Source organism: Ascaphus truei, chromosome 3 (assembly GCF_040206685.1).
Source record: "Ascaphus truei isolate aAscTru1 chromosome 3, aAscTru1.hap1, whole genome shotgun sequence".
Classification (NCBI taxonomy): domain Eukaryota; kingdom Metazoa; phylum Chordata; class Amphibia; order Anura; family Ascaphidae; genus Ascaphus; species Ascaphus truei.
The window spans coordinates 32,542,655-32,686,833 of NC_134485.1; the positions used below are offsets into that span (position 1 = coordinate 32,542,655).

General features: G+C 41.2%; 1 protein-coding gene across 1 annotated transcript; it reads right to left on the reverse strand.

The window, feature by feature from the left end:
• Positions 1–6,377: 6,377 nt before the first annotated feature.
• On the reverse strand, positions 6,378–105,155 carry LOC142490626 (uncharacterized). The gene is made up of 6 exons (XM_075593043.1): positions 105,148–105,155; positions 52,572–52,972; positions 51,915–52,220; positions 50,446–50,523; positions 49,348–50,082; positions 6,378–6,460 (listed from the first exon to the last, which is right to left on the reverse strand). Exons 1-6 carry the CDS (start codon positions 105,153–105,155, stop codon positions 6,378–6,380), a joined length of 1,611 nt encoding a protein of 536 aa, XP_075449158.1.
• Positions 105,156–144,179: the final 39,024 nt, after the last annotated feature.

Consider the following 144,179-nt stretch of genomic DNA (forward strand, 5'->3'; position numbering starts at 1 on the left):
TTTGGGATGAACATTGGCGTGGCTTGTTGCTGAAGGAGGTGAGCTGGGGTTTTCCAGACGAGCATCGGTGGACAAATGGGCAAAGCGAGCGGATGTTTGGAAATCGGTGGCGGTGGGTGATGGCAGTAAAAAGTCCAGGATGTCCAATTTGGCTTCGATGGGTTAAGGGGCACTTCTGTAGCCCGTCCTAACAACTTGATCATCGTTGATTTTGGCCAATTTCTTCCTCATATAAAAAGGCCCAGGGTTCTTTGCTTTGGGAGCCTTCAGAACCTATTATTTAGGCACCTTTGGCTTTGGCTTGGAAACAACTTCCGACTTTCACTTTCTCGTGGTCGGCACAGCAGAAGAAATCAGGTTTCTGCGTCCATAGAATCGGGGTTGATCTATGGAAGAATGCACAATACAGTATCTGTACAAGAGCTCGTTCAGATAGAGATCAGCGTGTGGGAGGTTATGCAATTGGTGTCACCTTATACACTGTGTCCAGATTGGAATTTTTTGACGTCATGGACATGAGCTGCACGTGTTAAAAGTGGGTATATACAGTACTTTACCTCTCGAGGTCCATTATATATAAACCATCACTTCTGTTGATTTCAATGCACATTGAATTTACATTCCTCTGTGCTTGATTTATTTTCTATAGCAACGGTGAAGAGGAAAGTTATTTCAAAGGATCTCAGCATGAGAATACAGGATATGTACAAGAGAGGACACATAATTTTACAGATCAAATGCTGGTTACTTACTTCGGGCTCGATTTAGCACAACGCACTGTGAGCTATCATGCCCATGGTCAGACAAAAAGTGTAAAGTGGAGTCCCCCAGTCACAACAGAGTGACTATTTTTGTTTTCTTTCTGCAATTACTATATTACTTGTAAGCTTCTTGCATTTGAAAATGCATTTTTTGTTTACTAGTTTTCTTTGCAATTCTTTTAAAGCCCCAAAATGACTTTTAGAAGAAAATATAAAAAAAATGTATCTTGCTGCTTTTATTACTCTAAAAGCATCTTGCATCTCAAAATGCATTTTTTTTTTTACATATTTTCTTTGCAATTCATTTAGAGCCCCAAATTTCTGTACTACTTTTAGAAGTATAATTTTAAATATGTCATGTATTTGTTTTGACCTACTTTTTTGGCCTAACAAATTGTTCTCTTTTCCTATAAACTGTAGGACGCCAAAGCGTCTGGTGGACAAAATCAGCGAGGCTAATGATGAGCACTGTGCAGCAATAGTCAAGACTGTTCTATGAATGCAGCGGCCATTATTCGAACACTTCACGCATTGTATACCTCGGAATACCCATGTCATGGCGTGTGATCTCTTCCAAACTTCCTGACCCTTCCCGCCTTAAGACGTGAGTGCAGAAAATGGAGTTTTAGTGTTAAACAATTAAATTGACACAGTAGCACAGTAGCAAAGTACTGTACACATTACAATTCATTAATTTCTGCCACGGATACGAAACAGAATCCATGAAATTCAAACAAAGCAACCGCGATAAACACGTGTACCTGGGGTGATTGGCCGCATTAATGCCGCGTGGAATACAGCAGAGCACATGAAAATAACCAATTTAGATCTACATAGATAGAGCCAGGAGACTACAGAACACTACATAAAAGCAGCTCCAAGTAGGAGACTGACAACATTGCACGTGTAAATTGGTTACCTTTACTAACACTCAGTGTGCAAACCTTCCTGCTTTCTACATGACATGTTCATTTGGAGTGTGCTGTATAATGATTCACTGACCAAAATGCTGTGAACAATTGCTTCACTATGCTATGAATCATTTACCCTCCATTATCACACTATCAGTAGCACTTCTATACTTAGTGGATGGTTATACATCCTTAAACTAACATCCCCAAGTGCTCTGTGGTTTATAAGTCCAAGCAGGACTGCAGTATTTTCGTGATACAATCATTCACTGAGTCTATTAGTCATATTTATATATATACACATGTACCTGGTCTCATAGGTGTCCCAGAGGGGTTTATACCCTGACTATTAGCGTCTTGTGTCCTGCTATCTCGAATACAATTTGCTGTCTGAGATTATTCCAACGCACATTCACTGACACGGACGCTTGTTCTTGATAATTTAATTTATTTTTAATGCACAATACACAACGATTTGGTAACATATGTTTTATGTAAATATATTAAAAGTTCAATTTTAAAATTAAGTAGGAGTGCAGTATAGTGAATTCTTTTAAGAGACACATCCACTTTGTGTTTTCCTTCCCCCCTTTTTCTGATTCACTTTTCAGTTCACAGTTTGCACCCACTTTTTTGATTACCATATATTCACTCATTATTTCATTTCAATTGGTGTGGTTTTGTGATCACTCCCTAACCCTAGTGTTTTCTCTAAATATAGAAGGCTGACTATGCTGAAGTTTTAGAAAAAGTTTATTCAGCCATTGGCAAAAATGAATAAAAAGGGATGACCCCCCAACAAAACCAAGAGGTTTATTGGGGGGTCATCCCTTTTTATCCATTCTTCAGTGAGAGGTTTCCTCCTGACTGTACAACTGTAGTGTATTCTATACCCTAATGTTAAGCTTTTTCATAATTTTTTTTCTTCTCTTCCTGAAATCATGGATAAATTATTTTTCCAAGATCAAATTGACACCTGTATTTTTAAATACATTAGGCATGACTTCCCATCTGGTGGTCACCGGTTCTTCCAGGATAATGACCCTAAACATACCACCTCTTCTACCTCTATTCTTGCAAGCGGTATCAACTGGGTTAAGACGTCACCGGCGTAAGTGCTCCAGTGTACAGTAACTGTTTCTCATTGTTTTAAACTGTTTTTATCTGATCAACTAATTTGCCATTTTTTTCCCTCCCATTCCAGATTACCAGATTTGAACCTCATAGAACTTGTGTGGCATGCGCTGAAGGATCATATAAGAAAGGTTGTGAAACTGTCCAACAAAGAGGAATTAGTAAAAGGAATAAAGAGTTTCTGGAACGACATACTCACTGTACAAATATGCAACACCTATATTGACTAAATTAGCAGCATTTTGTGCGTTCTTTTAGAGTGTAATGGGAATGCCACCAGCATGTAGTTATGTACTGTACTGTAGTAAGGTATATACAGGTACAGTAAGAATCGTACAGGTAAGTATGGTACTGACAATAACCTGTTTAAATGTTAGCCTAACTGTATATTAATGGTAATTGAACGTTAACCATGTTATGTCTGCGCTTACTCTCCACTTTGTATATATTATAGAGTATACAGTATGTACAGTATTTGTATTAGATGTGTGTATTGCCTATTATTTCTGAAAATTCATAATAGTTTACATGTATGGTAAGCTATAGTTTATTCATTTTATGTGGCTGTCAATAGTGTTAAACAGTCAAGGCTTTCAATTCACTAATCCTGCAGCCATTTTTTCTTTCACAGGGATGCAGAACTACTGGAAAGCAGGGGGTGGGGTGTACAAGCTTATTGTACGGTATGCATAATTGCAGTCAATAGTTTGTCCTAATCCCTCCCCTCTCAGTGACAAAATAAATCCACGGTCATTTACACCTGGTGAGGTATTAAAAACCACAATAGCCAAAGCCTGAAACATTATGTGTCTTTTTGTGTCAATGTCCTATTGTGTGGGTGGTGGTGGTTGTGGGGGAGGGTGCAACTAAATTAGTCCGTCTTTGTCTAATGCTGTGATAAGCGTGCAGGATTACAGTTGAAATAAATCCTTGGAACTGTTTTAAAATGTAATAAAAGATATCACTCCCTTGAGAACATGTTTGTGTGTGTGATATTTCCATAAACAGTATGAAAATCAGACCAAGCCTACCAAAAGTTGAAGGCATTGAATAGAATTTTCCCCCTCCCCCCAAAAAGACAGTATATGGTACTGTATGCCACCTCATAGAGAAATAAAAAGGTAGCAATTTGACAAATGTAAAAATTGTTAAAATATAATTAAAAATGTTTTCTTAAAATCACTTATTTATTAAGCCCTTGTTTAGAAAAAAAAAGAAGGAAAAAAAAGATATGCCTTTTTTTTTTCCTGACTTGAAATTCACTTTAGCAGTGAAGTCATTCTAGACAATCACAATGCAGGACTTATCAGCCATGCACATGCGTGTGAAACCAGGCAAAATAATTACTCATTCATGAACCGAAGGCTCAAACAAAAACGGGCCTATGCACTAAAGGTTCATAAAAAAAATCACCAGGCCATTTAAATCACCGTTTTTGTGAGTGTTGCTATCACGATATTTAGAAAGCCTCGATTACTTTTGATAGCAAAATTCACAAAACGGGCGAGTAGCCAGCGGCATGAAATTGTCCTCTGAAAAGGCCTTTCTTGGCGGGTTCTTTCTGCTGCAGAGAGAGAGATCTGCCTCTCCCTGTGCAAATTTCGCCCGAATGAATGTTTTTTAATATACAATTTACTACTAGTGTATTATAGCGGAGGGTCTCCAGAGCAGAACTGTATTGATTGCAGGTTCGGGGACCCCCTGCTTCCTGAGATACAGGCTGGAAATGTGTGAGGCCAGGGGGTGGAGGTGAGGATTGAGTGAGATGGATTGAGTGTGGAAGGGAGAGGGGGTTACTGAGGGATAGCAGAGTGGGGGGGGGTTTGAGAGAAAAAGGGGGTAGTGAGGAAGGGGGCGTAAGAGGGGGGAGAGAAATACAAGAGGAGGGAGGGGTGAATAGAGCAGAGTGAGGTGGTGTAAAAGCTAGGGGGGGGCTCGCAGGGCCGCCAACACACTGGGGGGGGGGGGGGGGGGGGGCATGGGGCTGATGGAAACTCCTGCATCTATGGAATATGTTAATCCATATTCGTGCCCTGAATTATTTTTGCCTGGGTGCCCGCACATGTCTAGCTACGCCACTGATTTACAGTATGTTAAACCAGTTGAGGGGTTATTTTAAAGCCGCATAACCGAGCCACATATGCAAGAGGATTTTAAATAATCGTGAGGTTTGAAGTATCAACAATCCATCTGCAGATTTTAACATGTGGATTGGAAAGCCTGGGAAATTCCAGGAAACATATTTGGACTGGTTCACCCATCTCTAGAAACAAGATTTTATTTCAAGGGAATCTTCCACTGTGCCCCAAGAGGAAAGTGTGTTCTACCTGTACTCAGGTATGAATGTGATAGTAGGACCCTAAATGTGAAGATAATTCAGATGCTTCAGGCAACTCATAGAAGTATGTTGAGCACAATAGCATCAGAGGAATTACACAATAGAAACTACAAACAGTCCTTCCTTAGGATACAAGACTGACACCACTTCTTGGGCAGTCAATACTGACCTAAGGAGTATATCACTACCTTGACAGTGTCCACACACACAGTTTTATTTATATAAGTGACTAACCAATGTATTTATTACAGCAACACAACAAGGTGTGCTGTCATCCTTATATGGCATTAAAACCTGCCTGTGGCCACGGCCTACTGCGTAACACTCTGAGCATACTTCAATACTCCTTATTCTACATTGTTGCCACTAATACACAGGGGAGGAATCCTCCCTCTAGGCAACTTTGTTGCAGACTCTGAGGTTCAGAGGATTAGATACTTATTTACAGTTTCCTGGAATGCAGCCCATATACTGTCAAATGCAACTGTATCACCAGGATTTAAGACATATATCCTGAAACAGTAAGCCAACGGCTACTTAAACACATGCGGGAACATTTTGTGTACTTCCACATATCTCTATCTGATCACAGGACAGCAGCAGAGCACATTATCATTGCCACTGACCATTAGGAGAGTACCCCCTTCCCTAAAGGTGTGCCTTATTTTAAACATACCCATTAAAATATTGATTTTACTTAATACAACTTTACTACTAAATAGGAGGCATGCACCGCTTTTGGGATCTCTTCACCCCTTGAACCCATTGGTACAACTACCCATTATACTGAGATGTATGACCGCCAAAAGAATGTTTAGATCTAAAAACAAACAAAAGTCTATGATGTCATCCGATGGGTGAAGAAATTAAAATGGCAGTGAGACAGACATTCCACAACAAGAAATGACACATGATGGACAAAGATAGTACTTAATTGGATTCCTAGAGTAATGAAAAGATCAAAGCGATGACTAAAAGTATGATAGGAGAATGGAAATCAGAAAATTAGTTGGAGCAACGTGGAGCAACACCTTGCAAACGCAGAACTAAAATATAATTGGTGACACATCCAGCAGCGGATCGACAAGGGATGATGATGATTACAATGATGATTACGATGATGATTACGACGATGACATATTTATAGATATACATGTACAGTATACCAAAACTGGACAAAAAAAAGAAAATTCAATTAAATAAAAACTCTTTCTTGTGTGATTGGTCCAACCTTTATTGCCTCTGCGCAGTCACAGTCTCCTCTCTTCTAGTAGAGACTTCAGATAAATCCATCTTGTAGTCAGCCTTAACTGTCACTTCAAAGGAGAATGCATGTGCAACTATTATAGCAGAATTGTGCCCATACTCACTCCAGTATGTCTGATTGAGCTAACCATGGCTGCCAAACTTTCTGAAATTTAGTGCCGGTGTCATTGACCTGGCTGGTTAGTTTCCCGATTTGACAAACAAACCAAATTCTATTACCAATTTTGGAGATTTGTGGGATATCTTTTTATTTCCATAGTGCTGCAATCTCACATCTCCTTGCAGTTGCAAAATAGGCAACCAGTTTACTTTCGGATCTGGACAAAACTTACACTGATCTATCTAGAAGAAATAACCAAGGATCTATAGGTATATCGAGGCCCAATATCCTCTGTAGTCAATTCTTAATTTCCCCCCAGAGGAATGCAACTTGAGGACAAGACCACAGCATACAGTATGCAAAAAATCTGCCTGTTCTCCTCAGTTTCTTGGACACATTGGAGAGTATCCAGGGATACATTTGAAATGCTTAACCGGGGTGAAATATCACCTCATCATAACTTTATATACATTCTCCTGTAATGTGGTACAAATTCAGCTGACTCAAATATTTAATTCCAGTCTTCTTCCTCCAGATAATGGCAAACAAACAATTATAAGCCCTCTAAAAAGCGCTGACCTACAGAAAAAAATGTGATATAGTGATAACAATGATAACAAATTAAGGTGATTAACCATAAAGGGCCTCATGCAGAGAGCAGCGCAAAAAGGAATCTCGCCATTTGCCGGCTTTAAACCGCCGGAAAAGGCAAGTTTAAAAAAAAGCGCCATTTTTTTTTTTTTACTTGAAATTCGCCGCGCGGCTGGAGAGTTTCTAATCTCTCCAGTTTTTTTTTCTGCCGTATGCAGAGAGCCGCGATCGCCATCTAGTGGCTGTTCGCGCCAAAAAAGTGCCGCGATTTTCAACATTTTTCCTCTCCACCAAGCAGCTGAGGAAGTGACAACTCATCACGAAACGCGTAGGGAGGAGGAGCCTAGTGAATTGAGTTGCTCGGGCACCCGTAGTTCCTGGTGTGAGGAGAGTTCCGGTCTGCCCCACTGCTGATGTCACTCTGATTTCCGGAATCGAGTGCAGCGTGCGGCGACCTTCCCCTTGGCAGCATTAGGAGCTACACAGGTTGCGGACGGCAATGTGAGCTGTGCTTGAAAACTTCCAACATTGAGTGTATCATCCCTACTACCAACATCGCCAAGTGAGGGGACTCCTGCAGACCAGACCACGTGGGATCCGTGAGACGTTCTGAGGAGCAGAGACGTGAGGCACAGATTCTCTCCACTGTACTTTGAGAGCCCTTATCCTGTAAGTAGGATTTCAGGGTTCTAGGCAGGGGGGTAATTGATAAAACATACCACGCTATGGGCGTGCCCTGCTGTTTTTTTCTGTGATTTCAGAGACATCAGCACATCATAATAGACAACACCCCTGCCTGTCCAACAACTATCAAGATCATCTATCTGACATAGGAAGCCTGTACTAAAGACTGCCCAATTGGTTCACGGTATTTGGGTTCATTGTACTTTATTCACAGTGCCTGGGACAATCAATTTGTATGTTTATTTATTTACTTCTTCCTCCAGAACTTCACCCAAGTCTGTCTCCCATTGGTTCATATACTGCAATTTCGGCATAAACTGTACACCTGAACATGTCACTTCCTTATACATTTGTGAGGTAAGTCTGCTCGTGTCTGTCTCGAGTAGACATAGTTTTTTTTTAGTTTGTAGTGGGGGAAAGGATATATGTTTATTATAAAAGGTTCGATGCGGAAGGTATCTGAAGAATTCAGAATGGGGCATTCTTTTTTCCCCCGGATTTGATCAAATGTCTTTACTATATATCCTTTCCTAAATCTTTGAGTCTAAGAAGCCCTTTCTGTTGCCAAATTGTAAAATCCTTTCTGTTCAGACCGGGAGCAAAATCAGGGTTAATTAGTAGGTGGGCCATTAGGGAGTGGATCTCTTTTAATATGACCGTCACCAGTAGGGTCTGGAATAAGTACAAATTATGTGGGAGCAGGTTAATTTTAATGCATGAAATATGGACCAAATTCTAATGTCTTCTCTGAGGGTTTGAATCCGTTTGGGAAAATTTGCACGATAAAGAGTTTTGTAACTATTTGTAGGAAGACTCCCAAATATTTAATAGAAGTCCGTTGCCATTTGAAGTTGAAGTTAATAACTATCAACTTTTTAACTACTTTTGAAAGATTTATATTCAGCGCCTCTGATTTATTATGGTTGTTCTTAAACCCTGAGACTTTACAAAAAGTCCAGAGAAGATTGAATAGGTTGGGCAGGGACGTAACAGGTTTGGAGATCATCACGTTTTTTTTTTTTAATATACTAATTACATTTTATTTTGTAATGTTATAAATTATACATCATGAAGAAAGGCGTTGGCTTGTCCAAAATAAATAAGCCTTGACACATAAATGGTATTTTTAGGTATGTTGGATATGTGAGATCGGAGGTTGTTTTTTTTAACAAAGCGTAGTGCATTTTTTAAGGGTTTCACTGACACGTTACAGTACATTGCAAACCGAGTCCTGCAGTTCCTTAGCTGAGGTGCTTGTTAGAATGGCAGTATTATTCAATATATCAATGTACTGCTGCGGCACATCTGAGTCTAACACATCGCCGTTTTTTCCCTGGCTTTTTCCTGGAATGCGACGCACTTCACCTGGAGCATGCCGCATTCATTTTGTGTTCCCAGCCGTGGGTCATGCGCAGGTCATGTGCGGTTGACGCGTGGTTGATGCGTTTATTGAGAATGGTTCGGATTTAATAGGTTGCAATTCTTCGCGTGTCCGCCAGATGGCAGATATTCATGAATTGTAATGCGTATGCGCTTCAGTAATGTGTCGACTTGCAGGTGTTTCGTTTAAAAAAGATACCACAGTGTGCTATTGTAACTTGGCCTTGAGACTGAAGGAAGAGGTTGCAAAAATGTATCAATTTAGGCTTTTCATATTAAAGAAAGACAAAGACCAGTTTCGGTTACAGTATTCTCCAGAGAACCGCCCGCCATGAGTGTTCAAGTGCAGCCCGTTTTCCAAAACCCCGACAGAAGTTACGCGTATTTGATATGGGCCGCGATTAATGCAACAGATGATAAGATGGCAACAGTTGTTCAAATTTATCAGTATTTTATCGAAAACTATGACTTTTACAATTTTTCGCCAGCTCCTCATACGTGGAAGCGTGCAATAAGGAAAAGGTTATGTAGTGATCCCTGTTTTTATCGTATTGAGCCACAATTTGTTGGAGGGTATTGGTGTGTATCACCGGCTTTTTCCTGTATCTATGATCATGCAGATGGCAAAAGGCAAAGGGTCGTGTTAAAACCAACTAAGAAACGACAGTCGCTGCCAAGCAATGCACCAGCACCGGCTTCCAATGACGGTCCCGCCGTCAATGACAACCCTGAGCCTGAGCCGGATTTTGCGTGCAGTTTCGATCAAGCTTGCATGTACCTAAGCAATTTCCAGCCTCATAAGCTAACTACAGGTGGACTAGTCCCGCTGCAAACTATCGACGTGGATGATCAAGAACGCTGGACTGGCAGTGGACCGGCGCCGGCGCCAGCTGAATGGGAAATTCTATGGTGAGTATTGTTGCCGTAATATTTTCTGTGTTTTTTTTATTTTGACAATACAGTATCAATATTGGTGCGATTCAAAAGTCAAGCTATTCTCCTGTAAGCAATATTATTGGCTGAGCGGCTAATACAGTAATGTACTGCAGATACTGAACTATTGGTGGAACGCTAGGCGCATGCGCATTGGAACCTTCTTGAAACGCATACAGTATGCGTGTCATTACATCGACGGTAGGCGCATGCGCATGTGAACAGGAGACGCCACCGAGAAAATTATTGGCGGGACTGGCTGGGAACTTCTTTAGACCATTACAGTAAAACTTTTATTTTTGTTTTTCCTTGGAAAAGATAACGGCTAATGGAGGGATTTCGATGGATAATATCGCTTTGCACATTGCTGAATCGGATTTAAAAACCCACGTACCGGAGTCTACAGTTTAGTGGCTGATGTACACTATGCTGATATTTTGCGGCCGTACAGTATACAATACTTTTTTATAAACAGTATACTTTGTAATAAACCCGAAAAAATAAAAACTATGCATTTATTCAACATGTATTACAGTACTGTACATACAGTATGTGTCTTCTATACAGTGCCAGTACATACAGTACAGTACTGTATGTGTCTTCTCTTTTTTTTAATAATCTTGTACTGAGCATGCCTACAGTATACAGTACAGTGTGCCTGGACAGTAGTGTACATTCTACAAACACTGTATTTTGTTACAGTAGCAAAGGAGCCAATGGAACAATGTAAAACAAATCAACATGTTCTTTTATTGGTGGAGTAAGTACAAAAACATTTATTTACAAATACTGTACAATGTAGAAACATTTTAAGTGCACAGCAATTCAAAACATCAACAGGTTTATGGTTAACTGCTACAGTTGTGAAAACATTTATGTATAGAAAGTAAAAACATTTACAGTCAGTCAGTAAGGTTTACAGTCACATGTTTTAAAAAAAATTCTTTATTCATAAAATAACCGCAACATCTCCTTTATCAAAGAATGGCAAGTCAAAACATATACAGTGGGATGGTGTGCAAAACAGTCTGCACCAGTACAGTCCTCGAGGGCAGCAGACAGGCCCGGCTTTCAGGACAACCTTGAAAACTGTGCCTGTTTGCGGCCCTCAGGGACTGGAATTGTGCAGGTCCTGTGTGTGTGTACAGCAATTTAAAACATTTCTTTATAAATACAAGTTAAAAACACACAACATCTTCTTTATTTAAGTACAGAAGGTCAAAACATGTACAGTACAGCACAGTTCAGCACAACAGTATGGTCTTACAGTTCCCGTGATTAATCCAGAAAGTCCACCACATTGTCTGTCCATGGCCGATTCCTTGCATGGCGCAAAACGCCATTAATGCAGTCTCGAACGCCTTTCATTACAGGATCTGTAATTGGATAAAAGCGCCGCATTTCATCCAGAATGTTCTTTCTGAAATTGTCAGGAAGCGCCTTTTTTTACGCGATTTCCGTCATAGTTCACTTTGAAGGCCCAGTCGCAGTACAACGAGTAGGGAACATGGTGCTTAAAAAGTAACAAGGCATACTTGTGGGGTGCACCCGCACTCATCACCCTATACTTCTCCCTAAGTGCCGGTTTCAGATCGCGCAGGGTGATGTCGGGCACCGTATCGATGTGAGCGAATGTAGGTCTTCTGCGAGTGGGTGTGCTTGAGGCGATGGGCGATGGTAGGTTGTCTGAGTGGAAGCTTTCCTCCAGTCTTGGTCGCCGTGTTGTCTCCTGTCGTGGTCTTGATGGGGTTGTCATGTCCTCCTCAATGGCATACATGTACACTACATCTTCTGGTGGAGGGGGTGCGCTTGGTGATGGAAGGGGGTCGATGCTCCCATTCATCACATCCATGTCACCCCCCTGCTCCGGCGTCGGGGAAACAGGGGCATTAACACCGAGCAAACGATGTATACCCGCTATGTCAGCCTCTATCATCTCCATCCATCGATTCATCCATTGATCCATATATAGCATCCGTTGATCCATATGTATCATCCATTGATCCACATTTAACATGGTCTCCAGAAGTAGATCTATCTTTGCTAGCACAATAGAGTTCCCGGGGAGATCCACACTTATCCCATTCAGCATCCGGTCTAACGAGCTGCTTCTTGTGCATGGCGTGTGGACATCTGGGTGGATGGGTGCAATGGAGGATCAGATGGGGGTTCCATGGAGAGAAGCGGCAGCGACATCGAAGAAGGGTGGAGGAGGTGACCTGTGGATATCCGGAAGAGGAGAAGCGGCAGCGTCGTCGAAGAGGGATGGAGAAAGTGACCTTTGGATTTCCGGGCGAGAAGCAGAGTCGTCTAAGAGCAAAGGAGAAAGTGACCCGTGGATTTCAGAGGCAGCAGCGTCGTCAGATAGAACCGGAGAAGATGGCCTGTGGGTTTCCGGGAGGGCGGCGACAGCGTCGAGGACGAGGGGTGGAGAAGACGGGCTGAAGATTTCCGGGACAGCGGCGGCAGAGTCGTCGAAGCGTATGGGAGGAAGTGGTCTGCGGGTTCGATGGGTTGGCTGCCAATCGTTTTGCATCGAGAGGACATCACCGTATATCTTCTTGACATAATAAGGCTGACGTCTATGAAAACCCTTAGCCTTTGGGGTCAGCAGAAGGTTTTCTATATTGGCTTTAGCCTGTCACTTTTGCCTTGGCATGGAAACGGCAACCGCCTTTCGCTTTTTCTGCATGAGAGGCACGGCAGAGGTGAGAGGGTTCCTGCGTCCATAGAATCGGGGTTGCTCCAAGGAAGCAGATGGCACAATGCAGTACAGTATCTGGACAAGGGCAAGTTCAGATAAAGATCATCGAGTGGTGGGCTATGCAAAGTGTGTAACCTTTTATGCATGGCGGCGAGGTACAGGTGCTGAAAGTAGGCGTATTCTAATGTGAGTCATTAACGTGTAAATACACCATCCATTTTGTGGATTCACTGCACATTGAATACACATCGACTATACATCGAATATACATTCTTGTGTTTGTATTTCTTTCTACTCGCAGCAATGGTTATTAAAAAGATTTCCAAGGATCTCAGCATGCGAATTAAGGAGATGTACACGAGCGGACACCGAATTGCTGCTATCGAACGCTGGTTAGCTACTTCTGGCCTCGTTGTGCCAGCAACCACCGTGAGCTATCATGCACACGGAAAAAACAGAGAACGTAAAAGGGCACCAATGGTAACTAACGCGTAAGTATATTTATATAACTTTAAAAAAAAAAATTGATCCAAAAATGTACTGTACATCTACAGTACTGTATCTAATATTTTTGTTATTTCTGTATATTTATATTACAACAGTATATATATTTTGAATATTTATATTTATTTATTTATAAAATATTTTACCAGGAAGTAATACATTGAGAGTTACCTCTCGTTTTCAAGTATGTCCTGGGCACAGAGTAAAACAAATAATACATGGTTACAAATACAGTTACATAAATGAACAAGGTATACATTATATACAAGACATTGCATGCACAGTTAAAGAAAATATATATTATGAGCGTATGAAACAGTTACAGACCAGATTAAAGTGTGAGACAGCCTTAGATTTGAAAGAACTTAAGCTGGTGGTGGATATGAGAGTCTCTGGTAGGTTGTTTCAGTTTTGGGGTGCACGGAAGGAGAAGGAGGAACGTCCGGATACTTTGTTGAGCCTTGGGACCATGAACAGTCTTTTGGAGTCTGATCTCAGGTGATAGGTGCTGTATGTGGTAGGGGTGAGGAGCTTGTTCAGGTAGCTGGGTAGCTTGCCCAGAAAGTATTTGAGGGTGAGACAGGAAAGGTGAACTTTGCGCCTAGACTCTAGTGATGACCAATCTAGTTCTTTGAGCATTTCGCAGTGATGTGTGTTGTAGTTGCATTGGAGAACAAAACGACAAATTGAATTGTAGAGGGTGTCAAGTTTGCTAAGGTGGGTTTGAGGAGCCGAGCCATATACTATGTCTCCATAGTCAATAATTGGCATTAGCATCTGCTGTGCGATACGCTTTCTGACCAGGAGACTTAGGGAGGATTTGTTCCTGTAAAGTACCCCTAGTTTGTCATAGGTCTTGGTTGTCAGGGTATCAATGTGCATCCCGAATGTTAAGTGGGAGTCAAACCATAAGCCCAGGTATTTAAAACTAGTAACAGGTGCTAGGGTGGTGTTAGCGTTGGTTCTAATCAGGAGCTCAGTCACTGGAAGCTTTACAAATGTAGTCTTGGTCCCAAATACCATTGTTACAGTCTTGTCAGTGTTTAAAAACAGTTTGTTTTGGGAAATCCAGTTTTCGAGTCTCAAAAAGTCAGACTGAAGTATGTGTTGTAGGTCAGAGAGGCTATGGCAGTGTGCATATAGGATTGTGTCATCTGCATACATGTGTATTGAGGCTTCCTTACAAGCTGTGGGAAGATCATTAATGAACACTGAGAAGAGTAGGGGCCCCAGAACAGAGCCTTGCGGGACACCACAGGTGATATCCAGGGGGTTGGAGTTAGAGCCTGAGATGGACACATGTTGGGATCTTCCTGATAGGTAGGATTGAAACCAGTTTAAAGCATGTTTCCCTATTCCAGAGCTCTGCAGTTTGTTAAGCAGGATAGCATGATCAACTGTGTCAAAAGCCTTTGCAAAATCTAGGAATACTGCACCAGTGAGTTGTCCCCGTTCCATTCCACACTGGATTTCATTGCAAACTTTTAGCAGGGTAGTTACGGTGGAGTGTTTGGGATGAAAAACAGACTGGAATTGGCTAGGGAAATTTGTCTTGGTGTAGAAATCGCTTAATTGGGAGTGGACACATTTTCCCATTACTTTGGATAGAATTAGGAGAAGTGAGATTGGCCTGTAGTTTGAGACAGTGTTTTTGTCCCCACTTTTGAAGATTGGGACAACTCTGGCAGTTTTCCAGGTCTTAGGGATATGGCCTGCAGACAGGATAGAGTTGACTATGGACGCAATTGGTTTGGCAATGGCTGGAGCACCAAGTCGTAGGAACCTAGATTGTAGTAAGTCGGGTCCACATTGGCTGCTTAGTTTTAGTTTGAGGAGCGCTTGTGTAATCTCCTCTTCAGATACTGGGCTAAATTGAAAATTGTGGGCAGTGTTGGGAGGGGGTGGGACTGTAGGGATACTCCCAGGATGAGATTCATGTTTGGGGTTTGTGCTGCGTTTCGCTAATAAGTTAGTGGCACACCCCACAAAGTAATCATTGAATGCATTTGCAATGTCAGTGGGGTTTGTCAGAGTAATATCCCCTTTAGTTATATTACTTGGTTGTTGATGGTTAGGAGGCTGGAATATATTGTTGATAACCTTCCAGAAGTTTGCTGGGTTTGATGTATTTTGTTGGAGATTGTCAGAGTAATATTGTGCTTTTGCATGCCTTGTTTGCCTTGTGCACATGTTCCGCATGCATCTGTAGTGACTGAGATCCTTGGTATTGCCAGTTACTTTGTAGCTTTTCCACAAGGCATCCCTGAACTGGTAGAGTGCTATAAGGTCAGGTGTAACCCATGGAAGGTGGGCCCCCCGTACCCTTATTTTGCGTAGTGGAGCATGGGTATCGCAGAGTTTTAAGAACTCGGATTGGAAATAGTCGAGCGCAGAATCGGGGTCGGGAATTAAATCGATTCTGTGCCATGGGCAGTTGGTAAGGTCATCCAGAAACTGTTGTGGGTTAAAGTTTTTAAATGTTCTAGTGAGGAGAACTTTAGGGCTTGAATGGGGTGGTTTAATTTTCCTTACACAGTACACTATTGCATGGTCACTGAAAATATCAGGAAGGATGCCAGAGGATTGGATTCTGCTGGGGTTTGAGGAGAGAATCCAGTCTGGCAAGGAATGGTTATGCGATTTCAGGTTTATCCGTGTGGGTTGGGAAATGAGTTGTGATAGGTTAAGTGACTTGAGTTGTATCTGGATTTTGTGGTTTTTAGGGTCAAGCCAATTGAAGTTGAAATCTCCTAGAATTAGCAGCTCACCCTTCTCATTCAGAGAGGAAATGAAGCCAAGAAAATGGGTGATATCAGTCAAGGATTGTAGAGGGGCTTTAGGGGGGCGGTAGATGCCAGCAAGCAAGATGGGCTTAGAAAAGGGGAAGCAGATTTTGCCAACTAGAGTTTCAAAAGAGGGTGGATTTGATGGGCAATTTAACAGTGTAAATTGTAAGGTGTCTGCAATATAAAATAACACCCCTCCTCCTCTCTTTGACATATCTCTCCTAAAAATGGAGTATCCCTGAATGGCAATATTTGCATCAGGAGTTTTAGGGGATAGCCATGTTTCTGTAAGAACAATAGCTTTGGGTTTATGCATAAGGCACCATGCCCTTAGTTCATCCAGTTTGGGCAGCAGGCTCCGGATGTTTATATGGGCGACAGATAGCCCTTTTTGGAATTTAAAGGTGGAATTCTCAGGGGCATGGGACAGAGCTGAAATGGGAGGACCTGGGTTAGTTTCAATATCACCTGCTAAAGAGAGTATGAGTAGAAATTCGGGTAGTTGTTTGCAAGTTGTAGATTTGGCAGGTTAGCAAGCATGGGATCATAGTGTGATCTGAATAGCTTACCGTTTGTTGTCTTGAGTTAAAAAGTTTGCAGAAAGAAGCAGTTCCCAGTCACCTCTAGTCAAACTGTAGTCTAACTGTGTTTATCACTTAAAAACCTCACTTTAAATGCCTCACTGTCTAATGCCTAATGCAGTTCCTGCAAAGATGCAGGAAAGGTGTTTGTTATATACAGCTTAAACAGTCACATGACCCTCCCCCTCCCCAATCAGTCAGCTTGTTCCATTTGGTCAATTAACAGCACAGAGTTAAGAGGAAAAAAAAAAAACTTTTTACATTCAAACATACTAACTTATATCAATTCTACATGGCCAGATTCAGTCTTTTACACAGGGTTTCAACATCAGGAACATACTTATATCAATTATATCAATTCTACAAGGCCAGAATCAGTCTTTTACACAGGGTTTCAACATCAGGAACATACCTGTGAAGAGAATGCAATTAGATCCATGTCATATCAGCTGAGGTTATTGGTTATTGGTCTTGCATGAAGAAAGTGAGTATATTAACTATATATATATATATATATATATATATATATATATATATATATATATATTAACTGTAGTCTAACTGTGTTTATCACTTAAAAACCTCACTTTAAATGCCTCACTGTCTAATGCCTAATGCAGTACAACAGTATATATATATTTTGTATATTTATATTACAACAGTGTATATATTTTGTATATTTATATTTATATTACAACAGTATATATATTTGTATATTTAAATTTATATTACAACAATATATATATTTTGTATATTTATATTTATATTACAACAGTATATATATTTTGTATATTTATATTACAACAGTATACGGTTTATATTTTGTATATTTATATTACAACAGTGTATATATTTTGTATATTTATATTTATATTACAACATATATAACATATAACAGATTTTTTCTTTCCCAATAGTCAGAGTATACAGTAGTTACAGTTTTTTTCTTTACAGAGAGGGCAGCACAAGCCATCAGGTTACAGTACATAGTATTTAACAGAAGTCAGAGTATACAGTAGTTCCAGTATAGATTAATTTGACAGTACTACAGTAACTGCCTACTAACTACTCAATTTTTTTCTTTCCAGAGAAAGCAGCACCAGCCATCACACAATGCCATAATACAGAACGCACATAACTGCACTATTTTTTTGTTTTCTTGTCGTTTCAGGAAAAAAGGGTGGCCTAGGGGGAGGTGGGGTTTTGTGTCCAGTCTAATCTGTATGTACAGTAAAATTTACAGTATATAAACAGCAGTAATGATGTACACAAAACCTATCCTCTCTCAATGAACTACTATACTGTTCACAGAATGAGGAACAAGATGAAGACGGTGTAACAGGGGAGTAATCCCTGTTCAAGTAATGTGCCTTTAATCTAGCAGTGTGGTGGTTAACTGCTGGTAGTAAATTAATAAACACCACCTGCCTGATTTAGATTGCTTACAAAAGCCTGTCTGTTGAGACAGGAAGTGACTCCTTAGCTCACGTGTGAGCTGAACTTTGGAGACAGAGCAGAGGTTCTTGAGTCTCCCAGGAGAGACTGACCAAGAGAACACAGATCTCTGGAGCTGACCAAGTCTTGACCTCTGCCAGAAGACACAGCAGAGCTGCTTCCAAGACACAGGGGAAACTTCTAAACCTGAATGCTGACAAACCCTGAAGAAAAGGTAGCAACCAGGGACAGAGAAGATTTTTCCCTCCAAACTACAAGGAACAGATAAGACTTTTATTACAAGACTTTTTATATCTGTTCATTTCATGCTATGTGTTTGGGGCTGGGAGATATGCTTAACTAAGGGAGTTGTGAATTGCATATTATTTTACTAGAACCACTCCCAAGTGAATAGAAGCTGTGTTTCTCCCTTGTTTGGATGGTTTCCTGATGTTAAGGAAAAGGTACAATAAAGCCTCGTTATAATATCACCTTATAAAGTCTCCAATTGTGTACCTCTGTGAACGTCCGTCTACATATGGTGTCCGAAGTGGGACGAGAGGTCGTCTTTGAAGTTAGAAAGGACCGGAGATTTTTTCTGTGAATTTTTTTTTAATGCTTTTTGCCTACCAAACAGTCTGAGCAACTTAAAAAAAAACTCTCAGGCAGCAGAGACCAGAATTAAAGTGATACACACCACTGCACTGAAACCCCAATCCCAAGAGGAGAGAGACTGCTGAAGCAGCTAAACCTTATTTGCATATCACAAAGTGTAATATGGTCATTGAAATAGGGGTTTTGCCTTCCAGCCATAGTCAGGGTTCAAGAAGTGAGTCAGCCCTTTAAAAGGGATAGGTTTTTGTTGTTTTCAAAAGTTTAGCTGAAGCAGTGAATACAGATGGTGACCCACGAGCGGTACTGATTTTGCAAATAAAGGTTGCCACACCGCATAGGGCTACCAGCTGTGAATGGAGTATATGCAGAAAAGTGTGAAAATTGATACAAGACTGTGCTGAAGCAGGGGAATTTTTAGCAAACAAATGCTGAGCGTAAAATTGCCCTAGAGGGGGAAAAAGGGATTGCTGAACTGTGTAAAAGGTATTTCAAAGCCAATTGCTGAGTGTTGAGTCACCCTGCCGGGAATGAAAGAAATAGTCCACTGCAAAGAATGTTTTTTTTTCTGCAAGTAAAAAAGTCTGCCTATATATTTCTTGGGAGCAAAACAGACACCCAAAGTGTGAAGTGTGAATGCCATAATACCCAAAGATGAGACTGAAAATTACTGAACTCAAGCAGAAAACCAAATTCTGTTGCTGAAGCGGAGGGATTGCACTTAGCAAGTTAATGGTGTAAAGCAAACAGAAGTTTTTACCTAGCAACCACACATTCATCATACCTAATGAGAGATTAAACCTAGCAAGTAAATGGTGTAAAGCAAATAGACATTTTTACCTAGCAACTGCACATCTTGTATACCTGATAAGAGAAAATGCATGCACAGTACTGCTGATATTGTAAAAAAAATTACCCAAGAAAGAAAAGTCTACAGAGATGCCTGTGAGAGCTACGACCTCTACAAGCAAAATATGCCCACCCGTAGGACTACCACAATTGGGGGTTCTAGCAAATACAGTGGCAACAGCTGCAATAGCACCTCCTGAGGTCAGGAAGAAAATTACACCTGATAGCCTAAAAATGGAGGACAAGATGCAGCGTTCCTGTAATGAACCCTACCCCACGGAAGAGTGGCCCTTCCAGTCCAATAAAGAGGAAGACATCTCTTACGGGGAACCCGAACCGAGTCACACCCACAAAACACCCCAAGAATGGTGGGGGTGCCTTAACTCGGCACGAACAGAAAAGACTGCTCCCTTTGATGACGAATATGATCAGCAGGAGACAGAGCGGGAGCAGTGGATCACCGAATATTTCCGTCAGCTATTACAGTTGCAAGGAAAGCCGGGTGGATCCAGTGACGCTGCTAAAATTTAAAATAAAGGAGACCCCAGCATTTCTGATGGGACGGAGTCATCCAAAACAAAAAGGCGGAAAAAGAAAAGCGGTTCTTCACTTACCGTGGAAGGAACAGACACGTCCACAGATCCTGTGGAGGAAAAGCGAGACCGTGTTGCCCTGCAGCCTAGAGAAAATGGAGAATTCGTCCCATGGATAACCGAATATCCAGAGGGCCCAAGGCAGAAATCGTGTACCCCAAAGAAGTGTGCGCGGTGCCAACAGTGAGGAACCCTCAACCAGTCATCCCAGGGAAGCGGAGCCAGAACCAGTGAGTGACGATCCCTTGACCAGCCCTGAAGACGCCCTGTAAATTGCCAGGCGTGACTGTGATCTACTTCGAGAACAATTGAAACTTGAGAGAGCAGATAATGCTGAGTTACAGATGATGGTGCTCGCAATGTACTCTGAATCTGGGACAGAATTGGACGATCTCAAGACTGAGCTAGACACTGCAAATGCTACTATTTCCGCCATGTATGAAAAGCAGAGCCAATCTGATAAAATGGTGGCTACGCTAAAGCGGAAGTATGAGGAGGCACTGAAGCAGATGACAGTCTTCCAGCAAGAGGTTCACACTCTTCGCATAGAGCTGAATGCCTCACATCATGAGACCAACAGCTGCCACACAGACCTGGAAGTTTCCAGAAATGAACTACACAGTCTCACTGAGGAGCTGGACATTTCTAAAGAAACGATTGTCAATCTTAATACAAATCTCCAAGTCTCCCAGAAGGAGCTTCAGACCCTCAACCTAGAGAAGGATTTCTCACGCCAGGAGACTGTCAGTCTCAAAGCACATGTGCATAAATGGAAGGAGGACTGCAAAGAGGCCCTGAATAATACAGAGACTGAAAAAGGAGAACATTTAAGATTACAAAGAAAAAACGTAAAACTCAAAGAAGAAAATTTTAATTTGACAAACGACGTCAAGGAAAAAAATGAAAAGCTGCACGAGCTTAAAGAAATAAATAGATTTTTGGAAGGTGAGAAGTTTGAAGCAGAGCACCGACTGCAGAACCAACTGCAAGGTCTGCATACGCACCTTGAGAAGGCAGAGGAGAAGCAGCGAATTCTGCAGGATGACAATCTGCAGGCTGTTGAAGAAATTCAAGTGCTGCAGGAACGTCTGATGACCCAGTATGTCCCCGCAAAGCAGCATGAGAAACTGAAGGCTACCCTGAGCATCACCAAAGCAACGCTAAAAGCCAAGCTTAGAACCCAGGTGACGCGGCACAAAAGGGAGCACAAGAAGGTCCAGAAACTGAAACAAGTAACTGTGGCCCAAGCAAAGAAGTTCATAGTGCTTCACAATGCAATAAAAATGTGGAAGCAAGCTCAGAGAAAGCAAAGCATGCAGATAAATTCCCTGAGAAGAGACTTGCAAGACGCACTCAAAAAACAGGGATCTCTCGCAGATGAGTTTACAGTCCTACAAGGACAAGTATTGACCCTGACTAAGCGTCAGTATCCCACAGCCTCAAAAACCCAGGAAGACAAGGGTACAGTGAGAGCTGGGAATACCACTCATCTGAAAGACAAGGTTGCAAAATTTGAACCACCTAAACAAGCACTAGCAAAACCTTCAGCCACCCAGCAGGCAACAAAAGAAGGTACACGTGCTGAATTAAAACCAGAAGAATCCTTAGCTGATGAAGCTGAAATGATGGGACATTCTCTGGAAGTGGGTGTGGAATTGTAACTTAATCTCAAAGAGGCTGAACTAACAACCCCATTGAGTGAGAAAAGGGCAGAGAGACAGCTTCAAGAGCGAAAAAATCAAAGGGCTGTTTTTAAACGCTCTGCAACTGCTGCCATACAGTATGCCTACAATCAGATGAGCACCCGACGCGAAGGAAATCTCATGACCGCGCACGTAGAAAAAACACTATACTTGGAAAAAGTCCTCCTCGAGCGACTGAGGGGTGCTGATCTCAAGCACCTTCAGGAGGAGACATGAATAAACTGGAGAAAGGGCTCCAATCCCAGCAGGACTGAGGGTTCTCTTCCTCCATCCACTCTCATTCAAGTCACAGAGATATCTAGAATGAGAGTGGAAGGATGGGCTTTGGCCGTGGCAAGCCCGAGCTTCCCACAAACAGGGGAGGTATGTAACAGGGGAGTAATCCCTGTTCAAGTAATATGCCTTTAATCTAGCAGTGTGGTGGTTAACTGCTGGTAGTTAATTAATAAACACCACCTGCCTGATTTAGATTGCTTACAAAAGCCTGTCTGTTGAGACAGGATGTGACTCCTTAACTCACGTGTGAGCTGAACTTTGGAGACAGAGCAGAGTCTCCCAGGAGAGACTGACCAAGAGAACACAGATCTCTGGAGCTGACCATGTCTTTAGCTCTGCCAGAAGACACAGCAGAGCTGCTTCCAAGACACAGGGGAAACTTCTAAACCTGAATGCTGACAAACCCTGAAGAAAAGGTAGCAACCAGGGACAGAGAAGATTTTCCCTCCAAACTACAAGGAACAGATAAGACTTTTATTACAAGACTTTTTATATCTGTTCATTTCATGCTATGTGTTTGGGGCTGGGAGACATGCTTAACTAAGGGAGTTGTGAATTGCATATTATTTCACTAGAACCACTCCCAAGTGAATAGAAGCTGTGTTTCCCCCGTGTTTGGATGGTTTCCTGATGTTAAGGAAAAGGCACAATAAAGCCTCGTTATAATTTCACCTTATAAAGTCTCCAATTGTGTACCTCTGTGAACGTCCATCTACAGACGGAAAAAACAATATTACTATATATATATATATATATATATATATATATATATATATATATAAAGATAAAAGAAAAAAAAAGCGCCAAATCCTAGTGCATTACTGTGCAAACATCGATATATTTAATTCCCAAAAATCTCAATAAAAATGAACTCACAAACATAAAACAATTAAAAGCATTGTATGAGATATACTCATGCTCCTAGGACCAGGAAACGCTGCTTTGCTGCTGTAATCCCTCCGTGACTCCACTGGAACAGAATTCTGCCTCCGTTGTTCACTGCCTGCAGGAACTGACGTATCAGGCACTCCGCGATGGTCTCTCACCGGGTACACACCACCAGTTGATCTTTGGTTCCAGTGGAGTCACGGAGGGATTACAGCAGCAAAGCAGCGTTTCCTGGTCCTAGGAGCATGAGTATATCTCATACAATGCTTTTAATTGTTTTATGTTTGTGAGTTCATTTTTATTGAGATTTTTGGGAATTAAATATATCGATGTTTGCACAGTAATGCACTAGGATTTGGCGCTTTTTTTTTCTTTTATCTTTCTATGCAGGTGGAGAGGGAAGTGGTTGTGCCCTTTTAAAGAAGCTGCCTGTCGGTCCTAATTTTGCTACTGTTACTCCCCAATCATTGGACTTATTTGTTGGACTCTATAGGACTATCTGCATTGAGCAGATCAAGGAAAGTTCACAGCACCACACACATTTTTTTGTTTAAATTGTATTTTTTAGCTGTTTTTATTAGACATCCATTATGCACTATTGGTATATTAATTTCATTTTATAAGGATATATTATATTAATATAATTATTGTTATTATATTTTTTTATATAATCATTATCTATCATTAGTCTATATTTAGATTTCCTACATTTCTGGCTTTTCACACACGAGCGCAGACCTTAATTGTATATATATATATATATATATATATATATATATATATATATATATATATATATATATATATATATATATATATATATATATATATATATATATATATATATATATATATATATATATATATATATATATATATACAGTGGTTGACAAATCACCAAAAAATCTACTCGCCACACAAAAAAATCTACTCGCCATCTAGTACTAAACGTGTGCTGCTCGGGCCAATATTTACTCGCCCGGGGGTTAAATCCACTCGCCCGGGGCGAGCAAATGTATAGGTTTGTCGAACACTGTATATATATATATATATATATATATATATATATATATATATATATATATATATTATACATTACAGTATATATTATTAAATAATATTCATATAAATATGCATTATTCATGTTTCCCAATGTTTTAGAAATGTTTTCTAAATGTTTATCCAATTTCAATCTGCCAAAACAACTTAATAAAGACTGCATTATGTATTATTCATGATTATTTTTATATTTGTATTTTTTGGTTCCTGATAAAATATAATAAATATTTATTCACATTCCTGCTAGTCATAATCATTTACAACAACCACAACCCCCCCCACCCCTACAGTACACCAATGAATCAGTTAATGTTTTTTTTAACTCTCAATTCTCACAATGCTTTGCAAATCGGATTTACATTTCAAAATCGAGAAGGGATTTTCCAAAGCGTTACCATAAACAAAGCCTCAAAGGGTTGGAGGGGGGGGGGGGTGATTACACGCAGACTCACTGAGGCTTTGTAGCTCGGCTATGGACGGATTAAGAAAACAATGGCAATATTCAGAAAATGAATGACTCTGTGGAGAGAGGGGGTTGGGTGACTCATGCGTAGTAAGCAGCAAGCTCCCATCTCTAAAAGGATTAGAGTACATGAGGGCGCAGTGAGGCGATTGATGCTCGGCTAGGGATGGATTAAAAACACAATGACTAACTAACTTCAGAAAATGAATGACTCTGTGGAGGTGTCTGTCGATAAAGTTTGTGTGTGCGTGGGGGAGGGATGAAGGATTAGTTGTGCAGCAGTTCAAAGAAATAACATACTGCACTGTACTGTAGAGTACAGTAATTTCAAAAGGCAGTTAATCATAATACTGTAATTTTATCCCTACACCCACCAAATACAGTACATAAAAAGCACACAAATCAACCATGTGCAGGCAAACGCACAGATTTAATATCGTAATATCAAGATTGTTTTTGCAGGCTTGTGGATAAAATAACAGTTAAAAAATCATAATTAATTTTTTTTTGGGGGGGCACTCAAGCAAGCAGTGGTGGGTGAAGTTACAGGCGCATCTCAAAGAGAATTACACGCAGGCGCAGTGAGGCTTTGTAGGTCGGCTACGGACGGATTCAGAACACAATGGCAAGATTCAGTAAATTAACGACTCTGTGGAGAGGGGGGGGTGGGTGACTCATGCGCAGTAAGCAGCTAGCTCCCATCTCTAAAAGGATTACACGCAGGCGCAGTGAGGCTTTGTAGGTCGGCTATGGACGGATTAAGAACACAATGGCAATATTCAGAAAATTAATGACTCTGTAGAGAGAGGGGGTTGGGTGACTCATGCACAGTAAGCAGCAAGCTCCCATCTCTAAAAGGATTAGAGTACACGCAGGCGCAGTGAGGCGATTGACGCTCGGCTAGGGACGGATTAAAAACACAATGACTAACTAACTTCAGAAAATGAATGACTCTGTGGAGGTGTCTGTCGATAAGAGTTTGTGTGTGCGTGGGGGAGGGATGAAGGATTAGTTGTGCAGCAGTTCAAAGAAATAACATACTGTACTGTACTGTAGAGTACATTAATTTCAAAAGGCAGTTCATCATAATACTGTAATTTGATCCCTACACCCCCCAAATACAGTACATAAAAAGCACACAAATCAACCATGTGCAGGCAAACGCACAGATTTAATATCGTTATATCAAGATTGTTTTTGCAGGCTTGTGGATAAAATAACAGTTAAAAAATCATAATGAAAATTTTTTTGGGGGGCACTCAAGCAAGCAGTGGTGGGTGAAGTTACAGACGCATCTCAAAGAGAATTACACACAGGCGCAGTGAGGCTTTGTAGGTCGGCTATGGACGGATTCAGAACACAATGGCAAGATTCAGTAAATTAACGACTCTGTGGAGAGGGGAGGGGTTGGGTGACTCATGCGCAGTAAGCAGCTAGCTCCCATCTCTAAAAGGATTACAAGCAGGCACAGTGAGGCTTTGTTGGTCGGCTATGGACGGATTAAGAACACAATGCCAAGATTCAGAAAATTAACGACTCCGTGGAATTTCAAATCCTTGAGCTAGTGTTCGTGGGGGAGGGGGCTGCAGGGTACAGCTGCATACAGTTCAAAGCTAAAGACATACTTTGATTTCAAAAGGCAGTTCATCATAATAATACACCCCCAAATACAGTACGTAAAAAGCACACAAATCAACCACGTGCAGGGTCGCAGTCAAAAGCTACAGCACAGATTGAATATCGTAATACAGTAAGATGGGTTTTGCAGTCTCTTGTGGAGAAAAAAAAATTACAATAAAAATGTTAAAAAAAAATTTTGGTCACTCACTCAGGGAAGCAAGCAGTAGTGGGCGAAGTTACAGGCGCATGCGAAGTAAATTCCTGCTGTCAAGCAGGAATGTGATTGAAACCAGACACACGTTCAAAGGAATGGTGTGGGAGAGATGTACTGCATTGCACAGAAGATAAGAAGTTGAAATACCCTGCAGTGCAGTTAATTATCCTGAGCGAGGGGAGAGCGCTGTATATGCCGAAATGTGACACTGTTACAGTACTGTACACGCCTATGCGTTTCAACAATTTTCAAATTTGACATACCGTACAGCAGCACAGCACAGCACTGCAAATGCATGTATACTTTAAATATGCAAATTTACAATTACTGCGCGCACACACACAGACTGTGTACTGACGTAGGTTGAACCGCGAAGGTATTAGACTTCCAAGACAACAGCTCGCAAACGCCCCCCTGAGTTTTTACACGGCATTGCAGTATTGCAGACAGCGAGAATAAAATGCTAATATCCCGAGCGCGAAAATAACGCAGTTCACTCCGGGCGAAAACGACAAAAAAACGCACCTAACCGGGATAATCTGAGAGCTGCGGATCTAGCCGCCACTTAGACTCAGATCGGCCGCCACTTTATACAACTACTGTAGGTATGAACTGCACTGAATATCACTTGACAGTTTATTTACTCATCATTAGAAATGTAGGGAATATCCTTGATACTTCAAGCATTTTATACCCATCAGGATTTTTATTTTGTCCAGTTCATATGCCTCACTGACCAGGAAAGTTTAACATGTGGGCATTGCACATAATATTTTTTTTATGTCTATACCATACATACATTATCTTCCCACTTCACTTTAACACAAGACAATAATGTACTTATTCACTATGCCTATATATTATACAGGAGAAGGAGTGGCTCAGTGAGTAAAGATACTGACTGGCACTGAATTTGAAACAAGGGGAATGTTCAATTCTCAGTGTCAGCACCTTGTGACCTTGGTCAAGTCACTTTATCTCCCTGTGCCTCAGGCACCAAAATCATCGATTGTAAGCTCCTCGAGGCAGGGTCTATTTCTGCAAAAAAAGTCTCTGTAAACGCTACGTAAAACTAGCAGCACTACAGTATACAAGAACATGCTATTACTATGGCAATTTTCTAGGAAATTATTATTTTGTACCGCTCTACTTAGTATGAGAACAGCTGTAGATAAATTGCTCACAATATGTATATCCTAACTAAATTCCTGACATAAGCAATTTATGCACAAAGTACTTTAATACTATTCTAACCTGTGTAAAGCTATATGTCATTTGCTTGCTGTATTATTTACTTCAGATTAACACAGTTTTGTGACAGTGATGAAGGGGTTTCTTAAAAATATAAAATAATGATATATATAATAATATAATAATATATATCATATACAGCAATTACATAATACAATATGGTCTCATATAGCCTACTGAAAAATCAATGACCTTTACCATCTACACATGAGCCAAAGTTTTTCGTAAATCTTATTTTTATTTCAATAGTAGCAATGAGGATATCATTGCCAAGAAACAATTGACACATTTCTTCATTTTTAAATTTTTATCATTATGGACTTTATAACCTCTGGCAAGGTATTTTTAGTAAGATTGGAAGCCCGTGTTTCCTCTAGCTGTCAGCATATTTTTATCAGATATTAAATGCTGCACATGACCAAGCTCGTTTCTAGACATGAGCAAATGTATTAAGGCACAGGCAAAATCAAGTAAATATTATACTTTCTTAAAGTACATTTTCTGATCGTTACTAAATAATTGTAAAATGTTTAGTAATTTTAAAAGTAGCCCTCTGATAAGGGAGGCTACAACACATGGTTATTAGAGTATCTCAGAGTTCATACCTTTTTCCAAAGCGATGGTCCTTGCAGGCTATGCATGTTTCCAGATGTTAAAAGATGGGCACCAGGAGTATTATACAGTAGTTTTGAACAAAATACACTCAACACATACAGTACAGTAATGAGCAAAATAACTATTATCCAGATATGGATAATAGCTCATTTGCTCATTATTAAATCCAACATTAGCCAAACAGCAGAAATAAAGTAAATAAACTTTTCTACTTACCGCTGCCATCATGAAGGTCATTCTCGTCAGCATACTTAAGGACCATGTCCTACGATGCTAGCAAGAATACATACACAAATACATCTAATGGCCCCTAACCCCTTAATCACCGTAGCAGTTAATAACTGGTATGTTAATTAATGGGTTAACCCACCATACCCCGCTACACACCCATGAGTCCTAACCAGCCACCCTGTACCCACTATACCCACCCTTTACCCATTGATTAGCATAGTGGTTCATCATACCCATATATATTGGGCATGATAAGCCAATACAGCAGTCAATGGGCAGTCTAATAAAAATACATGTAGTCCCACAATACACAATAATCAAACAAACACAAGCACCTAAACACCCCAATTAAATTAATAAAAGCACTAGCCAACAAATTCAATTAATAAAAGCAATAACCAATAAAACAATTAAATAATTTAAAATACCGTATTTCCTCGATTCTAAGACGCACTTTTTTTCCAAATTTCACATCTCTGAAATAGGGGTGCGTTTTAGAATCGATGTACTAAAAAAAAAAAAAAAAAAAAACCTGCTTGGGGGCGCTGCAGACAGAGGGCGTGCAGCTTTCAGCGTTTTACCAAAAAGCGCGGTAGCCGGCTGCTTGAGCCACGGCCCCCCACCCGCTCTCCCCCTTGTCTCATGTTGGTTGCTTGAAGTGCTGGCCCCCCCTCTGCGACCCACAGCAGTGCGGCTGTAGCGGCACCACGAGCTGACCGTCCTTGACTGCTACTCACAGCTTCCAGCCCCATGAGCCCTCTGCTACTCACAGCTTCCAGCCCCACGAGCCCTCTGCTACTCACAGCTTCCAACCCTCTGCTACTCACAGCTGTGACTGCCAGTCCCATGAGCCCTCTGCTACTCACAGCTTCCAGCCCCATGAACCCTCCGCCCCCCCCCCTCTGCTACTCACAGCTTCCAGCCCCACGAGCCCTCTGCTACTCACAGCTTCCAGCCCCATGAACCCTCCCCTCCCCTCTGCTACTCACAGCTTCCAGCCCCATGAACCCTCCCCTCCCCTCTGCTACTCACAGCTTCCAGCCCCATGAACCCTCCGCTCCTCCTCTGCTACTCACAGCTTCCAGCCCCATGAACCCTCCCCTCCCCTCTGCTACTCACAGCTTCGGCTGCCAGCCCCACGAGCCCTCCGACCCCTCCCTTCTCTCTGTCACTCTGTGTGTGTTTGTGTCTCGCTCTGTGTGATTCTCTGTCACTGTGTGTATGTGTCTCTCTCTGTGTGATTCTCTGTCACTCTGTGTGTGTATGTGTCTCTCTCTGTGTGATTCTCCGTCACTCTGTGTGTGTATGTGTCTCTCTCTGTGTGATTCTCTGTCACTGTGTGTGTATGTGTCTCTCTCTGTGTGATTCTCTGTCACTGTGTGTGTATGTGTCTCTCTCTGTGTGATTCTCTGTCACTCTGTGTGTGTTTGTGTCTGTGTGTGTGTGTGTGTGTCTGTCACTCTGTGTGTGTATGTGTTTCTCTGTGTGATTCTATGTCACTGTGTGTGTTTGTGTCTGTGTGTGTGTGTGTGTGTGTGTGTCTCTGTCACTCTGTGTGTGTATGTGTCTCTCTGTGTGATTCTCTGTCACTCTGTGTGTGTGTATGTGTCTCTCTCTGTGCGATTCTCTGTCACTCTGTGTGTGTATGTGTCTCTCCCTGTGTGATTCTCTGTCACTCTGTGTGTGTATGTGTCTCTCCCTGTGTGATTCTCTGTCACTGTGTGTGTGTGTGTGTGTGTGTGTATGTGTCTCACTGTGTGATTCTCTGTCACTCTGTGTGTGTGTGTGTGTGTGTGTGTGTGTGTGTGTGTGTGTGTGTGTGTGTGTGTGTGTGTCTCTCTGTGATTCTCTGTCACTCTGTGTGTGTGTATGTGTCTCTCTCTGTGTGATTCTCTGTCACTCTGTGTGTGTGTGTGTGTGTGTGTGTATGTGTCTCTCTGTGTGATTCTCTGTCACTGTGTGTGTATGTGTCTCTCTCTGTGTCTCTCTCTGTGTCTGTCACTCTGTGTGTGTTTGTGTATGTGTGTGTGTGTTTGTGTATGTGTGTGTCTCTGTCACTCTGTGTTTGTGTATGTGTCTCTGTGTGTGTCCCCCTCCTCTCCACTGTCTCCCTGCCCCCCTCCCCACCACTGTCTCCCTCCCCCCTCCCCTCCACTGTCTCCCTCCCCCTCCCCTTCACTGTCTCCCTCCCCCCTCCCCTCCACTGTCTCCCTCCCCCCCTCCCCTCCACTGTCTCCCTCCCCCCCTCCCCTCCACTGTCTCCCTCCCCCCCTCCCCTCCACTGTCTCCCTCCCCCCTCCCCTCCACTGTCTCCCTCCCCCCCTCCCCTCCACTGTCTCCCTCCCCCCCTCCCCTCCACTGTCTCCCTCCCCCCTCCCCTCCACTGTCTCCCTCCCCTCCACTGTCTCCCTCCCCTCCACTGTCTCCCTCCCCCCCTCCCCTCCACTGTCTCCCTCCCCCCTCCCCACCACTGTCTCCCTCCCCCCTCCCCTCCACTGTCTCCCTCCCCCCCTCCCCTCCACTGTCTCCCTCCCCCCTCCCCTCCACTGTCTCCCTCCCCTCCACTGTCTCCCTCCCCTTCACTGTCTCCATCCCCCCCTCCCCTCCACTGTCTCCCTCCCCCCCTCCACTGTCTCCCTCCCCCCCTCCCCTCCACTGTCTCCCTCCCCCCCTCCCCTCCACTGTCTCCCTCCCCCCCTCCCCTCCACTGTCTCCCTCCCCCCTCCCCTCCACTGTCTCCCTCCCCCCCACTGTCTCCCTCCCCCCCTCCCCTCCACTGTCTCCCTCCCCCCCTCCCCTCCACAGTCTCCCTCCCCCTCCCCTCCACTGTCATCCACTGTATCCCTCCCCTCCACTGTCTCCCTCCCCTCCTCCCCTCCACTGTCTCCCTCCCCTCCACTGTCTCCCTTCTTCCCCATCCCCTTCTCCCCCATCCCCTTCTCCCCCATCCCTCCATTCTCCCCCATCCCCTTCTCCCCCATCCCTCCATTCTCCCCCCCCCTTCCCTCCTTTCTCCCCCCCCTTCCCTCCTTTCTCCCCCCCTTCCCTCCTTTCTCCCCCCCCCCTTCCCTCCTTTCTCCCCCCCCTTCCCTCCTTTCTCCCCCCCTTCCCTCCTTTCTCCCCCCCTTCCCTCCTTTCTCCCCCCCTTCCCTCCTTTCTCCCCCCCTTCCCTCCTTTCTCTCCCCCCCTTCCCTCCTTTCTCTCCCCCCTTCCCTCCTTTCTCTCCCCCCCTTCCCTCCTTTCTCTCCCCCCCTTCCCTCCTTTCTCTCCCCCCCTGCCCTCCTTTCTCTCCCCCCCTGCCCTCCTTTCTCCCCCCATCCATTCTCTCTGCTCAACCGATACTGTCTCTCTCTCTCTCTCCCCATTCTGTGTCTGCCTCTCTAGTGCAGATAAATGTATGCTACTGTTTGCTTTAAAAAAAAAAACATCTGCACTTTTAATATATTGGGGGTTTTTTTTCCACATTTTTTTTTATTAAATCAAGGGTGCGTCTTAGAATCGATGGCGTCTTAGAATCGAGGAAATAGGGTAGCAACCAACAAAGCAATTAATTAATAAAACCACTAGCCAACACATCAATTCAAACAAGGAGCCACCAAGAGACTGAATTAATTAAAACCGCTAATCAATCAAAAAAATACAGAAAACAAGCCATCCCATTTACAAACTATTTAATCCAAACAATCAAGATAAATTGAAAAATAACACTCAAATAGAAACCAAGCATTTGCCTAAAAATGAATTGGCTGTCACTGTATTTATCTGTACCCTAAACAGGCACAGATTAATACATTAGCAGTCAATGGGCAATGAAAAACATTAAAAGAACAAAATACAATTAAAAAACCTGTAAAAAAATAACATACATTCAATATTTTACTTACCTTTAGAAGCTTTGGCCATCTGAATCCGGGGTATCAGGAAGCTCTTGTACTGCAACGTCATCAAACTGAATCCAACGCCATCCACTTTGAAGATTTGGAAATCACTTTCTTTCTTCATCTGTCATTATTTCTTTCTTTTCTGTAATCTTCTATCTTCATCTGTTAATCCACAAAGCCCCATCTTAAATCCACAACACGATGTTGTCACGCCGGCTTCTTGAGGTAAAATTAGGCATCTGTTACGCTGTGCTCACCACAAACAGGACGAGACCCCGGTACTGAGATGGGAATAGGTAAACACCAGCCACAGACACGGGGGCCATGTCAGGAGTGTAGGATAGTCTTGGTAGTAGGGTCTGGAGTGGAGAGGCCAGGGTAGTTGTATACTTGCCAGGTTCAGTGCAGGAGAGGTCCGGAGCATGGAAGGTACTATGCCAAGGTCAGAGTTGGAGAGAGCAGGGTAAAGCCGAGTTCAGGATTCCAGATAAGCGGGTGGTCAAAGGCAAGCCAGGTCGGTACACGAGGGGTTAATCTAAGAAGCAAGGCAACAGGACAAGGACAAGACAGGATCAGCAGAGCCAAACACAGAGTAACACAATCTATGCTCAGCCAAAGTGCCAGTGGCACCGCTGAGCATATATAGGCTTGATTAGCCAATCCCCATGGGGGGTGGAGCAGACGCGCGGTAATAGGTTCCAGCCTATGAGCAGGTACAGCTGTTAGTATCAGCTGATGATGTAGTTGCCACGGTGCTTGGGAGCGTGGTGCACATGTCATGTGCGCGCTGCGCACTGGGAGCGTGCAGCGCGATCTGGAGGCAGATCCCGAGTTCATGGCGTCAGGTGACATCACTGCTGCGTGCATGCTCGCTGTGCGTGTCAAGAGAGGAGTATGGGCAGAAGGTGCCCACGCGTGCGCAGAGCTGCGCGAGAGGAAGCGCGGGGTAGGCGTGCATCTGTAATCCTCACAGCATCAAGGCCTTAAATATGGCTGTGATGTCACATTTTTAGGTCAGATGGTAATGCACAAATCTGATTGGATGCTGTATAATGTGCCCGCCTCTTTTTTGGGTGGGGAAGGATGGGACGTCATCTCCAAGGGAGCACATCCTTCAAACCACATGGCCATATCACATGGTATTAGAGCCAATGGGATTGAAGACAATCCCATTGGTTGCTGTACCATGTAATTGTTTACGTCAGTACAAAAGGATGTGACATCATTCCTTAAAGTGACATCACATCCTTTTGAACTAAGGTAACCTATCAAATGGTACAGTAACTAATGGGATTGTCTTCAATCCCATTGGCTATAATACCATGTGATATAGCCATGTGGTTTGAAGGATGTGACGTACCTCCCATGTGGTTTGAAGGATGTGACGAACCTCCCTTGGAGATTATGTCACATCCTTAAAAAAAAAAGAGGCGGGCACATGATACAGCATCCAATCAGATTGGTGCTTTACCATCTGACCTAAAAAAGTAACGTCACAGTCCATATTTAAGGCCTTGCAGCCTAATTTTACATCAAGAAGCCGATGTGGCAACATCGTTTTGTGGATTTAACATGGGGCTTTGTGGATTAACAGATGAAGATAGAAGATTATAGAAAATAAAGATATAATCACAGATGAAGAAAGAAGAAGATGATAGAAGATCAAAGAAAGAAAAATTTGGTACCTGGTCTGGATCTTCATGGTAGATGGCGTTGGATTGAGTTTGATGACGTCGTGGTACGAGAGTTTCTTGATACCCGTGGATTCGGAGAGCCAACGCTTCTAAAAGTAAGTAAAATATTGAATGTACTGATGCAGCCACGAGTATCTGAACACTTGGCGCAATACCCCAGTAATGCTGCAACATTTCTGTGACATTTCTGCAGAAAGACTAATGGCCCATCACTGAACTGAATGAGACTGCCAGGGACACTGAACTGAATGAGACTGCCAGGGACCCACGCTGTGTTAATCCGATGGGCTATTAGTCTGTTTGCAGAAATGTCACAGAAATTTTGTAGCATTACTGGGAGATTGCCGCAGATTTTCAAAGGCAAGTGTTCGGATACTCGTTGCTGCATCTGTATGTTATTTTTTTTCCAGGTTTTTTGATTGCATTTCATTCTTTTAATGTTTTTCATTGCACATTGACTGCTAATGTATTAATCTGTGTCCATTTAGGGTACAGATAAATACAATGATACCCAAAGCATTTTTTGGCAAATGCTTGCTTTCTTTTGAGTGTTATTTTTTCTATTTCTCTTGATTGTTTGGATTAAATAGTTTGTAGTTTGGATGGCTTGTATCTATGTATTTTTTCAATTGATTAGTGTTTTTAATTAGTTAATTCTTTTGTTGGCCCCTTATTTGAATTGATGTGTTGGCTAGTGGTTTTATTAATTAATTGCTTTCTTGGTTATTAGGCAAAATTATTTAATTGTTTTGTTGGTAAGTGCTTTAATTAATTGATTTGGTTGGCTAGTGTTTTTATTTATTGATTTGTGGTGTTTAGGTGCTTGTGTATGTTTTATTATTGTGTAATTTGGGACTTCATGTATTTTTATTAGGGTGACTACTGACTGCTATAGTGGCTTATCATGCCCATATTATATGGGTATGATGTACTACTAAGCCAATCAATGGGTAAAGGGTGGGTATAGTGGGTCCGGTGTGGATTGTTAGGCCTCCCGGGTGGGTAGTGGGGAAGGGTGGGTTACCCCTTAATTACTATACCAGTTAATAACCGCTAAGGTGATTAAGGGCTTAGGGTCCATTAGATTGTATTTTTGTATGTTTTATTTCTGGCAACGGAGGACATGGCCCTGGAGTATGCTGACGAGAATACCATTCATGATTGCAGGGGTAATTAGAATGGTTTATTTACTTTATTTCTGCTGCCTGGATAATGTTTTATTTAATAACGGGCAAATTAGCTATTATCCATATCTGGATAGTAGTTATTTTGCCCATGACTGTACTGTATGTGTTAGGGGGTGGGAGGGTGCATTTAGTGTTATGTTTTCCAAATTTAATTTTTTGATACAGGATTGGTACCGCAGGCCACCAGGGACCTGTGGGGACCTGTGGACACCACCCAAGGGCCATTAGACACCCGTGGGAACTACCCGAGAGCCATCGACACCTGCAAGAACCACCTGAGGCCCACAGACACCTGTGGGGACAACCTGGGGGCACCCAGACACCCATGGCGACAGCCCAAGGATCCCCAGACACCCATGGGGACCCCCTGGGGATCTCTGGATACCCACGGAGACCACATTGAAGCCAATGGACACCCATGAGGACCACCCAAGGACCCCAGACACCCGTGGGAACAAACCGGGAACCCTGTTGGGGCCCCCGGAAACCTGCTGGGACCATCTGGAGGCCCAAGGACACCCATGAGGACCACCTGAGGACCCCAGACACCCGTGGGAACAAACCGGGGATCCTGTTGGGGCCCCCGGACACCAACTAGGCCCACAAACACCCATGGGACCACATAAGGACACTCAGACACCCACGGGAACCACTTTGGGACAAACTGGAGGCCCACCGACACCTGCTGGGACCCCCTGGGACCCCCTCTGGCCTCTGATATCAATCTTGTGTTTAAAAAAAAATGGTTTACTGTATGTGGGGGCACAGGGAGTGGCTTGTGTATTTGATTTTAGTACATATTGTAATGTTTATTGGGATCAGAGAGGGTGAATGAAGGACCAAGCTTCACTCACCCCCTATGCCCCCAATAAAGATGCTGTTGTTTCTTAACCCCTTCATTACCTTAGTGGTTAGCTGCTAATGTAATGAAGTTGACTGTAAATGCATTTTTATTGCATTGGATTGATACCGGGGGTCTCTGGTGCTGATATTAATGGATATCAGCTCCGGAGACTCCCGACATCAATACAATGCAGGTAAATTAAAAAAAAATTTCTAAGTCCCGTCTCGCCGCTTATCAGCAGCTTCTCACCACCTTCTTGACAACTTTTCCTTTCGAGACGATTTTGAGAGGAAATTTCTATTCTAGAGCCATGATTAGCTTCAATAAGCTAATAGAATAGCTCGAGTTTAAAAAGCTGTCATTAAATGGTGATAACTGGCTGGTGATAACGGCGCGCGTTTGGTGATTATTTATTTTTTTCAACAAAATTTGCCGAGAAGCTCTTTTTCAGTATCCCCGACATATCGGGGCTTACTGAATAGCAGAAGGCTTTTTTGGCAATAAGTGGCTTATCGCTAGTTAGTGCACAGGTCCCATAATTTCATATGTAGCCAGGTTCAAGAAAAACAGTATTGTTGAATATGCCACCGGAAGCAGAGAACTCTCCAAAGCATATGGTGTTTTTAAGCTATTCACCTCACAAGATAAAAGAGAAAAGTATTTTTAAAATATAGCATGGGAAATTTGGCTGGAAAAAAGTGAACAAAAATCGAACAATAAAGGAAGCCCAATATTTTAGATATGAGATATGGAAAAAAACAAGTAGACTATTGATGAACTTACTAAAATATTTTAAGAATTCCACTCCTACCACGAAGCTATTAGATGGAAACCAGAATATAACATTTTACCCTTTGACAATAAATTAAACATTTAAAAAAATCCACAAAATAAACAACAGGGTTCCCAAGACTAGAGATGGGCGATTCCACCCAAACCCGATTCCCGGATTTTCACTGATGTTACCCCCAAAATTAGTTTCACAGTGTAAAATCCGTAAATGGATTTGTGCAGTTTCAATCTGCGTAGATTCATCAAAATCCGCCATTGTATACAATCCATGGATGGATTTGAAGAAACCAATCCACAAATTCAGCAGTCCGTTAGTGGATTCTTAAGAATTCGCCAATCAATTGCTGAATCCGTGATTTGGATTCTACAAATCCATCAAGGTTTGCAGAATCCACAGAATGTATTGTTAATAATAATAATAAAATCTGCAAAGCGCGAATCGCCCTTTTTGACATTGATCAGTTGAAATATGCAGACAAAGGATCTGGCTGATTTGCTGCGGATCCAAATTCACCAAAAAATTCACTCATACAGTATGTACACAGCACTCAATGTACAAATAACAGATCCAATACAAAAGAATATATCAAGAAGAAACTAGTTTACTGACAAATATTTAATATGAATTAATAGTCACAGATCAAATGCAAGCAAGCACAGTGCAAACACATAATGTGTAGTTGAAAGCAATGATCTAACAAGAGTCCAAAAATGGACTAACATGCACATGGTGTGCAAAAAAAAGACAGGTGGAACTATATACGGTAGAACAGAGGGAAAGGCAAGGGAGGGGGAGGGAAAAATTGGGAGGGAAAAGGAAGGGAGAGGGGATAGCACAAAAAAGGTAACAGGGGCTACATTTTGGGGGGTGAACCCCTTATTGTGGTCCTTTCCCACGGATCAAAAACAGTTTGTGGTACTTCCCTTAGCTCTCAGATATGCCTCACTCTAAGGAAGCAAAGGAAGTGTCCTCAATTACAGAATTTCATGGATCCAGATGTATATTCCTGTCCTTGGCTGCACATAATGTTACCCCCTTTGAGGATTACACTGCATTTAGGCATCAAGCTAATTAGGAGTCTAGTCTCCTCTGTAGAGATTCTTGTGTTTGGACCTGTGGGGGTCATGTGGGCCTGTGGGGCTCCGGTAAGTCGTTTTTAGAGCGCAAAGTGCTCTTAGAACGTGATGTTGCGCTGAACACGATGCACTAAGCCACGCAAACAGGCACTTTGCGCTCTAAAACTGACTTTTTTCAGGAACTTTTTCTAAGTCCCTTTGCTCGTTTGTTACCCTGTTTGCGTTAAATTCTGCCCTTAAGCGGGATGCACTAAGCTACGTAACCTTAGTGTACGCGAAAGTTGCGTTCAACAGAACACGTCAGCTCAAGGTAGACGCAAAAAAAGCTGGACTTTGAAAAATGTCTTGCTTTACATTTTTGCATGCGCAACACCCATACAACAGGCCGGCGGTTGTCCCCGGCTGACCCCACGGGGGTCCCCGAGGGAGGCCGGGGATCGCGCGGGTGGCTTGGTATTGCTGTTGGTTTTTTTAATTTCAATTTCTTATGTGGATGTGATTGTTTGTTCTCCGCGGGAGTCCCGGGGTACCCGCGGGCCTACGGTACCAATGTTGTGCCTACAAAAATACTAAACATTATTTCTAACTAAATACACCCCCCTAACACATACAGTACAATAATGTGCAAAATAACTATTATCCAGATATGGATAATAGATTATTTGCCCATTATTAAACACTGCATTAACATACCTAAATAAAAACAGTAGCCAGCTAATCCAATGAATACAAGCAGTAACAACATCAACAATGAATTAATCAAACCATTAACCAATGAAACCAATTAATTCCTAAATCAACTCAAAATGAATAGTAACACTAACCAATCAAACCAATGAATTACTACAACATTAATGAATGTAAACATTAAAAGACAAAGAAATAAATTCAAACAATATCTGAAATAACCATAAAACGCATAAGCTAACATAATACAACATTAACTATAAACGAACAGCAATCGTAAACATTTTATTACCATTAAGCAGGAAAAAAACAAACAAACACATCCACATAAGAAATTGAAATGTAAAAAAACCAACAGCAATACCAAGCCACAAATTCCCCCCCAATATTGTCATAATAATGTATTAATCTGTACCCTAAAGTGGGTACACACACAGTGTGACACACACACACTGACTCACACACACACTGACTGACACACACACTGACTGACATACACACCAACTGACGCACACACTGACTGATGCCCACACTGACGCACACACTGACGCGCACAATGACATGCACACTGACATGCACGCACACACTGACACATGCGCACACACTGACACACGCACGCACACTCTGACGCACGCACGTACACTCTGACGCTCACACACACTCTGACACACACTGACTGACACACACACACCCCAGTGATGCGCCGAACACCGCCCCTGAATGATGTGCCTATTTCCCCCACCCCTGTAGGCTCCCCCACCCGCTCAACATCCATGATGCCGGTACTGCTGCCACTGCACTGCTCCCAATAAACATGACCCCGCCAATCAAATTTACTCATGGCAACGTGACTTCATTACGCCGGAGCGCGGGTAAGTTGGGGTTGGGGGGGGCGCGGGAGTGAGGGGACAGCTGGCAGGGGGGCGCAGGGAAAAAAGTTTGCACCCCCCTGCTCTAAGCAGTAACAATATTATTGTTACTTTATAGGTTGCTTACAACACACAAAGAAGTTTCACTTACTATGCGCGTGCACAGCACACACAGCTTTTTTTTACAGGCCAGCGCGAAAGCTCGGAGCTTAGTGCATAGCCCCCAAATACTTTTTCCAGAAATGGGGCTGATTTGTCAATTCAATGTCAGAGGTGAAAGCAGAAATAGAAAAACTCTTTGAAAACACCACATGGAGTTTAAGTAAACAGTTACTCAATAAACATGGAATGAATAATGTTTGATAGTCCCAGTAATAATAGGCTATGTAGCTCACCATAATTCTGTAGGATTTAAAAAAAAAAAAAAAACCTCAAACCAAGGCTGTGAAATAAAAAGGTCAGCTATAACAGTTAAGAGCCAAATATTATTACCTAGGGGAGGGATGGGGGGAGAGGAGGGGGTTTTGAGTTGTGGTTTTAGATTAAAGGTTGATAGTTAAAAAAAATAATAGAGGAGAAAAATGGAGTATATAATCAAAGGAGAATTTAAAATACATAAGAAACAATAGGTGCAAACGGAGTTAAAGCAAGACAATAAAAATATGATGTAACAAGCTTATATTTAATTAAATAGTGGTGTACAGTATGTATTTACAGGAAAGAATCAGGGAAACAATGTTTTGTATACTTACCTAGAAGAGAATTGATGTAATAACCTCTGTCATGTGAAATGTTTTCCTATTTGTATCAAACTCATGAAATTTTCCTCAATAAAAAAATACATTAAAAAAAAATAGTTACAGAACCAATATTTATAGGGCATCATCACGCTAATCACCATTGTGGATATGCATTCCTGCTATCGATACATTCAATGGGGAATCTGCAAATACATTTACATTTTAAAAAGGGACATTTATTAAGGCTTCTCTTCATCACTGTCAATAATTATCTACGGTTTGTAAAATCCAGTATTATAACATTCAGGCAATTGTACAAGACTGAACAAAAACGAATGAAATTCAAGTGCAAATAACACTAATAATAATTGATATTTTTAAAAGATACGAGAAAAAAAATGGTAGATTACTAAATAAACTAGTCAGTGAAAAGTGTACATCTGCATTGCCCAAGGTGCACAGCCTGATCAGGCTCCCCAAGGGCTTCTCCCCTCTGCAAAGGACCAGCGTGCTAAGGGTTAACATGTGCTTGTACTTTGCAAACATTTCAGTGACATTTCTGCAGAGAGTAATGGCCCATTGGATTAACACAGCAGGGGTCACTGGCAGTCCCATTCAGTTTGAATGGGACTGCCAGGGACCCCCGCTGTTAATCTGATGGGCCATTAGTCTGTCTGCAGAAATGTAACTGAAATGTTGCAGCATGTACCCAGCATGTACCCAGCATGTACCTGGGTTTGTTGGGGATTGCACCAGGTTTGTTTTAGAATACTCGTCGGCACTACAGTACACCTCAAAACTACTTTCGTGTTTCTCAGGCAAGGGGAACATGACAAGTGGAAAAGCAGGGGACACTTTAACTTTTACATGTTATAGTACATGGCACCTGGCTTATGGTGCTATGTAGCTGTCAGGGACTCAAGGGTTTCAGGGGTAACCAGATGGGCTTAACCTTTTTTGTTCAGCCTGCTTACCCCCTACAGTCACAGTCATCCATTGAGTCTAGACAAAAAGTTCATCTTTCCTGTCTTTCCTTCAAATACTTCTGGGGAGGCAACCAGCCTATCTTAACAAGCTCCTAATCTACGCAACACTTATCATCTGAGATCTGACTCCAAAAGACTGTTCATGGTTCCAAGGTTCAACAAAGTATCTGGTCGCTCCTCATTCTCTTACCATTTAGCCCACAACTGGAACAATATACCGAAGGCTCTCATAGCTGCCACCAGTCTAACTTCTTTCTAAAGCTGTCTCACATTTTAATCTTGTCTGTAACTGTTACATATGGCTATAATAGACATTGGGCCTCATGCAGTAAGCGTTGATAAGGGAAATATGGCCATGTTATAGCCAAAATTGGGTTTGAGATTCAGTAAGCGCCGATAAGTGCTTCATATCGCCAGGTTTCGGAGCCGATAATTTGGTTATGGCCAGTCGCCTGCCGATAAGCCTGTTTTCGACACTGATCGCCACTTTTTTAAATCGGCTGGATTCAACAAAAAAAAACAGCTTATCGGGGCTGATCGGCACTACGAAATTGAGATGTTATGGCCGATTTCTCCCGCCAACTAAAGTTGGCATTTTGGACGGGAGAACGATCGCTAAGGCTGCCGGAACGGCACTTAGAAAAAAAAAATCTTCTGTACATCAATGGAAGTCAATGGAGCGGGGACGTATAACAGTATAGTACTGTTTACGTTTCATTGCTCACAATACAAGGGGGATTTGCATTACAGTGTGGGGGCATTCCCTGCATTGTGTCACAGCTGACGTGTCTTATTTGCATAACATTCGACTTTTACATGTTTTCAGCATTTGCGGGTCACATTACTCATCATGTGATGATGTGGCAAGGGAAAATACTATACTACACTCTTAAAGGAGAACCTCACATCATATCACACATTTTACTCAACTCAGCGACAATTATTTACATGATGTCACACATGTCACACATGTCACACATACACAGTATATTCATCTTCCTTTACATTACACAATGCTTGTAATGTGACACGCATCTTTAAACGTTCATGTACATCTGTATTCTCATGTTTACATATACTTTTGGGTCCTCCCTATTTTCATGACGTCACTTATTGGACGCTCAATCACATTGCATGTTTACATTGTAACCGTTGCATTACAAGCACTTCAACCTAACTTATACACACATGTACAGTAATTCATCATTGGGACACCTTGTAAACTCATTCTATACCAACTATCCTCCTTACACAAATGCATGCATATGCACACGACTATTCATTGTTGCCAACATGTCACAATAACATGGATAATTACACATGTTACACAAAACTTTTCCCACGTCAATCTCAGCCTTTTTGTCTCATTACATGACTGACTCTTGCGTTCACAAGTGTTACATGCATTGCACATGCAACTATTTATTTGCAAGCAATCTTTGTACAAAGCTTCACGTCACATCATTGCCAAATATCATCATTCCCTGCAGAATACACACAACAAATACTTAGAACAACAAGTGCACACAGCTTGCCACAGAAGTACTTTATTATGTTAATGTAACACCTTGCATTTTACTATGTCACCTGACATCATCACATACCTATTTAAAGGACGCACATTACCTGCTCATTCACAGCTACTCATTTCAAAATGTTGCGAATGTTTAGGAGACGCAGGAACATTCTTTTCTATGACATGCTTGATGATCAAGAGAATCATATAGGGCAAGGTAGGGACACACCGAGGGACAGTGACAGTGACGCGGATACGACAGGGACAGGGAGAGGGACAGGCCGAGGGACAGGTAGAGGGACAGGAGATCAGAGGAGAAGACAGAGGAGACAACTTGTGCCTCGTCCGCGTCTGTACAGGGAGAGAACCCTGTTAGATGGGATGAGTGAGGAGGAGATTGTAAGTCGCTATCGTTTGAGTTCAGCAGCAATCTTAGCTCTTTATGAGGAGATAAGGGGGGATTTAGATTTTTTCACAGCCAGAGGTCGTGCAGTCCCTGGGCTTGTTAAAATGCTGTGCTCATTACATTATCTTGCTTCCGCGTCATACCAGACAACTGTGGGCATAGTGGGCGGGGTCTCGCAATCTACATTCTCGCGGGCCTTGACCCAGTTTCTCTATGCACTCAATAGACGCGCTAGGAATTATATTCATTTTCCTACAGAGGCAACAGAGTGGCTGGAAGTCAGGACTGGCTTTTATAATATAGCAGGGATACCATCTGTGCTGGGTGCAATCGATTGCACACATGTTGCTTTGATTGCACCTAGTCAGAGTGAGCATGTGTACCGCAATCGGAAGCACTACCATTCACTCAATGTACAGGTGGTATGTGATGCCACGATGAGGATAATGCATGTGGTACCCAAGTTCCCTGGTTCCAGTCACGATTCCTCTATCCTGAGGAACTCTTCAGTCTTCCATGCGTTCGAAGAGGGACATTTTGAACCTGGTTGGCTGCTGGGTGAGTACATATTTACATGTTCTAACACAAAACACATGTTGATTTAGGAATGTTGGCATTGTACAATTTGATCACTAATGTCAGCTTATGTGTGCTCCATTCATTATAGGTGACTCAGGATACGGAATTAGGCCGTGGCTCTTGACTCCGGTGCTAAACCCTCAAACTGAAGCAGAGGACAGGTACAATGCAGCCCATATATCTACAAGATCTGTTATAGAGAGGACATTTGGCCTACTCAAGACCAGGTTTAGGTGTCTGGACAGAACTGGTGGGGCTCTTCTATACAAGCCTCAAAAAGTGTCTGATATTATCCTTGCCTGTTGCATTTTGCACAATGTTGCACTCAGGCACAATGTACAGTCAGACCTAGCTGAGGCTTTGGTAGACGAGCATCCCACCCATGTAGCTGCTGAAAATGAACAAACAGCCAGTGGTGGCCAGACACGACAGAATCTCATCAATTCATTTTTTTCTTGTAAGTACAAACTCATATGTTCCTAGTACTACTTTTATAGTTTAATTATGTTATATTAACAATAATGTTTCTTTATATAACCTTCTGTTAGGACACAGATGAATATGGGTTGCACACCTTTCTTTTCTCTGCTGTGTGCACAAAGGGATGTGGCACCGGTATGTTATTGTTGCACAGGTTATATAATCCCTCTTCAATTGTACTTTAGTTGTGTGTATGTGAATACAACTTGGGTAACAAAGCAATAATATTTTAGCATTGTGTTATTCCTTATGCTAAGACAAAACACATATTATGCCCATAATCATTCATGCTTCTAGTATGCTTACATACAATGTTATTGGTGCAGTGTAACATGTACATCCATATGATGTGTACACCAGGCTGATTTACATTTTGAATGTCATGAAATATACATGGTGTTGTACATTTAACACCAAATACACACTTTGCTGTGTTGTTTACGGTACTGAAGATGGCATGTCAATGTTTGCAATTTATATATTGTTCCTTTGCATTATAGGTATATCTCCAGTATGACTGATCATGGTATGTATATTTGCTGACATCTCTCATAAGATGTGGCTACCTCAATCTTCCTATAATTATTGGAACTAAAAACCCAACATATTGGTTTAAACACAAATGTTACATATATGTACTTTCTGTATCATGTATATGCATTTAGCTACTCTTGAGCTTTCATGTGCATTGTATTACAAAATGATTACTCACATTTCATCACATTTTATGTATGTTTCCTTATAATTTCCATTAATGTAATATAGAGGTGGTTGGAGAAAAGGGGATAACTGTACTTATTTGTTTACTTACGGGAGCACATTCATCACTAGCATAGACACACTTTTTAAGACAACTGTTTGTGTCTCTATCAATTGGTGTAGGATCCATGTATAACACCGACAAATGATAACACCAGCTTTATTATGGTAGCTTATATCATCATATTGACTATACTATGTATTTCTAAACGATTAATAAACACAGTAAACTATAGTTAGTTAGGTTAATGAAATATACACAGAAACGTACTTCATAACATGATGGTGATGTCATATTCAGAACATCATGCATTGGAGGGGACCATAACATCTGGCCAGTAACATTATTTGCTACAGTCCCAAACCATTTTATCTACATACCCATGTAACAAGAGATTTTAAAAATAAATGGCTACTTGGTTGTAAGTGTCCTTTACATTGGGAGAAGGAGTGGCTCAGTGAGTAAAGACACACACTGGCACTGATAGTTTGAAGCAGGGGAGTCTGGTTCAATTCCCGGTGTGGGCTCCTTGTGACCTTGGCCAAGTCACTTTATCTCCCTGTGCCTCATGCGGCAAAAAAACATTTGTACGTTCCACGGGCCAGGGACCTCAGGCTGAAACATGTGTCTGTAAATCGCTGCGTACAACTAGCAGCCCTATACATGAACATGCTCATATTATTATTATTATTGTTACATAGTTTCGACAGTCATACGTTCCATTACATATTATAATACACAAATGTGTTAGCAGAGTGGGAATGGTTGTTATATATAAAACACACCATGTCATAAAATGTTAGTAGTCATTAAAGAACACTCAATAAAAATTCATGAGGCACTCTTTTGCAACATCATTATGTTAATTAAGTGCTTATGCAATATAGGCATAAGGGTATCACATTTTTAATTGTTTGTTAATAAGCGCTGCAAGCAATATAAAATTAGTTCCATATGTAGTATAGTAGTCGGTGGCTCCTCCTCACAATCATCTCATATAAAGGTAGACTCTTCTGAAATCATACATTGATCCGATTGTATCTTCCCCGACATCTCTGAAATACAGCAAACACATGATGGTCAAAGATGGCACCTTACTAGATATGCATCCGTGACAACGCGTTACGCAGCTCTATATGATTGTGTAGATACACACGTCAGTCACTTATATGTTAGAAGTAAAACTGTTCATCAGTATGTAATGTTTCTTTAAATTTGTAGCAGGCATAACTATGTATAAGAAGTGAACGTTGCCTGTATACTGAAAGATGTGCGCGCACATCTTTGTGTGCGCACGCACTTCACGCTTGGCTCCACTAACTGTTAGCGCATGCGCAAAACAAAGCGTACGTTGTGCGTTCAATACATGTTGAAAATACCAGTAAACATAACATCTTTATTTCAAATACAATGAAGACGAAACTACATTCGTTCTAAACGAGTACATCTGTATTCTTTTTAAACAGACGTGTTTGAACAGAAAGCACGGCCGATAACACAATGCGCAAATGCAATACGTGTGACGTCATGTTAAGCCAGCGTGAAACGCACGCTAACACTCCTCCCACTCAATTAACATTCGGCTAACGCCCAGGGTACGCCTACAAACACTGAGCCGCACGCATCACACACTGCAGTTACCGTTACTATAACAAAACATGACAGCCAATAGGCTTTGAGGCGCGCACGTCGCTTGGGGGCGGGACTTACATCACTAATCCTTTTTAAGGACGCCTTGGCCCATGACAAGGGTCCCACGTCATACGTGGTGGACCCGGTTTTCAATGTTGTAGATGTTGCATGATAACAAAACAGGTATGTGTTAGAGTAATGGTAAAATGTTGCTAATATGTTTAAAGGGATAGGAAAGTACGTATATTTATTCCGTCAGCAATGTGTACTACTCTTTCAGGTCCTACTATATTGTATTAGGAAACAATTTGTTTGTGATCGCTACATGTTATGCAGTCTGCAATGTTACGCTGTATCCACGCATTGAAAGTGAAAATGGTGGTTACAAAAAAAAAAAAAATTTAAACGCAGAGTCAACGCATAACGATTGTTATATTTACCATTCTTCTAGAATTAACTCTTCGCCTGGCTGCAACTGGTCGCTCCAGAAATGCAAGCCATTTTCATCCACGCTTAACCCAACCGCTGAATCCAGTATGGCACATATCTCCTCCAGGATGCGCTCATAGGAATCGCCACTGCTTTCTTCAAATAATTGGTCGGGAGGTAGGTTCATTTCTTCCGGTTCCCATTCCAATGCAATTTCAGCTGAAAGGCTTGGTACATAATCATAGTACTTTTGTTCTTGTACAATGTGGGTTTCAGGAATGGAGGCTGCAGATATTGCAGCACGTATCGATTCAAACGGATCAGTAGTAGCGGATACATTGCTATTGCCATTAGGAATAAATATGCCTTTCACGACAATATAAGTGCCGTCTTTCAGGAGAAATTGTTTTTCCGGGGCAATCTTCCAGAAACCATAGGTGTGTTGTAGCTTATCCTGGTCACGTTCAAAAAAGTCATTACTTGATAAAGTGAATCTTATTGAGGAATTAAAATTCCGTGCATGCTTACGGTCTTGGTAATAAGGATATTTTGCTCGAATGAAATCATCGATTTGGCGTGTGCTTGCTTTCTGTCCGCGACTGTTCAAGATGGCTTCACAGATCATGTACTTATACCCTAAAAGGGGATTAATATTGTTAACGAATTCATCAGCCATGTCTGAGTAGCACAAAAGCTGTGTGCAGGTCTGTGTTATTTGCTCATCAAAATGAATGTGCTGAATGGCTAACAAACTCCTGTTTTTCCTTGTCAAGGTCAACAAAACTAACTACTTTGACTCCTTATTTCAAACGCCAATTGGATTTGTTTGTCTAATTGGGTTAACAGTTGTGGTTCGTGATATGGGACTGTGGGAGAAACATTTCTCCTTCTTTTATCTCGTTTGTGAAAAACATCCCTAGACTGTGAATGCGTTCACATAGTGTTTTTTTGAAAACTAACAAAGACCAGTGTGTGAAAATATTTCTTAGCCAGGCATATCAGTAAAAACACACCTGCAAAAAGAAATGTTTTTTCCCCGCTTACATTTCTGTGTGTATGTGAAAGTCTGGTTAACTCCCTGTCTGCATGAGTTTAAATACGTGTGTATATATATATATATATATATATATATATATATATATATATATATATATATATATATATAAATATATCTCTTATAAAAATATATATATATTTATATATAATATTTTATTTTTTTTTATATTGCAGGAGTACACACAACATTGATGGCATTAAGTATACCTTGTATGAAACCTATTTAAATGGTGAGAAACATGATTGAATTAAGTAATAAACATTTGTTTAAGCACAATACTGTTAGAGTCTCATACTTAGGATATTTCTCAAACATTAGGCCTGTATTATTAAAATAGTGTTTTCACAAGGAAGCATGAAGTGTATTAGTTTGTGTATACCAGTTTATATAGTACTATATATATATATATATATATATATATATATATATATATATATATATATATACACACTCACACACTCACACTCACACTCACTCAGTGTGTGTGTGTGTGTGTGTGTGTGTGTGTATATATATTATTATACATTCTGAGATGTTATAGAAACGAACACACAACTGATTAAAGGACAAAATTACAATGGCCAAGCAAGGCAAAGGTAAGTAATAATTTACACATAATCCTGCTGTACACGTACAAGAAAGATGTTTGCACTTACTTAGGTGTTTTAATAATTGCATGTGACTAATATGCATATGCAATTCTTACATCAATTAACACACCCAAATGCAATGTTTTGCTGCAAAGTCAATGGCAGCTTCTCTAAACTTAGCAACTGGCTCCTGGTGGACCATTACTGAACAGACGATTACAACATAAATATTTATAACACAATTAATTATGAGTGTTAACATTTCCAAAACTTCACGTGTACAAGAACATAGTTGAAAGTTTGGAAACAACACAGTCTTCAGCATACATACAATAGTAATTAGATAATCTGAAGTCAACAAAACAAGGCCAAAGACATATTTTCTGAATTATAACATTTATTTTTTTTGTTCCTTTTGCGAGCGAGTAACAGGCCTGCTTGTTGTCTCTTGAATTTTCCTTTTTCTTTTGCCACCAACTTTAGGCACAACAGAGCCACTTTGAGTGGCCTCTGGCACTTCACGGGCAGGGCTTGTGGCCAGTGACTGTTCACCTACGGGGCTTGTGGCCAGTGACTCACCTACAGGGCTTGTGGCCAGTGACTCACCTACAGGGCTTTTGGGCAGCGATTCACCTACAGGGCTTTTGGGCAGCGACTCACCTACAGGGCTTTTGGGCAGCGATTCACCTACAGGGCTTTTGGGCAGCGACTCACCTACAGGGCTTTTGGGTAGTGACTGTTCACGGACAGGGCTTGTGCCCAGTGACACATGTGAGCAAGTTGGTAGACACTGCACAAGTGATGGTTGGTCTGTTTCATGTGTGTCTTGTTTTGTTTTTGTCGCCTCCTTTGTAGGTGTCTGCTGCTGAATTTGTACAGATGGCAGCGGTAGGATGTCATCAGGAACCTGCACAGCAATGTCTGCTACTTGACCGGTAACATTTGGGCCTGGTGAATGAATATCAGATGAATGTGGTGAAAACTGACCTGCATGAACAGATCCTGGCTGGGAGGTGTTGAATTGTGGTACATTAGTCATTCTCCAGTAATTAGCTTGTGTTTGCTGAACAACTAATGCTTCGAATGAGGTGTTGATTTTTTGCAACTGTTTAGGCACTTCAATGAAGACTCTGTGGAGATGTGCCAATTGTGATACTGTTTCTTCCTGCAGTCCAATCATCCTTTCCAGCACTGTCATCATGTCTGAATGGCGACGATTTTCTGCGTCCACTATTTTTCCCTCTGAAGCTACAATTGCATCGTATGTGGAAGTTGATGGACGATTTGGCGGTACAACAGTTTCTATTGGCACCTCTTCATGGTCACATGATTGTATTTCAGTCTCTTCTGTGGCGTCATCCTCATCATACTCATCATCCTCATCACCATGATGTTCTAAAAAGAAATGTACACATTATTAAATGGCATGTTAATGTTTGCTGTGTTACTATGTAATTGTACTGTGTCCTAAGTAACACCTAACATGTTAGCATACGTTTTATAACCTCATTAAAAACTACCTTGACTTACAAATAATGTTTGGACTCAGTATGAAATATGAATGAATGAAAAGTTGCTCTAAACTCAGAAGCCCTACATGATAATTAACATCACTAACACAATACATGTTGCCTTACACTTAATTTTCACTGACACTAAGTAATCCTATTTAAAGAAGATGTGCAAAACAAATAATGCACATGACAACATAACATATAGAAGAGCACATATTATATGGCCAGCAAATGATACACTCACCTTCTAGTAGTGTTGAGCTGGCTGACCCAGGTGAAGACACTTGTTCCATCTCAGGTGACACATGTCCTCCAGGGGCAACTATATATAACAATAACATAAGTTTTACATTTACATGTGTAAATATTGAACAAACACTTATTGTATGTTCTGTATTTATGATTAACTAACAACATCAGTTCCTTAACCGAAAATGTGTGTGAAAGTGAACATAAATAGTTGTAATAACACTGTACATGCCTGTGTACTTAGAATTTTTGAGTTCCCTAACATACAACATACTATGTTTCTGCAGTAATGCGTGAGGATAAATAGATTAAATGAGTACATAAAAATCATATGTTGTGTAGTGATATCAGTATCATAATGTACATAACTATCATGAGATGACCATTCACAATGGTTATCATGAAGGTGGTCATATTGCAAAAAGTGTTGTTTTTGGTAGAGGATATGTGTGGTACATTAATCGAAGATGTGGCACACCTGAATGTGGCTGTGACTCAACAAGACAACACATGCAGTGTGTGATAATGTGTCTTTCATAGTAGTTCAACTATAGATATGAGTGAACTAATGTGTGACGTACGCTTTGATAAGTAATGAGTTGTTGGGGCATTTAGTAGCTAGAGTTAAGCTTTCAAATGAGTGTGATTAACTTCAGTTGTGCTATTCAGGTTGTAAGAAAGGTATTCCCTTCCCCAAAAAGCCTAATCAGCCACACCTTTCAATGACTTGAAACAGGTGCAAATGGTGTGAACTAAGTTGACCGTGAAATGAGGCTGTAATTAGTGTGTGTGCTGAACCCCACCCCCTCTGTTGAAGTGTATGCTGTGATGAGATATTAATTGCAGCTGCTTTAACACAATGGTAGATGAGCTAAGTAGTCATCTGCAGTGTTTAAGTTATGAAAACAATGACATAACATATGATACGTGTGCCTCATTATGCTGTCTGTATATGACATAAAGCAAAAATGGACCTTTTCATAAGCAACTATAGATGTGTTAGTGCCAGTGATGTTTGTAGGCCGTTACATGCAATTTCTTTGATGCATGCTTAAAATAGGCAGTAATGTCATGTTTGTCGGAGTAAAATCAATAAAATACACAATAATATGATACATATTTCTGTTCTGTACCTGTAGCTACTAATAATTTCTCATGAACATGTGTTACACATGTGTACTACCCTGTTGTTCCCCATCTTCGCCCACCATCAATTGCTTCCACTGCAGCTATGCATTTTGGGAATTCACATGTAAATGAGCACGCAATGGCACGTGCTATATTAGTTACTGCTTTTAGTAGGACTACTACATATATGTCTATTTTGAGATATATATATACAGAATCAGACATATACATATATAGATGCAGGTATGCTTATATTGTGAAGACAGTATAAAAAGCAGTGTAACTATGCAAAATAACTGTAAGCAACGACACGCCTAGTACAGTAATATTTATCACCTGCTGGAAATTGTGACGGATAAATTCCAATGTCACGGTCACCAGCCAAGCCTTCCACGACGACGGTAAGTAATTTTGGCCGAAGCAGCTCCTCCAATGGAGTCAATATGAGACGTTGTGGTGTGGGCCCACCTCCAGTGCCAGTAGCATGCACGCGTTGGTCTTGTATTTTCTTTTTCAATTTGGACCTAATATCATCAAATCTTTTCCGACAATGATACTTGTCCCTGACACTATTCCCACAGGCATTGACACCAATGACTATTGTGTCCCACATTTCTTTTTTGCTTGCTGCACTTGTCCGCCCTTGAAAAACATATAAAAGATATGAGGTAAATTAATAATAATATAAGCACCAGTTTCCTACACTGCTAGCTGTTCCAAGAGATAGCAAACATGCTGTTTTATGTGTAATATGTGCAGCACATGAGCATTCACTACTAAACCTATACATGTAAGCAAGGTTGCATTCATATTGTATGCAGTTCTGGCAAATTGACCGCCTGTGTTTATTTGTCCTTGTAAGGCATGATAAAAAGCTGTGTTTCCACACTAATGAACATAGAAAGATATTGTGTACCCATATTTGCATATGAACAAAACTCAGATGACCTAGGATCACATGTATTTGAATAATAAATGTAAAGTTACACTTACCTACTAAATGTCCATAGAGACTGTCATAGTGCTCCAGAATGCCAGTGACAAGAGCCCTATTTTCCTGGTCATTGAAGCGAGGATTACGTGGCTTCTCCACACGTTTTTTCCGAGCAGGTTTAGGGTCAGAGCTTGGCTGGTGCTGACTGGACTCTCCTTCTTCCAATGGAAGAGCCTCCAAAAGCTGGCCACCAGCAAGCACGCCACCACCAGACACCCCATCAGCAACTGCGCCACCAGCAGCACTCCCAGCACCAGCACTCCCACTCCTAGCACCAGCACTCACACTCCTAGCACCAGCACTCACACTCCTAGCACCAGCACTCCCACTCCCAGCAACACCACTCGCAGCACCAGCACTCCCACTCCCAACAACAGCACTCCCACTCCCAGCAACACCACTCGGTGCACCAGCAACATCACTCCCCTGAACAGAACGTTCACTCCGACGCGTACTCCCACGAGTAGCACTCCCACTCCCACCAGCATCACTCTTCCCACGCTTTGCGGGCATACTTCCAGCACTCACAAAAAACAGACAAGAAATGTACAGGCAATCACACGACCCACTTCCACATATAAAACAAGACAAAGATGTAAACAAAACAACAAAGGACAAAGCTCACCCAATACACAACAAGTCTCTCAGTCAATATGCAAATCTTCAATCGTCCAGCTCTGTGCGTCTCTCTCTCTCTCTCACTCCCAACAACACAGAGAATGATTAGCAGTACACGTTGCCTTTAAATATGGCGCGCAATCAAAAACATGCTTGTTTCGCCTGATTCAGCAAGATTTGTGATTGTGCAACCTAACAGCACCCCGCCACGCACGCCGATACACCTGTGTGTGATCGGCTCATCATCGTGAGAGTGGGCGGATTTGTTTTCTGGTTGATTTTGAATGTATTCGGCACTTACTGCATACGGAGAGGGAAAAACGCCAATAACATGACTAATCGATAAGCTTGCCGATTTCACATAATCGTCGCTTACTGCATGAGGCCCATTATCTTCAAATGTCTTGTATATAATGTATAACCCTGTTCACTTAATGTAATTATGTATTTGTAACCATGTATTTGTCATCATAACTCTATGTCCAGGTCATACTTGAAAACGAGAGGCAATTCTCAATATATTACTTCCTGGTAAAATATTTTATAAATAAATAATTGGCACCAGCAACAGGTTTGGAGGCAGAGGGGGTGAGTGAAGGGGGTACTTGGCCCAGGATGTTGGCTAGGCCTACTGGGAACATTGCGGGAGGAGTTAATGCCTTCATTACCATAGCGGTAAAGTACCCCTTCACCCAATCCCTCTACCCACAAATAAACATTAAAATACCTACCTACCAATACACAAATAAACACAACTACCCCCTGAACCCCCAATACCCCCTCTCCCCCCACCCTAACACATACAGTACAATACAGTAATGGGCTAATTTACTACTATCCAGATATTGATAATAGTGCATTTTCCCATTAAAAATAAAAACAACTAGCATAAAGTAAATTACATTTCGGCTTCCCCCTGCTAGGATGACGACCGTCATCGTCTTCCTCCCCGTTCTAGTTCTCCGCTGGCAGGTACATTACAATAGAAAACAAACTTATGGCCACTAACCCCTTAATCACCTTAGCAGCTAGTAACCACTATAGTAATAAAGGACTTAACATCCCTCCCCCGCTACCCACCTGGGAGGTCTAACCACCCTACCCCCGGCCCATTGACTGCCAATGTGTTTATCTATACCCCTTTAAGTGACAAGAAATATATATCTTTTTGCAAATGCTTGTTTTTATTTTATTCTTATGAATTGTATCTTTGGTGCTTTTTTTTTTTTTTTCCATTGACTGCCATAGTGGCAAAGCATGCCCATATTATAAGAGCATGGTGTACCACTGTGCCAATATATTAGTTTATTGGCATTTGTAATGTTTTTTTTTATGCAATGTGTTTTATGTAGTGTTTTTTTGTAGCCATAGTGGCAAAACATGGCCCTGGTTTAACAATGTGCCAATCAATGGGTAGCGGGGGTGGAGGCTAGGGTTTAGTTGCCCCGGGGAGGGTGGGCAGGCCTACTAACCACTAAGGTGATTAAAGGGTTAGTGGCCATTTAAAAAAAAAATATTATTATTATTATTATTGTAATGTTTCTGCCAATGTTGGACAAGGACGCGGAGGACCATGATTAGGATGGCCTTCATCCTTGCATCAGTAAGTACAACTTTTATTTACTTTATGCTGGCTGGTTTTATTTTTAATGGGAAAATGCACTATTAAACTGAAGACAAATTATCTGAAGACCAGCGATAGCAAAATGCCCAAAACTGGCGAGGAGCCAGCGATGTGATGTTCGCCTCTCTCGAAAAAGCTAACCCGGCGATCTGCAGCGATCTGCACAACTGCACAGAGAGCTGCACAGAGAATATTAATACTAGTGTACGTGAGCAGGGGGTCTCCGGAGCAGAACCACGTTGATTTCAGAAACGGGGACCTCCTGCTTCCCGAGATACAGACCCCGTTATGGGGTGCCGGTATCTCCTATGCATTTAAATGTCTCACGTCATGTGACCGCAGGATTTAAATGCATAGGATATACCGGCACCCCAAAGCAGGGCCTGTATCTCTGGGGGCAAGGGGTCACCGGAACTCAAATCAACGTGGTTCTGCTCCCGAGACTCCCTGCTCACGTACACTTATATTAAAATGTTATTAAAACAGCTTCATTACCTTAGCGGCTTGCCTCTAAGGCAATGAAGGGGTTCAACCCCAATAGTCTGTTTTTTGGGGTAGGGGGGGTGGATTAAGGGGGTAGTAGATTCAGTATGGGTGGTTAAGCCTGCCTGGAAGGTTGTGGGAGGAGTTAATGCCTTCACTACCATATCGGTGGGAACTGATATTTAATGAAGGGGTTAACCAGTCCAACCCCCCCTCCCCCCAGTTGGCCTAAACATCCACCCTTAGGGCAACTGGTGCCTTCACCCAATCCCTCTACCCAAAGAAACAAAAATAAACACAACAAACCCTATCACCCACCTCCTCTATCCCCAAACCCCTCCCCCCCAACACATACAGTAGAGTAATGGGCAAAATAAATATTATCCCCATATGGATAATAGCTAATTTGCCCATTCTAAAATCAAACATTAGCTAGCCAGCATAAATAAAGTAAAAACAACTTTTACTTACCCCTGCCATGATGAAGGGCATCCTCATCACCATTCTCCAGGTCCATGTCCTCTGTTGGCAGCAAGAGTTCAAGAAAAATGCTCTAATGGCCCCTAACCCCTTAACCACCTTAACGGTTAATAACCACTATAGTAATTAAGGGGTTAACGCATCCTCCCAAGATACCCACCAAGGTGGCCTAACAACACACCCTGGGCTCACTATACCCACCATCTACCCATTGATTGGCACAGTGGTACAACATACCCATATAATATGGGCATGATAAGCCACTATAGGAGTTAATGGTCAACCTAATACAAATAAGTAAGGCCACAAATACACAAGAATAAAATAAATACCAAAGCACCTAAACACCCTAACAATAAAAGAACTAAAAAGCCTAATAGTACACATCAATAAAATGTATGGATCACAAAAACTGCAAACTAATTAAATGTATGTTATTCCGAAACACAAGAATACAATTAAATAAACACCAATCCAACCAATTCAAATAAAAAAGCACTAGCCAACAAATCAATAAAATCAATAAAAGCACTAGCCAACACATCAATTAATTCATTTAAACCACTAACCAACCCTAAAATGTACTAAAAACAAACATTCAAATTCCAAACAATTTAATCAAAACAATAAACAGAAATAGAAAAAATAAAAATCAATTCAAAACAAACATTTGACAAAAAATGCATTGCCTTTCACTGTATTTACAGTATCTACACCTTAAAGGGGCACAGATGAATAAGTTAGCAGTCATTGGACAATGAATAACATAAAAATAAATAAATACAATAAAAAACCCTGAAAAAAGACAATTACATACATTCAATATTTATCTTACCTTTAGAAGTCTTCACCCTCCGAATCCCAATGTATTAGGAAGCTCTTGACCGCGACGTCATTAACTGCAATCTGACTCCATCCTCCTTGAAGAACAGCATCAGGTACAAAAATCTTCTTTCATCTTCTTTCTCTTTCTTCTATCTTCATCTGTCATTCTTTTCTTTAATCTTCTATCTTCTTCTGTTGTAATCCAAAGTACCCCATGTTAAATCCAGCAATGGGCCGCGATTAGCCTCGATAAGCTAATCGAGGCTACTAGAATTGTGCGAGTTTCAAAACCTGCCTATAAGTGTCTTATCGCCATTCACTTGACGATGTGTTTTTGACAGAAGCAAAAAATGTCGATTCAGCCCACTTATCAAGGTTTTCTGAATCGCTGCAGTCATTTTTGGCTGATAACACCTAAAAAGCCTAGATAAGTGGGTTAAGAAGGCTTTGAATAACTGCATACAAACGAGCTAACATTGCTCCTTTGTAGAAAGTCACTGCTGGTTGGTCAGCCATAATTCTAACTTTTACAGTGATGTGATTCATAGTAATGTTGGTCATGTTTAATGCTGCTCTTTTCCCATTAGTCAACTTGAGGTGTTGTCTCCATCAGATATAGATATAGCCAGACTTACTTCCCCAAAGCTGCAGCATACAGAGCAAAATGTCAACACTTTGCAGAGAAAGGAAAGCCCTGGCTGTATATTGGGAGTCCAAACTTCAACATTGGACCCCAGACAGAGAAAATCCACACTGCTGGAGAAGTTAGTCTGGCTATATTTGTAATTCGATGACCAGGATGATACTAGTGGAATCATACTTTCACCATCATGTCAGTTTCTCTTCCTGGAGGTATAAGCAGTGGAGCTCTAAAAACTCAACCATTTTACCTACAGTCTCAGCTAGAGTGTTTCTAAGATAAACACTGATGCTTTAAGTATTACATCTGTCACTTCATGGAAGGCAGAGTTAATGTTTTACTCTTTGAATGATCTTATTGAAAATATTACCTAAATAGGGGAAGCTTTTTGTTTATTGTACCAACTATTACAGGTATTCCATCGTACTTTAGAAGCATTCTCCTGGGACTTTCCTGGCATGTTTTCACTGAATACAATTTTTATAATTACATATTCATCACAGGAATACCTTGAATTGCCAAACCCTGTAGGGTTAATTCTTCAATAGGAAGAACACCTCAATGTAACAGGTAGGTAAAGTGGAACTCTCAATAAATGACGGTCTCTTGTGAACCAAAATGTAACAGATCTTTACAGGAGACACCATCAGTAATACTTCTTGTAATAATGGTAGGTTCTACTAGACCCTCTGGTGACTGCATCCTGGTACTGTATAAGATCTCTGCATTATGTAGTCAAAACTGTCTGTTTGTGGAAGTCATTGCTACTGAAGGCACAGAGGTACATCCTTCTACTAAGGTCCTTGAATGTTTTCCTACTGCTCTCGTTTATTTAATGCACCCTTTGCTTTAATTCTTGGATTATCACAAACAGTTGCTATGTGATCATCTTCACTATAACAATAACTTAATCTCTTCAAACCTGATCTCGACATTCTTTCTATAGGTATGCTGGGTTTCTTTTTTCCCTCAGGGTAGAAAGAATTGGTTGTTTTTCCAGTAACTTGTTAAGAGACAGCTGGTGGATTTTCATATGGCTCTTTTTTAACAGTCCATATACTTTTTCAGTGAGGGCTTCCTTCTTCTGCTGAAGCTCAGAGTTGTCAGAAGGAGCAACATTTCTTTTTGAAGGACCTGCATATGCACCCTACTCATATAGATTTTGCTTTGCTCACAGGTAATATGCTTTCCTTCTTTTTCTTTCCTAACATTTCTTAGTACTTGGTGAAATCCAGGTGGGTTGTCCAGTGAGACTCCCAACTTTAACTTCAGAAATAATTATTTTTCAAAACTGCCATTATAATAATGTGTTATAATATTATACAATTTCCATTCCTGGTTTCAAAACCTTTTTGACAAACACATTGCTTAAGTAATTTTTACAGATAGTGAAGGCAAGCAGAGAGTGCACTTGTGAAATTCTAAAAAAAGCCTAATAATCTCACTAAATTAGTCTTAAAATGTGTGTGTGTATATATATATATATATGCACAAGATTTAGGGGAATTTCATCAGTGAGGAAAATCACAGCATGTGGAAATAAGAGAGATTAGGTGAAAAAGGAAGTACCGTATTGGCCCGAATATAGTGCTATGTTTTTTTCCGAAAAATATCCTTCCGAAAACTGTACTCGTATTATATGCGCAGCCTAACACCTTTTATTTTTCATACAGAACACCTTCAGATCTTAGGGTCGTATTATGTGCGAGGCCATATAATATTCGGGCCAATATGCTATATAAAGCATATAAATTGGCATGTAACCTGCAGCACTTGCATTTGTTTATGTGTTGGGTGAAATGCACAATGATTTTTAATGTTTGGTGACATTTCTGTGCATTCTGTTCTGAATTTTCTGCACGAAACATAAGGTAAATTTCACATTGGACACAAACTACGTCAAAAATGTTCCACATGTCTAGCAGACACCTTTTTGAAGGTATCTGATGGCAAGAGTGGAACAAGCCTTCCCCTGTTTTCCCATTTTCAAAAGAATCATCTAAAGTTGTAAAATAATCTTGAATAGTGAAAGCAGGGTTATTTGTTGTCAGATACGCCACACCTGTGAGCACGTGACCTGCATATGGGACAAGGGTTAATACACAATTGTCTAACTAGCCCACATTTCACCTTCCGCAAAAGACCCTCAAATGAACAATATCTCCTGTCAATCCGTCCTAACATATCATCTGTCAAGAAAAGCACACTAGTGAGCACGTGACTTAGATATGCAACCAAGGTTAATACACATGGCTAATCTAGCCAACTCACCTTTCTCGTCCACAAAGTACAGTACTTTCAATTAGTTAATAATTTCTAATGTGCCTGTTTATAAAAGAAGAACTTTATGCAAAATCAACCGCAGGGAATAGCTGCTGTGCTGTACCGCACCGCTGCACTATTGGAGCAGAGAGCCCGGAGGAATGCTGTCATATTACAGGTGGCCCTGGTGACCGGAGTTTCCTGTGTTCCATGCGGCAGGTGCCTAATGTGTAGCCCGTGATCCACCGGATAGGCTGTATTTACATACAACGACCAACCAGCAGCAGCAGCAGACCAGGTTATGAGGGCCAACAACTGTATTGAGACACGGTGACCCAAATGCTGCTAAAATGCCAAGAGTTGCGCAGCAGGAGCAGAGATGACATTTATATATCTTTTGCCGAGAGGTCATCACTCATGCAGAGCAACCTACAGTACCAAGTAAGATATAATGACACAATCCTTGCACGAATCACCTTGTCAAGGGTTGATCTTCGACTGGAGTGGATCCCAGTGGCAGGAACAGCAGGTCGCGTGGTCAGGGTTACAAGGAGAGGACGGAGGCAAGAGGCAGTTAGCGTGGTGGAGGTCACAAGCAGCGGTCAGCAACAAGGAGACTGGAACAGGATAATAGCAATAGCAACAGCAGTAAACACAAGAAACTAACAGCAGCTGAAGAACCAGTATAAGCAGGCAATGACAGACAGACAGGAAAGGGAAGTTAATATAGGCAGGCTGAGATGTAGAGCACAGGTGCCGAGGTGTCAAGTCTCAGGGTCAGGAATGTTCCTTGAGAGAGCTAGCTGAGCAGCAGCAATCCCAGTGGACAAGTGTGGATACTGCAGGCAAGAACAATACATTGAGAGAGAGCCAGCAGAGCAGCAGCAATTCCGGTGGCCAAGTATGGGTACAGCATGCTTAGAACATGACATTAACCCCCCCCCCTCCCAAGAGCGTTCTCTGGGCGATCCATCCTAGGCTAGACTGGATATCTCCGGTGGAAAACTCACACTAGTCGTGGAGCATGTACAAAATCATTGGGTTCCCAGGACCTCTCCTCTGGGCCATCGCCCCTCCCCCCCTTAAGTGTACCAGGTACTGTAGTCTCCCTCGGTGTAACCTGGAGTCCAAAATTCTCTCCACAACGAATTCCTCTTCGTTATCCACCAAGACAGGATTAGGGAGAGGAAGATTCGTCCAGGAAATGGATTCTCTCAGAATGGTTTCAGGAAAGAGATGTGAAAAACTGGTGTATTTTAATAGCCTCTGGGATCTCTAATCTGAAGGACACTGGAGTCATCAATGCAGAAATGCGGAATGGCCCAATGTATTTTTGTCCCAATTTAATGGTTGGAACTTTCAATTGTAAATTTTTCATTGAAAGCCAGACCTTATCCCCAACGTGAAACTCTGGGGAGGGTCTGCTGTGTTGGTCTGCTGCTCTTTTGTACCATTCTTGAGCCTCACAAAATGTCTCTTTGAGCGTCTCATGGATGTCTCGCAGAATCTCAAGTTTCTCCGTAACTGCCGGAAATTGGACCCGAAGATGGAAAACAAGGAATGAAGGTGGGATGAAATCCAAAGTTTGAGAAGAATGGACTCTTTTGTGTTGATGAATGATGAGAGTTGTGCAAAAATTCAGCTAGAGGTAGAAAGGCAATCCAATCATTCTGGAGGTGACAAACAAAACACAGTAAGTATTTTTCCAAAGTCTGGTTTGTCCTTTCGGTCTGGTCATTCACCTGTGGATGATAGCCAGACATTAAATTTAACTAGATTTCTAGAGAGGAACAGAAAGTTCTCCAAAATCTTGAAGTGAATTGCACCCCTCTATCAGATACAATTTTATCTGGAGCCCCGTGAAACCGGAATGCCTCTTGCAAGATCAACTTGGCTGTCTGGTCTGCAATAGGGAGATTCTGTGGAGCAATGAAGTGAGCCATTTTTGTAAGTCGATCCACTACTACAAGAATGGTATTATGTCCACATGATCTGGGTAGGTCAACAATAAAATCCATTGATATTGACCCCCAAGGATGAGTAGGAATTGGAAGAGACTTTAGCAAAATCACAGAGGATGCTCGAAGAGTCTTGGTCCTAGCACAGGTCTCACAGGACAGGACATGGTCTTTAACATCTTATGATATTTTAAGCCAACAAAATGAGCGGGACAACAGCTACTGTGTCTTGAGGACACCTAAGTGACCAGTGGGTCGGGAGTCGTGCATTAATTGGAGCACTTCTAATCTTACCTCTTTAGGGACAAACAGACAGTCCTTACAATTCCACAGATCATCACTTAGAAATAGTTTAGCTTCTGGTGGCGGTTTATAAAGAAAAGGGTAATTTGAATTGGCCCCCTTAATTCATGCGAGGAGATCTATGGAAAATATAACTCCCAAAAAAATATTCTCTGGTAGAATAGTTCCTTCTTGCACTTTATCTGAATAAGAAATGGTAATAACTGTGATAAGGCATCATCCTTCCCATTCATGGAGCCAGGGTGGTATGAGATGTGGAACTGAAATATTGAGAAGAATAGCACCCACCTGGCTTCTAATGCAGACAGTCTCTTTGCAGATCAAATGAATTCTACATTCCTGTGATCCATAAAGGTGGTAACAGTGTGATTGGCCCCCTCAAGTTAATGCCTCCACTCTGAGTATGCGGCTTTTATTGCCAAATGTTCCTTGTTTCCGATGTCATCATTTTTTGCCGCTGTTGACATTTGGTATGAATAGAAAGTTCAAGGATTAAGCAGCATCTTGGGTCCAATTCTTTGTGAAAAGATGGCACCAACAACGGAGTTGGATGCGTCCACTGCTATGACAAATGGTAGTTCCGGATTTGGATGAATGAGGATAGGGGCGGATGTGAAAAGCAACTTCAACTATCTAGATACCGCATCCTCTTCAGGTGACCATTTGAACTCCCCTGAGTTCTTACGTGTCAGTTGGGAGATTGAGGCAAAAATGCCAGAGACATTTTTAATAAAACATCTATAGAAATTAGCAAAGCCCACGAATTTCTGAATGTCCTTCTCATTTGAGGAATTGGCCATTCCACCACGGCTTGAATCTTGCCTGGGACCATACTCAAACCCTCAGGGGAGATGACATAACCGAGAAATTGCATGCTGTTTTTTTCAAATTCACATTTTTCTAGTTTGATGTACAATTTATGCTTTCGGAGACACTCTAGAACAATCCGGACATGTATCTGGTGATCCATGATGTTATCTGAGAAGACTAGGATATCATCCAAGTATGCCACTACGAATTGGTCCAGTAACTCCCAGAGAACATCATTGATTAAATTCTGTAATGTAGCAGGAGCATTAAAGAATCCAAAAGGCATCACCAGGTATTCATAGTGCCCATAACGGGTTTGTAAGGCTGTCTTCAAATTGTCACCCGGTCGGATGTGGACCACATAATACGCCCCTCAGAGATCTAATTTGGTAAAGATCTTGGTTGACCAAATTTGTTCCAATAGAGTGGGAATCAGAGGTAACAGATACCTGTTCTTCACGGTGATCTTATTTAGTTCCCACGAAGAAGAGATCAGCACCTGCTGGGGAAGTGGAGGGCCAGATTAAACCCTTCAACAGGTTCTCCTGTAGGTAGTCATTGAGGACATTCAATTCTGGTTCTGAGAGGACAGCAGCAATCCCGTTGGCCAAGCATGGGTACAAACATAGAAAAACAAAGGGAGCGCAGATCAGCAATGAACAACAACAGTATACAAGTGAGTAGAATACACTATACTAATGGCTGAGAGACAGAGATGGTAAAGAAGGATAAGTAAATTACTACAAATACTTACACGGGCCTGTGAGCAAATGCCTCTTGGGGCTTAACTCTGTAGAGAGTTTTTTCCTAGACTCACACCTTCTTCTTAATTGCTGGTGAGCACACGAATCTTCAGGATGTTCAGTTACCCCCACAGTGGAAGAAAGGAACCAAAGGTAGGTGTCAGTATATACACTGATGTAAACTGATAAGGGGATATTAGATAATCTCCAAGGAGACAATGAATAAATAAATATATATATATATAAATTTAATAACAGATAATCACATACTCACAGTGTGAGTTAAAACCCATAAGGGTTTAACTTTAAGGAGAGTTGGTCTGCTCTTCGTTGTTCCAGCGGCAAATGCTGTGCATAAATCCCCAATATCTCCAAGGATCCCACCGGAATAGATGGAGAGTCCGGATATGATAAGTGGTAATTTAATAATAGATCTGCGCTCCCCTTGTTTTTCTATTTTTGTTTTTTGTTGTGGGAGAAAAAGATATCTCCTAGGAAGGGTTTGAGCAGCAGACGGGGGATCCCTAGGTGTGTATTTCCAGGAAGAAGGAGACACAGGGGTTCCCTCAACTGGTAATATATTTTTATAATTTTATTCACTCTAAGGTGATCAGTTCATTCTATAGAGAGCGCCTGGTTACCCTTTGTGCACATGCATGGGTACAGCAGGCTTAGAACATGACACACCTAGAGGGTGATATATATTATAAGCATTGTTTAAAACAAAAAAAGGATATCCTGATTTATCTGCTCGCATAAGATCAAAAGCAAAAGAACACCACAGAGCAAACACAACATCACAAAAGTTAAACTATACCATTATTTATTTATTTATAAAATGTTTTACCAGGAAGTAATACATTGAGAGTTACCTCTCGTTTTCAAGTATGTCCTGAGCATAGAGTTAAGATGACAAATAATACATGATTACAATACATAGTTAAATAAGTGAACAGGGTATACATTATATATAAGACATTGCATGCACAGCAAGAGATAATATATATTATAGGCGTATGTAATAGTTACAGACCAGATTAAAATGTGAGACAGCTTTAGATTTGAAAGATCTTAGACTTGTGGTGGCTGTGAGAGTCTCTGGTAGATTGTTCCAATTTTGGGGGGCACGGTAAGAGAAGGAGGAGTGGCCGGATTCTTTGTTGAACCATGGGACCATGAACAGTCTTTTGGAGTCAGATCTCAGATGATAAGTGCTGCATGTGGTAGGGGTGAGGAGCTTGTCCAGATAGGCGAGTAACTTGCCCAGAAAGTATTTGAAGGCAAGACAGGAAAGATTAACTTTGCACCTACAGTAGACTCGAGTGATAACAAATCTAGTTCTATGAGCATTTCACAGTGATGTGTGTTGTAGTTGCATTTGAGTACAAAACGGCATATTCAATTGTAGAGGGTGTCAAGTTTGCTAAGGTGTTTGGGATGCCGAGCCATATACTATGCCCCCATAGTCGATAATTGGCATTAGCATCTGCTGTGCAATTCGCTTTCTGACCAGCAGACTTAGGGAGGATTTGATCCTGTAAAGTACACCTAGTTTGGCATAGGTTTTGGATGTCAGGGTATCAATGTGCATTCCGAACGTTAAATGGGAGTCAAACCATATGCCCAAGTATTTAAAACTAGCAACAGAGTAGTTTTAGCATTGGTTCTGATCTGGAGCTCAGTCATTGGAAGCTTTAGAAATGTAGCTCTGGTCCCAAATACCATTGTTACAATCTTGTCAGTGTTTAAAAACAGTTTGTTTTGGGGAATCCAATTTTCAAGTCTCAAAAAGTCAGATTGAAGTATGTGTTCAAGGTCGGAGAGAATATGGCTGTGTTCATATAAGATTGTGTCATCTGCATACATGTATTGAGGCTCCCTTACAAGCTGTAGGAAGATCATTGATGAACACTGAGAAGAATGGGTTCCCAAGAGCAGAGCCTTGCGGGACGCCACAGGTGATATCCAAGGGGTTGGAGTTAGATCCAGAGATGGACACATGTTGGGATCTACCTGATAGATAGGAATGAAACCAGTTTAAAGCATGCTTCCCTATTCCAGAGAACTGGAGTTTGTTAACATGATCAACAGTATCAAAAGTCTTTGCAAAATCTAGGGAAATTGCACCATTAGAAACATAGAGGATACTAATCCCCCTTCCTTTCCTCACTGTTCAATTCTACCTACAGTATAGGATAAAGTGCATATCCAAAAATCAACTTTGCTAAAAAAGCTTACCTACAACCATAGGAACCTTTTTTTTTACATAATTGGAGAGAATAAGCTCTATGTACATATACCTTTTCAATTTCTATTTTCCTACCGAGAAGAATTGAATTTCCAACCATTATAGAACATTCATTAATTTTTCTTTTGTGGTTTATATATTGATTAAGCTTAATCAAAGTTCAGGTTATACACACATGTGTTTTATGTTATATTATAATTATGTATTTTAATAAATGTGTATTTTGTACTTTATATTTATGATTCATGTGCTTTGTCATTAGGTACCTCGTATATCACTTGGCTCAGTAATTATAACATTTAATAGCCTTTTTTGAGTTCATGCGCCAGAGTTTTCCTTCTTTCCCAGCGGGAGTGGCTAACCTCTTCATTACCTTAGCGGTTACCACCGCTATGGTAGTGCAGGGGTTAACTACTCCCGCAACCTTCCCGGCAGCCCTAACCACCTACCCTGGGGCAACTACCCCCTTCACCCACCCTCTTTAAAATCCAAGAAACCAGTTATTCAGGTTTAACCCCTTCATTGCCTGAGCGGCAAGCCGCTACGGTAATGAAGCTGTTTTTATCTCCGGAGGAGAACCAAATTAATTTCAGGTCCATGGACCCCCTGCTTCCCGAGTTACAGGTGGGGTGCCGGTATCCCCCTGCTTTGTTTAAATCTCCCGCGTCACGTGACCGGGACATTTAAACACATAGGAAATACTGGCACCCTATACCGGGGCCTGTATCTCAGGAAGCAGGGGTCCCAGGACCTGAAATGAATGTTGTTCTGCTCCGGAGACCCCTGCTACAATACTCTGTTATTCAAATTTAAATAAAAACATTGCAATTGCCTGTAAGGATACAACAGGTACACATAAAGTGGACCAATTAAAAACAGCTCCAGAAGTAAGTATATATCAGTTGCTGGATAAAAGCCATCCAATGTATATATTGTGGGTCTTAGGCAGGGCTAACCTCGTGATATCAGTATCTAGCAACAACTTGGCTCCCCCGTATCTGCTAGTGCTACACTTGTTACAATAAAGTTTTTTGAAGTCACCTGACCGGCCTTCTATCTGTTTGCACGGCGGTGCATCGCGTCTTCCTCCTCTCCGAGGGGCTTCCATTCAATTGCCTGTAAGAGCTGTGCAGGGAGATGCAGCTCTCTCTGTGCAGCTCTCTCCATGCAGCACTTATAGACCGCGGCCAGATCAGACAGGGGGAGAACTTAGAAAAAGGCTGAGATAACATGACTGCTATCCCGTACGGTATTGGCATTTTCCTACCTCACGGTTTGAGACTTGTGGTAATGGTTTATGATTCTTTCTAAATACCGTGATAATTCAAATGTCAAACCATTTGATGGGGTCATGCCACATTGTTCGAGATAGCAGCAATGTTTTCGAAGCTACTATGATAGGCCCCTAAGTCTTACTACAGTTCATCTGTATTTTTAATCATTGGAAACATTTTCATTCTCTTATTCTAAAACTGGTATGCAACCCTGATATAAATGTCTCCATACATTATTATAATAAATTATTATTTATTGTCCTGCTTTCTTCCTATCTCTACTGTAGTTAGTCTTTTTGCAATTGTGGCTTCTAGTCATGCCTTTATAAAAGGACCTGCATACATTGGAGGCACCAGTTATAAGAATAGGAGGATGTGTGAATATTAAAAAGGAGGAATTAATACAGAAGCAACTGAGGACATATCGTAACATTGAATATTATTAGAATGAAGTATTGGCCTGTTCAATGTTTCAAAATGCACATTTTGCTGATTCAACATTCTTTTTGAATTCCAAACTGAGCAGTTCAAGATATCGACATTTGATTCAAAGTTACTGTCAGACTTTAGATCAAATTAAACTCTATACAATACAGAAAATAGGCTCATCCTAGGGTTTTTTTTTTTTTTCTTCTTTAGGGCTCTTTGTGTGGTTTTTTTAAAACATTTTTAATATAAGATAGTTGATATTTTTGATAAACCCACATATTTTTGCAATTTTTTTACTCATTTCTAAAACAAATTTTTATATCTTTCCATCTTTAAAAAAAAATCCAAAACCAAAAAATTGAGTTTTTGCAAAACCAAAAAATTCAACTTTTTATGTACCAAAACATGAGTTTTTTTAGAACCAAAACCAAAATATTCATGAATGTTCCCACCTCTAATTATTACTATATAATGATGACAATATGTTGCCAGGTATAGATGTTGGCCCCAAGCTTTCTGGAAAAGGATACAGTACTTGAAGGATCCAAAAATGTTTAGACTGTTTTCTTTTTTCACAATTAGGCAAAGCCATAGACAAGGCTACAATTGTTTTAAAAAAAAATTAATGCTCATTTCAATTAGGCTTTACAAAAGACCAAATATTTGGGAACCATGTGTTGAAATGTTCTGGGAGGGCTTGAAAACAAAATAGATTCAGATCTTTTTAGATTAAGTAGCAAGTGGAAACTCATTAGACATTTTCAAATTCCTATTCCCTATCCATCTAGAATTATTTTATTTAGTACTCACAAAGGACGTGTGGAGAGGCAAACAAAGTTTCTTGCTGGCTTCCATAACAGAAGAGTTCTCCTATATATATGTAAATAGGGAGAAGGAGTGGCTCAGTGAGTAAAGACACTGACTGTCACTGAGATTGATCAGGGGAACTTGGTTCAATTCCCAGTGTCGGCTTCTTGTGACCTTGGGCAAGTCACTTTATCTCCCTGTGTCTTAGGCACCAAACAAATAGACTGTAAGCTCCACAGGGCAGGGACCTGTGCTTGCAAAATGTCTCTGTAAAGTGCTATGTAAAACTAGTAGCGCTATACAAGAACATGCTAAAAAATATATATATATATTGTTTGCAGCTGTGCACTCTGTGACCAAAAAGTGCAAGAAAGCATTCTGGGCCTTTATTGAATGCAGCTCGATTTATACTATGTAGCAAGACATTCTGTCTTCTCACCGCAGATTTTTGCTTTTTCGGTCAAGGTTCTGGAGAAAGTGTCTGCTGCTTTCATGCTGCAGGGGGTCCATGCTACTGGGTTGAAACCCTCACAGCATTATTCCTTTTGCTCTGGGGCCATCGTGGTCACATGACCACAGCTTACATAGATGCTGAAGACAGCTTCCCTTTCTAAAGCTGTATCATGTGAATAGTGACACCTACCTTTATCTAAATCAATAAATTCAATAGATGGTAAAAAATGTAACATCAAATAGGAAGGCTACAACCTTTAAATATTGTGTGGGGAAATAGTAATTCTAGTCAAGTCTGTAGCAGTCAGGATAATTTAGTTGCAACTGAAATGTTGCCTATTACTATCCAGGCATTTCTATTACTCCTGCTAGTTGAAAACACAGTCCACTCGAATTTCTACTTCCCTGGCATGTTATTCTCCTTGGTATGGGCTTTAACATACACAGTCATACATACTGTAGTGCCGACGGTTATTCTAACACAAACCAGTGGCAATCGCCAAAAAGACCCAGGTACATGCTGGGTACATGCTGGGTCTAGTTTAAGGCAAGTTTAAGGCATTTCTGCATTGATTAATGGCCCATCAGATTAACAGCGGGAGTCCCTGGCAGTCCCATTCAAACGAATGGGACTGCCAGGGACCCCTGCTGTGTTAATCCGATGGGTCATTAGTCAATGCAGAAATGCCTTAAACTTGCCTTAAACTAGCCAGGTTACACCCAGCACATACCCAGAAGGTAACCGGCTAGTTTAAGGCAAGCTTTACAATGAAAAAAATAGGATAAAAATAGGGTAAATCCCTAGAATAACCGAGGCTACTACCTGGGCACGGAGTATAACTTTTCCACTTGATTGAAGACAGACACCAGTAATAATAATAATAACTAATAGCGCCCGGCCGGCATCAACCAGGAGTGGGAACTCAAGCACTTCTTGGTGGGGTGATGGCCAATATGTGGGGTGTGATCACAGTGTACACCTCAGTACAGTCTGAGCTGGGAGGTGTAGGTTATCTCAAATATGTGATTTGTTCGATATATACTAGCAATCACCCACACTGTAACATTGATAATATATTGATCAGCTATAAATTGAAATATTATTAATTTTCATTTTAGATTTAATGTTTATATTTTGTATCCATTATCTACCTGTCAAATTATAGTATTAATATATATAATTATAGTAATAGTATATATGATTATTCAGCTTTGTGGTTTTAATAGTATGTTTTATGTTGAATTTTTTGTATTTTACTAATTTTGTTTTTATCACATTTGTATATCTGTCCCTATGCATATACTTACTATTACCATAGGGAATGACGTGATAGAGCCATTGATTTAATTAGTAGTTTGCAGGTGAAGGGGAAGGTCCATCCCTGTGATGATTGGAGGTTTGAACACGTCATCCCCTATATAAGGTCAGTCAATGTGCATAGAGAACACTCTTTGATAAAGTCCAAGCCTGGACGAAACGCGTCAGAGTGGCTCGTGCTGATGTTCTTTACTAGTTGCTAATAAAGTTTTTTTATTCATCCATGCGTTGGCTGTTGGAGATGCTGTGACCACGGAGCAAACACACTTTTTTTCTTAAGGCAAGCTTTAGAATACTCATTGTCTCGTTTGTAGTTTATGGTTTATAAAAGAAAGCACAGAGATGTCTAATTTATTGAACTGCTACCAAACTTCTTCATATTTTCTCTGCATACACAAGTGACAACTATTGTTTTAGCATGTGTTATTTGGACAAAACAGCAGTATTTGAGTCCACTGACTGTCTTCCTTCATCAAGGTTTAAAGTGTCTATCTAAGGAGAAAGGAATCTGTGGCCTACATCGACTAAGCTACATTAACTTGACGTCATATTAAGAGTAACAATAACATAAAATCAAGTCATGATTTCTCCCATAAAGCATAGCGTTAAATAAAACAGATGATAGGGATTATGACATACAAGAAATATGCAAATTAAGCATTAACAATGATAGGTATAAAAACATTGTGATAATGAATTGCAAATCATATGAAAGTGAGGCATTAAAATATCTTCTGCTGACCCGGAAATGGAAACTTTTGCAGTGTCTGGATATTTTGCCACAGTTAGGCATGATTTAAATAACTGTTTTATTTCCTGTATTATTTCCCTCTCCACTCTCTATCGCCAATTCCACAATTCCAGCAAAAGATCTAGTTTGGCGTCTGGAATGGAGCAATTCCAAGACGTACTGTACTTAACGTCACATTATTGAAAGATAAGACAACATTATTCCACCAAAGTGTGACATTTGGTTTATGCTAATGAGATGTCAATGTGGTGTTTGCATATCATTAGTTTTGTGGATACCATGTTAAGTCAAGGAACATTACGTCTAAACTTGTTTTAGGTAACTTGTTTTCAAATGTTACATTGTCAGCTCACTCCAAGTTTGGTCCTTTAGAGTAACAAACAGGTCAGGGTTTTAGGGTAACACATAGTTAAGCAATGTATCTACGTGATAATAACAGCAGCTTTAATTGATTAATGAAATATTAATGAGGGAAATGTGGAATACTGGCCTGTTGGTTTGGTCAGGAAGTGAGGGTTAATATATTGGAACACTGTATTAAGTTTTCTTCATTCCTCATTGTACTTTAATGTGGAATAAATTGATTCTCACAAGTCCAATCTTTTATTTAAGAAAAAGCTGGCTGAAAGCCAAAAAACGCTGCACCATTATCAATAATAAAGCGAAGAGGGTGAAAAAATAAATGATTTAATAAGAGCAAAAAACGGGAGAAAACTACACAAGTGTAGTTTTCTCCTGTTTTTGCTCCTATTAAATCATTTATTATTTCACTCGCTTCGCATTATTATTGATAGTGGTGCAGCGTTTTTTGGCTTTCAGCCAGCTTTTTCTCAGATTTTATCTACCTTCAGCGCATTGCACACAAGGGGCAAGTGAAGACTCCTAACCACACAGTGGATCTACGAGAAGGAGGGAATATTGATTCATCAATCTGTGAGTACTTTCCAAATCATTTGAACTGTCTTGACAATAGGAGGTTGCTTTTGGATATTGGAGCATCTACAATTCATGTCCCAGTTGTATTCCCCTGAGTGGGATAAATCCTCCACAAGACGTACTCCATTATACAGCTATTGTTGCAGACTGATACCTTTTACTTTAATTGCTTTATTCTCTGTGCAACTACAACCTGCTTCCCTGGTAAGGGAAATAAAGTACTTTTCATTGCAAGAAAGTGATGTATAAACACTTTTCTGACCATATCGACAAGGCCGCTCTGTCACAGACTCCCACTTAACATTTGGATTGCACATTGATACCTGACATCCAAAATCTCTGCCAAACTAGGTGTATTTTATAGGAACAAATCCTCCCTAAGCCCGCTGGTCAGAAAGTGCTTTGCACAGCAGATGCTAATACCAAATATAGACTATGGGAGATAGTATATGGCACCACCGCAAACTCACATTAGCAAACTAGACACCCTCTAAAATTCAATTGCCACTTTGTCCTCCAATGTAACTACAACACATATCACTGTGAAATGCTAAAAGAACTAGATTGGCCATCACTTCAGTCTAGGTGCAAAGTTAATCTTTCCTTGTCTTCAAATATTTCTTGGGCAAGCTACCCCCATATCTAAACAACTCCTCTCCACTACCACATACAGCACTTATCACCTGAGATCTGACTCCATGGGGCTTTTCATGGTCCCAAGGATCAAAAAAGTATCCGGTCACTCCGCCTTCTATTATGGTGCACTCCACAAATGGAACAATCTACCTGAGACTCTCAAAGCCACCACCAGTTTACGTTCTTTCAAAATTAAAGCTGTCTCACATTTTAATGTGGTCTGTAACTATTACATATGCCTATAACTTATTTTATCTTTATCTGTTCATGCTAAATCTTCATATATACAGATGCAGCGGCTGTTATCCGAACAATTCACGGAGCCGTTTTCGTGAACCCTGCTGTTTTCCACGCAGCATTCACTCGTTATTCTTCCGTGAACGCTGCCGTGAATTCCGCCAATCACACAAGTCACACCTATCCCAACCCAGCAATGTGCCAGTGCCGGCACTAGTAAAAACACGAGTAAAAATGCGTCTTAACGTGGGAAAGTTTAAAGAAATCATGCGGCATGGCCTGGGTATGCACAGGAATACAAATCATGAAAAGTTCAGATAACGGCCGCTGCATCTGTAATGTATAACCCTGTTCTCCTAATGAAATGCAAAGTCTTTATATACAGTATACCGTATAATCTTGTTCACCTAATGTAACCATGTATTGGTAACCATGTATCTTTCATCAAAACTCTGTGCCCAGGACATTCTTGAAAACGAGAGGTAACTCTCAATGTATTACATCCTGGTAAAACATTTTCTAAATAAATGTGAATTCGTTGGTGATGTCTGAATAAGCAGGGGTGGATTTCCCATTAGGCCCGTTAGGGAGGCAAAATGTTGGGGTGCCAAAAATTTCTGCCCATATATACATTTGTAGCGATCTAGGGCCTATCGGACCTGATGGGAATGCACTTTCATGTCTCAGATGCCTTATTGCTGCAACACTATCTCTTACGGAATCCCAGCATCAAATGATGCCGCGGATGACTCAACGTGACATCACACGGTGTCTCGTTGCCATGGCAACATGGCGTTGAGACGGAAAATACGGCATGACGTCGCATTACCATGGAAACGCAATTCTGCATGCTGTCACATTGATGACATCTATGGCGTCATTTGACACTGGTATTCCACAGAAAATAGAGGGCAGCAGCATGGAAGCGGCAGACACAGCTATAGCTGCAACTGCCAGTTGTAGTCTGCTTACCTTGAGAATTCTGCACTTAAACCCATCCCACGCTGCGAGATTCCCACAGCTAGACTAATGGCCATCAGATTAAAACAGCGGTGTCCCTGCATTTGAATAGGACTCATGTTGTGGGAATCCTACCGTGCTGTGAGTCCCATTCAAACGCAAGGACCTCCGCTGTGTTAATCTGATGGGCCATTACAGATTATTGTGAACCATCTCACGAGTTACAGCTAGATAGTCATGATTTTCCTTGGCAAGCAGTCTACAACCGGCAGTTGCATCTGTAAGTGCCATGGGGCACGAATAAGCAATTTCCTATTTGTACATAGATGCAAATTTTCCTACCAATTGTTTGTGAGTTTTGACATGATTTGGTTGTTGCAAGATGTTTGGTACGGTAGGATAACTATTGTTCGTGTTTTATAATGAAAGATGGATACAATGAAAGCAAAGTCTCTCACTCTTTCTTAAATGTTTGCAACGTTTTTGCCTGTGAGTAGCAAATTATTACCTTGGCATAGTAGACATGTGTAACTTAAACTCCAATTTAAATGCAATATTTGAAATAGTTGAAGATGTGCAGGCTTTTAAGTAACATCATTTAAGGAATAGCAAATGGATTATAATGATGAAATGATGGGTTTTAGTGAATTTGGATGTGTATTTACTGTATCTTGTTTTTGTTTTTCTAAAACCATCAAAGAATGAATAATTACCAGTTTTACAAACTTGCGCAAAAGGTTTGCAAATCTCTAAATATAAATATTTATGTTAATGATTGTTATATCAAAATTATTATATATGTTTCAGCTAAATGTATTTCAAAATATATGTATTTTTCAGAATAAAATGAGCTTTAAAACACTTTAATGTTATTTAAAACAGGAATCTAGAGCTAAAGCAAATTTGACAGTTGCTCAGCAAAGACAAACTCATAAATTGAAATAAAAATATGTTCACATTAGCATTCTTTATATGCCTGTCATAAAAAGACAACAAGAAGAATGATGTAAGTCCTCAGTATTTGGGATTGACTAATACAGAATTACCTGAACACTGAGCAATTCAAAAGGTTTCTTAACAGGGTTAAGAAAAGTTCTGCATTCTTTTATAATGCAGTAATGCCCATACAGGTTTCCAGGATATTACATGAGCGCACAGTTTTTCTACAACTAAAATTGTCATAAATTACCTTCTTGAACCAAGTTATATCATTTATTTAGTTGAACTTTTTCTAAAGCAATACTCACCGAGAAATCTCAGATTATGGGGCCCATTCACTAAACTTCGATAAGTGCATTATTGCACAATAAATGTCCATTTTTGTGTGATATTGCATGTGCAACTATTCAAAAAGCTCAGATAAAAGGGCAAAATCACACTAAAGCGTTTTTTTTCCAAGCGATAGCATTGGCAATAACAAGCTGTGCGGTAGCGGAAAAAATGCCCAAACTCAGAACTGCTGTTCACTAAAATCCGATATGTATATCGTATTATAAAATCTTGCATTTTTTCCTTGCTAGCTAAAGGGTGGTGAGATCAGATTTACGATATGCATAACAAGGAGTTTCTTTTATTTTTACTGCATAGGATTGATACCGGGGGTCTCCAGGGCTGTCTGAGGGGGTCTCCGGGGGCCTCAAGGAGAATCAGGGGTCCCTGGGGGTATCTGGACATCCCCTGGGGTCTCCGGAGCTAACCTGCATATTTATTTATGCTCTGGAGCCCCCCAGATTAAATCTTATGCAGTAAAAATAAAATTGCAGACAGTTTCATTAACTTAGCGGGTAACTGCTCAGGTAATGAAGGGGTTAAATAGCAGACACTGCTTTGATGTTGGTAAAAGGGATGGGTGAAGCTTGTAGTTGCCCCAGGACAGGTGTTTAGGCCTTGCCGGAGGGCGGCAATAGAAGTTGTATATATGTATGTATGTCTTTATTTAAATAGCGCCATTAATTTATATAGCGCTTCACAGCAGTAATACACCTGACAATCATATAAATAACAAATAATATAAATAACACAAAGTCTCTCAGCGTCCGTGCAATAAAGAGATTCTTTCAGTCTCAGATCAGCTCCATGAGCTCTCCGGCCGTAAAGCACGTCAGGGCACGCTACCACGACACTACGTCATCACGCAGTGCGTGCTTTACGGCCGGAGAGCGCATGGAGCTGATCTGAGGCTGAAAGAATCTCTTTACTGCACGGACGCTGAGAGACTTTGTTCCCAATCACCAAACTACTGCTGGAGATACACCGGAGGGACGTTATACCATCAGATGTGTTCCAGTACGGTGTGGCCTTGTTGGTGGTGATTATATATATATCACAAATTGCCTTTTTAACTCTCATCCTTGTGAGTGTCCTTAATCCCCTTGTCCTTTTTATTGATTAAACGTACTGTTTTACACTATGGGACGTGCGCTCTCTGTTCTTCTTTTTATATATATATATATATATATAACTTTCATATAGGAATATATGTCTAGTAGATCAGTGCTAACAGTGGCGAAAACCTTTATTCTAACTCAGCTAGCTCTGTGAATTTCAGATTATTCCGGTTATGTGCGGTTTTGTGTCGTTTTCGCCCGGGGTGAATTGCGTTTTTTTCGCGGCTGTGATTTAAGCCTGCAGCTGACTGGTTGTATAACATGATTGGGTTTCAATGCGCACCACACTAACTGTGCACAATTTAGGCAATGATTTGATTAGATTCTATTGCGAGGAGCACATAACATGGGATCATTATTGCATAGCATGTGGTGACGCTCTATGGGTATTTTGGGCTTATTAAAGCCGGTTTACCTTGTTTGTCAAGACTCAGCACGGGAGGCATATTGCAGCCTGCCCGTGCGGACATTCAAACCATCAGCTGTTGGTGATACAAATAGACGCATACTATTGAGCTTTATTATTGTATGATTATAACATCTATTCATATCAGAGAGTGTACCTATTTTAGGCACCCATATGCGCTACTGCACCGACACACTTTATTCGAGCAAATACCCAGTATGTACCTGGCAGATACCTGGAATGCGCCGCTCCTCACCTCTGACAAGCCCCGTTGCGTTTGCCTTACCAGCCTGGGTTCATGCCTGGCTGACGGGCGGCTGATCTGTTAAATGATAATGATTAGGATTTAATAGGCTGCAATGCTTCGCGTGTCTACCAGATGGCATAAATTCATGAATTGTAATGCAGTATATATATATATACTGTGCAGTATTGCAGCCAGCGGGAATAAAATGCTTCAATCCCTGCTTGGAAAATACCTCAATGCACTCGGGCAGAAAACAGTCACAAACCTCAATACACCCGGGTATACCCGAATTCGTGGGACTAGCCGAGCTCGAATAAAGTGTGTCGCCAGTGTATATACCATACCATATTGCACGCTGGCATACTCCGTTGTCACCTTCATTAGAGCACCTTTTAGGTGATTTTATATATAAGTTAAATTTATAAATATATGTTTTATGTATTTTCATTAGAAGAGTTAATTAGTATTTAATAAAAGATTTTTTGTTTTGTATTTTAAAAACCTTCTGGTATCCTATATGGTTTGGAAATTTGTTTCTATCTACTCAGATATAATTTTAAATTGAGTGCAAATCTATGGGATTTCTTTTCTGTTGTTGTTCTTGGACCATCCTATATATAAAGTGTTTCTATTTCCCGTGCACCACTTAGAATATACAACACTTATGTATGTTGAATATTAAGGTTGAGCAGTGGTTTTCTATCTCCTAACCTTTATTCTAACTCAGCTAGCTCTGTGAATTTCAGATTCTCCCGGTTATGTGCGGTTTTGTGTCGTTTTCGCCCGGGGTGAATTGCGTTATTTTCGCGGCTGTGATTAAAGCATTTTATTCCCGCTGTCTGCAATACTGCAATGCCGTGTAAAAACTCATGGGGGCGTTTGCGAGCTGTTGTCTTTGAAGCCGAGAAGCCATCCCCTGGCGAGATGTGTTTGCAGCAGAGAGAGATCCGCTGCTCTCTCTGCGCAAGCATCGGCACATTAAAAATTATTTAAAATGCATTTTTATTCATAGTGTAGATGTGCAGGGGGTCTCTGGAGCTGAACCGCATTGGTTTCAGGTCCGGGGACCCCCTGCTTCCCGAGATACAGGTCCCTTTATGGGGTGTCGGTATCCCTCTGTATTTAAAGGTCCCGATCACGTGACCGCGGAATGTAAACAAAGCAGAGGGATACCGGCACCCCATAAAGGGCCTGTATCTCGGGAAGCAGGTGGTCCCCGGACATAAAACCACAGCGGTTAAGCTCCAGAGACCCTCTGCACATCTACAGTATGAATAAAACACCCATATCAATAAACACTTGTTCCTTACCTTTGCGGCTATGTGCTATGGTAACGAAGCAGCATGAATGTATTTTTAATAATATTGTACAGTGAGCAGGGGGTTCCCTGAGCCACAAATCAAAGCTCAGGGGACCCCCTGATCCTGCACAATATTATTAAAATACAGAAATGCTGCTTCATTACCATAGCTGATAGCCACTAAGGCAATGAAGGGGTTAACCCACTGTGCCCGCTTTATTGTTGGTAATGGGGGTGGGGGAAGGGGGTATTTGGCCCTTGGTGTGAGTTTAGGACTTGCGGGGGGTTGCGGGTGCACTTAACCCCTTCACGACCGTAGCAGTTAATACCGCTACGGTCATGAAGGGGTTAACCCCTTACGCTACCCCCCCGCAAGCCCTAAACAACCACCGTTGGGGCTAATACCCCCTTCACCCACCCCCGCTACCCACAATAAAAAAAATTCACACACAGCAGCCCCACAATAAATAAATAAATCTAAATAAATAAATAAATACATGAATATAAATAAATATATATATATATATATATATATATATATATATATATATATATATATTGTGGTGCCGTCGCTGCCCTCTAGGGGCTAGAATGGGGTAATTTTGGGACTTTACAGCTCTCATAGTGTTAATTATTCTGGACAGGTCTGTGTAGCTGTGAGTTAATGAGCTAATTAGCCTAGCCTGCATAGTCAGGAAGTGATCAGAGATTCCACCCCCCCATGCTGCCAGACACAAACTGTTGAGAGTTATACAGACAGGGTGAGAGAAGCTGCTGTAGACTGATCTGAAAGGAGACCTGCTGCAGGTACACTGGGTAAAGTGGGGAAAAGAGTTTAGTTCTCCCACGACTAGTTAGGGACTAAGCAGTATTAGTCAGTACTCCTGGAAGGAGTTAGGTCTTTTATTTCCGTTTTGTGTTATGAGTTAACCCTGGAGCTGCTTTATACCCTGTAAATAAACCCCTGCTTAGAGTAATATAGTGTTTCCTGCCTTTGATCTGGACAAAAGATCTGATGCTGGGACTGAGACGTCACAATATATATATAACAAAAACCCCTATAACCCCTAACATACACATACTGTATATGCACATCAATGATACTATAGGCATGAATGTATTTTTAATAATATTGTACAGTGAGCAAGGGGTTCCCCTGAGCCACAAATCAAAGCTCAGGGGACCCCCTGCTCCTGCACAATATTATTAAAATACAGAAATGCTGCTTCATTACCATAGCTGATAGCTGCTAAGGCAAAGAAGGGGTTAACCCACCGTGCCCGCTTTATTGTGGGTAGCGGGGGTGGGTGAAGGGGGTATTTGGCCCTTGGTGTGAGTTTAGGATTTGCGGGGGGTTGCGGGTGCACTTAAACCCTTCACGACTGTAGCAGTTAATACCACTACGGTCATGAAGGGGCTAACCCCTCCCGCTAACCCCCCCGCAAGCCCTAAACAACCACCGTTTGGGCTAATACCCCCTTCACCCACCCCCGCTACCCACAATAAAAAAAATTCACACACAGCAGCCCCACAATAAATAAATAAATCTAAATAAATAAATAAATACATGAATATAAACACCCGAGGGCCCCCGCCGGCCTATAGTATCATTGATCTGCATATATGTGTATATTAGGTGTTATAGGGGTTGTTGTTATATATATATATATATATATATATATATGTATATATATATATATATAACAACAACCCCTATAACACCTAATATACACATATATGCAGATCAATGATACTATAGGCCGGCAGGGGCCCTCGGGTGTTACCCGCAGGCCTGCAGTACCAATTATGTGCCCCCCCCAATTAATGAATAAACACATACATAGATGAGAAAGTCAAACCGCGCTCTTGCTTCATAACAGGATCTCGTAGTGGATCAACTCTTCCCTCTTGCAGCTGATGTTGAACCGGCGTTTGAGGCGGGCTACTATTCACGGGTCCTGTGAGAAGCCGCAACCCGGAAGTAAGAACAACGTGGTGCCGAGCAGGCAGCCCCAGCGTGCGGGTCTACCTAGTAAGCCTCTGCACCATTTCTTTATGCCCAGGACACCACCAGGACTGTTAACTCTGCACCTTTCTAGTGGATGTACTTACCCTTATATGTAAGTTTTTATTGTTACTACTACTAACATGTTTTAATTAAATCTTGACCCTTGGTGCGCTTTTGTGTTTCATTCCCTGCTGTTAAACACATACATACTTTTAAAGAAATACCCCCCCCCTAACATATACAGTATACCATGTGACCGAGGCTTGGGGGAGAACGGATGTGACGTCATTGAAAGCTTGTCACATGGTACTAGAGCTAATCAGAGTAGGGATGGAGTTCCCACGCTCTGATTGGCTACCGTACCATGTGAGGACGGCCATGTTTCTTTTCATGACGTCATCTTAAAGGCAATTGAAGCAAAGCCATTCTGATTGGCTGTGCTTTCATTGCCTTTAAGTGACATCATCATTTTTATTTTTATCGGCCAAAACACATGGTTTTCATGGCCCAATCAGGGCCGTGGGAACCATATGACGAAAATGTGACGTCATAGGCTTTTAAAAGCCTATGTCGTCTCATTTTTAAGCCAGCCGCCGAGGAGGAAGGTATGTATACAACGGTATGTGGGTAGGCCTCCCTTGTGGGTAGTGGGTGAGGGTGGTTAGGCCTTACGGGTCGGGCCATTGGCAGTGAGGCACTGCATTATATGCACATCAGAATCCCCCTCCCCACATTTACATAAACTGCACTCACAGGAACACAGGCAGGGAGATTTAACAGACAAATTAGGGGGAGGGGGCCTTACACAGATTAGAGTCAAGGCAGGGAGATTTAACAGACAAATTAGGGGGAGGGGCCTTACACAGATTACAGTCAAGGCAGGGAGATTTAACAGACAAATTAGGTGGAGGGGGTCTTACACAGATTACTGTCAAGGAAGTGGGGTTATAACCAAAAGGGAACAGTTATGTTAAAAATATGTATTTAATGTATTTATTGTTGTTTATGTATTTTAAATACACAGGGGGTGTACTGTATGTTGTTTATTGCAATATTTATTGGGGGAAAATGTCCACAATAAACATGCTATTCTGCCTTAACCCTTCACTGCCTTAGCGGCTATCAGCTATGGTAATGAAGCAGCATTTATGTATTTTAATAATATTGTGCAGGAGCAGGGGGTCCCCTGAGCTTTGATTTGTGGCTCAGGGAACCCCCTGCTCACTGTACAATATTATTAAAAATACATTCATGCCTATAGTATCATAGATGTGCATATACAGTATGTGTATAATAGGGGTTATAGGGGTTGTTGTTATATATATATATATATATATATATATATATATATATATATATATATTTATTTATTTATTTATTTATTTATATTCATGTATTTATTTATTTAGATTTATTTATTGTGGGGCTGCTGTGTGTGAGTTTTTTTTATTGTGGGTAGCGGGGGTGGGTGAAGGGGGTATTAGCCCCAACGGTGGTTGTTTAGGGCTTGCGGGGGGTAGCGGGAGGGGTTAACCCCTTCATGACCGTAGCGGTATTACCTGCTATGATCGTGAAGGGGTTAAGTGCACCCGCAGCCCCCCCGCAAGTCCTAAACTCACACCAAGGGCCAAATACCCCCTTCACCAACCCCCGCTACCCACAATAAAGTGGGCACGGTGGGTTAACCCCTTCATTGCCTTAGCGGCTATCAGCTATGGTAATGAAGCAGCATTTCTGTATTTTAATAATATTGTGCAGGAGCAGGGGGTCCCCTGAGCTTTGATTTGTGGCTCAGGGAACCCCCTGCTCACTGTACAATATTATTAAAAATACATTCATGCTGCTTCGTTACCATAGCACATAGCCGCAAAGGTAAGGAACGAGTGTTTATTGATATGGGTGTTTTATTCATACTGTAGATGTGCAGAGGGTCTCCGGAGCGGAACCGCTTTGGTTTTAGGTCCGGGGACCCCCTGCTTCCCGAGATACAGACCCCTTTATGGGGTGCCGGTATCCCTCTGCTTTGTTTACATTCCGCGGCCACGTGATCGGGACCTTTAAATGCAGAGGGATACCGGCACCCCATAAAGGGACCTGTATCTCGGGAAGCAGGGGGTCCCCAGACCTGAAACCAATGCGGTTCAGCTCCAGAGACCCCCTGCACATCTACACTATGAATAAAAATGTATTTTAAATAATTTTTAATGTACCGATGTTTTCGCAGAGAGAGCAGCGGATCTCTCTCTGCTGCAAACACATCTCGCCCCCGCCGGCCTATAGTATCATTGATGTGCATATACAGTTTGTGTATGTTAGGGGTTATAGGGGTTGTTGTTATACAGTATATATATATATATATATATATATATATATATATATATATATATATATATATATAGACAACAGAATACAATCAGCGCAAATTCCAAACACTTAGTGGGGTTGTAGTAATAAAAATATTAACTACCCCTTGCCAATCAGTCAAACAGGAGGTGTTATACCTTACAATCTATTCTTGCTTGAATGCAGCCAATTAGGTCTGCGGCTCCACACTTGCCGCAATGGATAATGTAGAGAAGAAATGACCTAGGCGCAAATAAGCCAGGAAAGAGACAAAGAGAAAAATATCATAGGGCAGTATGTCTGTTACTTTCAGAGTTAAGGTGGTAAGATATACACTTACACTTAGTCAGCCAAATATAAGCCTTTAATCCACCACTGGGATTCAGGAACACTGCTGCTGGGATTTATTTGCTGTTTGCATGGATCTCAGACTCTCCACGTGTGCTGCTTGCTTCAGGGGTCACCTTTTCATCTGCAGCTGCGTGTCTCCTTGTGCTGGTGCGTTACTTTTCCACAACGCACCCCCTTGATACCAAGCTCCTTCCCATATTCATCTCCAAACCAGACCAGAAGCTGTGTGTGTGGGGGGAGGTCTGTGCAGGTTCTGTAGTAGATTTTCCTGTGGTACTGGAACGCCACAAGGTTCTGTTCTTCCTCGTTTCTCACAAAGGAGTCTTTTCTGTTTGTAAATTGTGTGAGAAACGAGGAAGAACAGAACCTTGTGGCGTATCAAGGGGGTGCGTTGTGGAAAAGTAACGCACCAGCACAAGGAGACACGCAGCTGCAGATGAAAAGGTGACCCCTGAAGCAAGCAGCACACGTGGAGAGTCTGAGATCCATGCAAACAGCAAATAAATCCCAGCAGAAGTGTTCCTGAATCCCAGTGGTGGATTAAAGGCTTATATTTGGCTGACTAAGTGTAACAGACATACTACCCTATGATATTTTTCTCTTTGTCTCTTTCCTGGCTTATTTGCGCCTAGGTCATTTCTTCTCTACATATATATATATATATATACTGCATTACAATTCATGAATTTCTGCCATCTGGCATACAAGCGAAGCATTGCAGCCTATTAAATCCTGAACCATTATCAATAAACGCATCAACCGCGCGTCAGCCGGGCATGACCCGTGGCTGGGAACGCAAAAGGAACGCTGCATGCTCCAGGTGAACAGCGTCGCATTCCAGGAACAAGCCAGGGAAAAAACAGTGATTTGTTAGAATAAAGGCTGCCGCAGCAGTAGGTATCAGTTCAGATGGGTTCCTAGGCACAGGGGGTAGGTGTTGAGGCTCACAGTTCAGTCCTGCGCGCTGCGGCTGGTTTTCTCGGCACCACGCTGTTTTTACTTCCGGGTTGCGGCTTCTCGCAGGACCCGTGTTTAGTAGCCCACCAGAATCGCCGGTCCTCCAGCTTAAATCTCACTCGAGCGAAAAGAAAAAGTCTCTAACTGCTTGTGGGAGAGCTGGAGTTTGTTCTGCCAAATGTCTGAATACCAATAGCACTGTGTGAACTCCGCAACGCGTTTCACACGATACAGTGCTTCACCAGGCGGTGTTTAGGAAACCTATAGGAGGGCTTTTTATACAGTCACTACAAGATCCCAATTAAATAATTAATTAATCAATGTGTATAGCGGGCACTGCAAGTGCAGTGCAACAACAAGAATGAGAGAGTGTATAACACTCATCTGACAGTACATAGTGAATAATATAACATAAATATGTGTGTCATTATATAAATATATAATAAAGTGTATATATAAAGTAATCAAATAATAATAACATTTTGGAGGGAGTGTTGAGTTAATACACTGCTGAAGGCCACCCATGTAGATGATAAAAACATAAATAGTCAGGCAATAATACAATAATATCACAAGACCACAATTGATCACAATAATACATACAATAATATACATAAAAATACATTGAGATGGAAAAAGGGAGGGGAAAGGGGGGGGAAGGAAAAAAGGGGGGGGGGAGTGGGAATGGAAAACCAAGGGGAAGGTCGGGAGGAGGAGGGAGGGAATAGGAAACAAGAGCAGTAAATGAAACTGAAAACCTAAATGGTCATAATACAAACTCTACTCCCCATCTATCTCAAAAAAGGTGTAAGTTCAATATAGTCATTGAGACCTCCCGGGTGCTTTGACTGCAGGGTAAAGATCCAAAATTGCTCTCGTTTGGCAATTTGTAGATCTCTATCTCCTGCTCTTGTGTCACCCATAATCCTCTCAATTACCATATATTGTACACCCACTGTACTACAATTATGCACATCTTTAAAGTGTGCCAAGAGGGAGTGAGGGGTTTGGAGGTGGCTTCTAATTTGGGAATGTTAGTTATATTGCGTAGGTGCTCCATGATGCGCAGCTTCAAATTTCGCTTAGTTCTGCCCACGTATTGCAGTCCACAACTGCACTGCAGTATGTACACTACATACGTGGACAGACAATCAATGTAATTCGAAATTTTATAATTTAGCCCTGTAACATGAGATTTAAAGGTTTTGTGCGTTAGCATCTTTGGACAAATCTTGCACCTAGCGCGTCTATGGTTTCCCACTACTTCTAATGTATCCCTTAAGTCTCTCTCTCTCTCTCTCTCTCTCTCTCTCTCTCTCTGTCTCTCTCTGTCTCTCTCTCTATCTCTCTCTCTCTCTATATATATATATATATATATATATATATATATATATATATATATATACCAATACTATTCCTTTTCCTAAAAGTTGCCACCTTGAAAGAATATAACTGTAATAAGTGTTACATAAAGAAAAAAACAATGCTAAATTATTGTGTAGATTGTTAGTTCAAATGTACTCACCTAAATACAGTACACTCTACACATATATAGTGTAAACACATATATACATAATTGTAAACATATATAAAGATATAGGAGGTGAACATTATTGATTTGAATTGTTGTATGCCAAAGTATTTGTAGAAAACTAAATTTAAAATGATGTTATACAGTAGGTGATTGCACATTGGTAATGGGAGGATATATCTGAACAGTTGTAAAATATAGTATGAAAACATTTTAATTAATAAACATTTTTACTTTATTGAAATAAATCTTTAAAATATTGTGTATAATTTTTCAATTACAGAAATTACATTGTTATACATACTGTAGCATGCTTGCATTTATAATTTATTTAATTATGCTATATATGGTTAGGAACCCTAACCAAACCTATCTATGGAGCCTGAGGAAGCCCAAACAAGGGTGAAACGCGTAGCTCAAGACCCTAAAGCTTTTTGGACGTTTGCAGCCACCGTCGGGAGCAGGAAGCAGGAACATAGCACAACGCCTGGACGCGGGCAAAGTTAGCTTCGAGCCTGACAACCTGTGAAATTTCCCTTAGGACTGGCCTTTTCTTTTGCATCTTGGCACCTATGTCGTGTAGACTGAGTGCTTTTTAGACTGTTTTTTGTATGTTTTATTTCCATTAAAGTTTAAGTTGGTACACGCCAATGACTCTTTTTAGAGTCATTTTTGGCTACCTTAGCACACAGAACATTTCCACATGGCAGCAGTGTTGGACTTTAAAGAAGGAGTTTTAAAGATACCAAACCACAGTGTGAGCTCACACGTGGCCGTGTGAGTATCTTTGTTTTAACTTTGTTATATTCCTTTCCCTTTCCCCCACTAATGGCATATTATCTGGATGATTAGAGCTCTATATATGAACTCTCACATGTGAGGAGGATAAAGATACCCCCTCCAGGAACACACTCACACTTGCCCGTGTAAGTGTTTGCAGTATTTTCTGCATTTATTGTTTACAACCATCTGAATAGGGTTTGTTATATCTTACTAATATTTGTCCCTCAATCTTTATCCATTTCTTGCTCCGAGTGTGACACCATAATTGAAACACGTTGGGAGACCGAAGAGACGTTTATTCGGACGAAAGCAGAAGAACCACTACAGAAAGAAGAAGAAAAAAGAAGGAAGAAAAAGAAGGAAGAAGAAGGAGAGGAAAAAGACCCTGACGTGATAGTGTTTATAATATTTTACACACCATCATCCCTGCTCCTATCAATTCAGAAACATTTAATTTATTCACATTGATTCTATATTTTCCTATCACCTCTCAAACCTGTGCTCCCCCTTTTCCTCTTTGCTTTTCTGTACCAATAAGGATCCTGGTTAGGTCCTGCGGGGGTTTTTGAGTCACAGGAAGAGACTTTCGAAGCTTATGTTAACCTTATATACCACATAAGGTCGTTACGTTCTTGAAATTATTTTATTATCTATTTATTTACTATACTTTGTCTAGAGGGAGCGCCCGGGTACTTTTTCCTTATATGTATATAGCGCCATTAATGTGCATAGTGCTTCAAAGGAAGGGTGTCCATGGTGGCAAATGCTGCAGAGAGGTTGAGTAATATGAGCAGAATGTAATGATATCTGTCTTTAGCAGCATGAAGGTCATAATTTATTTTAGTAAGAATTGTCTCCGTTAAATAAGCAGTGTAGAAGCCATACAAGATAGGTAGGGTCAAGCTTGCTGTTTTTTTAGTCATGGTATAACTGTTGCATGTTTGAAGATATTTTGTTTAGTGTAAGAGAGGGCATAGTTGAAACGGGATAGCATAAATTGTATTGATGGAAGTATGCAGGAATATGAGATTTCTTTTAAAAGGCATTCAGGCGAATGAAGGAAAGAATATTGCATGCTCTTGTTGGCATAGACTTGGTGTTTATAAGTAATTTGAAATTTTCCCGTTATTTAATTTTTGAAAGGCCATACAAAATGCAGTTTTAAGACAGCGAAACCCGTTATCTGCTGTCCGTACTTTGAGGTTTCTGGCGAAAGGCCTGGAACAACTGGCTGTTTGCCAGAAAGAAAAAAAAAACGCTTTGAAAATTGTTATTTTTTTTTAATTCAGAGTTTCTTTAAAAGTTAATGCTGGCTGTGTGCTCAGCACTTTGCAAAGAGTTCAAAATTATTTGTCTATTTTAAATGGAAATCTCTTGTTCAGGATTTCAGGATTTTTCTTATATTTACAGGTTCCCTATTGTTAATGCCACAGTTGTTAAAAGACCTACTGCAGGCTCTTTTTCTTTTAACACAAGCAGTAAGTATTTTTTATAGTCACTACACATACAAATCTATTTACCAGTTTAATTTTGCTATATATCAAGCAACCTGTTTTCATAACTATTTTTGTATTTTTGTTCACATATAGATAATATATGAACAAAAGAGGGGAGATACATAGGTTATTGAAGGACTCTCAGAGATCCCTATAGAGGGTCCAGAACTTGATATATTGTAAATAATACGCAATGCAAAGCAGGTTCAGAATTTATTTGAAGCAATGTTAACTCCAAGGGCTCTTGCAGTAATAAAGGTTGCTGCCTTACTAACAGGGCTGACAGGCTCCTGGTCAAAAAAAAAATACCTTTGCAGATGTCACAGCAAAGCAGGTAGCAAGCCGTCCCTATTTTGAGGGATATATCATATCTGCCAAATTTATAATTTTGTAACCATTTATTCGTTTTCGGGTATGTCCTGGACATAGAGTTAAAAGACAGGGGATATATAATTGCAAGTACAGTTGCATAAGTGAACAGGGCATTTCACATTTTTAAAAGAATAGTTACAGTGGAGTGTTTGAGGTGAAAGCCAGGAGTGACTGTGGGTGTGGGACAATAGCCATGAGTGCAGGCTGTTGGGATACGTGATTTGTGGGGCGAGTTTTAAGGTTAATTAGTATTAAATGACTAAAAGGTTGACACCATTTGTATCAGAGAAAATGGCAGATGGCAGTTAGGTATGAATGAGAGTAAATGTGTATTGGGAGAAGAGAGATTGATATGTAGTTTGAGACAGTGTTTTTGTCCCCATTTTTGAAGATTGGGACAACCCTGGCAGCTTTCCAGGTCTTAGGAATATGGCCTGCAGACAGAATAGAGTTGATTATGGAAGCAATTGGTTTGGCACAGGCTGAGCTACCAAGTTTTAGGAAGTGGATTGTAGCAAAGTCAAGTCCACATTGGTTGCTTAGTTTAAAATTTGAGGAGCATTAATAGGGGATATCTCTGTTTATATGCGGATGCTAACAATAGTAGTAACCATATTAATACAAGAATTTATTTCTAGGTATAAATTCTCCCCCTATGAGACACTTATGGGATGAATTATGACCATCAGTAGTTCAAAGTAACGAATTAAGGACCATTGCATTTACATTGTATTTATGATGCATAAAATCTATGCACCATATACATTCTGCAAATGAATGTGAACAATATCATTGCAAGCTGAATACAAATACTGTACCTCCAAACAAGTAAACTATTTTAACCAATCAAGTAAACAAAAATCAATATATAAGTACCAACCAGAAAACAAAATTTAAAACCAAGGCTAACACTTACAATACCAAGGATTACATCTATCTAATTGTAAAAAACATTATACTGTACACACATTGAAGCATTGCAATAAACAACATACAGTACAGTACATCCCCTGTATCTCCCTGCCTTGAGTGTAATCTGTGTAAGGCCCCCTCCCCCTAATGTTTCTGTTAAATCTCCCTGCCTTGAGTGTAATCTGTGTAAAGCCCCCTCCCCCTAATGTTTCTGTTAAATCTCCCTGCCTGTGTTGCTGTGAGTGCAGTTTATGTAAATGTGGGGAGGGGGAGTGGGGTTATAACCCCACCTCTTTGATTGTGATCTGTGTAAAGCCCCCTCCCCCTAATGTGTCTGTTAAATCTCCCTGCCTGTGTTGCTGTGAGTGCAGTTTATGTAAATGTGGGGAGGGGGGAGGGGACCCGATGTGCATACTCTGAGGTCTAACCACCCTCACCCACTACCCCCCATCCTGGCCATGGCCCCTCCGCTTCTGCAAAACAGACACAAAAATTAAAACATCCAAAGTAATGTCCCCTAACCCCTTAATCACCATAGCGGTTATTAACCGCTACAGTCATTAAGGGGTTAACCCACCCTCACCCACCACTTGGGACGCCTACATACCCTCCCACACTAACCCCTCACCCCGTGAGGCCTAAGCCCCCTCACCCACTACCCACAAGGGAGGCCTACCCACATACTGTTGGGGAACCCCCCCCCCCACTGCCAGTACCCACAATAAAAACAATACAGTGACCCACAATAAACATCATTATATTTATTAAATACATTACCCACCCCCTGTGCCCCCCCATAAATACAAGATTTATCCTTTAACAAACAGGGTTCATAACCCAGCCCCACGCGAGTCCCCGTGGTACTAGAGCCAATCAGAGCGTGGGAACTCCATCCCTACTCTGATTGGCTGTAGTACCCTGTGACAGGCTTTCAATGACGTCACATCTTTTCTCCCCCCAAGCATCTGTCACATGGTATACTAGAGCCAATCAGAGTAGGGATGGAGTTCCCACGCTCTGATTGGCTACCATACCATATGAGGGCGGCCATGTTTCTTTTAATGACGTCATCTTAAAGGCAATTGAAGCAAAGCCATTCTGATTGGCTGTGCTTTCCTTGCCTTTAAGTGACGTCATCAGTTTTATTTTTATCGGCCAAAACACATGGTTTTCACGGCCCAATCAGGGCCGTGGGAACCATGTGATGAAAATGTGACGTCATAGGCCTTTAAAAGCCTATGTCGTCTCATTTTGAAGTCAGACGCCGAGGAGGAAGGACCTCCGGAGAAGAAAGAAGACCAGGGCGTGGCCGAAGATGGAAAGAAGACCCCGCCCCGTCCGGAAGAAGATAGAAGAAAGAAGAATACAGATGAAGATGAAGATGGATTACAATTAGAAGACCCGTGGATTGATTTGGATTTTTAGTTTAATGTTTATTTTTTTGTATGGTTTATTATTTTATGGGTTCCTGTGCCTGGTGGATTGGTTCGTGAGTAAGCTGCGCAACGGGAGTCGGTGGGGCCAAGTAATGGTAAGTGAACTAAAGAAATTTATTTTATTTAAATTGTTAATCTTTTTTAAAGCTTTTTTAACATGTGTATTTTTTTTTGGTGGTATATCATTTCTTGCAACTGTATGTATGTATGTATTTATGTATATATGTCTGGAGAGATATATACATACAGGGTAAGAAATGATGTTGTTTTAAAAGCTTTCTTTCATGTGTTTTAAAATAATTTGTCTATGCTGCTATGCTTTATTGTGTGTTTAAAGTATTTTAAAATTAGATAGATGCAATTGTTGATATTGTATTGTGTGCTTGTGTTCAGGGTTAGCCTTGGTTTTAAAGTTTGTATTCTGGTTGGTACTTATATTTTTTCACATGCTAAATTGTTCTGCTCCAGGCGTGAGTTAGTTAATTGTTTCATTGTTCGGGATGGACTGTCAATTGTTTAGGGATGTAAATAATGATTGCTAATTGATTTTTGTTTACTTGATTGGTTAAAATAGTTGACTTGTTTGGAGGTACTGTATTTGTATTTAGCTTGCAATGATATTGTTAACATTCATTTGCAGAAAGTATATGGTGCATAGATTTTATGCATCATTTATACAATGTAAATGCAATGTATTGATTGGAATGGGAGGTTTTTAATTTGGTGATTTAGATGATTTGATGATTTTAATTTGATGATAAAATCTAAGCACCATATACTTTCTGCAAATGAATGTTAACAATATCATTGCAAGCTAAATACAAATACAGTACCTCCAAACTAGTCAACTATATATATATATATATATATATATATATATATATATATATATATATATATATATATATATATAAAAGTATACATTACCGCATAGCAGCAAAAAGGGAGACAGCACTCAGGTGAATGAAAATAAATGTATTAAATACAGCACATAACTCCAACGTTTCGATCCCATAGGGGGATCTTCCTCAGGGTGGTGCAACAGACACAGGACAGTGAGTGACTTATATACCCCAACACCCAAGTGACATAAACATCTCCACATCATCAGAAAGCATCATCATCGGGCGACAAAACAGCTGTGCATAATACAATTTAATTAGATCATGCTCCAACTCCATGTCTGTACTCCTATTGGGGAATCCAAGTCACATGATCAAACCCAAGCTGTCAGTGTCATTGCATGTAAACAAACTGATGCTGCATCAGCAGGCCCGGTTTTCAAGGCAACAACATGTGTGCTCAACTCTTTAAAGGCAGCAGACACCGGTGGTTGTCATGTGTACTGCACGTGTATAGATACACCACTGCAAATGTGTATGTGCTGTAGCAGTGATGAATTTACTTCTAAACAGCACCTAAGAATAACAGATACTGGCATGCGTATATCAGTAGAATCCTATGACAGATAGAACCCGCTGTAATCCCAGTCGGGTAACCCATAATAAACCTGTCGGCGTCACATGCTGCATGGATATACATAGGTTGCTAGTTAACCCCTAGTATACCAGTACTGCTAGAGACACAAAGTGCGATCAAATAAAGGAACATACTGTCTGTAGAACTACATAAATATACAATATACGGACCTGCAAAAATGTGGAATAAAGAACACCCAATACACAGTGAGGGTAAAGTGAAGAGAACCGGGAGGGGAAAATAAAATCAATGGAAGAAGCTGAACGACAAGAATATACAAGCTGTAGTAAAATATACTGTATAATAAATGCCTTTTACATAATCATTTTGAACTACGCTGATCCATGTATACTGTACATACAGTTGATGTTGAACAGTAATAATTACAAAAAATTACAAAAAATTACAAAAAACAACCCAAGTTCATGTCCTCATTCAGGCCTTTGGGGGCCATAGAATCCAGTCTGTGAATCATCCTCGCCTCAAGCTGGAGCAAAAGCCTGTGTCTATTTCCTCCCCTGGTTGGAGTATGGGCTTGTACAACGGGCATACAACGAAAGGTGGCTAAGCTGTGCTGTTTAAGCTTAAAGTGCCTTGCCACTGGTAACAGCTTAAGATCATCAGAATTGGTGGGGTCAGCAAGGCGAATGATAAACGTATCGGAAAACATTTTGAGTCCCCACCCCTCTTTTGCTATCGGCGGGGTCGGAATGTGGGGGATTACCTCATAAAGGCGGACCCAGTGGATAAATATGCAGCGAAAACGACCTGGCTAACAAAAGCTCCGGGGGTGCACAAGTGTAGAGGTTGTGTAAATTGCCAGTATTTAATGCTGGGCAACACTTTTATGCATCCGCATAAAGGTTATCCAATTAAAATTGTGGATTTTCTCAATTGTGACTCAAAATTTGTAGTCTACATTATCAAATGCCCCTGTGGGCTTCTTTACGTGGGCAAGACATCGCGTATGCTTAAGGAACGAATAGCAATGCATCGTTCCACAATACGCAAGGCCCTTGCTGACCCCACCAATTCTGATGATCTTAAGCTGTTACCAGTGGCAAGGCACTTTAAGCTTAAACAGCACAGCTTAGCCACCTTTCGTTGTATGCCCGTTGTACAAGCCCATACTCCAACCAGGGGAGGAAATAGACACAGGCTTTTGCTCCAGCTTGAGGCGAGGATGATTCACAGACTGGATTCTATGGCCCCCAAAGGCCTGAATGAGGACATGAACTTGGGTTGTTTTTTGTAATTTTTTGTAATTTTTTGTAATTATTACTGTTCAACATCAACTGTATGTACAGTATACATGGATCAGCGTAGTTCAAAATGATTATGTAAAAGGCATTTATTATACAGTATATTTTACTACAGCTTGTATATTCTTGTCGTTCAGCTTCTTCCATTGATTTTATTTTCCCCTCCCGGTTCTCTTCACTTTACCCTCACTGTGTATTGGGTGTTCTTTATTCCACATTTTTGCAGGTCCGTATATTGTATATTTATGTAGTTCTACATACAGTATGTTCCTTTATTTGATCGCACTTTGTGTCTCTAGCAGTACTGGTATACTAGGGGTTAACTAGCAACCTATGTATATCCATGCAGCATGTGACGCCGACAGGTTTATTATGGGTTACCCGACTGGGATTACAGCGGGTTCTATCTGTCATAGGATTCTACTGATATACGCATGCCAGTATCTGTTATTCTTAGGTGCTGTTTAGAAGTAAATTCATCACTGCTACAGCACATACACATTTGCAGTGGTGTATCTATACACGTGCAGTACACATGACAACCACCGGTGTCTGCTGCCTTTAAAGAGTTGAGCACACATGTTGTTGCCTTGAAAACCGGGCCTGCTGATGCAGCATCAGTTTGTTTACATGCAATGACACTGACAGCTTGGGTTTGATCATGTGACTTGGATTCCCCAATAGGAGTACAGACATGGAGTTGGAGCATGATCTAATTAAATTGTATTATGCACAGCTGTTTTGTCGCCCGATGATGATGCTTTCTGATGATGTGGAGATGTTTATGTCACTTGGGTGTTGGGGTATATAAGTCACTCACTGTCCTGTGTCTGTTGCACCACCCTGAGGAAGATCCCCCTGTGGGATCGAAACGTTGGAGTTATGTGCTGTATTTAATACATTTATTTTCATTCACCTGAGTGCTGTCTCCCTTTTTGCTGCTATGCGGTAATGTATACTTTGATTATTTATATGGGACATGCACCTATTCATTATTGAATTTCTATTGGAGTGCCAGTGATTTTTTATCACATATATATATATATATATATATATATATATTTATATATATATATATATATATATATATATATATATATATATATATATATATATATATATATATAGTTGCATGATGAAGCCACTGTACGAATTCATGGGTGAAGGGTGGGTATCGGGCCAGTGTGGCTTAACCCCTTAATTACCTTTGCGGTTATTATCCGATAAGGTGTTTAATGGGTTAATTGATATCTGAATGTAATTGCAATGTATTGGCTTTGTTTTGGCAATGTATTTTGTGGGCAAGACAAGACTGTTGCTGGCGACGGAGACTTCTTCTTGATGAGGTTAGTAGCACTTTATTATTTATTTGAATATGCTAGTTAATGTTTTTAATAATGGGCAATAAATCTATTATCCATATCTGGATAGTAGTTATTTTGCACATTATTGTACTGTAGGTGTTGGGGGGGATGGGGGGTGTGTATGTATTGAATGTATAGGCCAGGTTTATTTTTTTTACATTCAGGGTTTGTTCCGTGGTTCCGCGTGAGACCTCTGGAGACCCAGTTTTCTCGGGTATCTCATGGGTATCAAGCTGGTGGTTCCACGGGTGACACATGCGGGGATGAAGCGGTGGCCTCACATCTGTGGGGGCACCGCGGACCCGTAGTCTGCGGGGATGAAGCTGTGTGGTCCCACTTCTGTGGGGGCACCGCCGACTCATAGGTGTGGGGATGAAGATGTGTGGTCCCACTTCTGTGGGGGCCCCGCGGACCCGTAGTGAGCACCCGTGAGTTCCTCAGACCCCTGTGGGAACCACCCGAGGCCCCGCAAACACCTGTGGGTCTGACCCGGGGCTCCCAGACATCCTTGGGCCTACGGTGACCCAAGGAGACCACCTGGGGACCATGGTGCTGGTGGGACCCACCAGCAGGCCTCCAGAACCTGTTTGAAAAGGGCTGCTAGTACCCTGTAGGTCTGTCAGGTGCCCCGCCAGCCCACCGGGGACTCGCGTGGGGTTGCGTTATGAACCCTGTTTGTAAAAAGATAAATCTTGTATTTATGGGGGGGCACAGGGGGTGGGTAATCTATTTAATAAATATAATGATGTTTATTGTGGGTCACTGTATTGTTTTTATTGTGGGTATTGGGGGTGGGGGGGGTTCCCCAATGGTATGTGGGTAGGCCTCCCTTGTGGGTAGTGGGTTAGGGGGGTTAGGCCTCACGGAGTGAGGGGTTAGTGTGGGAGGGTATGTAGGCATCCCGAGTGGTGGGTGAGGGTGGTTTAACCCCTAAATGACTGTAGCGGTTAATAACCGCTATGGTGATTAAGGGGTTAGGGGACATTACTTTGGATGTTTTAATTTTTGTGTCTGTTTTGCAGAAGCGGAGGGGCCATGGCCAGGATGGGGGGGGGGTAACGGTATGTGGGTAGTGGTTGAGGGTGGTTAGACCTCACAGTATGCACATCGGGTCCCCCCCCCCACATTTACATAAAATGCTCTCACAGCAACACAGGCAGGGAGATTTAACAGACACATAAGGGGGAGGGGGCTTTACACAGATCACAGTCAAGGAGGTGGGGTTATAACCCACTCGCCCTCCCCACATTTACATAAACTGCACTCACAGCAACACAGGCAGGGAGATTTAACAGACACATTAGGGGAGGGGGCTTTATACAGATTACACTCAAGGCAGGAAGATTTAACAAACATTAGGGGGAGGGGGCTTTACACAGATTACACTCAAGGCAGGGAGATTTAACAGAAACATTAGGGGGAGGGGGCCTTACACAGATTACACTCAAGGCAGGGAGATACAGGGGATGTACTGTACTGTATGTTGTTTATTGCAATGCTTCAATGTGTGTATAGTATAATGTTTTTTACAATTAGATAGATGTAATCCTTGGTATTGTAAGGGTTAGCCTTGGTTTTAAATTTTGTTTTCTGGTTGGTACTTATATATTGATTTTCGTTTACTTGATTGGTTAAAATAGTTTACTTGTTTGGAGGTACAGTATTTGTATTTAGCTTGCAATGATATTGTTCACATTCATTTGCAGAATGTATATATATATACATAAATACAATGTAAATGCAATGTATTGATTGGAATGTGAGGTTTTTCATTGGCATTTGATGATTTAGATTTTAAGATCAGTTAGGATTATTAAAGGAAAATCATTTTAATGTAGTGTGCCTATATGGAGAAGTGTTATTTTTAGTACAGTATGATTTTGATAACCCTTCTACATTTATTTGTATATTGGTTCATCATGTGTGTGTATATACTATATATATATATATATATATATATATATATATATATATATATATATATATATACATATATATATATATATATATGTAAAGGAATTGTTGATATATATATATATATATTTATTTATATTCATTCATTATTTATTTAGACTTATTTATTAATTGTGGGGCTGCTGTGCGTGAATTTTTTTTATTGGGGTTAGCGGGAGTGGGTGAAGGGGGTATTTGGCCCTTGGTGTGAGTTTAGGACGTGCGGGGGGGGTTGCGGGTGCACTTAACCCCTTCACGACCGTAGCAGTTAATACCGCTACGGTCGTGAAGGGGTTAAGTGCACCCGCTACCCCCCCGCAAGCCCTAAACAACCACCGTTGGGGCTAATACCCCCTTTACCCACCCCCGCTACCCACAATAAAAAAAATTCACACACAGCAGCAGCACAATTAATAAATAAATCTAAATAAATAAATACATGAATATAAATAAATACATTTAAAATACATTTTTATTCATAGAATAGATGTGCAGGGGGTCTCCGGAGCTGAAGCGCTTTGGTTTTAAGTCTGGGGACCCCCTGCTTCCCGAGATCCAGGCCCCTTTAAGGGGTGCCGGTATCCCTCTGCTTTGTTTACATGCAGCGGTCACGTGATCGGGACCTTTAAATGCAGAGGGATACTGGCACCTCATAAAGGGGCCTGTATCTCGGGGAGCAGGGGGTCCCCGGACCTAAAACCAAAGCGCTTCAGCTCCGGAGACCCCCTGCACATCTACACTATGAATAAAAATGTATTTTAAATTTATTTATTTATATTCATGTATTTATTTATTTATTTTTTGGGCGGCTGCTGTGTGTGAATTTTTTTTATTGTGGGTAGCGGGGGTGGGTGAAGGGGGTATTAGCCCCAACGATGGTTGTTTAGAGCTTGCGGGGGGTAGCGGGAGGGGTTAACCCCTTCATGACCGTAGCGGTATTAATTGCTACGGCCGTGAAGGGGTTAAGTGCACCAGCAACCCCCCCGCAAGTCCTAAACTCACACCAAGGGCCAAATACCCCCTTCACCCACCCCCGCTACCCACAATAAAGCGGGCACTGTGGGTTAACCCCTTCATTGCCTTAGCGGCTATCAGCTATGGTAATGAAGCAGCATTTCTGTATTTTAATAATATTGTGCAGGAGCTTTGATTTGTGGCTCAGGGAACCCCCTGCTCACTGTTAATATTATTAAAAATACAGTCATGCTGCTTCGTTACCGTAGCACATAGCCGCGAAGGTAAGGAATGAGTGTTTATTTATATATGTGTTTTATTCATACTGTAGATGTGCAGGGGGTCTCCGGAGCTGAACCGCTGTGGTTTTAGGTCCAGGGACCCCTGCTTCCCGAGATACAGGCCCCTTTATGGGGTGCCGGTATCCCTCTGCTTTGTTTACATGCCGCGGTCACGTGATCGGGAACTTAAATGCAGAGGGATACCGGCACCTCATAAAGGGGGCTGTATCTCGGGAAGCAGGGGGTCCCCGGACCTGAAACCAACGCTGTTCAGCTCCGGAGACCCCCTGCACATGTACACTATGAATAAAAATGTATTTTAAATAATTTTTAATGTGCTGATGTTTGCGCAGAGAGAGCAGCGGATCTCTCTCTGCTGCAAACACATCTCGCCAGGGGACGGCCTATAGTATCATTGATGTGCATATACAGTACTGTATGTGTACAGGACTGTATGTTAGGGGTTATAGGGGTTGTTGTTATACAGTATATATATATATACTGCATTACAATTCATGAATTTATGCCATCTGGCGGACAGGCGATGCATTGCAGCCTATTAAATCCTGAACCATTATCAATTAACACATCAACCGCGCGTCAGCCGGGCATGACCCCTGGCTGGGAATGCGGCATGCTCCGGGTGAACAGCGTCGCATTCCAGGAAAAGCCAGGGACAAACCGGTGATTTGTTAGAATAAAGTGTGCCGCAACAGTACAGCAAATCTCTGATCCAGAAGTGCGTTGCAACCCCCACCGATGCTATGCCTCATCTGCGGTGATGATGTCGCCAGTCCCTCAGAAGAAGAGACCGAAGAAGAAATCAACTGGGCTGATATAATGGTCGGAAAAGAAAGGAATGAAGTTATGCACAACTTGGACATCTTGGTCCATCAGGACTATGAAATGGTTAACTGTTCTGTTCTTTAAATAGACTGTCTCTTAAGGATATGGGGGGACTGAGAAGACTGGTTATGAGGAAGGTGGGAGGTCACCAAGGGTTGTGAGTCAACCACAAGGAAAGGATCACAAGTCAGACATTTTGACCATAGCAGCCATCTTGGTCCGTTTTGCCATTCTGAGTAAATGCAGTATGAAAGATGTGTGCAAGAAGAATGTTTGTGCAGTCGCTCTTTGCAGAAATTAGCCCCCACCAATTCTCACAAATAGCTGACCCTTAAATTATGTGACATATTGAGATGTAAGCCATTTTCTAATCTATAGAAATATTTAATGTTATATATATATGTCTCTATTGGTCACTACAAGGCTCTAGTCATAGAGAGGAGTAGCAAATAAGGGTATTTGTTCTTTTAGAGAACAAAAAGGAGGGAATTGTTAGGACCAGTTGCTCAGGCCAGAATCTACACTTGTGTTAAGCATCCATTTTGTCTGATCATAACTAGTTAAGATTCTGTAGTCAGCCTTTTGCTGAAATATAATTCCTAACGCACTCAGTTTCTGCCAAATTACATTTCCATTCTTCCTGCTCAGGATATGACTAAGATACTTTTTTTTTTGTAAGTCTCCTGCTCTTTTAGTTAGAATATTATAGACAGATTCTCTAAAAGAGGTAAAATAGCATAATTTAGTTGCTAAAGATTCAAGGTCTCTTTTGATAACAGACAATGAATAAGCTATGAATTCAGACATTACTTGTATTGGGAAAGACACGTCCCAAAATCATGCCACTAATATGTCCTGCCCCTAAATCACGCCTCTAATCAAAGCTACGCCCAAGACACACCCAGGATATGCCTATGTTACGCCTATATTACGTCTCTAACCAATATCTTATTTTTCCTGTATAAAAGTCATTACCCTATGAGTAATAAATTGAGACAAAGGATTTGAAACCTGGTGTGCGTTACGTTTCATTTCTTTCGTATTCCCGGGCCTGTAAGTTCAACAAAAATCGGAGATAACAAGTTGCAGGGCGTGATTAAGCTTCCCGGGGAGTCTGCTGCAATAATGGTGCAGAATGTGTATCCAGTCACAAGGCCTTCAGCATTCATGCCAGAGGAAAGGTTCCTCTCAGTTCTGGAGCCTAGCCAAGGAAGAGGTTTTTCCTTCATACACATTGAGAATTTGAGGAATACATTGTGATCTATATCAAACCTTAGTTCAAATATATGCAATATCAAAACAAGTCAATTATTTCTTACCTCTCAGATCATTCCTTATCTCATTTAGCTGCATATTGTTTCTTAAGTAATGAACAGAGAAAGAGATCTTCGATTCTGTACATTCAAACTTATTTAAGAGGAGATGGGTGCAAATAATTGTACTCAGGACTAACCTTTGCCACTCTGTACTAATGCCACAGCTGTATGCTCTAGTAGGAGACATTGCGAATCTACTGTAAGCTTATATAAGTTTAAAATATGAAGACAACTAAAATAGATCTGATTAACACATATTTGACTTCAATTATGATACATAAACCACCAACACATACCACATGACGGCACACAAGATTATATCAGTATAAATTGTAAAAGTATTTATTGAATTTGTTCTATAAAACTAAAACCAGAGCAACAAACAAATGTGAAACAAGATAAAATTATATAGACCACATAAATAGAGCTTTGAGACAAAACATTCCCTTAATTATACGAACTAAAAAGTATATCTCCTTATAGTAAAATGATGTTGCATTTCACAAATATAATCACAGTGGATTCCTACCCCGAATCTATCAGTGAAGCAAAATGTACCTGGGTTTCACTATATTATTGTACACAATACATGTCTGCAGCTGCCCATCATCCGCTGTTTGTGAGCATACTGACGCCATAGATCCAGAGTGGTCACCACACTTTTTTATCCTGTGGAGCATGTGAGATTGTATTTGGACTCACTGCTCACTTTGTGTTGTTATGTGTTTGTATAGTACTGTACTATATATTTCCTCTTTATTTCATATACCTGGAGAGTTCCTAATTATCCCATCCTTAGATCAGTATCTCTGATCTTACCCCTCCTATCAACATCTTGGAGTGAGTTACATTGATTGCATTCACTGTTTTTTCTCCAACGCTTTTTCATGCTATACATGAGGAGAGATTGCACTTAAGGTTTGTTTGTTGTGTTCTAAAGGGTGTTGAGAAACACCCTTCTGTCAGCTGCACCTCTCCACATGCATTAATCATCACTTATTGATTGCTTATATTCACGAATCACGTTATCAGTAATTTAGTTGTGCACATTCTATTTTGTTACAATACATTATATTATAGGAAGTTTGGGGAAATTTACTTATACTATATTGTTTTGTGCGACTGTGGCAGTATATCAGTGAGAAATTAATTTGATTCATTGTTTGGTACTTTCCACAATTTTTTGGTGATATCTTTATATACCGCGTTTTTCTTCAGGGTTTTTTTGTGATATATTTGGCATACTGTTACATGTTCTATTGTTCTTCTTTTGTTGGTATGCTGATTGTGGTGACATCACGTTCGTGGGATAATGTGGATCATTATATTAATACGTTGGATTGTGAAATGATGGAATATATGCTTAAGAAATATGTAAGATATATTTTCCTTAGATAATGATCAAAGTTGTGTTTATACTGAATCTGATACTTTTGAGAGGATTAGTAAGAATATGAGGGTGCTACTTTTTAAACAGATTAAGACTTGGTGGAACATATCCAGTCTGGAACAATACATAAAACGGAATATGATTGCATGTGGATTAATGTTTTAAAAAAAAAAGTATTACTTAGAAGGTTATCTATGGAATCCTTTTGATTAAAATGAGAACATATATTTAATCGGTTTCAATAGAAATAAAATGATGCACCTCATTTTAGAACATAATAGCTCTGTTTTCTTCCCAATTAAAAAGGATTTACACAGATAAAACATACATTTAATAATTCTTAACACTATAAGGGTCTGATTTTGATGCCTCTTTTCAGAAAGAGCTTAACCAATTGGAGACACAGTTGAAAAGAGAATATTTTTTATAAAATAAGAAAACTTTTTTGAGAGATTGAATTGATTATATCAAGAATCAAGTTCACTATATGTTTGGAAAAGTTCTAAACCAAGAGAGGCTGTTCATGTGAGATCTGCATCTTATTAGGAGAGAAGGCTCAGTGAATAAAGACACTTACTGGCACTGGTTCAATTTCTGGTTCAATTCCCAGTGTTGGCTCCTTGTGACCTTGGGTAAGTCACTTTATCTCCCTGTGTCTCAGGCACCAAAAACATTAATTGTAAGCTCTACAGGGCAGGGACTGTGTTTGCAAAATGACTCTGTAAAGTGCTATGTAAAACTAGCAGAGCTATACAAGAACAAACTATTATTATTCCATTACTGATTTTGACTAATCTAAAACTGATATTGAGAAAGCTAGAATGCCATCTACTGTATCTATTCTAGAGATGTTTGTAAAGAAGGGGACTCCGTAAGACCAGAAATGGGAAAAGGACTTGCAGAGGGAGAAAGAATGTTCAAAGATTAGGGAAAGAAGGTACAGGTATATAGGGAAACAAAACCAGTCTCTGAAGAGTGTTTCAAAGTCCAAAACTTGAAGTAGATGGCTGTGATGTTTCTTTCTTGTTATTGTTCTTCAATACACCTGAAATTGATAAAAGGGTACACCATTGCGCAGTATCACTGATATTTGATGTTAGCCCCTTATTCCAACTTCCCCAGTGTGGACTGAATACACTTACAGGAGTGTTTCTTTTATGGTACAGTGGAGACAATCTGTGCTTTATTCCCTTTATGTTCTTTATGTACCTCGAATCCCCAGCGTACTTCCTTAATGCCTTGGGATTTTCGTAGTATCCAAAATACCTCGAACTCCACGTACCCCCAAATGAGGAATGAACAGTGAAAGAAGGGGGGTCACAAATTTATTGAAAATGGCTACTGATAAGCCCTGTAAAACCGGCTGATAAGCCTGCATAAAAACAAATGAACAATGACTCACATGTACTCACATGAATACATGTGTTACAAAACAACACAAGGATGCCGTCCGCTGCTTGTACTGCGCCTCCTGTGCTTGCACCGGAAGAGAAGGGCTCTCTCACAGCTTCTCCTGACCGGTTTGGTGTAACTGGTGTCTCTCCCCGCACTCGGTCACGTTCCGGTTTGTGACCAGCGGTTATGGCAGACTCCTCACCTCACAAGCCGCAGGGACAGCACTGCACTCACGGAATCCTAACTCCTGCCACCCTAACGCGTTTCGTGACGTAGGCACGCCACTTCCTACGTAGGCACGCCTACGTCACGAAACGCGTTAGGGTGGCAGGAGTTAGGATTCCGTGAGTGCAGTGCTGTCCCTGCGGCTTGTGAGGTGAGGAGTCTGCCATAACCGCTGGTCACAAACCGGAACGTGACCGAGTGCGGGGAGAGACACCAGTTACACCAAACCGGTCAGGAGAAGCTGTGAGAGAGCCCTTCTCTTCCGGTGCAAGCACAGGAGGCGCAGTACAAGCAGCGGACAGCATCCTTGTGTTGTTTTGTAACACATGTATTCATGTGAGTACATGTGAGTCATTGTTCATTTGTTTTTATGCAGGCTTATCAGCCGGTTTTACAGGGCTTATCAGTAGCCATTTTCAATAAATTTGTGACCCCCCTTCTTTCACTGTTCATTCCTCATTTGGGGGTTCGTGGAGTTCGAGGTATTTTGGATACTACGAAAATCCCAAGGCATTAAGGAAGTACCCTGGGGATTCGAGGTACATAAAGAACATAAAGGGAATAAAGCACAGATTGTCTCCACTGTACCATAAAAGAAACACTCCTGTAAGTGTATTCAGTCCACACTGGGGAAGTTGGAATAAGGGGCTAACATCAAATATCAGTGATACTGCGCAATGGTGTACCCTTTTATCAATTTCAGGTGTATTGAAGAACAATAACAAGAAAGAAACATCACAGCCATCTACTTCAAGTTTTGGACTTTGAAACACTCTTCAGAGACTGGTTTTGTTTCCCATGGACACAGTGACTCTTTAAGCGCCAGGTATCCCAATTTCACATTCACAGCTTTGTATGTAAATTGAGGTAATTTGCATTGTGGGAAGCCTACGGCAGCTTTGGCCTCTTGTCATTCACAATTGGCACACATTCACGTTTAGTTAACACTCAAATAGGTTTAGCGCTATAGTCAGGGTATTCACTTTATTACAGGTATATAGGGGTTGACAGGATGAAGGTTTAACAGATTGTAAGCTCTTCGGGGCAGGGATTTCCTTTCCTATTGTATGATTTTGCTGTGCTTATTGTATTATTATAATTCCCTGTACTGTGTTCTTTGTGAAGCACCAAGTACACTTTTGGCGCTACAGTATATACATAAAGATATACATACATACATACATACATACATACATACATACATACATACATATATTCATACATACAAAGGAGCAAGAGACAATGGGATTGCTGCAAGAGGGGCAGATGCTTCCGGAATACGTTGTTAAACACATGTGCTTACTACCCTCCTGTGATAGTTCTGCTCTTTTGGACATCACTGGTGTATTTAAGTTATCTCCTGCCAGGGATAAGTCTGGCTATAGCCTTTAATGTTCCTCCTTTTTCCCTCTGCTTTTTTTCCTCTCGATAAATGCTTGCATTCTAGACCCAACTTTCTCCTTGCACTGCACTAGAATGTGCTTCCTCTCATGGACAAAAAAATTAATTTGATCCTTGAAGCAATGTTCTACAAAAGTATATATACAGTTCTTGGAAAGACTGGCTGAGCACTATGTTGAATTAAAAAGTGGTTTGTTATGGGATGCTCTGATCTGTGTCCATAAAAATATTTGCTTATACTGTATAACTTCCAAGAAGTTTAGAGATAAGTTGGTTAGAGCAAAATCCAAACAGAAAAAATTGGCTTTAAAAATTGGCAAAAAAGGTTTATGTCCACCAAGGTATTTTGTACAATACATTTGATATATGTAATTGTGCACATTGCAGTGGTATTGTCACACATTCATGTATTTAGTTTAAGTATAAAATAGTTAACATTTTAAATATGGAATTTCTTCACTTGTCAGAGAACAAACATCCTGTATTGTATCTTTGGAAATGCCCATGTGGATTAATCAATAATGGCAAAACGTTATGTTCCTTGAAGGGCCGACCAGATGATGCAATAGTATGGTTGACCCATTCCTTTTTTGAGCGCAACTAATCCTTTTAAATGGTGTCTGTTCCCGCTGGCTCGTTGTGTGTGTCCCGAGGCAAAACCCCAGGAGGAGCAATAACATCTGCTATATATGTACATAATCCTAATTCTGATATGTCATGACCCGTTATTTTCTCCGTCATGGATGAATGGTAGCACATCTTAGTAACAAGATCATTCATCACATGGGTTCCCTTTTTAGAGGTGGCGATACAGTATGTAACTTATCATGTTACATTTTTCAACATTTATTTATCCACAAATGATTCAACATTCAATATCCATGTGTGAAAATGTATATGAACCTTAGATTCAGTTCCTTGTGACACCCCCTTGTGGAGCACCCCTTGTGGAGTTGAGTGACTTCAACTAAGCATTTCCTGTAACTGCTGATCAGTTTCTCAAATCGTTTTGAGGAATTTTGGTCCATTTCTCCTTACAGCACTGCTTAAACTCAGTGACATTTGAAGGCTTCCTTGCATGGACAGCTCGCTTCAGGTCCTGCCACAACATTTCAATTGGGTTTAGGTCCGGACTTGGACCAGGTCAATCTAAAAAAAGGAATTTACTGTATTCTTCTGCAGCCATTGCTTTGTAGATCAGCTTGTATGTTTAGGATCATTGTCATGCTGCATGACCCACTTCCGATTCTGTTTCAGTGTCAGATGGATGACCTTATATTCTCCTCTAGAATCTTCTGACACCATGCAGAATTCATGGTTGTGTCAGTGAAGGCAAGTTGTCCAGGTCCTGAGGCAGCAAAGCAGCCCTAAATCTTCACACTCACATCACCATGCTTGACGGTTGGGACAAGGTTCTTCTGTTCAAACACCGTGTATGGTTTTCACAAAGCATAATGTTTCTCATTGAGGCCAACAAGTTCTACTTTTGACTCGTCTGACCAGAGAATATTGTTCCAGAAATCTTGTGGATCACCTATGGGCTCTTTAGCGAACTTCTGACGGGCAGCAATGTTCTTTTTAAAGAGCAGTTGTTTCCTCCTTGCTATCCTTCCATGAACATCGTTCTTGTTCAGTCTTTTTATGATAGTTGAGTCATAAACACTCATATTTTTCAAGGCGAGAGTGGCCTGCAGATCCTTGGATGTACCTTCTGGGGTTCTATGTAACATCCTAGATGATTTGTCAGTTTATTCTTTGAGAGATTTTGGTAGGAAGACCACTCCTGGTTAGAGTGACTGTGATCTTGAACTTTCTCCATTTGTAAACTATCTGTCTGACAGTGGAGTGGGGGAGCCCCAAATCCTTTGAAATTGTTTTGTAGACTGATGAGAATAAATAACTGCTTTTCTGAGATCCACTGAGATTTCTTTATCGTGGCATGATGCGTTTCCACACACCTGTATGGTGAAGGTTAAGCTCATAAAGTTTCTGCTCTTTATGTAGGGTGGGGCCTCCCAAACTCAGCCATGAAGATCTACCTAATAATGTAAACACCAGATTCCAATTATCCCTTTTAATAAAGCTGATAAAACCAGGGATTCACTTACTTTTGCACATACCCTGACTATTTGATTTTTCATTGTTTGTCTAATTCATTGTGAATTAAAGTGAATAAAGGCGCTAGCTACTTAACATTAAGTGACAATAAATGCAAAAACCAGTGCAATAAAGTGGTAAGCTAAATAAAATAAAACCAAAATAATAGACAGATATTATATAACCCTGCTCAAACCCTCTGGTGGAACCTGTTTCACGGGTTCCAGGGAGAAAGATATGTTTCAGACAGTCCAGGGGGAGCACATATGGGAAACAAAAGACAAATAAAAAACAATTTAAGTGCAGACGTTTTGGATAAGGAGATCAATGATGTGTTGAAAATCTTGGCTCTAAAGGTGAATCTACTCACAAGATGATTGTGGTTATAAATGCAGTTAGCAGATAGGGCTGCTGCCCATATGGATATAGTGGTGTGTGGGATTCCCTCCAGGCACGTCTCGTCAGTTGGGAGATGATATATGTAGAGGAGAAAAACAGCACGCCTCCCCTCGCCGTCCCGGAGCTCCTTCGCCTGCACCTCTAGAGTCCAACTTCTCTCAGTGTATCCTCCGGTGCGTGTGACGTCACGGCTCTGTGGGTGGTGAAGCTACGGGTCCCTCACTGATCCAAGAAGCCACTCTACGTGTTTTGCCCAGCTCTTGGAAGCTGTGTATGGCTTCGTCAGGAGTGTGTAATACTTGGGGTTAATAGGTGTCTATATATACCCTGGTTGAGATCCAGAAGTCCTACAGGTGCCACCTATCTTCCAGCACTCATCGTATTAAAGAGGCAGTTTATCCTTATAGCAGTAATCTCTTCAGTCTTTCAGTCCTTTCTCCTGACCAGCTAGCTTCCTTGTCTAATTCATACATCATTTGTTTCAAAAGACATGAAATTGCTTCATATAAACCCAATTTAATATTTAAGATAAGACAGGTTTTGATTCAAGAAGACTATCTTGAAAACACATTGGAATTTCCATAATTATCATTGTGGTTCACTTTATCTCACCACTGTAAAGTATATGCAAGTATAATTTTTTAGCTATATGGGTGTTCATCCTTAACTTAGCATCTGAGGTTTCTTGGCAACAGCACGGACGAGAGGGAGCAGACTCTCCTTTGGCACATGACATCATCCATAACGTTGGAAGACTATACTGCTGCTCCATCTCTTCCAAACCACATGACACACACCAGAACCAGTGTTTTTTTCTCACAGGGGTGGTGTAAGTTAAACGATATATGTGTATGCTTTATACTTTATTGTGCATTTAGCAATGGGGATGCTCTGACAAGGGGATAGCAACTTGAAATGTTAACACTTACTCTTCTGTTTAAAAAGATTGTATATTAAATTCACATTTATGCAGGAATTGCTTTCTGAAGTTTTTTTTTACATTGAGGGCTGCTTGGTACAACCATTGCTATTTTTGTCTTCGGAGTTCTTAGTGTTTTCTATAGGGTTCACTCTTACACAAGTATAGTTTTTTTCAGGATGGCACCAGGGTAATGACCACCACCACCATGATTGCCACTTTCCAAACCCTCCTTTTCCAACTTAACCAGACATAATTATATGTTAATGTTTATGAGAGTTATCATATCACTGATACAGATTGTACTGTACTGTATCTTTTAACACCCATCCAAATGCACAAGTACAGTGTGTGCCCTATTTATTATCTCTGTATTAAGTGTAGCCAGGTCCCCCTCTGGGCTTCCCTCGGCTTCCCTCCTTACCTCCGCTAGCATTGTGGGAGCTGTTAGAGGTGATCCGTCGCCGGAGCTCCTATGCAGGCGTCAGTCATTTTTGTGCTCCAGGCGCATGTGCAGTAGCACCAGAGGTTTGCGCGGCCATATTGGTACACCCCGCATATGCGCAGAGCATCGGAAGCGGTGGCCATTAAAGCAAGGGCTCTGTGAGGGTCTATAACTCCCAGCAGCCCAGGGACTGTTAGCCAGGTGGCGCGCATCAGCATTTAGGGCTTCTAGGATCTTGGCAGTTAGAGAGATACATTTGGCATGCTCAGAGGGACCACGTCAGTCGGAGAAGGGATCCAGACAAGTAGGTAGTGTCTCAGTAGCCTGTGGCTCTGAGGCTAGGCCTAGTTTGTCCCCTTAGGCCCCAGATAGGCCCTGGATCACATATGTGGTTGCTTCAGGGAAGGATAGATAGGGACACTTCCCTTTTTACTCTTTAGTGTCAGGGACAAAGTGAAGATGCCACACGGTGACTCACGGCCTTTGGTCTGGGACCAAACCACCTTCATCGTAAGAGACTCTTTATGGTGATACCATCCAACGGGAATTCACCCCACATGGAGGCAGACGCCATCGCAGATGACGGCGTCACTGGATCAGCGGATCCTTTTTACTAAGTCGGCCGCACCGAGTACTGGAGTTCTCGGCAGTTACCTCATCAAAGTGCACCAACAACTCACAGGGTAGCGCTACTCCATACACATTTGGGTGGGCCCGGACATTGGGAAATGGACATCAGGTTATTGGTGCCTAGCACCTAATGTACTTTGCGGACACTCATTGGTGGTATTAGGTTGGGGCTTGTTATACTGTGTGGTACAGGGTACTGTTTATGGTGTGTATAGTAAGGTTGTTATTATATACTGGCACGTGTGTATTACTGGTATTGTTTCTGGGAGGGGCTTATCCTGCTGCATCAGGATCCCTTTCAGGTGGAGGCGCTGCACTGAGGTGGACATCCGAAAACTCCAGACTCCAACTGGCGGAGGTAGAAGAGAAGAGGAGCACAGCTCACAGCGTCCAGGAACGCAGAAAAATAAGGGCAACTCCAAACATGGGATAAAAATATATATTAGCCTTTAATAGTCAGCTTGGCAATAGTACAGGACCACGCACCAACGCATTTCTTGAGAAAGTCCTGAGGGATGAAACGCGTTGGTGCGTGGTCCTGTACTATTGCCAAGCCCATTATTTATTATCTTCTTTTGCTGGACAGTTTATTATCATACCCCAGGGGTGAATTTATGCATATTGGAGACATAGTTTGGGGTAGCCGTGTGGGCACCACCAGGTCCTGTTTTTTCACCCTGGGATGTTTATTCTTTCCTACATATCATTGTTCCTGGATTCTGGATTCATCTAATGGATATTCATGTTATTTGAGCTTTTTGTGGTGATGCACCAATATACCACACAACCTATATCCCACTGGTGGAGGTTCCGGCCTTCTGTAAGCCAACAGGTAATGGCAGTACCGGTAACCCTTTTAGGTACAGGGGAGCAAGGGCTACATAAGCAATTTAAAATATATATTTAATTTTCATAAAATAGAAAAAATTGAGCAAAATTTAAATGCACATTGACTTTTAATTGCTTGCAAACGGTGCTTTTTTTCATGGGTGAAATTGCCTTGTTCATAAACTCTGTCCAAAGGTTTGCACATCTCTACATGGGAGGAAAGGAGGAGACTGATCAGGAGAGGAAGGGAGTAGGATGAGGCAGGATAATAAGGGACCTTGTGAATTAAATAGAGCAGAGACTTGACTGCACCCTTCTTTTAGGCCATAAGGAGCAGATCCTCCTACAGCCCTTGGTTTTTGTATAGCCACCATTTTTTACACGGTGGGAACTTTGGGTCCACTTGAACCAAAATCACCATTATTTTCAGCTATGGGGATCTTCCGGTACCCGAGATACTTACTGCTTTAAATTTCTTTCTGGGAAAACAAAATGGCTGCCAGATCTTGGACCAATGGGAAGCTGTGGCATCATCAATTGTGGCTTCCTATTGGATAGCAATTTAAATTCCTTCTCTAAAACAAGAAAGAAGTACCGGTAACTTAACCAGTAAGTATCATGAGAACCTGGTGATCCTTGGAGCTAAATATAGTGTGATTCAGCTATGGAGGACCTCACAGGTCCAATCCTGTAAAATTGACCTTAGTAGGGTGGATTGCTTTTCTAAATGTCAATGGGAATCATGATCAACCATTGTCAGCAGTACCACTTTCACCACCATGTCAAGAGCAGCAATATTGAGGGAAATAGAAGAATTAAGCCAGGGCCCTTTCCCACACATTCCAGCAAGCCCAACCAGTAGTAGTGTCTTCAGCAACCTACTGTGCAAATGTTAGTCAAGGAGGAAAGGGATCAGGCACTAGCAGAGGTTATCCTCACAACTTTAGTATTCAAGCCAGTGTCAGCAACCGAGAGTGAGAAAACTGCAGTTTATTCTCCACTAGAAGACTGGTGACGACATTGTTGCTACTGCCACTGCTGCTGCTATTATACCTGTTAAGGAAGGCACAGGTGGGTACAACCAAGGAGTAGGGACCATATTAGGCCAGTGGCCAATAGTGAGGGGAACATTGATCATGGGCCTGGCTTAGTAGAAAAGGAGGAGGAGGATTATGGCAGAGAGGAGGAGAGCATTATTACACCACCAGTAGACACCATGTACACAGGCAAGAGGGCATTCACCACCTCCTCAAAAGCCAAATCAGGTCACAATGGAGTGTAGGCACAAAAAGTCCCTACCGGATTAAACAAATTGGTGCATTAGTTTCTTTCATCTCCATTGTGACCTGATGAATTAAAATCCTTTTATTTTTTACCTAGAGTTGCCCTCAAATCTTTTTCTTCTGGACAACATTTTTGCTGTACTCCTTTGCTCCACACTATCCGTATATGAATTGGAGCCAGCTCAGCATCTATTCTTTCATGTTTTTCTAAGTGAGGAAACGTCTCTGATCTTGACCCTTCACTCACAAGTAGTTCTGCCTATACCCATTTACAACCAAAGGTTGAGGGCTTGCCAGATTGAGAAATTCACCATCTCTTCAACAGTTTTATTTTTTAAACTTGCATTTTATTGTTCATTTAACACAAGTTATTTTTGGGGAAGGGGGGTGGGGTACAAAAGAACAATAGGTGGGTGTGGGGTGGCGGGGTGATACATTTCCATCTTTTCTTTATTTTCAGTACATCCAGTTATACTTTGTTACACTTACATTTGCTTTTCGGATGGTTCATATTACAGTCATATGATATTGTATTGGAGAGAAAACAAATAGAGGTTCATTAAGCATTTGCTTTCCAGTACATAATCCACGGCACCCATATCTTCAGATAACCTTCGTATCTATCATGAATTAAACTGGTAAGTTTTTCCATTACCATAATATAGTTTATTTTGTTTTTTACTTCAGTCGTTGTCAGTGGGTCAACCTGTTTCCAGTTTCTAGCTATTACTGCTTTGGCTGAGGAAAGAATATATATCATTAGTTTATCTGTATTTCTCTCTAAGTCCTCTATTGGTTTTAAAATGAATACTGTCTCCATGTTCCAAGGGCAACTCAGTCCCGTAATTCTCTTGATTAGCTTTTTAATTTTTCTCCAGAATAGTACTATCTTAGGGCAGGTCCACCAGAAATGTTTAAACGGGCCTAACTGCCTGCAGATCCGCCAACACAGAAGGGAGGTGGCTGGGAAAAATGAGTGAAGTCTATCTGGGGTGTAATACCATCTATGAAGTATCTTAAGATTAATTTCCTGTACTTCCGAGCACGTAGACACGCTTGCTGATCTCGAGTATCTCCAGCCAGTCCTCCTTCTCCAGTGTTCGCCCAATATCGTTTTATCAGTCTAAAATATTTTTACTTGGGTTCTCCACTTTCTGTGTAATCAGAATTTGGTACATTTGTGCTATGGAGCCTTTATGATATTTTCCTGTTAAATGTAAATTCTCAAAAATTGGCAGAGGTCTTAAAACATCCTGTGTGGGCTATATTGAAGTAATGCCTTATCTGAAGATACTGGTATAAATGCATATCTGGTATATCAAACTCTTCCTTTATATCCTGGAATGTTTTAATCCTATCCGATTTCACCACATCCCAAAGTCTCCTCAAACCTTTTTCTCTCCATATAATAAATACCTTTGATTGGAGAGCGAGAACAAACCCTGGATAAGACAGTATTGGAGTCAGGAGTGAGGGGATGGACAAAACAGATTTAGCTCTGCATACTTTATCCCATAGTTTTTAAGAGTGCGATATAACTGGTTGTTTCCTAATAGATTCGGGCCTCGTCTTCCCTTTTAACAATAGTAGCATCACCATATCCTTCGTCTGCCTCGCTCTTTCTATATCCACCATGGCCTCTCTCCCTCCGCCATTGACCAGTATATCAAGGGACTTATCCTGGCTGCTTCATAGTATTTGATTAAGTCTTGTTGAGACATACCCCCTAATATTGTTGGTGTCTTCATTAGCTTTTTCTTTATTCTTGGCTTTTTGCCATGCCATATAAACGTTGTTATTTCTTTTTCTAGCTCTTTAATATCTTTTTGTGGGACTGTGACGGATAGCACCTGTAATAGATACAGCATTCTTGGTAGTGTATTCATTTTCACCGAGGCTATTCTGCCTGTCCATGATATTTGGTGTTTATCCCAGGTCTTTAGATCTTTTTTCCGTTCTTTAATAAGTGCCAGGTAATTTGCAGCATAGAGTTTATCATATGTCCCCATTATATAAATTCCCAAATATTTAATCTTTATCTGATTTCCATCTAATGGGAATTAGTTTTTTCATAGAGAGCTTGTCCTCTTCTGAAATATTTAGACTTAGTTTTTATAGTGATACTTTTGGGCTTGTAAGTGATAGTGGGACATTATCTGCGAATAGAGACATCTTGTATTCTCTATCCCCTATCATTACTCCCTGTATATCACGGTTCCCCCTTATTTTGGATTCCAAAGCTTCTATACACAATGCAAACAGCAACAGTGACAGTGGGCATCCCTGCCTGATGCCGTTTGTAATTTGGAATGGAGCTGAGATATAGCTTGAGGTCTGAACTGTAGCTGTTGGGTCCATATACACAGCCTGGACTCCTTTAATAAAACTGTTGTGAATTCCCCTTTTGCTCATTACCTGAAACATATGGGCCACGCTACTCTGTCAAAGTCTTTCTCCTCGCCCAACCCCAGTATTAGAGTCGGGTTTTGGCTTCTGTTACTATTATGGATTATATTTATAATTCTACGAATTTGTAAGAGGCCTGCCTCTCCGGGGTGAAACCAACATGTCTGGGTGGACCAGGGTGTTCAGTGCTTAATTTAGATGCATAGCCAGTATTTTGGCAAATAGTTTAATATCGGTTTAATAAGTGAAATTGGTCTATAACGTGGGCATAGCATAGTATCTTTACCTTCCTTGGGGATTACAATTATTGCCACTACCAGCATTTCCTTCGGTAATTTTTCTCCTTTTAATATATCATTGAATAGTCTAATTACATATGGCTTCAGGGTAGATTCAATTTTTTTGTAATATAGATTTGAAAATCTGTCCGGGCCTGTGGCTTTGGAATTTTAGAGAGATTTAACGGCTTCCGATATCTCCTTAGCTGTTATCTTGTTGCCCAACTGGTTTGTTTCCTTGACAATCCAGTTTGGGAAGTTCACAACTATCTAAATATTGGCCAATTCTTCCCTCTGTCTCGGGGTTGCTTGCACGGCTGCATTTAAATTATAGAGGTTGCTATAGCATTTTACAAAATCACTATAAATTTCAGACGGGTTAAAAACTATTTTATCCTGGTCGTTTTTAAACTGAATATATGTAGACTAGACATTTTGTTCCTTAGTTTCGCTGCCAGATATTTATCAGCATTGTTCCCTTTTTGATAATAGAGCTGGTTCGTCCATCTCATTGCTCTTTCTGTGTCCTCTAAGAGTATATTTTTAATTTCCCTCCTATTTCTGTGTTACATTCTTTAATATCATTTGATGATCTCTGCTGCTACTCTTCTTCATTTTTTTTTCAAAATGTCATTTAATTTTGCTTGTCTCTTATTTTTCTATTTTTTTTTCTGTGCGATGCAACGCTAATAATTTTGTCCCTCAAATTAGCCTTGTGAGCCGCCCATAGAGTTGATTAGCTAACCTGTTCATTATCATTCTGTAAAAAATAATCTCATAGAGCATCCCCTATAGAGTCCCTGGTTTCGTATATCCCTAGTAATAAATCGTTTAACCGCTATCTCCCCCCAAGAAATTCCTGTTTTATATCTTTTAGTGTTTGAACAACTGGGGCGTGGTTGGACCACGTTATATTGTCCATTTCTGCACTAAGTATATTGACTACTAGATCACTAGATACTAGTATATAGTCTATTCTTGTATATTGGTCCTGTGTTTTCGTATAGGATTTTTTCCAGCCTCCCGTCTCTTTTGGACTTTAAATTATAAACTTTGTGGGAAGGTTTTACCTTATCTCTTGTAGCGTCTGATAGGGTGTTAAAATCTCCTCCGATTATTAACCGTCCTATCTTATGTTGCATAATAGAGTGAAAGGACTTATCTATAAAAGACTCTTGATCCTCGTAGGGAGCATATAGATTTGATATAGTAATATCCACTGTGCCTAGTTTACTTGAGATAATAATCATCCTTCCTGACTTGTCCCTGTTGATCTTTTCTAATGAAAAGGTACAGTTGTTCTAAAATGAATTGCAACTCCTGCCTTTTTGTTCTGTGCCGGTGAATGATATATCTGGGAGAACATTTTATCTCTAAGTCGTACTGTATCCTGTCTATTTAGATGAGTTTCCTGTATAATATAAATATCGCTCTGTTTTTTCTTAAAATCTCGAAACATAAGTCTTCTTTTCCCTGGGGAATTTAGCCATTTACCATTTAGGGAGATTGTATTGTATGTCTTTATTTATATAGCGCCATTAATGTACATAGCGCTTCACAGTAGAAATACATGTGGTAATCAAATACATAACAGATAATATAAATAATAGATCATGGGAATAAGTGCTTCAGACATAAAAGTAACATTAAGGAAGAGGAGTCCCTGCTCCGAGGAGCTTACAATCTAATTGGTAGGTAGGGAGAACGTACAGACAGTAGGAGGGAGTTCTGGTAAGTGCGTCTGCAGGGGGCTAAGCTTTATATCATGTGTCCAGTATTATCCATAGTGATATTCATATGCTTGTTTAAGCAAGTGTGTCTTAAGGTGGGTCTTAAAGGTGGATAGAGTGGGTGCTAGTCGGGTATTGAGGGGATTATTTTTAGTTTGTTAGTCATTTAATCGGATTTCCCTTACCCTATGTGTAACTCGCTTTTTTATTTCTATCTTCGATTTGAGCTGATATAGTTGTGGTGGAAATGGTTGGATGTGGTTGAAAAAAAAAGGGAGAAAACTTCAAATTAAGGGAATAGGGTGCATGGTGTTTAACGTGTTCAATGGAGCCTGTGGCAGGACGGCCTGTAGCCGAAGGTCAGGGAACAGTCCACACGTATAGTTTCAGGATAAATAAAAACGTTCAGTGGCTTTATTTCTCCACAGTAACATAACATGCGGGTACACTGTCCCTCTAATAAAATAAATCCTGCTCCACTTTGGGAGAAAAACTGACTAATAACACAGCAGACCTATCTAGCAGGCTGGCTGGCTAAACCAGAACCAAACCATAAGGGTACTTTAAGCAGTCAGTAAACAAATGAATAATCCTTACTTTAGTTGAAGTAGCCTTTGGTGAAATCCCTCTGGCTAAGGACTCACGCAGCAGTGTGCTTCTCTCTCTCTCTCTCTCTCTCTCTGGCAGCTACTGCCAGTCACATGATCCTTTATCTACCTTGCTGGCTCTCAGGTGTCAGCTAAAGAGTTCTGATTTCCTAACTTCCACCTGAGTTAACCCTTATGAGTGCTGGATGAAGCACTCAGACATATGTCTCCCAGGCGTAACTGATAGGAGTTGACTTCACTCTGTCACATACCTCCCCTGTTTGTGTGTGGCTAGTGTCCCACACGGCTGAAGCCCGACCCTCCACTCCTTCCCTTGACAAAAAATCAGCATTTCCATGGTCCTTTACAGGTCAATGCTGAATATCAAAAGAGAAGGGTTGGAGGACAATATACCACCTGGTCAACCTTGGATGTGTGTCCTTCATGGTATTTAACCACTTCAAGGGCGCATGGTCAGTGACCAGGGTGAAGTGTACTCCGGCGACATAATGTCTCAAGGCCTCAATTGCCCATTTTACAGCGAGGCACTCCTTCTCAATAACGGAATACCTCATTTCCCTTGGGAACAGCTTCCGGCTGATGAACAGTATGGGGTGTTTAACACCATCAAATTGCTGAGACAGCACTGCTCCCAGTCCTACCTCTGAGGCATCCATCTGGATGATGAAGGGCTCTTTAAAATCTGGGCTCCAAAGAACGGGGCCCTCTGACAGGCACTTTTTTAGCATTTCAAAGGCGTCTTGGCACTCCCAAGACCATTTAACTTGGGTCGGGGCACTCTTTTTTGTCAGATCTGTTAGGGGTGCAGATATTTCTGAAAAATTGGGGATAAACTGCCGGTAATACCCTGCTAACCCCAAAAGGGAGCGGACCTGTGTCTTTGTCTGTGGGGTGGGGACTTCCTTTATGGCGGCCACCTTGCTAGCTAGTGGCCTTACTATCCCTCCCCCAACGGCATAGCCCAAGTACTTTGTAGTGGATTTACCCAGGGCACATTTTTTTGGATTTGCAGTGAGCCCTGCTTCTCTTTAGGACGTAAGGACTGCCCTTAATCTTTTTATATGAGACTGCCAGTGTCTGCTATAGATGACAATGTCATCTAAGTAGGCCATGGCATATGTCCTATGGGGTCGTAGTACCTTGTCCATTAACCTTTGGAACATGGCTGGAGCCCCATGTAACCCAAATGGCATAGTGACGAATTGGTATAAACCGAGAGGGGTGGCGAAGGCATGTTTGCATTTGGATTCTTCCGCTAGAGGTATCTGCCAATATCCTTTTGTGAGATCTAGGGTGGAGATATACTCTGCTTTACCAAGCGAATCAAGCAATTCATCCACCCTAGGCATTGGATATGCATCAAATCTGGATACAGCATTTACCTTTCGCAGATCCACGCAAAACCTCACCTTCCCATCTGGTTTAGGGACCAATACGATAGGGCTACACCATTCGCTGTGGGACTCCTCGATCACGCCCAATTCCAACATGTCTATTATCTCCCTCTCTACCAGGTCTTTTCGGCCCTCTGGCAATCTATAGGGACGGGACCGTATTTTTACGCCAGGTTCTGTCTCAATCCTATGGGACACTAAATCAGTCTTCCCTGGCAGCTCAGAAAAAACATCTGGGAACTGGTCACATACATCAAGTAGGTCTGACCTTTGTTCCGTTGTTAACTGCTCTCCCATGGGAACCTGATGGTCAGTTTACGTTCTACCCTTTGGAAGCTTTGGACTCAAATCCGTCTCTCCTTCCCGAGGGTGAATGAACAGCGATCTCATCGTTTTCCAGGGTTTCAGGAGGTTCACGTGGTAGATTTGTTTACCCTTCCTGGACCCTGGTTGAGAGATCTCATAGTTCACCTCCCCGGTGCGGTGGAGAACTTGGAAAGGACCCTGCCACTTCGCAAGGAGTTTACTCTCTGATGTCGGTAGTAGTAGCATCACTTGGTCCCCAGGTTGGAAGACCCTCAAGCGAGCATTTTGGTTGTACTGCCTCTCTTGACGTTCTTGGGCAGATTTGAGGTTTTCCTTAGCAAACCGACCTATCATGTCTAGGCGGTTTCTAAGGTCTATGACATACTGAAGGGTATTCTTGGAGGGGGAAGGCTCCTCCTCCCAGGATTCCTTCAGTAGGTCGAGAATACCCCGAGGTTGGCGTCCATATAGGAGCTCAAACGGGGAGGAGCCTGTGGATGATTGGGGAACTTCTCATACCCCAAACAACAGGAAAGGGAGAAATTCATCCCAAGCTCGCTTTTCAGTGTCTACAAACTTCCTAAGCATAGTTTTTAAAGTACGGTTAAACCTCTCTACCAATCCATCAGTCTGAGGATGGTAGACCGAGGTCCGGACGGATTTTACCTCCAATAACTTCAGGACATCCTGCATTAACTTTGCCATGAAATTTGTTCCCTGGTCAGTTAACATTACTTTGGAAGTCCTACCCTAGAAAGCAGTTCTAACAGCCTGTGAGCAACCTGTTTAGCAGTGGCTGATCTCAGAGGGAAGGCCTCAGGATACCTGGTGGCATAATCAACAACAACGAGTATAAATTTATGTCCCTTCGCAGAGGATTCTAAAGGTCCGACCAGATCTACCCCAATTCTCTCGAATGGGACGGCTACCAAGGGCAGAGGAACCAAAGGAGCCGGCTTCTGTCCTTTTTGGCTAGTTAACTGGCATTCAGGACATGTCTCACATAGTTTCATGATGTCACCATGTATGCCTGGCCAGTAAAACCGGGACGAGATGCGGTCCGTGGTCTTATCTCTACCCAAATGACCACCCCATGGGAGAGTATGGGCTAGGATAAACACTGTTTTAATCAACCCTTTAGGGACTAGCATCTGTCAAATGACCTCCCCTGTTTGTGTAACCTTATTCACACGATATAGTATGTCATTCAACAGTTCAAAATGTGGAAATACTTTTACACCTTGTTCATCTATTATCTTGTTGTTGACCTGTACCACCTTCTCCTATTGTCTAGCCAGAGCTGGGTCCTCCCTCTGCCTCTGACGGAAGTCAGGAAGATCCAGGTCTGGCAACACACCATATCTATCTGTTCCCCATCCTGGTCATCCCCGGCCATGACCTGCAGTCCTTTGGGCTGACTAATGTTACCAAAAGTCCCAGCCTTTCTTAACCAGTCCTCTTTTTCCACACGTCTCTGTTTACGTGTCTTTGGGACATGGTGTCTACGGTGGAAAATCTCTGGGGAAAAAGGGAACAAGTCTCCGGGTTTCTCCGGTACCAGAGAAGTAGGCTCCGTAGGAGTAGGGGCCAACAATGTTTCGAGGTAGGGCCAGTCTCGGCCAAGTAGAACAGGAGCAGGTAGCCAGGGAGCAACTCCCACTAGTAGGCTAGCCTCTTGATCCTGGATACGCAGTGTAACACTCGATATTTCAAGGAGAGTCATAAGATAGTCTATTGCTTGGAATTAGGCCCTCTAGGATCAGGGTTTTTCCCGAGCCCGAGCCCAGCATGGCATTTACTTTTGTCCCCTCTAGAGATGCTGGGACTAACCATGGATTGTGGTCCCCTCGGAGACAAGCTGTGGCAGTGGTTCTGCCATATGAACAGTCCATCTCCTCATCTCCTGAGTCCGCAAACTCGGTCGTCCGCGGAAGCTCTCGACGGGGCTCGGTGTTTGGACCTCTCCGCTGTTGGATGGGGTCCTCCAGTCTGGTTGGTGGGGTTATCCTCTTCACCGGGTGGGTGAGAGGAGTCCAGGTTCTCGGGGAATACTGTGGGTGGCGGCCTCCCTTGAGTGATCCAGTGGCCTCGGACCCAGGATGGGCGTCTCTGCGGGAGTTTGTACCAGGAATCCTCCGAGATGGGAAAGGGTCTTCCGATCGGGTTGACTGGATCTCCCGAGCTGGCGGGTTGTAGACCCCTCGATTGTCTGCTCTCCTGCCTCTAGTATCACCGGAAGCAACTGGTGTTTGCACCGGCCATTCCCAGCTATCCTGTTGGGTGTCGTCGCCCAGGAAGTTTTCCACCAAGCGGACCGCTGAATCCAGGGAAAATGCAGCGTGTCTTTTTACCCAGGAGCGGGAGGAGGGGGGCAGTATCTGTATGAACAGCTTGAGCACAAACTGTTGAAGGATCTCTGCCTTGTCATGTTTTTCCGGTTGTATCCACCTGGCACATAAGTCTACTAAGCGGTGGGCTACGACCCGGGGTCTGTCTCGGTTTGTATATTTGACTGTCCGGAACCGCTGTCGGTAGGTCTCTGGCATGAGGCCTAGGCGATCCAGAATAGCAGCCTTTAGTTTCTGATAGTCCATGGCCTCGTCCGCTGGAAGAGCCTGGTAGGCTGCCTGAGCTTCCCCTATGAGGAGTGGAGCCAGAGTCGTTACCCAGTCATCAACTGTCCAGCCGTGGGCCGTGGCTACCCTTTCAAAAGTGAGGAGAAATGCCTCTGGGTCTTCGTTTGGCTTCATTTTAGGCAGCATCACCGGTGGGTTATTTGGAATCCCTGGTCTGCCTGGGTTTGGGCCTTCGACCAGCAGTTGGAGTAGCTTTTCCTCTCACCGGGCCTGTTGCTCATCTTGCTGGGCTTGTCGTTCAGCTTGCTGGGCTTGTCGCTCATCTTGCTGGGCTTGTCGCTCTGCTTGCTTCTCTGCTAGCTGGAGCTGTTGCTCAAGGAACTGAGAAAAACATTTCTCAATTTTTTCCATTTTTTTTTTGTGGCCCTTCAGATACAGGGGCCGTCCGACATCCCACTTCTGACACCACCTGTGGCAGGACGGCCTGTAGCCGAGGTCAGGGAACAGTCCACACGTATAGTTTCAGGATAAATAAAAACGTTTCTGTGGCTTTATTTCTCCACCGTAACATAACATGCGGGTACACTGTCCCTTTAACAAAATAAATCCTGCTACACTTTGGGAGAAAAACTGACTAATAACATAGCAGACCTATCTAGCAGGCTGGCTGGCTAAACCAGAACCAAACCATACTGCTGCGGCACAGTTTATTCGAGCATTTGCCCGTTCTGTGCCGCAGCAGTAGCCTGGGCGCACGCCGAAGCAGCGGAAGAGCGCCCTCCGATCGGGGCGCTCTCCCTACCGCTGCCGGGTCCGCCGGGTCCCCCGGAACCCCCTGCCGCTGTCCCGCGATCGCGGGACACCAGGGCTCCCTCGGGGAGCCCCTGGACACGCGTGCAGGGGGCGCACGCTCCCGATGACGCGTGACCGCGCGTCTATGACGCGCGGCACGCCGAGGGGCGGCCACTAGCAAGCCGGGAGATTTCCCGGCTTGCGGTACCGACCACACTTCAATAAAGTGTGTCGGTAGTGTATGGGTACTTTAAGCAGTCAGTAAACAAATGAATAATCCTTACTTTAGTTGAAGTAGTCTTTGGTGAAATCCCTCTGGCTAAGGGCTCACGCAGCAGTGTGCTTCTCTCTCTCTCTCTCTCTCTCTGGCAGCTACTGCCAGTCACATGATCCTTTATCTACCTTGCTGGCTCTCAGGTGTCAGCTAAAGAGTTCTGATTTCCTAACTTCTACCTGAGTTAACCCTTATGAGTGCTGGATGAAGCACTCAGACATATGTCTCCCAGACGTAACTGATAGGAGTTGAACTTCACTCTGTCACAGAGCCCATATACAGTCATGTGAAAAAGAAAGTACACCCTGTTTAAATTCCATGGTTTTACATATCAAGACATAATAACAATCAACTGTTCCTTAGCAAGTCTTAAAATTAGGCAAATACAACCTCAGATGAACAAAAACACATGACATATTACACCGTGTCATGATTTATTTAACAAAAATAAAGTGTCAGGAATCTGCCCCTGGGTTTGGCTGGAGCCCATCCATCCGGAGCTTTGCAGGTTCCAGACAAACTATTTCCTGCTTCTGCAATCACCTGCCTCCTGTGCAGCTCTGGCCTGATTGGCCTCCTCTGCTATTTAGTTCCTGCCCCGCCCTCAGGAAGTTGCTGGACATAGACTTTGCAATCCAAGTTGCAAGTAACTATGCTTGTCACAGACTCTCTGTTTGGTTTGCTAGGCCTCCTTGTGCCTTGTATCCTGCGTCTAGACCCCTGCTGCCTAGGGCTTCTTGCATAGTAGCCTCTGCGCTGCTTCCTCGTTCCTGGCAGTCTTCGCCTTCGCCGTGCTGAAGCGGCTACGCTGGTTTCCTCAGTGTTTCCTGTGGCGTGTCTACACCTCTGGTTCCTGCTTCCTCCAAGTGGAGTTTACTCCTGGTCCTTTCCTGACGCACTAAAACACCTTCGCTGAAGCATCTCCGCTGCAGTGGCTTCTCTCAAGTGTAACGGATAGGGGGACTCGCAGTTCCCAGCGTGTCCCCGTCACCCCTGCTTTCACAGTGCCTATTTCCTCTGCTCCCTTACATCCCCAAACTCTACCTTCTTCCCTCAGCCATTCCTCCATGGCTCAATCCTCACGCCCAGGCTCACACTCTGTGCATGCACGTGGTTCCCTCACCAAGCGTGCGCGTTCACAATCATGGGTTCTCTATCATGGCTCACGCCTCCTCGGCGTGCCTCTGTCACCCCTGTCCGTTCCCTACATGGTTCCTCCATTCCTCCTTCCCCTCTGTCTGCTCTCATGTGCACCTCCTCCGCTGGTCTTCCCCCACGCTCTGGTGTACACGCGGTGCGCGCGCATAGCAGGGTTACAGAGGGTGCACGCACCTGCTTTAATTACTTACCGCCCCCACGCTCTAGCTCCACCCCGTTGCTTGCAGGCTATAACCCTTGATTACCTTCCTGTTTCCTCCCCTGCTCTCTCTGACCTATTCCTGCAAGTACCCACTCTAACCTCTGCTCCTCCCCTCACTCCCATTGGCCCTTCTTCCCATATAACCCCACTCTGTCCTCTCAGTCCTTGCTCTGCATAGCTTTCCTGTAGCTCCTGTGTGCAGTGTCTATGCCTAGCTATCTTGTCTGTTTCAGCCCTGGTTCCTGTCTCTGCCCCTGTTTGGATTCCTTTGGCTTGAACTTGAGCTCTGCTTTGGACTTTGACTGCAATGCTATCTCTTGCAATTGAACCCTGGCTTTCGGACATCACTACGCTGCTCTCTCCAACCCCTGAACTCAGGAAGCCACACACCCTTTTTTGGCGAAACGCGTAGAGTGGGAGCCGTCCTGTCAGGAGAGAGGAGAGAGACGTGATCGCCATTCAGAAATTCCATCAGCCGCGCCCGGAAGTGACGTGACGGAACAAAGCGGAAGTGACGTATCGGCAGTGAGAGAGGCGGGATCGCCCACCCGAGAGGCAGCTCTAAGCTGCAACAGCAGAAGGGGAGTCTAACAACCCACGGGAGGACACAGCCTGGGTACACAGTCCACCGCCAGAGACATCAAGTCACAGAGAGAGGCTGATTACATCAAGTTCCATCAGAAGAGGCGGGTGAGCCGGAAGCTAACACACTCTTCTCTCCTCACTAATATTGTGAACAATGCTTATTATATTCAATTTTATTGTAAGTGTTCAATTTTAAAAATCATAAAGTTTAGTTTTAACATTATATTGGTCTGCACTATGGTATCATTTTTCTTCACATACACTTGGTTGCTGAGCTGATTACTGGAGACTGCTTCATAGAGTGGAGAACAACATCCCTAGCAGAGACCATTGTGTGTCTAAATCGCTTGTATACAACTTACATCTTGTAAGTAGGCACAACATACGAGCCAAGACAAAATATCTAATTTTGCACCTTTGAAATAACTGTCTACACTTAGATTATTTTTGTCTTTTTTTGTTCTATTTCCCTCCATGCTCCCCCTGGAATACAACGAAAGTGACGATTTGCGGGACTACCGAAACCAGTTCCTACCAGCTGGGTTTGAGCAGGGGGTTTGAACATTTTAAATATTTACACCTGCACGTTATTTTGAGCACGTCTTTATTGTTATACAAATAATTGATTTTGTTTAAAATATTCACTATATAGTTTGTAGTGAAAGACTTATAGAGCTAGCGCCGTTTTTTCACCTTCACTCAACACGGATAGATGGCCTCACATTTGACTCTAGAATACTTTGGTATACAGAGGAGTTCATGGTCGACTCACTGACTGCACGGTTCCCAGGTCCTGTGGCTGCAAAAACAAGCCCAAATCATCACCCCACCACCGTGCATGACAGTTGGTATGAGGTGTTTGTGCTGATATGTTGTGTTTGGTTTTCGCCAAACGTGGTGCTGTGGATTATGGCCAAACATCTCCACTTTGGTCTCGTCAGTCCAAATGACATTGTTCCAGAAGTCTTGTGGTTTGTTCAGATGCAACTTTGCAAACTTAAGCCGTGCTGCCATGTTCTTTTTAGAGAGAAGAGGCTTTTTCCTTGCAACCCTTCCAAACAAATCATACTTGTTCAGTCTTTTTCTAATTGTACTGTCATGAACTTTAACATTTAACATGCTAACTGAGGCCTGTAGAGTCTGAGATGTAATTCTTGTTTTTTTTGAAATTTCTCTGAGCATTGCATGGTCTGACCTTGGGGTGAATTTGCTGGGATGTCCACTCCTGGGAAGATTGGCAACTGTCTTGACTGTTTTCCTCTTTTGAATAATCTTTCTCACTGTAGAATGATGGACTTTAAATTGTTTGGAAATTGACTTATAACCCTTCCCAGATTGATGAGCAGCAACAATTGCTTCTCTAAGATCATTGCTGATGACTTTCCTCCTTGGCATTGTGTTAACACACACCTGAATGCTCCAGACCAGCAAACTGCTAAAACTTTGGCTTTTATAGAGGTGGTCACACTTGCCGATGATTAGTTAATCAAGGGCATTTGATTAGCAACACCTGTCTGTTACTTAGCATCTTAATTCCTATGGAAGCAGTAAGGGTGTACTTAGTTTTTCACACATAGCTTCTCCATTTTGGCTTTATTTTTGTTAAATAAATCATGACACGGTGTAATATGTCATGTGTTGTTGTTCATCTGAGGTTGTATTTATCTAATTTTTAGACCTGCTAATGAACAGATGATTGTCATTATGTCCTGATATGTAAAACCATAGAATTCAAAGAGGGTGTACTTTCTTTTTCACATGACTGTACATACCGGGCATTTGACTCTACCTTTGGGAAAATTGTAGTGGGTAGAGTTGGGAAATATAGATGGGGGTGTGTAATACCTGAGGTCCATATTTCGCCCATCGCGCCCTCTCGCCTGTTCTGTCCCGACTTGCGTGTCCACTGATAAAAATCTCAAATGGAATCGGAATTCTAAGTGTAAAAAAAAACTCTCAACCAAAGCAGGCAACACATATTATAAACATAAACTTTAGCTTAACCTTTAACTGAGCATCTAAAACTCATCAAACTCTATTCAAAAATTTTAATGCTGTGAGCTCCTGCTGAGGCAAAGTTTTTGTTTTACCTCTCCATCCCATGCCACTACAGGGCCATACACTCGATGATCATTCTGATAATCATGCATCATTGGTTGTTGCTGCCTAACAGTTGCCAAAAAACTTAGATTATTAAAGGTCTCAGGCTCTCATATCTCATTTAATTTATCACAGGCACAGTCACACAAACCCCTGTTCTTTACATTATGATAATTCGCTTCCTTCTCAACACTTGTGAAATAGTGTGTGCAACCAGATTTTTTTTATCTTCAGCAAAAATGGAATATATCTGAACCACAGTTTAACACATTTTAGGTTTAATTTCCCCTCAAATAAACACCATTTTTATCATCACTGGGGTGTCTCAATACAGACATGTTGGAAACAATCTGTAGTTCTGTGGTACTCAAGAAAATCGAACATGCTCAAACATATTTGTTGTTGTCACAGTTTCTTGGATTCTTCAAAGAAACCTTGCCACAATAGCCTTATAATCTCCATAATCTCTGCATGAACAAAAGGTAAAATTATTATAAATCAACAAAAGATGAAAGTATTTGAATTGATTAACTTTCATGCTCCCATTGTGCAAGGCCTCACATAAAGTTGGGTGCTTTAATTTCAAATATCTTACAGAGTAAATGGCAATAGCTTTTTATATTTATATCTTCCAGCCATTATTTCCCTTTTAACTTGATCCAAAAGCTGCTTTTCACATCCCATGATTCTCGTTAAACTTCACAACTGATGCTTGATGGCATTACTTTCACTATTGATTACATCAAACTAAACTAGCCGTACTGCTGCTTTATAACCAATGCATAAAATCTAAGCTCCTGGACAAAATAAATCAAGCCTTCCTTGAACAATTCTTTTCACGGATGGTTTATTTTGATGACTTTCAAATCACTCTGATTCCTGCATGTTGCACCTTTTCTATGGATGGAATAGCAATTCCTGTCTTTGAATATGAGTTTTAAATGATAACATGATTGTTAAATGTAACTTATTGATAGATAAGAAAAAATATCACTGAGGTAGATATGCTATAGAAACTTCTTTAAACCAAGCTGTGCTGAAAAAGGTGTGTAAAACTGCAGGCATACTGCAAGTTTATAGGGGTCCATTGATAAAATGGACAAGAAGCACAAGGTGACACTGTGGGCTTATTTGCATATCATTACCCACAATTCCTGGCTTCGGTGAAAGCATTGTATGCTAAGAGATAATGGGAAAATGCAGGGTTGCAGACCTGTCTGAGATGTGAATGTGCTCACAGATAGTATTGTTATTTGCTGTAGAGTGAAGGGTTTTTGTCACTTTTTTTACTCGCCATGCATTTTTTTTGACTATAGAAACTAAAAATGGTAGTGCAATTTAATGTTTAACTCCCATATTTATATTTTTAGAAATGTCTCATATTAGATACTGTATGAGTTTGGTGAAGATTCTTTTATTAGTTTTTGGAAACATGCACGTTTATGCACTAGTAAAAAGGGTCAGTGGATTTTGCCTCAACTGTCAATGAAAAAAGTATGTTTCCTATCATGTTCGGCAAACCGGTCAGCATGTGACCTGCATATGGGAGAAGGGTTAATACTCTGCTCTCTAGCTGGTCCACTTTTCACCTTCTGCAAAGGTCACTCAAATGAGTAATATCTCCCCTCACTCTGTACCAATATACCATCTGTCATGAACAATACACTGATGAGCATGTGACTTAGATATGCAACCTGTCACTAGTCAACTCGCCTTTCACCTCCACAAGGTTCTTTCAGTAAGTTAATATTTACCTGAAAACAGGGGACTGAAAACAGCACTACTACAGGTTGATAACAAAACCACACCCTGACCTATAAAATAAAGTGGGTGCTCCCTAGAGTGAGTAAATATATATAACCAGAAAAGAAAGCAAATCTCAAAAGACAAGATTCACAGAAACACCATAACGGGGCACTCAGGTCGGGTAGAAAAAAAATTACAAAATGTATTAAATGTGCAATCAATGGTTAGACAAACAAGACAAACGGAATAACAATACTAATAATACTAATAATACTAAAAAACATAGAAGTGGACCGTCTCCAGAAGGCTAAATTAAAAAAACAGTAATGCCAGCAAAAAAGCTGTAGGGTACCATAAAGTGTCACATAATAGTACAGTACCCAATAGACAGAAACAGTACCTCAGACGATGCAAAGGGTACTAGAACCGTACAGTTAAACCTCACCGTAAATCCGTAAGGACCAGGAGGGGTCAAAATATAGTCTCTCCTGAAAACTGGGATATCTGTCCAGCCGGATGAACAGAGGCAAGGGTGCACCTGAGATCAGGGTATATGTAAATACATACTGTATGTGAGAGTATTAGCAAACAAATGCATGGTGAACCCTGGTGGAGAATAGCAGTCACAGATAGATACACATAGCAAGGACTATAGCTACTAAGTAAAGTATCAAATACTGGGAGAAAGTGACTGATACTGCTGCAAAGCAAGTAGCCCTGATAAAAAGTAATTAACGAGGGTGGATACATGAAAGCAAGTATCAAAAAATGGATAAAATCCCATGCTTATACAGACCACTCTTGTAGATATGCTGAGTCTTATGGATACTGTTCAGCATAAGTCGAAACTGCAGCACTTCCTCCCAGAGTAGGCGGTAATTAGTGCCACTATTTGATTAAGTGGTATTTCAAATGAGAGTTGAGATGTCCGATAGAATGAGGGGTTAACCCGCAACATGCAGCAAGCGGAGGTGTATTCTTGAAACCTCCAAGATTCACTGTCTGCACAAGGTGGTTCCATACGCAGGCTCCCCAGCACAAACACAGCACACACGCAGCTCGACCGGAACACAGCTCGACCGGAACACAGCTGACTTGCTAAAGCAGGAAACGGTTAGAGAAGACACGCAATGCAGCATTTTGCCAGGAAGGCTTTGCCAGGGGCATCCACGAGAGACTATATTTTGACCCCTGCTGGACCTTAAGGATTTACTGTGAGGTTTAACGCTAAGGTTCTAGTACTCTTTGCACCTTCTGAGGTACTTTTTCTGTCTATTGTTTACTGTACTATTACAGTATGTGACACTTTATGGTACCCTACAGCTTTTTTGCTGGCATTACTGTTTTTTTACTTTAGCTTTCTGAAGACGGTCCACTTATATGTTTTTTGTTAGTATTATTAGTTTTTTTTATTAAGTTTGTCTTGTTTGTCTAACCATTGATTGCCCATTTAATACATTTTGTAATTTTTTTCTAACCGCCCTGAGTGCTCCGTTATGGAGTTTCTGTGAATCTTGTCTTTTGAGATTTGCCTTCTTTTCTGGCTATTGTTAATATTTACCCCTTACCCGATTGCAATCATATATATTCGCTTCCACCATCCAAGACATATCAATTATGACATTTTCAGAGTCTATGGTCGCTGTTTATTAAATAAAAATTATGCACTTAAGACACAATAATCTGTTGTAGCAAAATGTGTCCGAAAATGTACTTTACTCTATAAAAAGCGTGCAAATGGTTCATTCAGAACCCAAAGCATCGCTTATTAGTATTTTATTTTAATATATATATATATATATATATATATATATATATATTTATATATAAAAATACAATGCTTAGGTTACAGAAAAATATTATTACAAGTAGATACAGTTATAATAGATTCAGATTTTTTTTTTTTTAAATAAAAGGATAGAATATACTGTAAACAGAAATCCCTATACAGTACATTACTATATGTCATAGGCTTTATCCAGAGAGGTCACTGGTGTAGGAAAGATGAGAACTCATGTCTGATCCCAAAACACACCTCTTGTTGAATTCTAACTCATAACGCGTAGAGGTCACGTAGGGGAGCTCTGCGCATTCACCAATTGGCTGGAGGAGGGAAACCAGGAAGCAGCAGCAATGTGATCCATCTGCCAGCGTGTTCGCGTTGTCCGGATTATCCGCGTTCCCGTTTGGCTTGCACTGTTGCTTGTGGTCAGTACCTGCTCCCCCCTTTACGGTTTTTCTCTTTTTTGTGTCTTTTTAAAATATACTTCAGAATTTATCACATTTATCGATTTTTTTATTTTTTTTCCAAACTTTCGCAAATTCTCTAAATTCACTAGCAGTAATTATTTTAGAATGCCAGTGTTTTCACAAATATTCGAAAATGCAAACATTTGTGTTGTTGACAGCAAATTCAAATCTTTAGTAAACTACCAGACGCAATCACATTCATGATTTCAAAAGATTTTTAAATTCTGAATATACTGTATATATACAGTATATAGCAAATGGAAATATTACTGTATGCTCATTTGCATGTCTTACACAGGTCTGCAACCCTGCCTTTCACAATTATCACCCAGCAGACAGTGCTTCCGCTGCAGCAAGGGATTCTGGGAAATTACATGCAAATGAGCACAAAGTGCCACATTTTGCTTCAAAACCATTGCTATATGCTTTACTGTGGAGGTTTTTTTTCACTTTTTTACCCACCATAACTTAACTTAATTGTGAGAGCAAATTCGTTGTGTACCTCATTCGGTGTCTGTGTGGTTTCCACTATGTAGGCAAGACAACACTAGGCAAGACCACACGGATGCTAAAGGAGCGTATGGCCCTGCACCGCTCATCAATCAGAAAAGCATGGTTGGACAATAGCAGTTCAGAGGAACTCAAAATGCAGCCAGTAGCAAGGCACTTTAAACAGTTTAAGCATAGCCTTGCTACTATGAGATGCATGCCTATATTACAGGCGTATGCAAGGCCTCGTGGGGGTGACAGAGGCAAATTACTTTTTACAATTGGAGATGCGTATGATCTATGAATTAGATACGTGGGGGGTGGTCCCGTGGGGTCCGTCGGCGGTGCACTGCTGTAGTAGATAATGGGGGCTGCACACCAATTCCAATAAAAACTGCTTTATTAGGTGGTCATCAAAGGTATAATACAAACACTCTGACGCGTTTCAGGACTGTTGTCCCTTTATCAAAGAGTAACTGCGCGTCTGCTGAGTTCTCCATTATGTAGTATAACTCCCGCCCCCAACCGTGACGTCACACGCTCTGTTTCTATCGCGTGATTGGGTGAGACCTCTCTCCCATTGGATGCCCTATCGGCCAATCGCGCAAGGTCTGAATGAATAATTAAATTGTTAGAATAGCATTGGAGCCACAGACTCTTGCTCCCGCCTCCCCTGGTGACGTCACACGTTCTGTTTCTATCGCGTGATTGGGTGAGACCTCTCTCCCATTGGATGTCCTATCGGCCAATCGCGCAAGGCCTGCATGAATAATTAAATTGTTAGAATAGCATTGGAGCCATAGACTCTTGCTCCCGCCTCCCCTGGTGACGTCACACGCTCTATGGATATCGCGTGTTCGTATAGTATAGCCTGTTTATAGAATAGTGGATAGACTAATAGCATATATAATGGGGAAATCTGGGCAAAGCTAAGGAGTATAAGGCACAATGGAGATACTCAGTGTAAAACAAAACACAAAATAAGTGGGATTAAAAACATATACTGAACAGGTAAACACAATACAAATTAAACAAATATACTAAAGCGCAACGTTTAAAAACAAGGCAAATGAGATGGAAGATATATATATTGGACATGAGGAAATATGAGCTTGTGAACAATACATACCAATTATAGAAGTATTTCACGTAGAATATCTTATATATTCCTACTGATGCAGTATCATTCAACTGCTCATTTGGATCAACCCTCTAGTGATAGTAATCATTTGACTGTTCATATGAACTGGAACCAGTTTTGCTATTGATCTATTATTATATTCAAGAGGGAAAATATCTTTGGCATTATTGTAATCAAGAGGGGAACCCTGTGATTTAGTTCAGAGTATATATATGACAATATCTTTGGCATGTACAAGAAGCAAATTCATGAGATTAAACATATTATTATACGTATAAGTGTAAAGAGCCATGACCTATTATATTGTTACAAACACTCTCTCAGATATATCTCTCTGATATGTTTTGCCAGTATTCTATATACCATACCAACATATGAATAACGTAGACATATATAGATAACCTGTATATCAAATGCTTGTGCATATTACACAATGACTCAATATTTTAATCCAAAAAATGTTTGAGTTCCCAGTCTAGATTCATGCCCCTGGGTGCCAGCGTCCCAAGGGCATAAATCCAGAACATTTCTCTCTTGTTGAGGAGAGATTCTCTGTCTCCTCCACGTACATGAGGTCTTATGTGTTCAAGCGCGCTAAAAGAGAAATTCTGTAGGGAACCTGATTGGCATTTGGCAAAATGACGTGCAACAGGGTATCTCACATCCATGTTTCTGATAGCTCTAACATGTTCAACAATCCTCTCTTTTAATGGGTGTATTGTCCTGCCTACATATGCACTTCCACATGTACATCTAAGGAGATATATCACAAATTTTGTATTGCATGTCATCATGGAATTGAGAGAATGAGTTCTCTTTGTGTTCACATTTCGTATGTGTTTAATGGGGAAAGCATGTCGGCACATTCTACAATCTCCACATCTGAAAAAGCCTTTGGTTTTTAATTTATAATTCTTTTTTATGGGATCAAACAAACTAGGCGACACTTTATTGGCTATTGTTTTCGCCTTCTTAAATACCATCTTTGGCTGATCTTGTATGTATGTCTCTAGATCTTTGTCTAGTTTCAGTATGTCCCAATGCTTTTTCAGAATAGCTCTGATCTGGTTCGCCTGTCTAGAGTATGTGGTAATAAACAACGGTGATCTATCTATAGATCTTGATTGATTTAGTTTATTTGGTTTTTGTGTTAGAAGTGTCGATCTGTCCATTTTTAGTGCATGATCTAAGGCACTATTGATGTCTACATCCCTATACCCCCTACATCTGAACCTTTCTGATAGTTCTTGCGCTTGGCTCAGAAATGACTCATCTGTCGAACATTGTCTCCGAAGTCTCAGATATTGCCCTTTCGGAATGCCTCTGATCAGGGGTCTTGGATGTGCACTGTTGGCCATGAGCAGGGAGTTTCTGGAGTTTTCTTTCCTAAACATCTTAGTTTGAATTCTAAGATTTGAATCTATATATAAATGTAGGTCAAGATAGTCAATCTCGCTTTCATGTATATTCATGCAGGCCTTGCGCGATTGGCCGATAGGACATCCAATGGGAGAGAGGTCTCACCCAATCACGCGATAGAAACAGAACGTGTGACGTCACCAGGGGAGGCGGGAGCAAGAGTCTGTGGCTCCAATGCTATTCTAACAATTTAATTATTCATTCAGACCTTGCGCGATTGGCCGATAGGGCATCCAATGGGAGAGAGGTCTCACCCAATCACGCGATAGAAACAGAGCGTGTGACGTCACGGTTGGGGGCGGGAGTTATACTACATAATGGAGAACTCAGCAGACGCGCAGTTACTCTTTGATAAAGGGACAACAGTCCTGAAACGCATCAGAGTGTTTGTATTATACCTTTGATGACCACCTAATAAAGCAGTTTTTATTGGAATTGGTGTGCAGCCCCCATTATCTACTACAGCAGTGCACCGCCGACGGACCCCACGGGACCACCCCCCACTTACCTGAGATGCAGGCGTGATGCACGCACTACTCTGAGTCTGAGCAGCTGTTCCATTGAGGCTCCATCAAGCATTTATGGGTATGTACTTTGGTTTTCTGGGGATGTAGACAGTGCCTTTATGGTATATATAGAGTTCTGTGTTTGTCCTCCAGCTATACCTGTACACCTATTATTGTATTATACTATATAGAGCCTCATACAGCTTAATACATGCTCCCATGACCAGATATATGCCTATTGAGACTTCAATCAAGTCATTTCCACACACAGCTGAGCCCTGAGGATTGGGATTATTTCCCTTACATACAACTATGAATTAGATACCATAGCCCCGCGAGGTCTGAATGTTCAGACTCAGTTGCTTCTTGTAGTCTTATGTTAGTCTGTTTTTTCTTATAGTCAGGCTTCATGATTATACTATTGCCTGTATGTCTATGGTCTGTTATATACAGCTGCCCACATATCCATATTTATTGTTTTTATTACCCTTTTTGTTTTATCATCTTTCCTTTTTCGTCATTTTTATTCATTTCTATCACAACAGGGAGTCCATACATCAGGCGGAGTACCCCTGTTGCTGTACTAGCTGGCCAGATCTATTGTGGATATGCGGGAGCACACACTTGCACATAATGATTTATTATTGGTTGATATGGCACAGAGACGCTCCTAGTGACAGTGCTGGGCAATGGAGGACACCTCCTTCCAAGGAAACTTCTACGGAGGTTTCCCTGCATTCGCATGCACACTTGTTTTCCAAGATGGCCGCCGCTGCGGAATGATGATGTGGAACTCCCTATTTGTTCACACGTGGTGGTATTTAGGTATAAATGTCTTCTTGGTACCAGTATCCCTTAGCACGACCCTGAAGAAGGTCCTTTGTGGTCCGAAATGTTGGTTTGCATATGTGCTGTTGGTTTTTTCTAATACAGTTTTTGCTATTTACCATTGAGTGCTGTTTCTTTGCTTTCCTTGCTGGAAAAGCATTCTGTTGCTTTTATATATATATATATATATATATATATATATATATATATATATATATATATATATAGTTTTTAATGGTAAATGTAACTTCTTTTCTTTTTCATGTAGAAAAGAGTTCTCACAATATTCGTACTTTGCAAAAACATCGTGATGATGTCAAACCAGGCTTTGGCTGCTTCTTAAGAGGGGTAAGTTTCGTGGATAGGGACCTTTTCATTTAAAGACTAGACCAATAATGCCTTTTCTTCATGTTTTCGCATTTATACAACATTATTTTTTAAATAATACTGTACGTTTTCAGAAGATAAGCAATACTGTAGCCTCTCTCTCATTGGCAGTCTTCCAAGCCTCGTAAGAACAAACTATACAATTAAAGCAACAAAGCTTCCTACAAACATGATAATAATGTGGAAATCAAGGCTGAAGTGAAAAAAAAAAGACTTTCATCCCTATAGCCAAGGCCATATTTGGTAACTTTGTTGTACAGCTAACTTTTGTTTCAGATCCTTTTATATATTATGACTTTCAGGATTAAACAGAGCAGCTTGTAAATGATAATGTGTAAGTATAGACAACGTCAAATTGCTGCCTGGTGTTTTGCCAAAAAAAATCTCTAAGCAAAATACAATTTAGATTAAAAACAATATTGTGCCTTTGTTATGATATTTTAATTATTACTGCCTTTGCTGCAAGAGTAGACTTCACAATGTGTTGTAGGCTTCTTCAGCAGTGAAGAGGACATGCCAGCTCTTGGCTCCTGGATATGGCGCCACATACAGCACACATAACAGGAGATCAAAAAAGGATAAACATAGTTGTTTCCAGATCCATAAAGCAGGCATTGTGCTTGTGCATGGTTCTGAGTATTCATAATTAGGAATAATAAGCTTTAGCCAAAGTTCATTTTTCTCATCTACAAAAGAACAGTTGATTTTTACTATTTCATGTGTTTTAGTACCTTTTAGCATTTCAGTGCTTTCATATTTTGGTGATACTGTACTGTAAGTAAATAAAGCGCAGAGTACTGTAGCTGTAAAAACTAGTCAAAAAACATGCAAACCTGCCCACAGTTCTACATTTGATGTGACATGCAAATCATGGCTATTCGTTGTTTTTTAAGTAAAATGTGTCAGTAGAATTTAAATTTCCTTTTGCAAATTAATAAACATGAACAAAAATCAAAGAAGGAAGCAGTCATTTGTAAATACTATGCAATAACATCATGAATGTAAAACATATACAGTAGGACTAGATTTATGAAACTCCATTAAATCAGGACAAATAATGTTACCTAAAACAGGAACCATCATTATTTCCCCAGATTTAATGCCTTATTCACTAAGCTACTATAATTAATGTCAACAATATCTCAGTTGAAGGCTGAGAGAAGACATGTGTGCAATATGAAGATTAAAGCTAAAGAAGAAAAGTTTTAACTACTTCTTTATTAAACCCAGATATTGAGTTAACCCTTAGTTTGCTATTGCAGTCAGGAAGGCATTGCTAAGAAATTTAGTTGTCTAGAGTTGGGCTTATATAAACCCCTTTGTAGCACATGTGTAGCCATCAGGCCATCAGTTGCCAAAGACTAGCTGGCCACTTGGGCTTCTAAAGAGTCAATATAGTACAAAATTGAGAAAAGTTTATTTAGTAATCTTTTATCATTCATTCTAGGTATTCCCTTTACTCCAAGCCCTATTTCAAAATCTGGATTGGAGTAATAGCAGGGTTAGGTATGACTTAAATAATGTAGTGTTCCTGCCATTAAACTTAACAAAGTTTAAAGATTTTAGTGTGCATACCACTACAGTTTCAAGTTTTTAGTCTAGTGTTATGGCAGGGGCAGCATGGCATTCCCAAATAAAGATTAAGACCTCTTGCTGCCAATGCCCTTCAAGGTGGTGACCCCCTGAAGGGGTTAATGTGTTGTTTATGTCCATGGTTATAGAAGAATAGCAACACATTAATGTAATTATTTTAGAATTTGCAATGTAATTTGTGATGTAGGACTAATGGATGTACTGTAGGTCTTTTGTGGGCTATTATTTGTTATTGTTCTACTTTTAAATGCAAGTATAAACTTTACTTAAATATGGGTTTTGTAGTTAATGTCTTAACTTGTAATTCATGTCTTAACTTTGTCCAAGTTACAGTACAGACATATAAAACTAGAAGTTTAACAGTGATAACCCAAAACAATGTGTAATGTATTTTAATTCATTACCCATTTAGTAAATGTTTATCCTTGCTTAAAATATACATTAACATATTATTATTGTCCCACTAAAAGTCCAACTGGACTTTTAGGAAATGTTTGCCAAGTCATGTACATACTTGAGTTTGTCAGATTACATTATTAGTCCTACAATAAGAGCTATTGTTTAAACACCTGAATGGCAAACACAAAGAGTTCTTAACATTCCAGGCACTTACTATTCTTCAAAGAAACACATTTTCTTAGAAATGTTCTCACATGGAAATTATCGTATTGTGCAGTTTAAACATCAGTTGCTTCGATAAATTACAACTGAAATCAAAACAGAAGTCGTAATTAAATAAACTATGATAACAGGTTAAAAGATCTGAGCCTTTAGCCCTATTTATTAATAAATACATTCTTGAGAACCCGTACATAAAATATGCATCAAGCCGCCTTTGGTTTAAGCAGCAGTTAATGCCAAGTGGATCAGGTTTAATGCACTGTATCAATTACCTATGTATGCAGGTAAACATATTGATTGTTGCATATTTTATCCTAATGTGATAACAATTGAATTGTGTGTGCTTATTGCACTATAACTGATAAAAAGTAAGTTATTTTAGTATTTCTAGGAGTAAAGCACCTGCACTAAGGCTGGTGGGGCCTGATCAGACTGACCATTCTCCACCAGTTCATAAGGGAGACTAAGGGGCCTATTCCCTAAACTACGATAATAAAATTGCAACATCAAATGTGTTGGCATGTTACTACCTCACAGTATGCAATTTGTGTTTAAAAATGGTATTCACTAAAGCAAATTGCATTTTTTTAACCGTTTGTTACAAAAATAACATAATGCACTACTTTGTAGTTGCTTTAAGAGCAACATGAACTTAATGTTCAACTTCACTCCTGCAGTCTGGAAGAGCTGCACAGAGAGAAGCTGCATCTCCCTGCTCAGCTCTTATAGGCGATCGCGCTGTTCGATTGAATTTTGTTTGAACATAGTATTGAAGCACGAGGTCTCCAAAGCTGAACCGCATTCATTTCAGGTCCGAGGACACCCTACTTTCTGAGGTACAGGTGCAGACCTATACATCGATATCTCCTGCAAGTCTAAATGTCCCACGTCACAGCCCACGTGAAGGTTGTAGTTGCCCCCAAAGTGGGTATTTAGGCTCCCTGGGCGGGTAGCGGGAGGTGTTAACCCCTTCATTACCTTAGCGGGAAGCCTAAAAACACACCAAAACAAACCAGTTGGTGCTATTTAACCCTTCATTACCATAGCGGTTAGCCACTAAGGTAATCATGCTTGGCTGTAATTTTATCTTTAATACATAGAATTCAAGCAAGGGGTCTCCGTAGCTGAAATTAATGCGGGTCAGCTTCAATTCTATGTAGTAATAATAAAATAAACTCTGTCTGATGCATATCGCTAAGCCGATCTCGCCACTCTTTAGGTGATTAGAGTAAATCAGCCGCGATTTGCACGTGAATAGCAGTTACTGGCAAAAAATGCGCGTTTCAGCATTTTTTTTTAGCTACCACGCGGCTTTGCAGAGCAAGAGTGATAATGCTTTTTTTTAAAAACATGTAAAAGAAATTTGGACATGTTATCACAGATTTATGAATAGCTACACATGCAAAATCACTTGCAATGTGCACTTTACAGTACATTCGTTAAGTCACTTATAGACATTTAGTGAATAGGCCAATAAGTGTTATGTTTTATTGGGGGTGTCCTCATGAAAGAACTTATAAGGAATGTGGTCAAATAAAAAAATACTTTTTATTCCTTCCAGTGAAGTAGACTCTCTCTTCCTTTTTGTTGTTGTCTATTGTTACTCTTTTGAATACAACAATATATGTATACTGTATAAATATAAAAAAAATGACAACAAAAAATGAGGCATTTTAAGTAGAAAATAATAGTTATTATAATTGTATTGAAGTGCGTGTAATTAACCACAGCTTGACTGAGTTGGCTTGCCAGGCCGGTATACTGTGGGGCACAGATGGAGAATAATGCAGACACTTTCCAAAGAACAATCATTAATAGTAAATCAGCTAGTGCTCCATATTAGAAGTGATAACCTGAATGGTCCCAGTAGTTCAGTAGAAGGTATGTGAAAAATACAGGCACAACAGTCTTCCAACTTATAAAGTGTTTAATGTGCAAATTTGGCTCATTAAACATTTTATGATTTGAAAGATCATTGGGCCTGTATTTTCTTCATACCATATACCATACGGAGGGGTACACTAGTTTGGGGATTTTCTGGGTTGGGAAGTGTTCTGCATTATCAATAATATTACATATACCAGAAAAGAGGAGCATGATTATGGCAATTCTTTGAGCTCAAGATAACTCATAGGCAACCTGGCAAAGGCATCTAACGGTTTTATATAATTTAATAAAGCTGAGGCTTTTTTTCTCCACCGAACCATTGTGTTTATTCAGCGAAAAGGAGGGGCACACATCATGATTATTCAATTGTTTTGATCTAGTTTTGTGGCTTTCCTATTTGAAGTAATAAGGAGTTAAGTTATGAGTACAATTTTGCAGATGTCTTTTATTAGGTGGGCATTACTTACCAAAGGTAAGTTGTGCTTACTGTTTGTCAACAGCTTATAATATACATAATGCACAAGAACCCTAATTTTCAATGATGGCTAACAGTATGAACAAGTGCTTGTGTTATGAGTTTTTACTAAAAACAGAATGTACAGATATAACAACACTTAGGGCCTCATTCAGAAAGCCTCGATAAGTGCTCGATAACGGCCTGTATCGACGCAAAATTTTATGATCCAAAAAAAATCGCCAATTGAGCGCCGATCAGCCGCTTATCAACTATTTTCGGAAAGATCATAAACTCGCGCGATTCAGATACCCGCGAGTCGCCTGTTGTGGCCTATCGCAGCCCTAAAAGGCATTCTTCTCCCCAAATCCAATACACCACAAAATTTGGGTAGATTGGTGGGGAGATGCCTCGATGAGCTGCGATGTGTCGGGACTTAGAAAAAATCAGGCCCTTTTCCTGCCTCGGATTAATGCCGGGGGTCTCCGGAGCTGATAGCCATTAATACCAGCACCGGAGCCCCCGGCATGCATCCGATGCAGAAAAATGCATTTACAGCAACTTCATTACCTTAGCGGCTAACTGCTAAGGCAATGAAGGGGTTAAACACCCATGCCAGGCTTACTGTGGCTAGCGAGGATGGATGAAGGGGGAATTTGGCCCTTAGTGGCTGTTAGGCCTTGTGGGGGAGTTTCGGGGGACTTAACCCCTTCATTACCTTAGCGGTTAATAACGCTAAGGTAATAAAGGGGTTAACCCAATCGCTACCCACCCGCAAGGTCTAGAAACCCATCCTTAGGGCTAATACCCCCTTCACCCATCCTTGAAGCCTAAGCACCCACGTCAGACTGACTATACCCACCCTGTACCCATTGAGTAATATAGTGGCACATCATACCCTTATAATAATAATATGGGCATGATAAGCCACTATAGCTCAATGGGCACCCTAATTACAATAAATTAATACACAAGACACACAATAATAAAACATAACTAAACTCCAAAAAAACACACTTCACTAAATAAAAACAGTAGCCAGCTAATCCAATCAATACAAGCAATAACAACATCAACAATGAATTAATTAAACCATTAACCAATCAAACCAATTCATTCCTAAACCAACTCAAAATGAATAGTAACACTAGCCAATCAAAACAATTAATTACTACAACATTAATGAATTTAAACAGTAAAATAGAAGGAAAGAAATTCTAACAATATCTGAAATAACCATAAAACACATGAGCTAACATAATACAACATTAACTACAAACGAACACCAATCAAAAACATTTTATTACCATTAAGCATGAAAAAACAATCAATCACACCCACATAATAAACTGAAATGAAAAAAAGCAACAGCAATACCATGCGAGAAATGCCCCCCAAATATTGTCATAATAATGTATTAATCTGTACCCTAAAGTGGTACAGATTAATATATCATCAGTCGATGTGCCTCCCCCAAAAAATCAAAAAACACGTCCAATGAATAAACCTGTAAAAAGAGACATTTACAAACATTCAATATATAACTTACCATTAGAAGTGGTGGCCCTCCGACTCCCGGGGTAACAGGAAGCTCACGTACCTTGAAGCCCTCCAACAGCATCCGATGCCATCCGCCATGAAGATCCGGATCAGGTACCCAAATCTTCTTTTTTCTTTCTTTAGTCACCATCTTCTATCTTCATCTGTAACCATTTCTTGATCTTCTTAATCTTCTATCTTCTTATTGTAATCCAAAAAGCCCATGGTAAATCCCAACCGATGTTGTCTCGTCGTCTTCTTGGGCTCAAATGAGGCGTTACGGCCTTAAATAGGGCTTGTGACATCACATTTAGCCTCCAAATGGTTAACAGCCACCTGATTGGCTGTTAAAACCATGTTCCGACTTTAATTTTTTTTTGACATGACGTCACTTAAAGGGAATGATGCCAGCCAATCAGAATGGCTGTGCTTCATTTGCCTTTAAGATGATGTCACGAAGCCGGCATCACATGGTTTTTCAGCCAATCAGATCGTGGGAACCAATTCCACACTCTGATTGGCTGAAATACCTTGTGACACCGGCCATCTTGGTTTTATGAGCCTGAGGAAGCGTTTGCACGGCGAAACGCGTTGCTCAATTTCCTGTTTGTTTGTGATCCACTGAGGCTTCTGTAGTCAGTGAAAGCAATCGCAGTCACAGCTGAGCAGAGGATACCATCTCCCTGTACTCTGGACGCGGAGACAGGGCCACCTGCGACGAGACTCAAAACTTGGCTACGTTGGTGGGCCGGGGATTTGTTTATATGTGAGTGCTTTTTTGGATGCCTTTACTTGAATAAATGTATTTTTACCTTTACGCTGACACCTTGCGTCACTTACCCTAAACTGCTGGACTGGGGAGGAAATAATTTGACCGCGAGCACCAAGGAGGGGAGCCCCCATTGAAACTTTGCTCGTAAGCAAATACCTGTGCCCCGATTTCGGCTATTGTCCTGGATGGGTTAAAATATACCCCACAGAAACCTTTCCAAAACCCTTACTTACACTGGGCCGTGTAAGTATTATACTATTGTTATTATACCACACTATTTCATTCTACCTATGTCCCTAATCTGACCATTATCCTGGATGGGCTAGGATCTACCCCACAAGATACCATTATATATCTGTACTTACACAGGGCCGTGTGAGTATATGAATATTATACTACCTTGCCCCTCCCTCCCATAAGAGGTTTTCGCCTCCTGTTTGAGTTCTCCACAATTATTTCAACAGTTGGAATGTTTTAACCCCTTGCTCCCCCTATTTTTCCTGTCTTTATGTTCTATTAAGGGCCTTGGATGTTCCCTTTCTGGGGTCGAAGCAGAGGGGATCTAAAGTTTATCTCTTACCATTTAGAGAGACTGCATTTGTTGGTTTGAATTACTATTTTTATTTGCATCTTCATCTCTGATTCACAAACATAAGGTAAGCACCTGGTCTACTCTGTTTTATGATTAAAGAAAGAAAAAAGAAGATTTGGGTACCTGATCCGGATCCGGATGGCATCGGATGCTGTTGGAGGGCTTCAAGGTACGAGAGCTTCCTGTTACTCCGGGAGTCGGAGAGCCACCACTTCTAATGGTAAGTAATATATTGAATGTTTGTAAATGTCTCTTTTTACAGGTTTATTCATTGGACGTGTTTTTTGATTTTTTGGGGGAGGCACATTGACTGATAATATATTAATCTGTACCACTTTAGAGTACATATTAATACATTATTATGACAATATTTGGGGGGCATTTCTTGCTTGGTATTGCTGTTGTTTTTTTTTTTCATTTCAGTTTATTATGTGGATGTTATTTTTTTTTTTTCATGCTTAATGGTAATAAAATGTTTGCGGTTGGTGTTTGTTTGTCGTTAATGTTGTATTATGTTAGCTAATGCGTTTTATGGTTATTTCAGATATTGTTTGAATTTCTTTCTTTTTATTTTACTGTTTAAATTCATTAATGTTGTAGTAATTAATTGTTTTGATTGGTTAGTGTTACTATTCATTTTGAGTTGGGTTAATGGTTTAATTAATTCATTGTTGATGTTGTTATTGCTTGTATTCATTGGATTAGCTGGCTACTGTTTTTATTTAGTGAAGTGTGTTTTTTTGAAGTTTAGTTATGTTTTATTATTATGTGTCTTGTGTATTAATGTATTGTAATTAGGGTGCCCATTGAGTGCTATAGAGGCTTATCATGCCCATATTATTATTATTATATGGGTATGATGTACCACTATACTACTCAATGGGTACAGTGTGGGTATAGTCAGTCAAGGGTGGGTGCTTAGGCCTCCCGGGTTTGTATCGGGTCAGGGTGGATTAACCCCTTAATGACTATAGCGGTTAGTAACCGCTAAGGTGATTAAGGGTTTAGGGGTCATTAGAATGTCTTTATTATGTATATACAGTACTGTATGCATTCTTGCTACGGAGGACAGAGGGACCTGCTGTTGTGGTAAGTATAACTGTATTTATTTACTTTATTTTTGTATGCTAATGCAGTGTTTAATAATGGGCAAATAATCTATTATCCATATCTGGATAATAGTTATTTTGCCCATTACTGCACTGAATGGGTTTGGGCAGAAGGGGGGGGGCGTGTATTGATGTATATTAAAATATTTATTAATATACATTTCTTTAATAGTGTAGATGTGCAGGGGGTCTCCAGAGCTGAACTTTGTTGGTTTTTTCCTGGGACCCCCTGCTTCCCAAGATACAGGCACCTTTATGGGGTGCCGGTATCCCTCTGCATTGAAATGTCCCACGTCACGTGACCGGGACACCGCCATTGGATGCTAACCGTGGATAGATTTGTAGAATCCAATCCACTGATTCAGCAATCTGTTGGTGGATTCTTAAGAATCCGCCAATGAATAGCTGAACTCGCGGATTGGATTCTACAAATCCTTTCACGGGTTGCAGAATCCGCCGAGTGTATTCATAATAATAAGAAAAAGTCCACAATACGCAAATCACCTGTGTGAGTGATCCGCTGAAATCCACAGGAACTGGCCAATGGGCTGCGGATATAAATTCACCAAAAAAATGTGCCCATCTCTACTAAAGACCTACAGTATGTTATAAAATTGTGTAGTTATATTCAAAGCAGTTACAGAATTTAGTGATTATATGTAGTGATAAAATAAAAAAAATGTGAGGTCAGTGTTACCCACTATTATAGGCTAAAGCAGTAAAATTCCGGGCATTACTGAAATCCGTGCCCTCTGATTGGTTAGAATTCCGGGCATTATTCATTCAGTAATGCCCAGAATTTTTGGCACCCTGCTAACTCACCTTTCAGAGATGCAGGGGGAGTGCGTCATCTCTGTTCCTCTCCTTTGTCTTTAGGGCTATAGATACATACAATGAAAAGCAAAGCATTTTTTTTGGTAAATGCTTGCTTTTATATCTTTTACATTATTTTTTGTTTGCTTTTAATTCTTTCTGGTATTTCTTTTGTGTTTTCTATTTTTTATTTGTGTTTTTTGGTGTTTGCTTTTTAATTGTGGTTTATTTTTGGTGTGTTTATTTGGTGATTGTTTTGATTGAATTTTATATTTTTGGTGGTTGTTTATATTTTAGGTTGACCATTGACTGTCATAGTGGTAAATAATGCCCATATTATATGGACATGATGTACCACTGTGCCAATCAATTGGCTTATTGGCATTTGTAATGTGTTTTATTTTGTGCCTTTTTTTTAGCTTCCCCATTTATTTAAATAGTGGCAAAACATACCCAAACTATATGGGCATACTTTAACGCTGTTCCAATCAATGGATAGCGGGGGTAGAGGGTGGGGGAGTGTCCCCATGTACAGTGGTTAGGCCTCCCGGGTGGGTAGTGTAGGAGGGTGGGGTAACTCCTTAATTACTATAGCAGTTACTAAGCGTTAAGGTGGTTAAGGGGTTAGGGGCCATTAGATTGTATTTTTTATTATATTGTTGGTGCAAATGGAGGACATTGACAGTGATGAAGAGGAGGACGCCCTTCACCCTGGCAGGCTAGCAGGGGTGAGTGCAAGTTTTATTTACTTTATGGAGCCTAGTTTATGTTTTATTTAAAATGGGCAAATGCACTATTATCCATATCTGGATAATAGTAATTTTGCCCATTACTGTATTGCATGTGTTAGGGGGGGTGTGGGGGTTGTTGGGGCTACAAGGTGTGGAAGGGTTGTATATATGTGGGCAGTTGGAATTGCAATGTTTATTGGGGGTATAGTGGGAGAGTGAAGGGTGTACTTGGCCCAGGGTTGGCCTACCGGGGGGGGGGTCGTTGGGGAGTTAACCCCTTCATTACCATAGTTATTAAGGGTTTAACGCCTCCCGCAACCTTCCCGGTAGGCCAAGTACCCCCTTCACTAACCCCCTCTTTCCCCCCAAAAAACTGCTATTGTGCCTTAATCCAGTGCCTTAGCAGCTGGCCGCTAAGGTAATGAAGCGGCTCTATTGTAATTTTTACTAATAGTGTACCTGGGTCTGTATCTCGGGAAGTACAGGTCTCCAAGGCTGAAATCAATGTGGTTCAGCTCAGGAGACTCCCT

What these genes read in the sequence shown, in the direction of transcription:
- LOC142490626 (XM_075593043.1), bottom strand. An exon ending in TCCGTCACAATTTCCAGCAG is followed by an intron (nt 50,524 to 51,914) that starts GTGATAAATATT and finishes TGTTATATATAG; the next exon opens with TTGCCCCTGGAGGACATGTG. An exon ending in CAGCTCAACACTACTAGAAG is followed by an intron (nt 50,083 to 50,445) that starts GTGAGTGTATCA and finishes ATTTCTTTTTAG; the next exon opens with AACATCATGGTGATGAGGAT.